At 39.6% G+C, this 144,179-nt stretch overlaps 2 protein-coding genes across 12 annotated transcripts; one reads left to right on the top strand and one right to left on the bottom strand.

Moving 5' to 3' along the window:
• Positions 1-45,161: 45,161 nt before the first annotated feature.
• Positions 45,162-116,467, bottom strand: AGFG1 (ArfGAP with FG repeats 1). Of its 11 annotated transcripts, none has more exons than XM_074314337.2 (15): positions 116,301-116,467; positions 102,588-102,681; positions 75,441-75,556; positions 72,058-72,220; positions 70,939-71,092; positions 65,390-65,509; positions 64,665-64,736; positions 63,122-63,331; positions 61,093-61,273; positions 58,630-58,709; positions 57,155-57,247; positions 51,243-51,290; positions 49,161-49,319; positions 47,752-47,843; positions 45,162-47,169 (listed from the first exon to the last, which is right to left on the bottom strand). In XM_074314337.2, the coding sequence occupies exons 1-15, from the start codon at positions 116,465-116,467 to the stop codon at positions 47,110-47,112; spliced, it is 1,809 nt and encodes a 602-aa protein (XP_074170438.1). In that variant the 3' UTR covers positions 45,162-47,109. The 11 variants fall into 11 exon arrangements, with proteins under 11 accessions (XP_074170438.1, XP_074170449.1, XP_074170444.1 ...); XM_074314348.2 differs by having other exon boundaries at positions 47,752-47,837; XM_074314343.2 differs by having other exon boundaries at positions 58,630-58,706.
• Positions 116,466-143,119, top strand: LOC141567456 (uncharacterized). The gene is made up of 3 exons (XM_088794458.1): positions 116,466-122,968; positions 123,546-123,621; positions 141,254-143,119. Exon 1 carries the CDS (start codon positions 116,466-116,468, stop codon positions 116,892-116,894), a length of 429 nt encoding a protein of 142 aa, XP_088650584.1. The 3' UTR covers positions 116,895-122,968; positions 123,546-123,621; positions 141,254-143,119.
• Positions 143,120-144,179: the final 1,060 nt, after the last annotated feature.

The following is a 144,179-nucleotide window of genomic DNA, read 5'->3' as shown; positions in this document are numbered from 1 at the left end:
ATCCATTTCCGAGTTCATGTGATTGTTGGCAGGATTCAGTTCCTCACGGCTGTTGAGCCCAGGGCTTCAATGTCTTGCCTACTGTTGACTGGAAACTGCCCTCCGTTCCTTGCCATATGGGTCTCTCCAACATGGAGCATGCGTCATCAAAGAGTGCAAGCCAAGAAATCGAGTCAGCTTGAAGATGGAAGTAGACTTTTATAACCTAATCAAGGATATGAAATCTATCACTTGTGTGGTCTTCTATTCTTTAGTCACTAGATCCAAAGCATACTCAAGAGAAGGTCTTCACACAAGGGTGTGAACACCAAGAGGCAGGAATCACTGGGGGCCATCTTCAAGGCTTCCTACTACAAAGAGTTTCCTACTTAAAGATTTACTTTAAGTGCAAGGTGTTTCCATTTTTGTTTTCATTTCTCTCACTCTCTCTTCTCACCCCAACACCCCACCTTTGCTTCTTCCTAGGAATTCTGCAGTTACATTTTCCTGCTCTACCTCCAAGTCCTTTCCCATAGTAGTAATAGATATCAGAGATTATTCTCAAGTCTACAGATGATTTGTCAATTTGTGTTTTCAGGGCCATGTGTGTATCTTCCAGTCTTTCTGGCAGACAGCAGTTTATCAGCCATAGCCCCAGGCAGCAAAAAGCCGTAGATTTTTTTTTTTTTTTTGAGACCAACGGGGCCCCACCTTGGCACCTAACCTCAAACGTAAGCCTGGCTCCAGTCCCCGCTCTCAGGTGGAATATTTCATCTTTATTATCCTGTTTCTACTCTCCATGTACTTACAGCCTACTTTTAGGCCCAGAACCCAACAAGACCCTGGCTTCAGCCTTGCGTTCTGCATTTCCATTCTACATCTGGTCCACAGAGATATTGAACTTGTTTTTGAGCCCAGCTATGTTGTCCATTTATTTTATTTTTTACACTTGATCTGAGCCAAAAGGCCAAGAAGCAATGTTATTTTATGTTATATATGTTCTCCAGCATTGTGTCCCCACCCCCCTTTTGTGAACAGAGAGACTGTATTGAAGCGTGAAAATATTGAGCCGCTGTGATCCAAGAGTGGCTCAGCCTGCGGGATCTACTGCTAATAAAACAGAAGCATCTCAACAGTTGGGAAAAGTGATAGAAAACAATCAGAAAAATAAAAAAGGAAAGGAAAGAGAAGGAAGAGGAGAGGAAGGAAAGCAAAGAAATGGAAAAGGAAAGAAAAAGGAAAAGAGGAGGAAAGGGAAAAAAAAAAAGTTACCCTGTTGCTTTTAATGAAATTGAAGCAGAAGAAAAGACTTCCTTCTTCAAAGAAGGATTGAGGATCCCCTGACCCCTGAGCTTCTTTTCATCAGGAATTAATTTCATTTATTACTTTTGCTAAAGAGAGTTGAGAATACAGAGGCATGGGAAGAGTTTGTGGCAACCTAACTTGATTTATAGTCACGTGTCCCATAACAACGTTTTGGTCAATGACGGACCACATATCTGATGGTGATCCCATAAGATTATAATGGAGCTGAAATATTCGTATCCCCTAGTGACATCATAGCCATCGTGATGTCAAGCCCAACACATTACTCATGTGTTTGTTGTGAGGCTGGTGTAAACAGACCTACTGGACTGCCAGTCGTATAAAAGTGTAGCATATATAATTATGTACCATGCATAACATTTGATAATGATAATAACTATCTTACTGGTTTATGCATTTACTATATTATGCTTTTTATTGTTAGAGTGGACTCTTTCTACTCATTGGGAAAAAAAAATTTGCTGTAAAACAGTATGCCATGTTATACCAGCCACAGCTTCATACATCGTGTGTTTACTGATTACACCATTTTCTTCTGTGCTTGATTATCTCTTAGTGAAAAAGATTTCACTAAGAACACACACCAAAAAAAGGAAAGAAACTGCATGCAGACAGAAAACAGTGAAACACAGACAGAGTTGAAAGGCATTGAACAAACACAGCCATCAAACCAAACATTAGGAATCATGATTTTATTCAGCTGAATTTAGTGATTTGCACAACCATGCAGGTGCTGGGCGGCACTCATATCTATTCCATGAGATGGTGCCTATTCGTTTGGAAACTTTCAGATGGAAAAACTTGAGGCATCACAGAAAAGATGGGAAGAAAGTCCAGGACCTGGGGAGGAGGGAGAATGATAGCATGGAGGGGAGGGAAGTCTTACCAGCAGGCTGGGTGCCAGCAGCACCTGCAGGCCGGCGCCTAGCAGCAGCATTGCTTCTAGCAGCAGCACTTCCGCTGACAACAGCATTTCTGCTGACAGCAGCCCTTCCCGCAGCCACAGCCACACGAGCCACAGCCACACGAGCCACAGCCACAGGAGCGGCGGCAGCAGCAGACCACGGGGACGCTGCAGCAGCCCCCACAGCAGCCACAGCAGCAGGGACAGCAGCTGGAGCAGCAGCCAACCCGGTAGGTTCTGCAGCTGCCACAGCCACCGCAGCCACCACCGCAGCCACCACCGCAGCCACCACAGCCACCACCGCAGCCACCACCACAGCCACCACCGCAGCCACCACCACAGCCACCACCGCAGCCACCACAGCGACCACCACAGCCACAGCACCCCATGGTGTCAGTAGAGAGGACTTGAGTGAACTGAGGAGAGATATTCAGGAGGTGAGGGAAGTCTGATGCCCCTTCTGCTGGGGGCCCCTTATATACCAACCCTGGGGATAGGAGAGGGAGTGACCCAGGACACATGACCAGTGGTCACTTCCTTGTTGTTTCTAGGGTTATTTCTGTTTACATTCTTATGAACTATATTTGACATTTGCTAATTTTAGCTTTTCTCTTTACGGTCATGTTAGAAGCGAAGCAAGCGATGCTAACATATTGGAGCTCTTCATTCTCACTGAAACACAGTTGACTCTTTGAGATTTTGAGTTCTGAAGGCATTCAATGGCCACCCAGTTCCTTTTCCACTTCTCCTCAATGGTTTCCTTTCCATATATTCAGTTGAAATCACCCTGCATTAACAGAAACGTCCAAGGTATGAAAGAGTCAATATGAATGTCCAAAATCCATAACCCATTTTCTTTCTAATTTTACACCTACTACTTTTGTGTACCTTAGATCTCATTAAATTGGCCATTATAATTCTTATGAGGTTGTTACATGTTCACAGCTGTGTTTCCAAAGGGATTAGGACTGTTTTTAAACTAAATGACCTTCTTTCTTTTTAATCCCAAACATTGTGTTTTAAAAGTCAGGGGGGCAGGGGGTGGGGGGTGGGCGATGAGGGTAAGGGGGATCGAATATATGGTGATGGAAGGAGAACTGACTCTGGGTGATGAACACACAATGGGATTTATAGATGATGTAATACAGAATTGTACACCTGAAATCTATGTAGTTTTACTAACAATTGTCACCCCAATAAATTTAATAAAATTAAAAAAAAAAAAAAAGTCTTGATCCAATGCTCCGTCCTCTCACTCTACCCTCCCTTACTGTTCACATCCATATCCAGTTTCAATTTCCACATGTAGATTTCCAGATTTGTCCCTTGAATACACACCTCCAGTGTAGACTCTCCATCAGACTCCAAATCCATAGGGGGCTACCACGTGACACCATCTTCTCCCCATGGGTGTCTCAGTGGCACCTCCAATGTCACAGGCCCCATACGCAAGTCATAATCTTCCTTGCCCGACCACAAACCACCACCAAAGAGTAAAATTTTCCTCTACTGCTCTTTATGCATCAAGTTGGCCATCCTTTAAAAAGGGGATGGGGGTTATCTTTGAATCTTTCCTTTCTCTCAGCCCCATATCTAGTCTTTCACCAAACTTGGTTGATTCTACCTCCTTAAAAGCTCTCAAACTTATTCACATATCTCTAGCTCCACAGCACCTCGCACCCCAGTTCAACACCCCTCAAAGCAATAGAAGTGCTCTTTTTGGTCCACTTACCACAGAAATGGTTTAGAATCATTAACAATGTCAATCAGCTCTAGGGACATTGCAGTAATTCCTCTCATTCAAATTCCTGAGAAAGAGTCTTACCAGATTGGGAAAATAAGCTCTGAGCAGCAAGCCTGCTACCAAATGAAGCTCCAGGGATGAGTCAGCCACCAAATATCCCCATCCAGGTTCTCTGAACTCGCAGTGATGGCCAGAGACGCTCCTTCATCAGCATGCGTGATGGACAGCCCACATTCACTCTCATGTTTCTTGCCTTATCTTTTCACAGCCTCCGTGTTGGTCACCAGCCCTCGAATCTCACCAGCGTCAACAGTGACACACACCTCCTTAAGGCCACGCACTGCTTCTCTCCCTACGTCCGGCCTCTCCTTGCTTCTCTGGCCTCTGCACTCCTGAGGGACCCACCTGCTCTCAAAGTCACTGAGCTCAGGCTGCTTAGCACAGGAGTGTTTCTCTCAGACATCAATTGATATCATACAATCAAGGACAAAAATTAGTGCCTCATCCAAAGCAAACAGCACCAAGAATTATATCATCAAAATGCAGACTCGTAAGGGGATTTGTTTCTAGCTTAAAAATAATCATTACAGCCTGGATGTGAAAAGACAAATCACAATGGTATGCTTCAAACGAGGAGGTAAAAAAGTAAAAGTTTCCAGCCTTAGCATTTTCCATTGGTCAACAAACCCAGTGATGGCATCTGGCCTTGGCAGTGGCCTTTGATTCTGCCACCATTTTCACATTCCCAGCTCCCAGTGCTACATTCTATTGCAAGTTTTGTGAAGTCAGGAACTGTGCCTTAACTCACTGTGCCCACCTACTGGGAGCTGATAGACCACCCGTTCCACCTGCCTGATGACGTGTGTGGTCTGTAAGGCCTGCTGACAGCTCACACACACAGTGATGTTCCTTGGGCATCATGTGAGGACAGAGGAGTCTGCCTGTTCATTCCTGTTGGCAGCCTGGTTCCCAGAATGCTTCCCTAGAACTCTTAGCCCTTTTTTACTTACATTGGAATGTAGTTTTATGAAAAAAAATAAACAAAACTGAAAATGTGGTGAGGACATTTACAAGGGAAGTAAATAAGAAATGATGGATTCTTCAGTGTAGATGGAGCCAAATAGGAACAAGGAAGTGGTCACGTGTCTTCCTCTCCCATCCTCAGGGTCGGTATATAAGGGGCCCCCAGCAGAAGGGGCATCAGACCTCCCTCACCTCCTGAATATCTCTCCTCACTTCACTCAAGTCCTCTCTACTGACACCATGGGGTGCTGTGGTTGTGGTGGTCGCTGTGGTGGCTGCGGTGGTGGCTGCGGTGGTGGCTGTGGTGGCTGCGGTGGTGGCTGTGGTGGCTGCGGTGGTGGCTGCGGTGGTGGCTGCGGTGGTGGCTGTGGCACCTGCAGAACCTACCGGGTTGGCTGCTGCTCCAGCTGCTGCCCCTGCTGCTGTGGCTGCTGTGGGGGCTGCTGCAGCATCCCGTTGGTCTGCTGCCGCCGCCGCTCCTGTGGCTGTGGCTCGTGTGGCTGCGGCTCGTGTGGCTGCGGCTCGTGTGGCTGTGGCTGCGGGAAGGGCTGCTGTCAGCAGATATGCTGTTGTCAGCGGAAGTGCTGCTGCCAGAAGCAATGCTGCTGCTAGGCGGCTGGCCTGGCCTCTGGGCGGATGCTGTAGGTGACGGCGCTGCAGGTGACATTTCCCCCTCCCTCCTGTCTGCTCCTCTCTCACTTGTAAGTCACAAGCACGACCTGCACCTTATCACCAGCCCATAGGAATCTCACATTTCTGTAGTTTCTGTGATCATGCCTGCATTAAATAAATACCAAACAAAGTGATAAATGTGCTGTCTTGTCTGTCAATTACCATTCAAATCACGTCCTCTGCAAAATAGAGTCAAGACAGTTTGTTCCACCTTCTTGAAATGCTTCTTTTTTTATGTCCTGTTCTTACCACTGCATTGTCATCTCTGTACACTCAAAAACAACTACCTTAATAAATTATATTAAATCAGCCTCAAAAAACCATCTCATTTTTCTCTTTCCAGTTTCTAAACTGCCTGTCCATGGGGGGAAAAATGTTTTGATCCCATCAGATGAGGCAGACATGATATGTGTAAAGGCAGCAATGAATCAAAAACTAGATAAATGGTTTGTGATCAATGTGAGTAGAGTAATGAATGAAGCCTCTGTCGTGGGTTTATGAAGAAGTGAGGGACTTAAAGGCACATCCTCCATCTTAGCCTTGTAATGTCATAAACTAAACTCTCCCCAAATCTCTCTCCCTTCATAGAGTCTTAGCAACAGAAGTCTGAGTGTATGAATATGTGTACAGACCCTGCCTGGTCATAGGATCACTTAGAATCATGTCACTTTTGAGGTTCATCATTTAGTATAGTCACTTTTGTCTAATTCTAGAGTCCCCTTCTACTGTACATTGATCTTGATTGACATGGCTTCATTGCTGAGAATTACTCCAAAATACAACATAAATGGTGTCATCGCATTTCTTTGACCATTAACTCTATAGTCTATATACGCTTCCCATTCAGCCATCACCACTCATGAAGCATCTGTATCCTACAACACAACCCATTCAGCCCAGAGAATGAAGCTGGGCTGTAGTCATGGCAGGCACCATGGGAGTCTATCAGTCTCTCCAAACTACAAAATCAGCTTTCAGTTGTAACCTGAGAAGAAAAGCATTAGATTCAGAATAATCACATTATGCTCAATTTCCATCCCACCCCCTCAGCGTTATCTGAAGGAGTCCACAGATACAATAAAATGTGTCCCCAAACCCCTCTTCTGGTAATTTCCCACAGTGCTTCCTGGCCCGTTTCTGTGTAGACACCAGATCCTCCAGATTCTTCATGGCTGGTTTAGAACAAGGTGAGAGGGAAAGAGGGCAATGGGGTCAAAGGCAGCCAACCCCCTTGGGAATATCTCCCAGGAGGGCCTTCTTGCACCAATCCCACAAGGCTTACTTGGGTTGTTTTCTTGTAACTCTAAGCAGAGACTGACAAAGACGAATGCTTAAACAGGTGGAACTGACCGAATAGAATGAAATAATCAAAGGAAACATGAGTTGAATAACCATGTCAAATAAAACTCCCAAAGGGGGTCTTCCTTCATGGGATTCAGAAGATAAGATTTGAGGACTGAGGTATGAGATGACCCTCCCCAGATTCTGAGTTGACAAGGTAGGCTGGGTTACTCACCTGGCTCTGTTTCCATTTCTTTTTCTACCTCCAAGAGTCTTGAGCTTCTAGTGCCCTCTGGCTGGCCAGAACCCCTTACTCTCAGCCTCCAGGATTTATCCCTGGGGGTCCCCACCCTCTGACTCATCCTTCCCCTTCAGACCAGATTCCACCTTTAGGACCACCTCTTGTCACATGGCTGTTCTCAGTGAGGAGTTGGGGGTCAGACGAGATGTCCCAGTCTATTTATCTTACCTAGCTTTTCCTCATTGAGGATTCTACAAGGCAATTTTTCTCACAAAGTAAAGTTAATTGGCGCAGTTCTGGAAAATGAGGCCAGTCTTAGCGACAAAGACTTAAAGCTTCTAAGGCTCTTACTTTCCCTGTCCCACTCACTAGCAACGTGAGCTTACTTTCAGTCAGTGTAAGTGGAAGACGAGCAGTTGTTAGGATTCATTGAGATGTCAATGAAGGTCAATACTCAGTATTGACAATGATTTGTGAATAAAGGACTCAGGGACCAGGGTAAACCAGTGACAGTTACTGAACATTTATTTGTCAAGCATCATTCTAGGTCCTTTGGGGGACACTGAGACACAATTCCTACAGTTAAATAGATGACAACTTGATATGCAAAAGAAGATAAGTATAAATCCATAACGGCTATTTTTTAAAAAAAAGAACAAAGGGCATCTTATATTGAACATAGGTCACTAGAAAAATCACATGAATTAAGGACAAAGCACATGACATCTTTGTATTTTGTTAGTCTTTTGTTATGGCCTGAATGGCATCCCCCCAAAATCTATATGTTGAGTTCCTAACTCCTAGTACCTCAGAATGTGACTTTACGTGGAGATTGAATCTTCAAGGACATAATTAATTTAAAAGAGGGTCATTAAGGTGGGCCCTAAAGAAATATGGCTGGTGTTCTTATAAGAAGAGGAAATTAGGACACAGACATATAGAAAGGGAAGACCATGTGAGGACACAGAGAGACGGTGGCCATCTGCAAGCCAAGGAGAAAGGCTGCAGAAGAAACCAAATCTGCCAACACCTTGATCTTGAACTTCTAATCTCTAGACTTGGGAGAAAATAAATCCCTGTTGTCTAAGCCATCCCGTCTGTGGTACTTTGTTATGGCGGCCCTAGCAAAGTAATATCCTTTTTTGGTCATGCATGATGAGGGTCAGCGATGCACATGTGTTTGTGTTCGTGCTGAGCTGTGTGCCTAAAGAGATGCTGTGGCTTAAGTGAACTTATGTGATGAGTTATCCTTGCTGTTTAAATGAAAGGAACATACTGCTAATGTATCCACGATGTTGCAGGTAGGTACAGAGTGGTGCCTGCCTTTCCTTGATGTACTCAGCTCTGTCTTCCTCCTCTGGCACATGGTCCACACAATTCCCACCACAGGAAACTATAATACTACACAATTCACAAGGAAATCAGACAGGATCTATGCATGGCAGGGTGTTGTGATGGAGGCTGAAGAGTATGGGGAGAACGCTCTAGGTATACGCATCTTGCATCTCACCTCACTTGGTGAATGGTTGCAGGTTTCTCTCCATAATCTCATTGCAAATTTAGGTCTTTCTTTAGGTTATCTGAATAGTTGGCATAAACCTGATCTATTTCCCTTACTGTGAGAAATTTATAGCCTGGTTCTATAAGGACTTGAAAGCTAAGTGAGAATAATATCAGATTGAAAAATGAAAAAGATTGCTGAGGTCAATCGAACTACTAAAATATTTTTAACTGACCCACTTCTTCTTGTCAGTACTTAGTCCATCTGAAAAACTCACACTTTGTGGCAAAGGGATGTAGAAATTTACTGCAAAGACAATGATGGCTGACCTTCACATTGCAGTGGCAACAGCCTCTGCCACACTGGCTCTGGTCAAAATAAACCAAATGTGATGAGAGAACATATACTGAAAAGCCCACCAGGAACAAGAAGCCCAAGACTCAATGCTATGAAGTCATTCTGGATGTTCCCAAGAAAAATCTTTCCACCTCAGACGGGAACACCTTCGGCAGGTATCACACTTGGCTTTGGATTATAATTATTTAGCAAAACCCACCCCACCCCACCCAAAGACACTTCAGGGCAGGATCTGTTTTATCTTTGAACTGGACTCAGGCCTGACTTTACATCTAGGTGTTTCTCAAGGAACATTTGTCAACAGAAAGTAAAGACTCTTCTGAAATATATAAATCCTAAATATTACTGATGGCCTGAATCATAAAATATTATTTATATTTCAGTTTGTGTCTTCAAACTGAAAGATGGTTATTGAGGATTAACTAAAGTCTAGTTTCTCTCTAGGTGTAAAAGAAGTAAATCCTACCCATCTAATGACTTTTTAATCAGGAATAGTGTACCACAGTCTGACAAAAGGGAACAGATTAGATGACTGCTCAAAGTCCCTGTAGGCTTGGGAAGAAATAGACAAAAACATGAATCATGGTTTAATTATTAAGTAAGATCTGAAATGAATTTGAAAGAAACCCTAAGCCTTAACAATATCCCAATCAAGGTTAAATTAATAGACAGAAAAGCAAACAGCAGTGCACCTGAAAAGAACCAGTGAGACCAAGGCTGGTACCAGAGAACCAAGAGAACTAAAATAAAATCCATGTCCATCAATGCTGACTCATTCAGCACAACCTGATGGCATTATTTTTTGTACTTAGGGAGCTGGAAAGCTAAACCAACAACACCAACATTCTACACGTGCACTGCTGGCTGAATTTATAGGGGGAAAAAATAAAGGGGTGCACTGCAGGGGTGGCACTCTGCCCTCCCCTCCCATGCCCAGAGAGGAATGGCCCTGGTAGATGGAAATCTAAAGCAAATTCGGGCGTCTATATCTGGGTAGTAAGTGTGTTGCTGAAATTTTATTTAAATTGGTTCCTTGTGAATGAAATAGGATTTTTAAAAATGAATTAGGAAAACTTGTCTATCTGTAAATGAAACTCTTGCCTTGAAATAGAATCTGAATTGTAGATAAAAGCCATGCTTTCAAGTGTTCTGTTTGAATAGGTAAATGGAACACTGAGACTGCAGTACAGGAAAGCTATTCTCATGGTTCTTGCCTGGCTCTGCCCTCACAAAGGGCTTGTTAAGGGAGGTTAAGATCTTCAAGGAGGTGGCATGTGGTCAAAACAAAATAAAGGCAAACAGAAACTTTTAATGATACATTTAATTTATTAGGAAATTTAAAGAAGAGATGTTGACAAATAGGAATACAGGACAGAAAGAGGGCAGGGATAAAAACATATAAATGGAATGAAGTAATCATCACAGCTAAAGAATATTGGGAATCGTGGTCCTGTCTGATTGAGCTCAGTGATGTCAACCCTTCGTTAGGAGCTAGACTGCATGCAAGTCTTTGTTTTGGCTGTTTGTTATTCAGTTGGACATGTTTCAGATAGGAAAATGGGAAACACTCAAAGCTGAAAGGGTAGGAATCCAAATCCAGGGGCAAAGCCACACAGCTCAAGAGACAATCCCAGAATACCAGGTGATGACAGGTAGGGAAGGTGGATAGAGTGGAGGAAAGATCTCAGCGTCTCTGCCCAGAGGCCAGGCCGGCCGCCTAGCAGCAGCATTGCTTCTGGCAGCAGCACTTCCGCTGACAACAGCATTTCTGCTGACAGCAGCCCTTCCCGCAGCCGCAGCCACACGAGCCGCAGCCACACGAGCCACAGCCACAGGAGCGGCGGCAGCAGCAGACCACGGGGATGCTGCAGCAGCCCCCACAGCAGCCACAGCAGCAGGGACAGCAGCTGGAGCAGCAGCCGACCCGGTAGGTTCTGCAGGTGCCACAGCCACCACCGCAGCCACCACCGCAGCCACCACCGCAGCCACCACCACAGCCACCACAGCCACCACCGCAGCCACCACCACAGCCACCACCGCAGCCACCGCAGCGACCACCACAGCCACAGCACCCCATGGTGTCAGTAAAGAGAACTTGAGTGAAGTGAGGCGAGATATTCAGCAGGTGAGAGAGGTCTGATGCTGCTTCTGCTGGGGGCCCCTTATATACCAACACAGGGGACAGTACTGACCCAAGACTCAAGGCCACTTCCCTGTTGTCAAGGCAAATATCCATGGCAGCATCTCACATGGCCTTCTGTGCACTTCCTTAATGGGTCCTTCTGACTTGAAAAACTTGCTAAATTTAGCTTTTACTTGTCTTTTTAAAGCCATCTTTAAAATAGAACAGAAAACAACTACTGAGTCCCTTTTCTTTTTTTGGTAATTATAAAAGTCTTAGGGGGATCCCATGTTCCCTTGGCTACTTTTGTATTTTTCAATTATATCAGCCCAGGACAAAGAATTTTCATTCCCATACCATTTAGCACCATTCGCTAAGTTGTAAAACATCTCTTTAGACAGAGAACATTTTGAAATGCAAAAGGTAAAGCATGACCCCGGGTCCTATTATTTCACTCTCCAGAGGCAGAATTCCTCCAGTATTTCTTCATCCTGTAACACAGGTCAGGACTCTGAATCAGAGGAGAGGGGATCCTGTGTAATTAGGGGTTACGACAGAGTGTCCTTAGCATCATGACAGATGATACAAGCATATCCTGAGCAGAACATTCCCAAGTCACTTGCCAAACTCAACCAAGCTTCTGCTGTCATCAGCCCACTAGATAGGAGGGCATATTTGCAACAATTACGTGGTGACAGGTGGCCATGGATCGGTCCCTCATGGAATGCTTACTTGAAGTGGCCACTTCCAGTTGGCCGTATCTACACAGAACACTCCTTTCTGTTAGCGGTCAATAATAAAGGCAATCAGGGGCATCCGAGGGTCTGTTTCTGTTGACTGTCCTCAAAATATAAAAGTGCTATTATTGGTCACCCTAAGCCAGTCCAAGCACCACACAGCTGAGGAAAGCCCAAGTGTCCTTTCAGCCCCCTGCAGGACCCTGAGTGGAAGGAACTTGTAATTCCCCTGGAATAATGTTCTGACTGGGCTTTTAACACAGATCTATCTTAATTTTAATTTTCAGCTATGGTTAAAGAAGTCTTAAAGATGACTTCTTTGAGAATACAACTGTGTACTACTCATCAGACCAGAAAGATAGCACACAGGTTTAGTGCCATGGCTTTGTGTAGCCCTCTAAACTCCGCCTTTCCTTACCTGGCATCAGTCATAATAGCCCCTTCATTTTTGGTTGATGCTTTTTTGCTGAAATTTTGAAATGTAATCACTTCCTGTGAATGTTTGGTAGTTTTTCTTTCCTGTACCAAAGGAAAGACAAAACAGTAAATTGTTTAGATAATTACACGGGAAAACGCACAATGAACAAGCATTTCTGCCATGCCTTTAGAGAGTATACATTTCTTTTTATTTAAATGGGCGCATGAACTCCTGCTTTAATGCACCGTAGTACTTTTCCATCATATAAACTGGGGGTAGGGGAGTCAGTGTATTCAGTTTAATTAATAGTTATTGAATTCCTCTTCTCTTCTGAGGAAGTGACTCTGAGGGCACTGTGAGAACATAACAAGATGAATCCACGGGCTCTCAGTCTGATAAGAAAAGCATATAAAGAGATTCCAATACAGTGGGATGAGAACTAGAATAGCCTCAGAAATTGACTTTCTCAGAGTTATGGGAAAAATAAGTTGGTTCTGAGTGTATATGAGAGAAGGGGAATTGGGCAAACTAGGATGGGGACGAACCTCAAAAGAAAGGGCTTTCCATGTAAGAGCTTAAGGGAAGATTAAAGATAGGAAAACGTGAGGGGTGCTCAGGCAGCATCTACCTAGGCCTTCACATGGGACTTCTAGGCTGAGACTCTGGGAAACAACAATGAGAACCAAGCCTGGAAATATAGATAGAATTGAAAGGTAGAAATCCTCGGGTACCACACGGAAGGAGCATCAGAGGCTTGGAAGTCAGTGGATACTGGGATTCCTGTTTCAAGGAGGTAACTGACAATGGAACCGAGACTTGGGAAGGTGAGACTGAAAATGGACCAGTTAAAAGACTTTTGCAACAGTGTTGGCCAGATAGAATATGGGCCTCAGTGGGTCAAAGGCTGGGGCAGTGACAGAGGGAAAGAGAAGTAAGCTGGGCATAGAGCATTCCCCAGGGAATGTCATCACAGTAGAGAAAACAGGGTCACTTTAAGAGTAGCAAACAGTGTTAATTGGATCTGCTACTTAGTCACTTAGTAAGTGGTCAATAAATACTTGTTGAATGTGTTGCTCAATTGGTTGATAATTAAATTAATCCACATATGTGCCATGTGAGTCCTCCCACCCTCTTTAAAGCCCTCCCATGATTCTGGGGGTCCCCAAGAGGTGTCAGTAAGCTTAGGAACGCAGAACACTCATCTGGCCCTTTCATTTGTCTCATTTTCCACCCTGGCTAGTCTCCCTGGGCCAGCGATGATGCAACTCTGAGGCCTCTGAAGCAGGAAAAACATGAAGGCACAAGGTAGATGCCACCTCCTACAGGTGCTGGTTGCCAAGTCCTAAGCCAAAGCTATACCATGATGGAGCCCACCATGGCCACCAGGTACCACACTGTATCATAGTTGCTGCCAGCTCTGTATCAATGTCACCCTGCCCTGACGTCACTCAACTGCAATGAAATGAATGTCCTCCCCCCACCTTGTACCACATTCTGTTACACGGTCCCACCGTGCTACCCTGCACTCTCTGTGTCTCACAAGGAATTTTAGTTTTCTCACTGCCTTTTCTTCATGTGTCTCAGGCACAAGTCCATAGTGGTTACAGTTGTTACAGGTCCATGCTGTGGACGGCTCAGAAGATCTCTAGTGACTGGGGCACCGTCATAGAGCCGAACTTCGCTGCCTGACTCCTTTCTCCTATAATGACTTTCTTTGCTTTTGTTTTTGTTAAGATGTCGCTCAGTCTTTATCCCAAGGGACCCCTGGCGGGCCCACTTCACATTTCTCTAAACCTAATCAGATATGTCAAAATGCCCAGACCAGCAGAGTTTAAGTTCAAGCTGGGACGACAGTCACTGCCTAAGTGTAAATGGCATCATGGAGGTAGAATTGATAAAAGTTTGTGGTTATCCAAACGGCTTTCTAATTACTTTTTCCAGTTTTATAAGCTAGTCAACTTTACAGCTTTTTCTTATATACTTGTTGCTGCTCACTCTTTGTGCACCAATCCTTTACACAATTAGGTTAAAATGTAAATTTCTGCATGCAGTATAGGTGATAGAACACTTACGTTAAAAAAAATAACAATAATCTGTTTCTCTTTCCTTCTTATAAGGAGGACAGGGAGTTTCTATACACTGCCCTTAAGGAAAGAACAGATGTCAACGGATGTGTCCCTGTTTTGGACACTTCACAGAGCCAAAGATGTGATGGACAGGATCGGTTAAGCTGAGAGAAGGCAGGTAGAGGCTAAAAAAATATGGACTCCGAGCACACCAAAATCAGCCAGATACTAGGCCACCATATTTAACCTTAACAACACTGCCTTCCATTGTAAAAGAGTGCAAGAATCCTTCTAAGTACCCAAAGACTAAACTAGATGCCGACATAGATACCATAATGGATTCTTTGCTTTTCTGGATCTTTTAACCAAAATTAGAAAAAATAACATTGGGCAATGATCAGAACTCATTTAAAGTGACTACACCGCGTGAAGTCATACTTCCTACAGGGCTGTCAGCTTGTCTCCACTCTGCAGGGATGGGTAGACATCAATCTCAGTTCCCAAACTACAAGCAGGTCATCGGAAAGCACAGGGCTTTCAAATGTGCCACCATTACTCAGTAGCATGCATTCCTATCGAAGAAGTGGCTCAAGTGTATAAGCGTACCAGTTAAAAATAACCTGGTGTTGATGTCCTAAATAGAGGGGTACTATTTAGCACATCCATCAATTAACTTCCTGCTTATAGTTCTATTGCGAAAGATAAACACGAGCAAATGCAAACCAAATCAACAAATATTTGTTGGACCCAAGTTACGTGCCAGGCAATGTGGGCCAAACAAAGAAATGTACCTCAAAGTAACTCCAAACTAACAAGAGAGATGAGAAAAAAATAATTGGATAAATTAAGGAAGGAAAAAGACTTAAATGCTAGCCCAATAAAAGAAGAGTTGACTCAAGTTGGCTGATCAAGTTCCAAATGAATATTAAGACATACAAGAGTTCCAAATGTCTTCCAATGACATAATAAAGAAAGGAAGGCTTTAAGAAGACAAAGCTTGAGCTGGGTCTTGAATGGGAAGCTGGACATGACTAGGTGGGGAGGAGGAGGGAAGGGGCCAGTCTGGGATCACCCTGCTTGTGCTGCTTTCTCCCCCCACCTCCAGCTGTGTGACCTGATCTTTCTATATCTCAATTTCCTGATGAAAATACTCATACCTACACCAAAGGATTATTGTGAAATGTATATGTGATTACATGTAAAACACTTGGATTAAAGCTTGGGACATAATAAGGGCTCAATAAATGTTGGCCATTATTAGTATTTTGGGGTAAGCTACACGTTGTAAAGGAAAATAATGCAAGACTCATTGAGGAAACAGAAAGGAAAGCAGGATTGCCTATAGTGGAAACTTTATTTGAGGGAGTTAGTAGGCATTCAAGCTGCAAATACAAGTTGAGACTAGTTATGAACTTTAGGGCATGGAGATGTTGATGTTTCTTTTGCAAGTGAATTATGTAGGATGGTACGTATGGTATTTTAGGAAAACATAGCTGGCAGTAGCTTATAGGGAAACTGAAGAAGAAAACCTAGAGAGAGACCAGTTAGATGGCTATAGGTAGGGAATCTCATCCCAATGAAAACTGCAAGATTCTCAAATGCAAAGCTTCTTATTAAAATGTGGTTCCTCACAATACGTTACACTAACTAATACAATGAAGATATTCCTTCAAAGTAACTGCAGTTGATGACAAAGACACAGCTGAACGTGCTCCCTGTAACTTCCAGCGGACGGACAACCAAACTGAATCATAGTCTTCTTGGCCACACATTGTGCTGGGCACTGGCTTTGGCTGAGGATGGGAGGGATTATCCATAAGGGTGACTGAGGCAGGGTTCCTGTCCTGTGCTGTAATCGCCTCATAGGCTGAGGGGAATGGAGCAGATGCTCTTAGTCCAAAGTCAAAGGTTTTGTTAGAGATATGTGAGGGGACCGTGGGTCCTCAGAGAGAGCATTCACAGAACCCAATCTGTGAAAGGAGATGAGATCTGAGCTAAACCCTGAGGAATGAGGAGAGCGCCCGCTCCCTGAAGGGGTTCAGGTTCCATGCCTGGTCCTGCCAGGATTGGGGTCGACCAGCACATTCAAGCACCAAGATGTGCTTTCCCTTTTCTGGTTCTCTGCACCAATACTTTTGAGCTCTTATAATGTTCCAGGAGTAATTCTAAGCATTTTACATGTGTCATTTGACTTAAGTTTTGCAATTACCTTCCAATGAATATACTGTCACTATACTCCCGAAAGGAAAAAGATATTGAAACATTAATTATCGAAGGTCACAAAGAAATTTGAGAATCAGGAAACCCCAGCAGCCTGATGTCAGAGCCAGCCCTCTGAACCACCACACAACACCGCACTTATCTGCGAAGTTCGACGTCCGGGTCAGGGATCAACAAACTGAGGCCCACTTTTGGCCTGACACCTGTTTTCGTAAATGAGGGTGTTTGTTTTTTTTTGCAACAAATCCCTTCATATATTTAAGTGTTATCTATGGTTCTTTCAAGTGACAATGGCTGAACTGAGTGGTGGCAACAGAGATCACACGCCCTGCAAAGCCTTTTAAACAACTTATCAGGGTAACATTGGTCAATAACATATATATTTCGTGCATAACTTTGTAATACGACATCTACTAGTATGTGTATGTGTGAACTTGGGAAAATGGAAAATGGTGAAAAAGGAGTGAACAAGGAAACAGGCCTAAACTTTGAGAATCAACATGTAGAAAAAGGCTTGTCAGTTTGGTGTCAAAGAAACCTGGGATGAAATCAGGATTTATTACTTGCTTTTCTTCAGGTGAGTTTCTTAACTGCCCCAGCCTGAGCCCCGTCCTCTGTGCAGGGTTTTAGTGAGGAAGAGAAACAGCCATGTGTGAAGAGGGGAGTCCAGGGGAACTCACCAGCCCCCCACCCCTTCTTTTCTGAATGGACGTGGAAGCAGGGTGCAAATGGAAAGAGGATCCCTGTGCTGTACTGCTGTGGAGTTGGGATGGAAACTAGGGCTTGGACCGGACATCAAAATGCAGCTCTGATTCTGCCTACTGAGGTAAATCACACCTCCCACCCCAAGTCAGCACCTGGGAATGGGAGGTCTCCCCCGCGCCCCCCCAGGGTCTGCCCGCTGAGCTGACTGTATGAAATCAACAGAAGCAGAGAGAAAATATGCAGCTGAAGGAAGCAAGGCCCAGGACACTGACGAGAACAAGAACTTCACAATACCCTCCACAGTGCTCAAGGTCACGCCCTGGCTGAGGCTTTCCAGTTTCTCCAGAAACACCAGGAACCGCAGGGTAGAGACTTTGCACGAATTCTTCCGGCCCCTGGGGCCCATGTTTTTCATTTTTTGGAAAAGTTTCAAGAAACAAAGTCTCCCCGCCCCACTACCACCAATCCCCACTTTCACCCCATCCTGGAAAATTCTTAGGTGAGTCTGAGTACAGGGACCCCTAAGGGAAAATGTCATTTCAGGGCAGCAGCAAAGGGGGCTGTGTGCCCCTCTAAAGAACAGCTGTGGATGCAGGGTGCAGTCCCCCAGCTGACTTCAGCTGGACGCAGAAGTGTGAGAACCAGACTGGGTTCCCCGCGCAGAGGCTGGACTAGCCAACAAGGAACTCATACAGCACACGACTAACGAAGAGATTTGATTGTGCATCAGGTCACTTTATTAGAAAATTTAAAACATCAAGTGTAGACAGAGCGATAGAAAAGACTGCCCACGGGCAGAAAACTCCACAACAGCCAAACGCAGGAGGGAGAAATTAGAAAAGACTGAACATTACAAATGAAGAGACTATTAGGGTTCCCAGGAGACGTGGACTTTGCTCGGGGATCGTATCAGTCCTTTGGTGGCGTATTGGTTTCACGTTTGTGGTTTGGGCAAATTTGTGTGGAGTGTGGGCAAAGGAAGATCTCGGAAGGAAAAAGTGTGAGGTACAGGAAGCATGAGGGGGAAGCTGGTGACAGAGGGGTCAGGGGAAAGAAATAGATGGAATGGAGTGAGCAAAGTCTTACCAGCAGGAGAGAGTGTGGCCTCCCACAGCTCCTGGGCCAGGCACAGCCCGGCTGGCCGCCTAGCAGCAGCATTGCTTCTGGCAGCAGCACTTCCGCTGACAACAGCATTTCTGCTGACAGCAGCCCTTCCCACAGCCACAGCCACACGAGCCGCAGCCACACGAGCCAGAGCCACAGCCACAGGAGCGGCGGCAGCAGCAGACCACGGGGACGCTGCAGCAGCCCCCACAGCAGCCACAGCAGCAGGGACAGCAGCTGGAGCAGCAGCCGACCCTGTAGGTTCTGCAGCTGCCACAGCCACCGCAGCCACCACCACAGCCACCGCAGCCACCACCGCAGCCACCACCGCAGCCACCACCGCAGCCACCACCACAGCCACCACCGCAGCCACCGCAGCGACCACCACAGCCACAGCACCCCATGGTGTCAGTAGAGAGGACTTGAGTGAAGTGAGGAGAGATTCAGGAGGTGAGGGAGGTCTGATGCCCCTTCTGCTGGGGGCCCCTTATATACCGACCCCGGGGATGGGAGAGGAAGACACATGACTACTTCCTTGTTATTATTTCCGTCTCTATAGGAAAACTTTCACACTCCTCCTGTTTATTTCCTTGCCACACATCTTTAGCCTTTTAAGTCACATGATTTCAGTTTAGCTGAAACCTAAAATCTTCAGTTTTAAGTCACTGTCTCACTCAGTGGAATATTTAGCAAAGGACCTATCCCTTTTTTCAAATACAGCCTGTCTGAGAGTAGATGAGCTGGGACATTTTCCTTGCTCACTGATGTTTTCCAGCAGCATCATGTATTTCCCTTGACATCTCTCCATGGAACATTCCTAGGGGTCTTCTCAGTCAGAGAAGGAGAACATAGAACCCTAAGTAAAGAAGGTAACTTCCAACATCACTGTTGCCACCATTGGTCTGGTTGTCACAGATCAAAGGGGCTACATGTATCTAAACTAGTGGATATGTCTGTTTCTTCTGTCTGGGATAAATGCCCTGGCTGTAAATGGTGACCTCGTCCAATGAATTATAAAAGTCACCCTCACTTGGGAAGCTCACAGTTTCCAGCTCCATCTTGAGTATTTCCTCGCCTTTGAATTACTGCCTCGTAATTCTGCCTTCTTGCGTGAGTCCCTAGAGCTGGTGACAAGGCAACCATGAACTCAGGTTTCAGTGGCCCTAGAAAGCTCCTTGATCCCTCTGGGGACTCTCTCATTGGATGGCTCACTTCTGCAGCATTAGCTCAGGACTCACGAAGATCATGGGCCTCAGGAGGGCTATAATGAATACAGGGCTTCCTAAAATTTAGTTATGAGAATACGAGTTCTGTAGGATATTAAAACACATGACACAAAATATAATTCAAATATATTTGAAAAGTATAAAACGTAAGTAAAGCCCAGTAGGCTTTTTGACTCTAGATCTTCTCAGAGGCTTCAATTGATCATGTGTTCTGTGACCCTCACATGGTCAAACCTACCAGACACTAAGCTTACTCTCATTGTAGAAAGCCCCACTTTTCTTCACTCCTGAGGTGAGCGCTCCCACGACTGTCCCCAATTCAGATCTTGATGGCGGATTTAGAAAAGCACATTAGCACATTGACTGCAGAGAATAGAATGAAAAATCAATGGTTCTCAAACTTTTTAGTCTCCGGACACATTATGCTCTTAAAATGTCTCAAGGACCCCACTGGCGCCTGTTGTGTACTTTATATCTATTGATATTCACTGTGTCATAAATTAACACTGAGACATTTAAAAATATTTTTAATGTATTTAAAATAACAGTATAAGCCCATTACACGCTCACATAAATCACACTTTTGGACGGAGGGGGAATGACTATATTTTCCAAAAATTTGGTAAGCACAGTGGCATTGTTTTATACTTTCACAAATCTCTCTGTCTGCCTTAAGCAAAGAAAGCTGGATTTGCCTGTCTACTTCTGTGTTGAAACTATTGTGCCACGTTGTTTTGGTTGATGGACGTGAAGAAAATTCAGCCTCAAGATACGCAGCCCAAAAAAGGAGGCTGATCTTATTCCCACAAGGCCCCCAGGGGTCTTGACTACTTTGAGGACTTCCGGGGCAGAGATTCAGAACATTTTGGTCGCTGAGGAAACCAACTACTTAAAAATGTTCCCAACTCTTGACTTTTGCCTTGAGTATAAATCTCTGTCCATGGTCAGCGTGCGGTTGAATGATGGCTTAATGCCATTTTATGAAATTTCAGGGCTTCTACATATATGAAAGCTACCTGTGCTGCTAGGGTTTCCAATGGTGCAGATTTTATTTCTCCTCAACAATCTTCAGTTGATGGCCCTTGTCTTTAACATAAAGTCTACACTCACCACGAAGGCATTAATTGCCTCCAACGATTTGGTTTCAACAGGCCCTTACAGCCCAGTCTTCTGTGCCGGCTGTAGGGTAACTTGGGGCTGCATGAGAAGGGACAGCTTGGTTAAGTAATACTTAATCTTCGTGGTATAGGTACTTTGTGCTGAACAGTGTTCTAAGCACTTAGAAATGAGACAGACAACAGCAATGAAACGGCAAGATTCCGGAAGAAACACGAGGTATAGGAAGGAATGGTGACAAGAGAGCAGAGGGGAGGGCCCATCAGGACAAAGGTGGCAAATGCAGGGCACACCCTAGATTGCTCCTTTGACACAGACCCTTTTGCTTTCGTAAAGAAAACTCAACAGCCCCACAGTCACCACTTGAATTCTTGTACAGGCATGCCTCCCTCTCACCACGAGGAAGTTACCTGAAAATGCCCTCTTCCACCATCAAAATGCCACTGGTTCTTAAAGATGCAGTTCAAAGGGTAGCCACGCTTTGAATTGGAATTAATTTTTCTCTTTTTTCCCTTCTGTTTTGGTTGTACCTCCATTACATTATAATAAAGGAAAGAGCTCTTACCATTTTATTTGTCTTACCATAAATCTTACCCTACTTATTTATTACACATACATCAGTAAACATCAGAGAAAAAAATAGGAATTGAGTGAGAGGGAAAGGACAGTCACAAATTATACATAAATTGATATGTAATTAAAAGTATTGTCAAATCTTTTAAAATATGGAAAAATATAAAGAAACAAAAAATTACCCATACTTTCACTATTTAAACGTAATTACCGATATTTTGATAACACAGATATAGGTCTATTTAATATAATTTTGGCTTTTTCTGATCATGAAAGCTGTGCATGGTCATTGTAGAAAATTTGAAAACTACGCAGAAATACAAAAAAAATTAAGTATTACCCACAATCACACCTTACTGAAATAACTACTGTTCACATTGTAATTTTCTTCTAAGAATTTTGTGTATATACACATGCATCGTTCAAAAACACAACTGGGGATTACAGTGTATATGCTGGGTGTTATTGTTTTTTTTCACTTGCTATGATAAATAAAATATCTTCACCCCAAATCCCCCAAACTTCTCCTTTCCTCCCTGGACAAGCAATTCACTGGAACTGCTCTAAGTTATGTCCCTAATGGCCTCCATGCAGCTAAGCTAGTGTACGCTCTCCGGGCATCTTATCAAATGATTTCTCGGCATTATGCACTTGGCAATTCTCTCTTTCTCACATTCTCATCTCTAGGCTTTTATGAGACAGAATTCTGCTTTGCTCTGCCCTTCCTCCTCAGTCTACTTTACAAAAAGGGACTCTATTTAGGAGGCTTGATACTTGGAACGTAGTCTTGCTGTTGTCTCTTTGGGAAAATTCACTTTCTTTATATCTTACTTGCTTCTGTGTTATATACTCTCGACTTTATAACATGGGTCTACCTCCTTATAAAATGTGGATTTTTCTGAAGAATTTCTGTCTGACCTGTTTTCAGTAATATTTTCCCAAATATGGGATCATAATTTTTTCTTTTTTATGGAGAAGTGGGAGATGTCACCAGATCTTCTGAGAACGATCTGGATAATGACAGAGCTAGCATTCTACATCCACTAGAGTCTAAACCAGCACTGACCAATAAGACTTCCGGCAGTGGTGGAAATGTTCTCTTCTGAGCTGATCAATATGGCAGCCACATGAGGTTATTGAGTACTTAAAATATGACCAACGAGGCTGAAGAACAAAATGTTTTACTTTATTTAATTTTGATTCATTTATATTCATATAGCCCTGTGTGGTGAGTGGCTGCCCTATTGGAGAGCACAGCTGCAGACTGACAGAACCTTGAAGAGCCACACCTCATCCTTCTTTGTATTTTCACCATAATTTTAATAATTGTCTACTACATTCCAGATACTGTGTAGCACTTGGGAGAGTAAGACGAATGAGAGACGAGCTTGCCCTACAGAAGCATATTAAGTCCATCAAAAAAGAGACACAGAAGAAACCATAGTAATGGAATATGAAAAGCCCTATGACAACAGGCCAAATGGAAAGTATACAGAAGATCAATTAATGAAATTCCCAACACCTACCATAATTTCTGATACATAATACAGTCAGTTCTGCTGTAACGCTTGTTTTGAAAAGGCAAAATTTTTCCAAGGAAGACATTATGCTAAGTGAAATAAGCCAGACATAGAAAGACAAATATTGCATCATCTCACTTACATGTGTGGAACCTAAAAAAGTCCATCTCATAGAACCAAAGAGTAGAATGCTGGTTGCCATGGGCTAGGAGGGTGGGGAAATGGGGAGATGTGACCACAGGGTACAAAGTCGCAGTTATGTAGGGTGAATAACTTCTGGAGACCTAACGCACAGCATGATAACTATAGTTAATAACACTGTATTGTATAGTTGAAGTTTGCTTGAAAACTTAGACTTTCAATGTTCTCACCACACACACAAAAATGGTAACCATGTGAGGTGATGGATGGATGGATGTGTTAACTGATTATGGTAATCATTTCATACTATGTACATACATCAAAGCATCATATTGCACACCTTAAATTATGTAATGTTTGTCAATTACACCTCCATAAATCTGAGAAAACAATTTTCCCAGGAGACTGATAATATTAAGGAACAATTTGAGCATAATGCAAATTTTGTGTTTTTGCTTAAGCGGGATTTTATCCATGAGACACACCAAATAAATGCAGAAAACTGCACTGAGCTAAAATGCACGCATCCACTTCCAATAAGTAAGTACCAGCTACCTGATTGCCCTAGGTGTCATGACCTAAGCTCACCCACTACTGCAGTGACAACATTCCCTCTCATTTTAGATATGCCCCCTTCCACCACATGACAATAACACAAGCTGTAACTCTTCTCCTGACCATTTCCACACACAAACTTCAGGTCTTTTTCAAGGGTAAGTGCCATATTCATTACAGGATTTATATATTCTAAAGCATATAACGTGTAAAATTGTGCACAATGTTTAATCTTTTCTTTTTTTAACAAGTCACTGATGAAGTTTTTGAGCGCTGTTCCCCAACCCCATAGCTATGTGATTTTTTTCTGTTGCTGCCAGGCCGGCTAGCAGAGGTTCTGGCAGAGTTTGCTAGATTGGGATTGCACTAGACCATTGGGAAGACTTTCCTCCAACCCTCCCCATTTCTCTTTCTGTGACCAGGAAGTCAGTCACATGCAGTCAAGGACTGTAACTGGATACTCTCCTCTCTGTCCCATCACAAAGCAATCGTTTCAAAAAACCCTGCGGATGTGAACACCAAGAACAATGAAAACAAGAGACAACCAGCTGCAGGAAACAATTCACATGTTGAATAAACCAAAAATGGAATCATCACTACTAACTTTTTGTTTTTCTGAAATTCTTTCACACAACTTCAGTGCCTGTACTTCCTTCCACTGTACCAGTCATGCAGGGTGTCTTGCAGGGTCTCAGCTCCCACTCCCCACATAAGAATGCAGGATATGGTGAGGCCAAAAAGGAACACCCATGGAGCTGTAGATAGGGGAGTCATACCACTATATTCTCGCTGGCAGCTGGGTTGGAGACACAGGGAACAGGAGCCACACGATCCGCAACCTGCCGTCCACTTCTCTGCCAACCGACCCCACTTGCTAGCTGCAATCCGCGCTTGCTAGCTTAGCCACGGCAGTTATATTAGTGGCTAATGGCTAACCGGTAACAGCTGATGACCAACTAGTCACAGCTGATGGCCATCTACTACCCGAGCCAGCACCTCTCCACGTGAGGCTGAGAGCCTGGGAACTGCTCTCTGGGACCACAGTACCCATGCATTACATGCCATTTCTAGTATAATCTTATGCCCCGCAGTGCTGTACTGCTGAAAATTAAATGCATACATAGAGCAACACACCACATGATGATGACAAAAGATTTTAATTTTTACCTTTATTCATTCTATTGCTATGAAAGGATATTTTGTGTTCTGTGAATTTATGCATGCTCAATAAAAACAACCCTTGCTGGGAAGAGTTTTCCGTACTGTCAGATTCATGCCTAGCACGATCACAGTGGCACTCGGACACACTGGGGGCAGACACACGTGTTCACCATCACAAACAGGTCGCAAAGCAGCCTCATTTATCCAAGTTCCATTTCCTTATCTCACTGTTGTGACACTCATTTCTTTGAGGTCCATGGGAATGTTATTATTTATTCCAAAAATCCCTACATCTTACTTTGGGGTGAAGGAATAGGAACACCATTTGATTTGTTGCTACTTGAGTAGAACAGAGAGGTCTTCCCCCAATCTGCCTAACCCATCCCTGAAAAGCATATTCTGAAGACAAATGTAATGCATCTTCAAATCTGTCTTAAACCTTTCCTTTTCTAATCCCAATTAGAAGTATATGGCCTTCAACACAAAATGCTTATCACAGAGAGTGCTTTTGGAAGAGGTCATGACCAGGTCAGGCAAGCAGGCATTGGCCTCTAATGTGGAAATGGCTCTAAGCCAGGATGGGTGGAGCTGGATTGAGAGCGGATGTGTATGCAGGTGCTATCAAAGTGCACTGACGGTAGGTTAGGCTACACTTGCAGATTTCAGTCCCAATCTCTTTGTTTTTCCTCTGGCATCATTCTTAGAAATGGTGAAAATGTTTTAATTTTGTGTTTGCCAATTTCTGAGAGCGAGTCTCTACCTCATTCCCATGAGAAGAACAAAGTAAATATGCAAAATGGATCCAAGACATTGATCAAGGACCCACCATGTTATTTGTTGCCTGGTCATATGCAAGAAGAAGATTTTTGAAATCTCTGTGTTGATATGGGGATAAGGATTGTAACGACTTTTAGCCAGGCCATGCCAAACCAAGAGCATACCATGAGTATCTGAGTGTTAAGACTTAGGAAGTCAAACATAGAGAAGAAACATCTATATAATTGAAGAATTCAATGATGATACTCAGTAGATTTAAAAGTTGGAAAGAATTGGTCTACACCAACTTGTGGCATATCCCACATTTTCAGATATTTAATCATTTGCCTTTAGACAGGAGAATGTCTAAACAGGACAAAGGATGGCCTATGGCCTGTTTTCTTTCTCTAGGTGTAGAAAATCCACGCCATCCATTGTTGGCCCATCCCAATGCACTATCCCCCTGGTACTTAATGTCTCCCATATGTACAACTGTAATCTTTCCTGCTTTCAGGTTTCCTCTTGTCCACTGTAGACCCAAGAGTAAAATCTAGGCATCTGATCATCAAAACTCTCAATAGACCTAACGACAGTCTTTTTCTTGCAATACCCAACAACCCTAATTTCTTTAGCCTTCAGTGAAGTTAGGAATAGACTATATTAGTAGATCTCAAAGTGGGGCCCCTGGGACCAGCAACATCAGCATCACAAATTCTCAGAGAGTCTGGGGAAGGCGCGCAATAAACTGGGTTTAATAATCCCTCCAGGTTATTCTGATGCTCAAGTCTGAGACCTTTGTGTCAATGTAGGGGAGGAAGGTAGTTTCTCTTTAGATTGGGGGTGCCATCCCGTCATAATAGGTGCCTACTTAACTATTTCTCATTTTCCAGTGAAGACTTTTTAAAAACAGTGAAGATAACTTTTTACTATTTTGCATTACTCAATCACTTTTCTCCTGTTTACTTTTGCCTTTAGTGTTTTCTTTTCACGTGTATTTTTTTGAGCTATGAGCTGATGAAGTCTATTATTTTGAAAGCAGCATTTTTTCTCACTAATACTTCATCATCTTCTAAATTTGCACACGATAACCCAAAATGTAGCATTTCCTAATAATTACCTAGGCTCATATCTCAACATACATACACATCTCAACAGGTAATTTTCATGTAAACAAATAATAACTCAGAACACAATTACTCAAGTATAAGGCCCAGTTTGGGGTTTGGAAGTGTAATCACCCCAACAATACCAAGTGCTGAACACTCTTTTCATGATGACGGTTAGTTACCCAATAAGAAATACAGTAACAGTTCTTGACTTTGCAGCTGCTGGTGAGCTAAACCATATGTCAATGCCCTTTCCTCTGTGACCAGTATTACCATCCCTGCAAATTACTCACTTTCTAATCGGTTCTTAGACTAAGTGAAGAAAATAGAAGTATGTTCTTACAGCAAGTATATTCAGTATTTCACAAGAAAATATAAAACTCAAAGAGAATAAAATAAATGCAGCTTGTATGCAAGTTCTTCTAGGCCAGCAGCCTAATTCTAGACACATCCAAAGAGCCAAAAATAACTAATGCAGAGAGCAGTGTGGCCATCTGGACAACAACAAAATCCCTTGCCTAGAAACCTGTCCTACACACACGAAGTCCCAATGAATCCCAATCAAACACCACAGATTTCCATGGATACACAGGCTTATCCTTATCCAGATGAGGATTCAGGAAAATCAGGATGGAAATTGTGTTTGAGAAATTGCAATTCTGGGACTAGCAATTATCTTAGTGATTTATGTTCACTGCCAGTAACAATCTTCCACCTGAGGACAGATTTTTTTAAAAAGGAGACCACAAAATAAACTACATATTAACAAAAAACACGTGGAAACAGATTTATAACCATACCATTTACAATGGCTCCAAAGAAAATGAAATACTTATGTAGAAATATAACAAAACATGTACAGGATTGTATCCTGCAAGTTATGAAATGCAGGTGAAAGAAATCAAAGACCTAAATCAATGGACAGACATATGTACATGGATTAGAAGACTCAATGCAGTAAAGATGCCAGTTCTTCCCAAATCGATCTATAGGTTTAATGCAATTCCAAATTTTCAGCCAAGTATTTTGTAGACACAGACAAGCTTATTCTAAAAATTTGTACAGAAAAGCACAGGACCTATAATAGCTAAAACAATTTTGAAAAAGAAAAATAAAGTAAAAAAGAATCACTCTGCCTGATGTACAGGATTATTATACAGATACAGTAATCGACACAGCATGGAATGGGAAGAGGGACAGACACGCAGAGCAAAAGAACAGAATAGAAGATCCAGAAAAGGACCAATACAAATATGCCCAATTGATTTTTGGCAAAGGAGCAAAAGCAATTCAATAGAGGAAGGACAGCCTTTACAACAGGTGATGCTGGAGCAACTCGACATGCAACAGGACACAAGAATGAATCCTAACCTAAACCTCACATCTTCTACAAAAATTAACTCAAAATTGATAATGGACTTAAAGGTGAAACATAAAATTATAAAAAAAAATTTTAGCAAAAAACAGGACAAAATCTTTGGGACCTAGAGCTAGGTGAGTTCTCAGACTTGACACCAAAAGGACAAACCATAAAAGAAAAAAAATTGATAAACTGGACTTCATCAAAATTAAAAACGTTTGCTCTGTGAAAGACCTCAAGAGGTGAGGAGACAAGGTACAGCCTTGGAGAAAATATTCACAAACCACATATCTGGCAAAGGACTTGTATCTAGAATACATAAAGAACTCTCAAAACTCAACAGTAAGAAACAACCAATTAGAAAACAGGCAAAAGACATGAACAGACATTTCACCAAAGAGGATATACAGATGGCAAATAAGCACATGGAAAGATGTTTAACATCATGAGCCGTTAGGGGAATGCAAATGAAAACCACAGTGAGATAGCACTACTTACCTACCAGAATGGCTGAAATAAAAAATAGTGACAATACCTTGTGATAGAACTGTCTGTATCTTGACTGGTGGTGGTCACACAAATCTACACATGTAAAAAAAAATGCATAGAAGTAAATATACACAAAGGCGTACCTGTAAAACTGGCGAAATCTGAGCAGGGTCACCCAGGTCAGTTTCTCAGCTCTGATATTGTACTATAGGTACACAAGACATTACTGTTGGGAGAAACTGGGTGAAGGCTGTGCAGGACCTCTCTGTATGATTTCTTACAAGGGCATGTGACTCTACAAGTATCTCCAAATAGAAGATTAAAAATAATAATAATAATAAGCTGCAAGGAACATGTCTAGACTAATGGGGCATCTGAGCCGAATGAGACCGCAAAGCCCTCCTTTTCCCAACTTCTCTCTGGCCCTTCCACTTGCTCACTCTCAGCCCCCACCATGAAGAATTGATTATGATTCTTCCATAATCACCTCTCCACCTGGATTGTCCTACCTTTGCCTTGTATATTTGAATTCCTTTCCTCTTTCACAAATGTCCACTTTCTACAGTATCAGCGGCCCCTGGTACCAGCCACTCTCTCTTTTACCTGAGCTATTGGTATAATGTCCCCACTGCATCCGTGCTTCACCCTTGTCCCCACTCGATTCCATTTCCACACTGCAGCTCGCACATGCTGACGACCTACCAATGGCATCCTGTCACACTTTGGGGGTGTTGTGACCCCTCACCCCGGTCCACAAGGCCCTGCATGAGCTGACCCTTCATCAGCCTCACCGGCCAGCCATGCTCGTCTTCTTTCCAGTTCTCCAAAACCTAACGCCTGTGCCTACTTGAACACTTTTGCCCTAGCTCTTTCCTCTGCGTGGAAAAAATTTTCCAAATCTTTGCACAATTGACTCCTGCTTAACTTTCAGGTCTAAAATTAAATCTCACCCCCTCAGAGTGATCTTTCCTGACGACGGGATGTGAAGTAGCCCTTAGGCGACGTTGTCTGCAAACGCCTGCTGTTTGCCTGTTGGTTGGTCCTTACTTTTTTGTCTCTCCCTCCATCAGTGTTGAATCCTCTCTGCCTATCTATGCACTCAGTGCATGTTCTTGGTGCCTGAAATAGCGCCACACAACTCAATAAATGGCCACTGAATGAATGAAAGGAAAGTCATTCGCAAAGTCGATTATTCCCTTACCTGTGCGAGCACCTGCCTTTTCCATGACCTGACAGTGTAAGGCCTCAATTAATATTTGAAGAATGAATGACTTCACCCTCTTTCCAGGAGGTGACTCCAGATGGCCACGTCACCAACAAGCCATTTAGAGCCATTTACAAGGCCAGCGAGGCTGGGTATTGAACAGTGTCTTATGCGAGGCATGTGGGTCAGACACAGAACACCTGTCCCTCCCCTCCTCAGTAAAGTACACAATTCAGCTGCGTCATTAGGCTTCTGGCCAAAGACATCTTTCGCAGAAAACTCACCCAACAAAGGTGCAAAGCAGCAAACCAAAAGCACAATGTGTCTTCTAGAAAGAATTTGAATTGAAACACGTTTTTAGAAAGGCACATTCTCTAAAACAGCAGGGAAAATGAAGCCCCATAAGAACAATGCAACAAATTTCATTCCAAGTAAAATCAGTAATTTTCATAAGGGATGCCCAGATGACCACTGGGGTCTCCCAAGCTTCTGGGAGGTCACCGGAGCAGGTGATGCAAACTCAGAAAACAACGTCATCCTGAACGCAGACCTTTCTTTCTTTAATGCATGCTATAATACGATCGCACTGATACTCTTTTTAAAAGACACTAAAATGATCCCCCAATTCATCTAGAGTTTTTGCTATTATTGTGGTTTTTGTTGCTTCTTACAGAAGAAAAAAGTATAATTAGACACAAGCAAGATTGAGCTACCAAAGAAAAAGTACAGGCCAAATAGTTGGGCAATAAACTCTTTGGAATGAGGTACCTGAAATGTCTAATCTACGTGGATACTTCATAATACACTACCTCCATGTTAATGTCTCAACAGGTTTCAACAGGCTGGAAATTCAGCCTGGAGAGAGAAGGTATAGCCCCACCCCCATCTCCCACCCAGCCCCCACCCACAGGCCACAGCTGCACTAGCTCAGTGGGCAGTGCCTTCGTTCTGTTCAGTCACCAGCCTCTTGATCCTGAGGTGAGACGTTTTGCCAGCAGGACCAAGGCAAGAACAACATGAATCACCTATTCCCTGGGACCCAAGGTCTTCAAAATAGCTTTTGACTATTTTTCAGGGAGGTGGTTAGTGGATATTCTTTTCCCTTTGAGTTGTTCTGAAACAGAACAGAATAAAGAATTAAAAACTTAAGAGCCATTGAAGGGAACATAAAACAAGTGTCTGGGAAACATTTCTCACCCACTAGGAGCCAGTTCTCATCAAATACTTCTCGATGGGAGCCACGGGATATAGGGCTGAGCATTTTTACCCAGAAATAACCTGCTCTGTAATCGTTCTTAAGACTGTGGGACTACAGTGTGGGAGGTTATAATTGCTACAGGCAGCTCTACGAAGTCTTTGAACTTGAGGTCAGAAAAGAACTTGGGTGTTGAAAGGTTGATAAACTAGGATGGGTCGGGTGGATGTGAGAGGTGGAAGGTGTCCATTGGAGAGTTCAAACGGGTAATTGAAGGGATAACATAGAGCAAAACCTTAAGGGCAAGGGACTAGTATTGCTATTTGTCTTTTTTCTTAATTCAGGAGTTGATGCCTTGGAATAAGCATCGAATGGGAATGAGGGGACAGTGTGACCGGGTTTTGTCCATGTCACCGTGCAGCTATCTGCCTGTGGTTGAGTCGTTAAACCTCATAAGCAGCCATGTCTGCCCTTGTAAACTTTGGGCTCAGACTCTGTCAAGGGTCTCTTCCAGCTCTTAAATTCTTCAGTGAGTTCAGTGATAACACAGAATGGTCCGTTTTAACTAAAAAGTATTCCCTAGATGCATGCTTATTAAGGAAATTACTGATTTGTCTACAGAGGGCAGGAGTTATTTCTATTTGAGCTGGATTGAAGATTTCATTATTAACTTGATGTATACAGCTAATGTGTGAAGTGATTTCAGTCCAATTTATTTTCAAGATGAGAGGTTAAGCAGACAATGCTAGAATTGTACTTCAAATTAATATAAGCCTATAGCCCCACATTTTATTCTTCAAAATTAGGCCAGATCTAAAAGAAATTTAGACTCTGAACAAGTGAAAACTTGAAAATAAAACCCATGATGATGAGGACACAATCATAGTTACTGCCTACTGAGAGCACATACATCAATCCGATTTAATTCTGAGGACAACCCTGAAAGATCAATATCGTGATCCACATTTTACAAATGGAAAAGCTAACGTTTAGGGAAACTATTCTGCCAAAGGTGCAAGGCTTTCTGAGGTGTGGAGCTGGAGACTGAATCCAGATTGGAGACATCCTGCCGCCCATACTCTTAATTTCTGCACTGCAAACACCAACAGTCACAGAACGGAAGTGGGGCTGGGGGAGGGCACTGCTGGATACACAAGGGCAGATGGTGGGGTGGTATGACTAGATGCCCTCGTTGTATGTACAGCAGTAGCTACTAGCACAGCTCTTTCTTTCTGGATAAGAACCAATTTATCAGGAAATGTTTGAAGGACAAGTAAACGCTTGATCTCAGCAGTGTCAGCTTTCTATCACTTTACAAGTAGCAGAGAAATGTATCAGCCTCAAGTGGGGGCAGGATGGTTTTCCATTTGTAACTTGGCTACTCCTCCTCTTGCTTTTCTCACTGCCACGTGTATCTTCCCTTCCTCCCCCCGTGGTCATACGTATGTCAAGCCATATGTGACGTGAGGAAAGTAGCTGATTCCGTCATTGCTGACACATCCCATCTGGTTGCTTCACCCATGTTACATGCATCCTAGATGAAATCTTAAAATAATTGTCAATAAAGTGCTGGAACGTAATCGGTTCCGACTAAGCTGCCCGTCCCAAGTTCATGTGAAGAAGTAGATACTTGGTAAGTGGTCAATGGCAAAAGCCATTCCAGGAAGGGAAGCCATGGAACCACCAGCAGGGGGGTCAGGCCACATCATCACTGGGAAGTGAGTCATAAGGACCCAGTGTATCACCTCTGGGAAATGAGTCACAGAATTAAATTTAGGATGACAAATATATTTAGTTCACTTGTTTAATTGCTCAAAAAGAAAAAATGAGTGCCTCCCACTCGCTAGCACTGATTTGTGCTTGGGAGTCAGATGAAGCATCTGTAGTCCAGTGGGGGATGTTAGGCATTTAAATAACTTACCTATGCAGTTCTTTCATTTTTCCATTTTTTGAAATATAACTCACATACCATAAATTCACCTTTTTAAAGTGTACAATTCAATGGTTATTATATTTACAAAATTCACTAATTTTAGTACATTTTTATCACCCCCCCTCCCAAAACAAACAAACAAACAAACAAACAAACAAACAAACAAACAAAAAACTGCTGTTCCCATTAGTGGTCATTTCCTATTCTTCCATCGCCACAAGCCCTGGAAACCACTCACCTACTTTCTGTCTCTGTGGATTTGCCTGTTCAGAACATTCCATATAAATGGAATCGTAAACATGCGGCCTTTTATATCTGGCTTATTTCACTTAACATAATGTTTTGAAGGTTCATCTGTGCTACAGCATGAATCAGTACCTCATTCCTTTTTACGGCTGAATATTATTCCATTGTATGGATAGACCGCATTTTGTTTATCCATTTACCAGTTGATGGGTATTTGGGTTGTTTCCACTTTTTCGCTGTTATGAATAACGCTGCTATGAACATCTGTATACAAGTTTTTGCGTAGACATGTTTTCATTTCTCTGGGGTAGATACCTAGCAGTGGAATCGCTGGGTCATATGGTAACTCTATGTTGAACTTTTCAGAAACTGCTAAACTGTCTTACAAAGCAACTGCATCATTTTAAATTGTCACCAGCAACATATGAAGGTTCCAGTTTCTCCATATCCTCGTTAACACTTGTTACTTGTTGACTATAGCCATCTCAGTAGGTGTAAAATTGTCCTTTACTTCTCTTCTGTACTTGAAAATTTCAAAGCCAAACTCATCCTAGGCAGCAAGAGATCACAGCACTGCCATTGTCTGGGCTTTTGATAGAAGCTTCATATCCTTGACTTCCAACTTTCCATGGAAACTATGATACCGTGTTTCTCCAAAAATAAGACCTAGCCAATCATCTCTAATGCGTCTTTTGGAGCAAAAATTAATATAAGACCCGGTATTATATTATATTATATTATATTATATTATATTATATTATATTATATTATATTATATTAGGCCTTACAGTAAAATAAGACTGGGTATTATATTATATTATATTATATTAATATATTATCTTAATTTTTGCTCCAAAAGACGCATTAGAGCTGATTGTCCAGCTAGATCTTATTTTGGGGAAAACATGGTAGTATCTAATCAACACAGAACTTTCTCTCTAGTATTATTCCTAATAACCTTCATCCAAAGTTCAATAAGTTTATCAACCTTGAATATTTATACATAAAAACTAAACCACAGAAACATATGAGAATATACAGGTGAATATTCATGTAATACTGGTTTGGTTAAGAATTTGAGCATCAATTCAAAGTTAGAAATTATAGTAAAGATTGATAAGATTTGACTTTATAAAAACAGACATTCGATAAATGAAAACAAAGTAGGAGAAATATTTGCAAAATATAAAATCACGTAAGTGGTTATACTTAATATCAATACACAAAAAGATCTAACAAAACAATTTTTAAAAGATGAGCATACTTGAAAAGTGGTAAATCTTATGAAAGAGTAATTCACAAAGAATGAAAAGATGATGACCCTTACTAGTAATCCAGACAACAAATGAAACATTAAGTGTTAGATAATAGCTTTGAGCTACCAAATTGACAAATGTATTAACTTGACAAATTGATTCTTAAAAATAACCAGTGCTGTCAATATTCCAGAGGAATAAACACTTAAAAACTTGTGGGAACCCTAAGTTGGGAAAAGTTTTTGGAGAACTTTAATATAAGTTGAAGTTTTGCATACCCTGTGGACCAAAAATATCCATTCTAGGGGTTAATTGATGGAACTACAGTTGGGCAAAGATGCTGAAAAAGGTTCATGATTAGAGAGAATGCAACAACCTAAAGATTTGGCTAGAGCATGGTGGGCAGACCACAGCCAGCGGGTCTGGTTTTGTGAGAAGTTTTCCTGGGACAGTGAGCTCACTCATTTACCTACAGCTCATGGCTGCTTTGCTCCAGTAAGGTGGCGTCCAGCAATTGGGACAGAGAGCACATGGCCTGCACGATCTAAAATATATACCATCTAGCCATTTAAGGTTTGCACACCCCTAATCTATAAGACTAGTGAAGAAATTTATGATGTGACCAAAAGACAGATATCACAGCCATGAAAAATGACTTTATACACCATTTAATGATGGAGAGAGGTACTCACCAGTTGTTAAAATTTAAGAGCAGGCATTATAACACTTGCATAAATTGTATGCAAAAACATATATAGTTGGAGAAAGTTCTACACCCAGATGTTGATTGATACTGGTGATCTCAGAGCAATGGGGTCATTTTAAGGGTGTGGCTCTCTTTAAAAGTTTTCGCCAATGAACAGACTTTACTTTTCTACAAAACTACCGATCTGTTAAGTGACTGCTTTTAATGTTTCTGAGGTAAATGGTTAGGGTATAAGAAAAACAGTTTTAAACACCATTTCTTTATAGGAGCAACTACCCCTTCTTCAGCCAGTCTCCAGTGGCTGGAACCGTGGAGTGTGGCACATGGACATATCATAGTCCTCGAAGCCACCGCTCTTCTGAGCCCAGTGCTCTCCTGTGGACTGGCATGGTTCAACCAGTGCCACCAAAACATGCTGCGGTGTCCTGAGATGGTCCTGTTGTCCCCTACAGCGCCTCCTTCTCTTTTCCAGTGATGGCTTCACAGCGATGGTGAAACCTGTGCTCTCCAAGTTCACGTCCCACAGCACTCTGCAGGGGCAAGTATTGCCTCCTTCACAAACACTTTAGTTTTTAGCATTGTCACCTGATGCCTTCATGGGTTAAGAGGTCAACACTGGCACATTTCTTCACTAACTCCTTTTTTAACAAATGCGATACCCTCTGCAATGACTCATCTATTTCCTAGAATCATTATTTAAAACTGAACATGCTTAAACGGGAACTTAATGCAGATGTGGTTTTACACAATTTCTCTTGATGAGTTTTTTATCTTTCGAAGATTCTCTAGAGCAATTTTAGCATAACAAATTAACTTCTATAAAGATTTTTAAATGCTAGATACCAAAATTATTTATCTAACCTAGAGAGGACCTAAATCAGTGCTGCTTGATCTTGAATATGCATAACAATCACCTGGGATTTGTTACAAGGTAGATTCTGATTATTGTGACCTGGGGACAGGAATTTGCATGGCTAACAAGTTCCCAGGCGACATCCAGGATGTAGGTCCTCAGAGTACACTGAGTAGCAAACGACCATAATCACCATCTTTACTACAACAGGTGCAATACATATGCCGTAGAGAATTTCAAACTAATATTATTTTGTACAAGCTAAAGAATTATTGATTCTTATACTGCTTTCCATGTTCTTCATACCCTATGAACCTGGAAGTATTTGCAACAAGTACTCTTACACACACACACACTCACATTTTTAATCGAATGTTCTAAGGAAAAGCATGTCCCACAATACACAGGATCCTCCTTGAAGGTGGTTACTCCTTATAAGTCGACAACAGGCAGGACTGAGATTTCTTCTTCTCTTCAGAGGCCCCTTCCCTGCCCTTGATCTGCACTGAGATACACATCAGCCTTCCCCAGCTAGATGATCAGTTCAAGTTTGGGAGCTTCCGGGTGGCATCTGAATCCGGTGCCTACACACAGAGGGCAAGGCGAGACTGAAGTAAGAGGTAGAGACTCCAGAAGGGGAGGTGGCGGGTGTAATTAGCAAGGGGCAGACACAAGATGAGTCATTTTCCACACTCACCTTCCAAATCTTCAAAGTTCACACAGAGGCACTAACGGGGGTCACATACCCAGTCCAGAGTCCAGAGTCTCGTCAAACCATTACTAGTCTCTCAAGGCTGTGTCCTTGGGCAGTTTCTAGAGGTGAAAGCAAGCTGAGCCCAGTTGCCAGCACAGGGGAGGCAATGGGGAGCCTCCCATTGTCCTGGCCAAACCCGTATGAGCTTCCCCAGCTTCCCCTTCAGGGCATCATGGTGAGTGTGGCTGAGCACTTGATTCGGAGCCCAAGTCAGAGCTGCTTCAAAGCTCAGTTCTGCCACGTACTTTACTTGAGCAAGTCAACCACCACCTCTAAGCCTGCTTTGGCTGGTGAAATAGAAATTGTTCCTACAGATAAGGTTGTGAGGATTACAGGAACTGTTTAAACATCATTTAGCAAAGTGGCACCAAAGTAACACCCACTAAATGGATGCTACCAGGACAACATACACCATTTAGTCTAGTTTCGTTTACATGGGCAGTTCTTGCAACATCACTTTAAACGTCAAAATTGTTTGGCATTTTTAAAGGTATTATTTCTAAATAAGAGAAACTCAAAACATTGGCAATCTTTAAATGGCCTACTAGGATTTATTTGCAAGTTTCTCTAAAATTCCCCCAGTTTAGGATTTAAACATCTGGATGGTCCGGCAATTCCTCTCTTCTTTGAGAGAGCTACCCACATATATAATAGAGAGGATCCCAAAAATGTGTATACACATTTTAAGACAGAAAAAAAAAACTGTATTAAAATTGTAATACTCTATACCGATAACAAAAGATGAATACAAGTCACATTTGACTTCTGCAATTACAAGAGGTGCTCCAAGTGGTTACCATCAGCGTAATTTGAATAGGTTTTTCCTTTCTTAAAATGTGTATACATTTTTTTTGGCACCCTCTGTACTTAGTAACTAAAAAGAACATTAAGGCTTGAAAGGAACTGTACTATTCTAAAATCGTAACATATTCTATAAATTTACAATATTCAAATTTATGGAAATTTGGTCCAAATGATTATTTATAAACATTTTAAATGTTTAAAATTCTTCTCAGTTCCTTCATTAAAACCTTTCTTTCTTAAAAACCTTAAAAGTTACTGTTGAAGAGCATGTGGTGGAGATAACATTAGAAGTAGGGTCGGTAAAACCAGCAATCAAGACTCAAGAAACCCACCAAATTCAAAGCATAAAATAAACACCCACACTCAAACACATCATAGCAAAACACACACACACATATTTCTGTGTGTAGAAAACACAGGGCAAAGACAAAAGATGAGCTTCTGACCTTGAGTCATGGGCAGTTCAACTACAGCTCTGAGTAAATAATCCTCTCTGATTAAAAAACAAACACACACAAACAATCACTTATGGTACTATAGAAGAAAACTTAGCAGTTACCTAGGTTTGAAATCCCATTACAGATGACATTATTCAGCATAAAAATTAAGTGATACCATTAACAAACAATATAGAATGTAATGAATAAAAATATAAATCTAGGTGATCCAATTGATATTTTTAAAGTAACTTTTAAATTCATAAGTGACAAAATGCAACTAGTATGAAAAACACCAGGGAAATCAACCTCAGCAGTAATTAAAGGAAATAAGATGAGGCATTATTTCACATCCTTTAAATTAGCACTCATCAGAAAGAATTCCCTCTGCCAACTGAAGATTGAAGTAAAAATGGCCCACATGCCTTTTTGGCATTTTAAAATTAAAACAATCCCTTTGAGTAGCAATTTAGTTGAGGACAAATGTTAATTCTTATAAGCCAACAGTGTGATTTTATAAGAATTTATTCCACGTTATAATACAAATGAAAGGTTATACAAAGCAAGGCATTCAATTAACATTAAATTGTGAAAAAAATGATAGATGACCACGAAGACTACGGAGCAATACAGAAAACGTTCGAGATGTACATTTTTCACTCTGCAATTCCATTTCTAAGACATGATGCCAAAGCACAGGTGTGCAAAGGTATAGGCAACATTTCTGATGCTGAAAAATTGGGAAGAACTCAAGAGTTCATCATAGGGATGAAAACCCCAGATAGCGAAACGTCACTGGAAGAGAATGTAGGTATGTATTTTAAAAAGAAACCCGTGATATAGTGAGGAAAAAGTTACAAAATAGTAAGCATAACAGGACTCCACTCCGTGAGAGATTTTTGTATTTACTGATACATGGAACAGAATCGAGACGTACGGTACTTACAATATACTTGCACAGGACTAGTTTTTTAACAAAACAATTTGCTGTATTTTCAGATTTTTTACAACAGGAATATTTTCACAATCAGAAAAAAAGATTTCCAGTTTGGAAGAAAACTGGTGTGTGGGAAAAGCACAGTATTAACTGGCTATGATCACAATGCAAACTTTCCTATGGGCATGAAGCAAATATCGAAGGAAATAAAACAAAATTGGATTTTGGGTAGCAAGGCTGTTGAGATTTTTTAACTTCTAATAATGAGACAGGTTATTTTGAAACCCACACTTTTATTAAAACTGCTGGAACTAAGAGTTTCAAAGTAGTAATACAATGTAAATGAGACAATGAATATTAGTCAGACAGAATTCTACTCCTGTCCCTTAGCTGTATAATCCCAGCCAAGTAAATACCTAAACGTCCATTGTCCTGTAACAAATACTGCCTGGAAGTAGTTATTGTAGCCTTGAAATGACATTAGATGAAATGCACACAAAGTTGGTAATTAATAGTGACCACAATATTAAACTATATGTTGACAGCTGGTATTTTTATCTGCAAAAACCAGTTTCATATATTTAACCTAACAGCAATTATTCTGAAACGTTTAATTCCAATTCCCCAAACTAATCGCTCTCCAATTTAAACATGGATTCCAAATGGCTGATGGGACACATGTTTTACCATCCGGAAGAGATTTCATTTTAAAATTGGGTAACTCGAAGCATCGAAATTACCTGCCCAAATGCCAGTTAATGGCGAACCTGAAGACTGGAACTCGGGAATCTTGACTCGGGTTGTTACTTTTCAAAGCCCCAATCCCGATGTTCAGTAAAAGTTGTTAGTATACCATTTAAGGGGAAAAAATGATTAAAAAGAACTTGAATCTTTTCTGATTAAATAAGGGAGACTGAAATAAATGGCTTACCTGGGGACAAGGGGATGATGATGGTGGAAACAGTGATTCTAAGGAAAGTAAATTTTTTTTCTGGGTCTGGTGATGGTTAATGCAAGTAATTTAAACAACAAAACTGTATACAACTGGGATGGACACACAACAAATAATCATGACCATTACCAGGAAATAGCATTAAAGATATGAAGAGCTATTTATCGTTCCACTATTTATCTTTTAAATTTCTATAGGTCATAGAGTAGGTAAAGTCCAACTACAATTACATACTGTCTTAAACCAAGCTAGACCAGTATGTATTTCAAGAAAAAATGTCATCCTTTGGGGGAGGAGGGGAATCAATATTGGAAGGTCAGTAACAAACATGTGCTTTAAAAAAATATTTTGTAATTTAAAAAGTGACAAAAGCAGTTATTGTATACTTAATGCAACAGAAAAGGTTAAGCTGGAAGTAGATGCACAAGCTGCTTTACAGAGATACACAGTGTGAACGACAAGTTTATTCTTCCAATAGTCCAGACGTCTGTGACAAAGAAGCTATTTTCAAATGGTATACAAATTCAGCAGTCTTTAGTTTGAAAAAGTTCTCCCAACAATATTTTACAAGGAACACGAATTTATTAACCAAACTTATTAAAGAGCTTCAGAAATGAACACTGAAATCAGCCTATAAGTGTTCACCCAATACCTAAGACCATGTCCTGCGCTAAGACGGGTCTTCATAAATCTTGGCATATTACTGACTTCCAAGACGCACACTAACTACACGGCCTGGCTCTTTCCTTCCGACTTCTTAGTAGGTTCTCTGGCTATTTCTGGTCCTCACGTCCTAAGGTACTTTTTCTATCAATTATGGTGGCTGGTATTATTCCTCACAAACGAACTGCCAGAAAGCAAATCCTGTCTTTGACTAATAATGGTAAGTACATGGTAAGTTTTCTGGACTCTCATCTTGTAAAGAATGAGAATCAGCTTTTGGCGATTACCCAGATCTTTTCTAAGGCAAAGGGAGCTAATGTTTAATAATCAATAAAACATGTGCCTGTGCCAAAATAGATTTTGCCACAGCGAACTTATTTGTTCTTCTTAAAAATAAGGTATATTCTAAGCTAATGTAGACAAGGCACAATACCAACAAGTAGTAACAGAAAATAGTCTCAAACTGTACTTGTAGAAACTCCCAAGTCATGGGTACGGACAATGAAAAATTAAGGTGTAAAACAGATGTGAACTTGCACAATCTTTTAACAAATTGACCGAATGCCTTCTTAGTTCAATCAAAAAGAACAAGATTTTTTTTCACATTTTTAAGGTCGTCAATTTTTTTTCCTTCCTCAAATGGAAGAAAGTCCTAACTGGAAGCACAAGATCACACTTAAACAGCTGGTGAGCCTCAAAACAGAATGTCTACTTTACTGAGTTTCCAGTCAGGCAGAATTAAGAGTAATTTTCATATATGCATAAGGATAGTCTCATTGTCACAATGTTTTTAGTAGAAAAATCTATAAACAAATGTTCTTTTAAAGGAACAGCCACATAATGAAATCTTGGAGCCATTAAAATAATGAATTGGGGCTGGATGTGATAATACAGAAAGATAACCAAGTTTAAAAAGAATCAATTTTCAAATTTGTAGATCTAAAATAAGGGAGGACAGTGAGAAGCATGTATGTGTATACAGAGATCTATACGATTAATAGCATTTCTGAAATGAAAGGCTATACAGGAACACAAGAAACTATACTCCCCTGGGATATGGGAATGAAGTCACAGGAAGGAGACACTCTTTCTCAGTTTATTGTATATTGCCCAGTTTTTAAAAATCATAAGCATGTATTATAACATTATAAAGACCCTTAAAGTCTTTAAAAAACCTGAGTCAGCCCACAGCCGTCTATGAAACACTGACGATGTAACCTCAGCTTACAATCCTTTGCTGCCTTTTAGTTAATGGTCATTTAATCAACATTAGAAGGCTCCTGGGTGTTTGCTCCTCGAGTCCCTCTGCTCAAGATGGAGGGAAAATGTTGAGAATTTAAATGTTACTCTATTGCTTAAACTGTAACTTGGGTAACATCTACTGATTCCAGAGAACCAATTAAAAAAACCAATGGGCATTGTAATCACCAATTGAAACATTTTATCCAGAATCGCCTTCCCGTTACACAAAAGCCTGAATCACAACATCCTATTGTCATTAAACTCTTCAGCCCTGTGAGATGGGCAAGGTTTCAAAAATATATTTAAATATGTTGAATTCTTAACTATTGGCATAAAATGAGCAGAATACACAGACATTAGGTTTGAAAGAAAATCCATTTTTGGCACTAGTCTTCACTGGAAAGTATCATAAATTCAAATCCTACAGGGCTGACTCCAAAATCAGAATAAGAGGAAACATAAGAGCCCTTTTCTGTCTACTCAGGACTTTCCAATTCAATGGCCTTAAATTCCCTTGGATGTTTGAGGCTAAGAAAGCTGGGAGTGCTAGGTAGGCGAGGGGCCGGCAATCTTCAGAGCACACACTCCCTTAACACTATTGAAAATCCAAGTTTTTAAAACAGTCATGATCAAACAAAACTGCAGGCAGAATTCAGAGCCCATACCATGATGTACAACCCGATGTTAGCACCATAACTGGACCTTTTAAAACCAGGCTTGACAGTACTTGGGTCATTCCAGATGAAATACCTCAGTACCCAGTGCACATCTAGAAACGAATTAGTGCCCACATCTTTCTGAACTAACATAAAACAAAAGGCTCTTCAGATATTGGATACAATCACCAAATAACCCATAAACGAATGAGCTGTGGAATCATGTCAGTGCTGTGCCGGAGAGCTGCTGAGTGTAAACCACGGTGAGTGTTTACACTACACATATCCGTAAACGTTACAAAACAGGGCACTTTTCCCTGAAAAAAAGTTACCATTCACCAGCAAAACAATGAATTACATCCTGGTCATATATTCATTTGTCCAAATACACCACATAAAAATTTTAATTAATGACATTCTAATGCTTTAAAATATAGAGAAAAACTTAACTAATGAGGATGAATTCAATATAATATGCTAATATACATTTTAATAACAGCATCTTTGAGAAAGTAAATTTCGAAACTGTCTAGGGCACAAACTATCAATAAAGCCAGAATGTTTCACAAAATAGGAGTCATTGTGATACTTCAGATGTCTCTTCAGTTTAAAACAAGCTCCACTAATTACCCCATTAATTTACTTGTAAAGTTTAAATAAAATCCTAAGAATAAACTACACTGATTTCATCAAATTATAAATGGAACCCAAATTAAATGATTAAGTTTTATTAGGTATATAGCATATACAAACTCTCTTGGAATTTCAAGATTTTTTAAAAAAATGTATACACATAAATGTGACAGCATTTTAATTCAACAATAAAATACCTGCTCCCCAGAGCAAAAGCTGTCACTGGCTTAACCTAACCTCTCTATGCCTTGCTTCTTTCACCCTGAGCATATGACTGTATGAGATAATACATGAAAAGCATTTAGCAAGTTTGATACATGGAAAGGGCTTAATAAACTGCACCCCATAAAACCACGAAGTTGTTTTGAAGTTGTTGCTTTTTAAAAAGACGTATCTTCATAATGGCTCCTGAGAGAGTGAAAAGTCTGAGATTGCCAATCAAGGCGGAAGATGAGGCTGTCCGTCGTTCTGAGCAGGAGTTCGTCACAAAAGCACAAACACAGGGACAAAGAGGATGGTTTACAGAGTGTAGTGACCATTTATCTCAAGACCTTTAAAAAGTCACTATGTCTTCAAAAGACTTTCAAAACATTTTAAGGGAGAAGCAATGGCAAGTGTTCTGTTTAAAAACGAACAAAGCGTAAAAAGCCTTTGGAGGAAAATACCATCCTTTAATTGTACTAGCCGACTTCCAGGAGGGTAGTGATTTTTGTTAGAGGAATACACTTTTCATTAAAAGTGAACACACACACACACATACTTCAGCAAGGTGTGCTATTAAAATTTTAAAATAGCTATTTGACAGTCACCCAAAACAATTACACAATTTCCGTAATAGTAAATGATTAAAAATAAACACCAATAACCATGAATCAGAACTTGTTATATCCTTTTTAAAGGAGATACTTACCAGAAAACATGTTAACGTTGGCGACTTCGATTGGAATTTCAATTTTTCCCACCAAGCAAACAAAAACACTTAGAAGTTCAGGGAGTAGTATGTTTACTTTATAACTAGACACTGTTGTTCCAGAAACATACAAACTTAAAGCGGAGTGCAGTGGTTCTGTGTGGTCTGAGGACCCCTGAGGGTCCCCCAAACCCAAGGCCAACATTATGTTCATAATGCTACTAAAATGCTGTATCTGGTGACTCCTGATTTCCTAAGTGCACAGGGGTGTTTTCCAGGCTCCACCTGCCACATGATGTCAAAAGACTTGCGATAAGGATCCAACTGCTTCTCTTGAGCCAGATATTAAAGATGTGTAAAATGTAAAATAATGTCCTTCTCATTGTTTTTGGTAACACTTTAATCAAAAATAGTATTTGTTAACATGTAATGGGTTTATTATTGTTATATTTAAATATTGTTATATTTAAATGACTCAGTATTAATTTCTAATACAGTAAATTCTGATCAACACAAGTTACATAAACAAAAGCTCTTTGGGCATCTTCAATGATTTTTAAGAGCCAAGGTCCCGAGACCAAAATGTTCTGGCACTGCTGGTGCAGTGGAAGCAGCCAGTATTCTCTCCATGTTGTCAATTTATAGGAACTGCAACAAAGAGAGTGTGTTGGGGGCAGGTGCAACTCACAGATTCTTCATATTCAAAGAAGGAATTATTTTAAGGAAGTGATTGCATAATCTCTATTTTCACAAAAATAAAAATAAAATATGCCTTTAAACTTCTTCAACAAAGTTCACCACCCTAAAAGAAAAGAAATATTTTCTTTCCTGCGTAAAGATGGAACAGGAGAGATGATGTGCTTCAACCAGTAAGCCAGGAAACATGAAGGTCTTCATCCTTGTCCCCTTCGAGAATTTTCTCTTCTTTAGTACTCAACACAATTCTGATGGTCTATATAAAACCAGAAGCAAATCTGAATATGAAAGTCTAACAGAAGTTGATTTAAACCCACGTTAAAGCTGGATCGCTTCTTAAATTAAGTATTGTGATTTTATAAACACTTGTTTCAACTAAATCAGTAAGTTCCCATTTCGTTACAAACTTCAAAATTTACCCAGAAAAAAATAGTCTTTAAAATTATTTTGATAACAGCTGTTTAATTTACTTATTTCTTAAATGGAAAGCCCGGTAGGTTACTGGGGTAATGGCCTACAATGATATATTAGAACTCTGTACATATGAATTGATTGGGACCCAATACAATCTAAAACATAGAAATTCAAGGACATTTCTTAAGTTTTCCTTCCATGAAAAAGGGGTTGGAGGAAGACCCCAAAAATGTAGAGACATTTCAAGTATACACCAACACACACCAAGACCTTTGCAGCATTCATTTAATTCTAAAAGAAGAGGCATACTGCTCAGAAAAGGGGCAGAGATTTCCCAGTCTTCTTGCTTATCAAAATGGTTCAGATACACCGCACATTCAGCTAGATATGCAATGGACAGCAATGTTTTAACAAGTCTAAAATGCTACACAGATTTTAATACAGTATGATAACTCATGTAGTCACCATTGAAAAAGGTATTCAACATGAATAAAATGTTTGAGGAAACTAATGTTCACCTCTTTTAATACCAAAGCTTTTAAAAAAATTTCTAATCATTGTAAGATAAAACTTTACAAACATGTATTACATATTTGTGTATGTAATTTCACCTTTCCTTGATGACACAGAGTCATAGTAATAGACAATTATCAGATGATGATGGAACACAGTGGTGTCCTCTAGGCTGGGCTGGCTGTCCCTAAACTAAATGGCCTTCGACAGTATATGCTCTTCACAGTTTTTTCTATCTCCTTCCTTTCAAGACACCACTTCTGAACTGCTAATATACTATGGGGCTGGAAAATCAAATAATGAGAAAAGGCGTTGTAACTGATGTAGGATACTCAAAGGCATTAAAAAGAAAAAAAGTATTCCAAGTTTCTCTGTTACATCTGTTTTGATGAGATTGCCAGATTATCTCTGGATGAATGAGGCATTACTATACACAAACATTTAAACAAGTTCATTTGAATATTAACAAAAAGATATAACTAAACATTAGTATCGTTGTCTTTTAAACAAAGTATTCTATAACTTTAAGGTAACACTGGGTTCCAGTTTCTTTGCCCCCAGAAATGAACATAAAGAAATGTCCTATTAATATTATCAGTTTGCCCGAAGGGGGGGAAAAAAAACTGAGGTGCAATCATGTCACAGTTAATGCATGTCTGCTTCCAATACATTCAAAGACAATATTTTTTAAATCAATATTTAAAATAGGCCTTTTGCAGTCTGAGAATTCAAGATACTTTTAAAAATTTGTAAATACACATACATGCAAATTCTTCATATATACAAATTTCACAAAATTAAGAAGTTGCAAAGAAATTAGAAGGATTACGGTGAATCTGACAAGCTACATTTAAATGCTTTACCACTGACATATTCCTGAATATAGCAGTCATAGTAGTTTTCATACATTTTCTACATGGCCTTTTTATAAAATTTTCTCTTTTAGACATAAAAGTTAGTCACTAGAAGTCTTCTGAAATTCTAATTTAAGAATTCGAGATGTTCTCAATTCACTACTCATATTTAAGGCCACTTTGGTAAAGGCATTGCAGCAAGAACACAAAAACAGTCGTATATTTTCTAATATTTATTTTTTCACCTGCAAACTGTAGCAAAACATGATCAGCTTTATTATGCAGACAGGTAACCTTCTACATTTTTGAAGAATTTCGGCATGTATAAATAGAAGAGCTCTTTAGAAAGGAAAAATTCAAGAACGAATTAAAACCTTCCAATTTTGACTTTGTAACTTTCCAGTAGCAATAGGTAAAATGATTTTAGGTCATTCATTCCAAGATATATGACAGCACCTTAAAAGAGGCTGATCTATTTCCTCAGTAACATTTTTCACATAACAATGTGTTAAAAGTTACAAATACTGATATGCACAAATAGCTAATTTCTAAGAAAAATATGTACAGTACTGCAGCATAATGAATGTGGGATCTGCAATAACTTAATATTAGCCAATTTTTAATATACATGATACTGCTACCTTTTTCTGCCAATTCACAGGATAAAAGTTGTTACTGGAGCCTTCTGTTTTGCACATATTACCTGGTGTTTAATACACAATGCAGGCTTTTTAAAGACTTCTCTTGTGTTTAAAGCTAAGATCAGTGAAACAAGACAACAGTGCAAGAGGCGGAGAGATGTAATGTGACCACGTAAAAGTTCGTTCCAGTAAAATCTCTATATAAGGCTATAAGAAAGGATTGGTTGATGAGCTTCCTGTTGGAAATTGTCCCGTCGGTGCACCAGTCTAAAGTAAAACATAAGACAAAATGTTATAAACAGACAAATAATAGTAGTGTGTGTGGAAAAGATGAAAATATTAAACAGTACTTAGATGAGGATTAATTGTTGGTAATCAAATTTATTCATTATAATGATTAGCAGCATATTATAATAAAACTATTAGGTGTCAGGCACTGTGTTGTGCCTTTATACCCATTATCTCAGATAATCCTCAAAATAGATTCTAAAAAGGACTTGGTACTTAAAAAAACGCATTTATGATTCCAACTAAATCTGACTCCAAGACCGCTTTTCACAATGTTCTAAGTCTACAGCCAGCCTCAAGGAGAGTGTTACTTTGACAAGAAAGCAAACAAGTTTCATGTTATAAAACAGCTTATTTATTTTTCAATGCTGATTTGCAGCTGATTAACGTGGTTTCTTTTTTTTTTTAGTCAAAAAAGAATCATGTATAATTGGTTGCCTCAATGTGCACAATTTTACATCGTAGCAGAATACCAAACAGCATCTAGGAGTCACATCCTGTTTTTCCTAATTGGAAAATAACACACAACTTATAAAGTGCTTAAAATCGCATCCTACTCACCATAAAAGGATTACTAGATACTCCAGCAGCTGCAACTTGACCAAAAGGGGTTACCACTGGCTTTGTTTGTCCAAATGCTGCAAAACCTGCACCTTGTTAAAACAGAACCACCAATTATAACCCACACCTTTGAGAGACAACCTGATGGTTATAAAGCCTCATAATGCATTTCAGAGAAAGTCCTACCACAGCAACAATAAAATATCAATGTTCAATTGTTAGGCATCATGCTCCTTCAAATACCAGAGACAAACTTCCTGCAGCCTTGTCTTACAAGAGCTTCTACACAGCTCTCCAGAAATGGTTAGTTCCAATTTGTCTCAGTTACGTAAGCTGCTGACATCCAAAGGATTTAATTAGTAGATGAGCTTGTGACTATCTAAGAAGAGTTTTCCTTACAACCACACAATAGTTTCTATGTGGACATCCCAGTATTCCTTAAGAAACGTTTCATCATTATGGGTCTGCCATGGATCCTATTTCCAAATTTTTATCTAACCACTGGTTTTAAAAAAGAAAATATATAATTGTAATTCAAGAATAACCTTCAAATCTATGGGCTTCAAACTTTAACCATGAGCAAGCTGGGTTAAAAAAATAATAATAAAAACTGGTGTCTAGTAAATCTTCCTGAAAATAAGTACAAATTCTAACCATAATATAGTTACCTATTTAGAAAACTAGTCTACGTCACAACAACAACAAAAAAGAAAAATAAACACCCACCAAAAAAAACACCTTACATAAAATGGCACACAAATACCATGTTTCCCCGAAAATAAGACCTAGCTGGACAATCAGCTCTAATGCGTCTTTTGGAGCAAAAATTAATATAAGACCAGGTCTTATTTTATTGTAAGAACCGGGTCTTATATAAGACCGGGTATAATATAATATAGTATGGTATGCTACAGTATTAATGTAATATAATACAATATAACATAATGTAACGTAACACGGGATCTTATATTTATTTTTGTTCCAAAAGACACATCAGAGCTGACTGTCCAGCTAGGTCTTATTTTCGGGGAAATATGGTAGTTTTCTGATGCAACACGAACAAGAACACTCTAGGTTTATAAAGTTTCCTTTTAAAAATCAGGAACTGTATTAGAACATAGAAAAAATAATAAGAAAGACACTGGAGATTCTGAGAAAGAAGGAGTACTCTTTAGTCTCTGATTTCTCCTAAATCTGTAATCTGGTCACAAAACTTGACTACTTCAATCAATTTTCTGAGGCCTGAATCACCAAGGCGGTTTTACTACACAAATGTTTATGTAGTAAACATTCAGTAGACAATGTTACAGCAGCATTTTTTAGATAAGTCCTTTTGTCCAAACACTGTACATTCGCACATATAAACGATACCTAAGGGGACTTGCGGCCAGCCAAATGTTAGCTCTTACCATTGGGCTGTTGTGAAAAAGCTGTCTGTTGAGGGAAAGCTGCTTGGGCTGGGAAGGCAGGCTGCTGGAAGCTGCCACTGAAGCTGGTGGGAAGACTGTAGGGAGCGGGGGAGCTGAACCCCGTGGGCATGCTCATGGACGCAGTGCCAAAGGTGGCCGCTGATGGGAGAGAAGAAGGCCTGATCACTCACATACAAAGGTACATTTTGTTTCCATATTCAACATTAGAGACACCACTTACCTTGAAAAATATTAAGAGGTACATTAAAGGTATTTTAAATTCCAAAACTCAAAAAACAAACCAAAAACAAAAATAAGAATCCAAAACACAACAAAGTTAATATTAATAGTAAGTTTTAGCACTAATACAGTGTAACAACCTATGAAATTTGTTTTCCTAAAACCCAATGACCAGAATAAAACTAACAAACCTATCAACTGAAATCACAAGACTTTTCAAAGTAATTATATAAAGTTCAAGTGTGAACAGCAGACTACTTTTTAAAGCCCATCATCATGCAACTCACATGTATACTAGTATACCTTTTTGGTTTTAGTTTTGCTATATAGAGTAAAATAGTCAAAAATTTAATTTTATCTACTGAATTGTCTGCTATAACGTAATCTGTGCATTCCTGGGGAAAAAAAATTTTAAAACCTCCGCAAAATAGCTCACTGAAAATAACAAGACTTACAAGAGAAATAAATAGGGTTAGAGGCAGGCCACACAAAAACTATGCAGCTTTGTAATGAGAGCGGGGGAGGAGGGTTTAATAAAAACACAACACAATTAAAAGGATATGCTACACTCCTAATAAATCAATTCCAAAGGAAATACATGGATTCTCACATTCCTTTTTGGGGGGAAAGGTAAATAAGACTGGTTTGGATAAAAGGTTTAAGGAAGGTTAGCACTGCTGAGTTACAGAAATGAGGGCAAAATGCACAAAGACTGAAAAGGAAGTGCAGTAAGCAACCTCAGAAGAGATAAGGGACGTAAAGGACATTGGGTAAAGGAGCACGGGGTTCAACACTGTAGCCCCTTCCCCCCCATGGCACGCCACATCCAGCCACCATCCCTCCTTGGAATAGAGCCTTCACAGGTTGGGGAAAGCTGTTGTGAATTCGCTATATGCTATGCTGCTACCATTCCCCCGTTTATGAATTACCTATGACCTAATCTGCATTACAGAAACACATGTAGTAGCAGAACAGTATTATTACGTATTGCTAGAGAAGATTAAAAACATTCCAACTATGTGTTCTAGGAAAGGTCCCAATGAAATAAGAGCCAACGATGTTGCTTTTAATACAGCATACTAGTAATTACATAGTGAAATATTTTTAGTGTGATGCTATCGAAAACATAATTCAATGAATTTCTTGATTTAAAAAAATTACCAACTTAACTGATTTAAAAGCACAGAAAAAAATACTAAGTTACACATAATTATCTTTTATTTTTTTTAAAAAACCGTAGACGTGTTAACAGATGTTATCCCAAGTAATCCTTATAATCCTAATGTATATTACAATGAACCTCAATGAACCTAATTAGAATGTCAAAATTTTTCAAATTACTTTTTTATTACTGAGGAGAAAAAAGGGAAACAAGCCACTGAGAAGCAAGTGAATTAAAGAATAATAAGCACACTGCAAGGGTAACAGGAGGGTTTCATAACAGACAACGATGCACTGGCATGACTAAAAAGCAAAACTTGGATACAGTTAAGCAAAACCAAACTCCATGGAATAATGTGGTAAAATGGTTTCATACATCAAAAAGGTGTCACTGTTATGAATTCAAACTCAAGAAAAATAATCGGAAAAGCTATTGACATTCTATTGTGATCATGGAGGTAAGCAACAATGCTTTTCAGCATTAAAACATAAATCACTGCAAAAGATTTTCATTTAGCTTTAAATATAACATAATCCCGATGCCACACATTCATGCCCACTCCAGTTTAAAACACGGAAAAAAGCTTAATTCCACATGCAGGGTTCCAGAACACTAGCAGAAGCTTCCACAAGCAGGTAGACAAACTGCCACATAAATCTAGACACAATGTGGCCACCTACCAAAATGAGCGTGAGGAAACACTTGAGAATGCATTGCTCCAGAGAGGCCTTATGGAAAGCCATAAAGAGACCAATGTCAATTAACTTATGGTAACTATTGTCAAAATAAAAGTAAACTTGTTTCACTAAGAAGTTCTAAAATTAGAATGGACTGTTACAAAGTGGGTAGCATAAGAATACATTATAAAACATATCCACAGTCTTTATATTTCGACTGTATTCATGATCTAATTTACAGTTTGGAATAATGGGGAGATTAGAATAATAAATACCAAATGAAGAAACATTTATGAAATGTCTTTAATAATAAACATTAACATTTTCTTCCATGTGAAGATACAACCATATCCATAAAAAGACTGCAAGCCTCATGACTTACACCCAAAAATGCTCTTCATAGGGTCACCTAAAATAATCTATCATCTATCTGCAGCATCTAAAAAGTCAGATCTTGGAGAGAGCACCTAAATAATACTTGATTGTTTTATTTACAACTCTGCACATTAACGAGTAATATATGATGATAACTCAAGTGAACTAATTAAGTACTATGAGGGGGAAATTAATCGATGTCATTCATGAGAAAGGTAGAGGCACCTCCAGTTTCAAATATAATGGCTGAAAAGAAGAAAAATGCATCTGGTGCCACTTACCCACCTGGCACGACTGAGGTCGGAGGGGTCACATATAAATAAATGTCATTAATAGAACACAAATATAGATAACAACCGTTTTGTGTTGTTTGTTTTAACTATCTCAAGGGGAACCGTTTCTAACATACATATATGTCCACGCATTTTAAATCAGCATATTTAACCAATTAAATTTGCGGAAGCAGAGAGACTGAGGGATTGGAATGGTTCTGAGTCATGGTTCTGTCATTTTCTAACTACAGGACATGACTTAACTTCTATAAACTTCAGTCTTATCATTTGCAAATGGGAGGTGGAGGGACAGAAATAACAGTACCTACTTACAGAGTTGCTGTGAATATTAAACGTAACAATTAATTTAAAAAGTGCTGTAAAGTAAATATTCAATGAATATATTTTTCCTGCTACAGTAACTTAAAAAAATGATGGTTTTCTGTATTATGTTCTGAATTCAAAAAAAAGGTTGAGGGAGAAGGGTTCTGTGATAAACAAATTTGGCCACTTTATGTTTCTCTTTTTTCTTAAGAGCATATTAAAGGCTGAGAAGTCCTGCATTAATAATATGGGTTAAATTTTGTTTATCCTACTAGCATTTCCCAAATGTATTTGGGCATAGAAGCCTTTTCCAGAGTACTAGTAACATCTCAGGAGACATGTTCTACAAAATATACTTGGCAAAAACTTGTAGTCATCAGTAACTGTTAACCAATAATAATTGCTACACCTTGGTCTGCAAAAATAATGCCTTCCTAAGTTCTTGTCTCAGGCAGCTAAAAAAAAAAAATGTTTAGACTCTTTTTAACAGCTTTTTGAGATATAAATCATGTATCACACAATTTGTCCACTTAACGTGTAGACTTCAATGTATTTTAATATATTCACAGGATTGTACAATCATCATCACAATCTAATTTTAGAATATTTTCATTCCCCCTAAAAGAAATGCCATAGCTTTTAGTTGTCACTCTGCATTTTGCCCCACCTACTTTGTCTCTATAGATTTGCCCATTCTGGATATATCATGTAAATGGTTTCATGTTATTATGAAATTTTGTGACTAGCTTTTTATTTAGCCTGTTTTCAAGGCTCATCAATGTTGCATGTAGTATGTATCAGTAGTTCATTTCATTTATTATCAAACAAATTCCAACTCTACTATATGGATATACCACATTTAGTCTATCCATTCAGTAGTTGACGGACATTTTGGAGTTGTTTCTACTTTTTGGACATTATGAATAATGCTGCTATGAACATTTGTGTACAAGTTTTCGTGTGGATATATGTTTTCATTTCTCTTGGGTATATTCCTATGAGGAGAACTGCTAGGTCATATGGTAACTGTTTAACTTTTTGAAAAACTATAAAACTATTTTCAAAAGGAGTTATATGCCATTTTACAGTCCTACCTACAATGTATCAGGTTTGTAATCTACTCAATGCTTATTATTGTCTCTTTTTTATTACAACCACCTTAGTGGGTATAAAGTGTTATCTCCCTGCTGTTTTGATCGGCATTTCCCTAATGATTAAACATATTCAGCATCTTTTCATGTGGCCATCGGCCATCTATATATTTTTGAAGTAATGTCTATTCAAATCCTTTGCTCATTTTTTAACTGAGTTGTCTTTTTATTATTAAGTTGTAAGAGTATTTTTTATATTCTGGATAAACAAGTCCCTTATCAAATACATGATTTGCAAATATTTTCTCTAGACTGCTCTAAGTTTAATTTTTTTGTGGTGTTACTTACTGTCTCTACTGATGGTTAAAAGTGCTGACTGCAGATTATTACTACGTTTGGGATGTCCAAATATTTTCCCCCCTTCTCCCGCCTCCTGCCCCCACTCTGGTTCAAGCCGTTGTTTCTCAGTCTAGTTGTGTAGGACACAGGCTCCCTGGCCCAGGCTGGTGTTATGAGCTTTGCGCACCCCTGGGCTGAGGCAGTCGGTCACTAGTCATCGGTTGGCCGCTCACAGCAGCTCCTGGCAGTCAGGGGTCACTATGATGGCTCACAGTAGCCTGTAGCAGCACACAGCAGCCCACCAACAGCATTCAACAGCTCACACCAATGACCTCCGGCTGCTTATGGGAGCCCAGCTCCAAGGAGAGCCGTTGTTCACAATCTTAGCTGTAGAGGGCACAGTTCACTGGCCCACGTGGGAATTGAACGGGCGACCTTGGCATTAGGAACACGGCGCTCCAACCACCTGAGCCAGCGGGGCAGTCCCGGGATGTCCAAATATTAAGAGTAATTGAGGGTAAGACCGTAAAGAGAGTAAATCACTTCTTCTGTAAACACGTCCTACACAATCCATGCAGCTTTCTATAAAGGTGTTTTTTCCCCTTTGCGTTTCCTTACCCATGCCTGTCCCATTTTTGTACTAATTCTCACTTCCAGAATACTCATGCACTAGACAGATGAGGTGGGCCTACTGAATATCTAGACATAAAAAAGGAATAGCACATAATGTTGATTTGTATGTGTTTCACCAAAACAAAACTAAATTATAAATATGGAGGCTATTATCCTTTACTGGAATGGAAATATTGCTGGTTTAAAGAGTTCTGGATACTAAGATTAGGCATTAATTAACTTTGAACTGTTAAGGCAAATCCATCAATTTGGTTCCCACTTAAGTAATAAAACAAGGAGGTTGGGCTAGATGTTTCTATGATTCTTTCAGCTCTACATTTCTATAAGTCTATCTCCTTGAGGAAAAAAATCTTGAAAATCATTCATTCATTCACTAAAATGAGTACTAGGAAATAAAGCCTATTCATTCACATTTCTAAGAGAATTTCCTAATAACTGAAAACTATACTGACTATTAATTAGATTTAAGGGATCAAAGGCTCTGGGGGAAAATGCTAAGTATTACAGAATCCTAAAATAAAAAAAGTCTTAGGGCAGACTGGCTAATTTCCTAATGAAGATCTCTATGTTAACATCAAGTTAAAGCCCCAAAGCTTTGTAAATGCAAGAAAAAAAAAATTAAAATGTGTATTTGAAGAATGAAAACCTTTAAAAATTTCATATGGAGCTTTTATGCAATACCCTCTTTCAAAAGCTACCTCAAATGTAATTAACAATAGTAATATATTTGAGAGCAACAAAAACTATTTCCTAAAGAACTAATATTAATGTTGATGGTATAAAACATTGGATTTTCCTAAACATAGTGTATTTATCAAAGTATTGTTTGTACTTCAGCTTCAATAGAAACATACGTATTTAAACATTTCCTTTGATTTAGTCAATTCAATAATGTAATAAAGATGATCAATGTGATAAATTCAAAATTGTTTATAATGCAAAAAACATTTTACCCTGACATAAAATTTGTGGACATAGATTTACCTTTCAATAAATTTTGCTTAGATTAACATTAAAATTACTTTATATCATCTGAACATATACTGCACATTTTATATTATTTTACATCCTATGTAGAACCTTAACTTTAAAGAAGTTTCATACTCTAAATAAAATACACACAAAAAAGCCCTTAATCCTAATGACAGAACCAATTCAGAGATACAGTCATAAAAAGGAAAATAAGGCAAAAGATTTACCAAGTGTATACAATAATGCAAAAACTATGCACCATGATTTGCAACATCCAATTCTCATAACAACCCTGTGAGTCAGAGAATATTGTTCACATTATATAGAAAGGACAACAATAAAGCTCAGAGAAGTTAGATCAACAGAACCTCAGTCAAGATACAATGTGAGTTCCCATTCTTCAGTTGTTAAATGGGGTCGTAACTATAAACAGCACAACAGTATCTTGCAAATTAACGTTAAACAGACAACAAATGCATCTCCCTATCATCTTTACTCCATTAAATACACACACACACACACACACACACACACACAAAGCTTTCTTAGGATCACCTAGCAAATAAATACTAAAACAGGGTTTCAAGACAATTCTGGATGTACCCCAAACATATTCACTTAATTTTTCTGAGCCTTAGTTCCCTTAGCTGTCAGAGTGATTAAAACATTTACTTGATGAGAGTTAAGACACAAAACCTGTGTGTCACGACCTTTTACAAATTCATTCCACCAAGTTGAAATATGTTAAAAGACAGACGTATTACATATATCACAACTGATGAATAGTATAAATATTTTTGTCCAAAACACAACAGATATTTAAACACTTAGGTAGGCCAGAATTAAAACATTTTTAAACAATTAAACTGTGTGAAATTCAACTCATTAAACATTATTATATAAGATACCAACAAATTATGACTGGAGACATTTACGCGAAAAGGGAAGTTATAATTCAAACTCCCAATACCACAATTCTTAATCTTGCCAATGAAAAAGAGATTTGTTCATAATTACTAATTGTTAAGGGTACAAGTTTAACTGTAATGTTACAAGCACCTTACTCTCTCAAAATTTCACATCAACATTTGCTATAATTGGAATTAGGCTATGGTTCTAAAATTACTGCAACACATACACAAAAACAAAGCCGACCAACTCTAGACTTAATGGGGATCGAGCCATACCACATGCCCTTGCTGACACTCCGAGGTACTGGCAAACAGCTCTGGTGTTCAGGGTGGTAAGATAAAAGTCAAAAAGGTACAATGCAAGAAAGACATGACTGGGTTACATCATGAAACAAAAAAAGAGGGAAAGATAAAAGACAATTAAGAAAAAAAGTTATCGAAAGAGAAAATACTCAAATATTATACCCCAAATTAAATTCTTACAATTTTTAAAATATTAACATCCTAAAAGATATATATACCTGATTATTATCAATTCATGTAACAAAGTCCATTCATCCCCTGCAATCTCGTTGAGATAAAAACACGAACACAAAAACTTCTCATAAATTTTTACTATTAAGTTGAATGCGTTATAACCAGCAATTCTGAAACCAGACCACTGAGTAAGTCAGAATCACTATGTTCACGTCCCATCTCTGTCAGAAATTGGCTGTGTGTGGCTCCAGGAAGTCTCGTCTCCATGTCTGGGCTTCCTCACCTGAGAACTGAAAGCTCTGACTGCGGAGTGGTGGGCACTAGATAACTCCTACGGTCCTTCGCAAATATTAAATTCTGGGATTTTATAAACTTGCAGCTAGTATTTCTCCTATGGACAAACTCCCATTCACATCAGTAAGAAACCTTATTTTCTAATGTTTTTCACGTTTTTTTTTTGTTTTTTGCAATAAATACCTTTTCCAAAACTCGCTGTTCTGTACTCTGTCGTTACTTCTTACCTGTTGCTCCTCTGGCATTAGTCTGAAATGGATTTGTAGAAGACGCCACAGAAGGACCACCAGCAGCAACAAATGGATTTGTGGAAGGCGTAGCTTTAAAAAATTACAAGATACACTGTAAAATCCTAACACATTCGTATTAAATTATTTAAAATATTTGTTCATATATTTATGAAGATAGAAAACTAGAGCTTTTTCATAATAAATTGTTGCTCTGTCTTCTGGTAGACCTAGGTAATGCTATATAATATACATGTGGGCTCTACAAAAACCAATGTACGAGGTCGGACAATTAAGGTCACGAACTTGTTGCAATGATGTTGCTAACCTTTTCTTGATACCAGAGGGATTATTCATCATGAATTTGTACCAACAGGACAGTTAACCAAGTTTACTATTTGGAAGTGCTGAAAAGGCTACATGAAAGTGAGACAACCTGAACTTTTCACCAACAATTTATGGCTCTTGCGTGTTATCACAACAATGTACCAGCTCCCACGGCACTGTCTGTGAGGGAGTTTTTAGCCAGTAAACAAATAACTGTATTGGAACACCCTCCCTACTCACCTGATCTGGCCCCCAATGACTTCTTTCTTTACCCGAAGATAAAGGAAATATTGAAAGGAAGACATTTTGATGACATTCAGGACATGAAGGGTAATACGATGGCAACTCTGATGGCCATTCCAGAAAAAGAGTTCCAAAATTGCTTTGAAGGGTGGGCTAGGCACTGACATCGGTGCATAGCCTCCCAAGGGGAGTACTTGGAAGGTGACCACAGCAGTATTCAGCAATGAGGTATGTAGTGCTTTTTCTAGGATGAGTTCGCGAACTTAATTGTCTGACCTTGTATACATTAGTCCTCCCTTATCCATAGTTCCTCTTTCTGAGGTTTCAGTTACGAACAATCAACAGCAGTTCAAAAATATTAAATGGAAAATTCCAGAAATAAACTGTAAGTTCTAAACTGCACAATATTCTGAGTAGTGTGATAAAATCTTGCTCCCTCCTATGGGGACATGGAACATCCCTTCACGCAGCATGTCCGTGCTGTGTACACCATCACCTGTTAGTCACTTAGCAGCCATCTGTCTCGGTTATCAGATCACTGCAACAGTACTGTAGTGCTTGTTTTCAAATATTTGTACTTAATGATGACCCCTAAGTGCAAGAGCAATGATGCTGACAATTTGGATATGCCAAAGAGAAGCTGTAAAGTGAGTCGTTTAAGTGGCAAGGTGAAAGTTCTCAACTTAATAAGAAAAGGATTGTATGCTGAGGTTCCCAAGATCTATGGGAAGAATGAACCTTCTAGCCATGACATTGCCAAATTTTATAAACTTTATCAAAGGTATATATGCACAGGAAAAACACAGTACATATATAGGGTTTGGTACTATCCAGTTTCAGGCATCGTGGGTCTTGGAACGTACCCCATGGATAACGGGGGACTCCCGTATACCAGAAACACATACCTCCAAATGGAGCAGGCACACTTGAAGAAACAGGCTGCGTCTGTACAGAAGCACCCACTGGCACTGTTCCAAAAACACTGCTGAAAACAAATATTGAAAGAGTTCATATAATAAAAAGAAAAACCAAGGGTTAATTTATCTACAAGGTGGCCATAAAAATGTGGAAACATGAACACATCATATATCACAGACATTCCACACTTTAAGTCTCAGGACTCATTTACATTCTGAAAAATTACTGAAAACCTCAAAGAGCCTTTGTTTCTGTATGCTATACTTATCTATCCATCTACATATCGTAGAGAATTTAAAACATTTTACTTCATTTAAAAATAACAATAAAGCCATTACATGCTAACGGAAGGAACATTTCTATGATAAATAACTACATTTTCCAAAACAAAAGGAACGTAATGAGAAGAGTAACACTGGTATTTTTGCAAATCCCTTTAATGGTTGGCTTAACAGAAGAGCAATCTGTGAGATATGTTAAATTTAAGTTGAAATAGATGAAAAGAAAAAACTGGCCTCACATAGATACATAGGTGAACAAAACAGGAGTATACCTTTTTCAGATAATTGTGGATATTTTCTTTGATGTCATACCAAAAACAGTACTAGTTTTCTAAAAGACAGTTGCAGTATGGAATCTGAAATCGTATCAGTGAACTTTTTTGTAAATGATTAAAGTGAACATCCACTAGTCTATCTTGCACTTTAAATGCATCTTTTACTGATGTTCTATTATCATCTGAAAAATACTTGATGCCAATCTTCCAAATGTCATCACATTTCCTTATGCTAATTTAAAACATAAAAATACCTTAATTAATGTCGCCACCCACCTCATCAGAAAAGTAATGGGAAGCTGTCAATCTCATGGTGGAGTCAATAAATTTTCCAAAATTCCAATATTTGCTTCAATGTGTGAATATTATCATTTTCCTTAAAGTGAGAGACTTAAATATTTAATTTTTTAGAAAATATCTGCTAACTATCCAAATCTGAATAATCATGGTTTGTCTCTCAGTCATCTTCCAAGGAAAAATGGTGTCCCATAAAACAACAGGCTGGTTCATTCCACAACTCAACCAAAGCAGCTGACTTTCTTCAAGACAGCTATCACACTTCAATACTCAGAACCACCTGACACATACCTGCTTCGACACACAGGAAGTAGACAAGTTTAGGATCGAGATCTAATCAAATTAATTTTTTTAACTACTTCAAGAATATTCGTAAGAAAAACTGAAGCAGGAATACTGATAAATAAAAGCAAATGTGGACTGGTAAGAAATATAATTATTTGTCAAGTTTGGTGCCATCAGCCTTAATTCATGCCAAGGAGTCAACAAGTTTTACTTGCCATTGTTTTTGCACCGTCAATACAAATGGCAATTAGTGAAAACACAAATAATTGCTCAGAATTACCATGAATGTGATTTTAACCTCACAGAGCCTTTCAAAGGGTCTTAGGTACTCCAAATACTCCATGGACCGCTGTAATGTAATACCATTAAACTGTGGTATGTATACCTATGTTTCCAGATTTTTAGGGCCACTTTGTTCTAGTTCACTGTTATATAAGTCTAATTAGACAATATTAATAAAGAAAAAATATATAAATACTCTAAATTTTATTCTTTGGATTTAATTTTTCCCATCTGGCATATGGAAAATTTATTACTGGAGAACGCAAGTACGTAGTGTCATAATCCTACCATTTCTCTCTAGAAGAGGTGCTAAAGGGAAATAAAAAGCAACTAGGAAAACGAAAGAAGATAATCCCCCAGAATGAAAAACAAAGACATGGATAAAACATTGTATGGGTAAGTCATCTGTACTCCTGGGTCTGTTTCCTTTATTCTAAAATGAAGAAGTCAAAACTGTAAGAGTCCTTAAAGATCTAATGTTGTTAATGTTAAAATGTGTTAGACTTCCTGCTGCCAAGGATTCCTTTGTGCCAGATATATTTAAACACAGTAACAGATGTGTATGTCTATTTATAAATACCAATATGACACTGAAGAGATACAAAATTAGTGTTGGGTTCTGGTGCAAACATTTCTAAAACTGTGTATTTACAACAAAGGCTATAACATGTTACTTTTCAGTGTTTAGTCTTTGTGACTGAAAACTGTACCTTAAAAATACATAATCTGCTAAATAGATTCTCTGCTGAGTACATTTAAATCTGTATATAACTGTCTACTTTGAGATGTTTTGGTGTTCAAGGAAGAAAGATAACCAAACCTTTGATTAAACGAAAATATAAAATTATGGCGATTATTCAAGAACTGAATTTTAATTAGCAAATTTAAACTCAGTTTCCTCAAATTTATAAAAATATTCAGTGATTTTAAAATGATGCCCCCAAACAGTCATTATTTAACCATATGATCATTCAGAGTTGAACAAAGATGAAGATAGCAGACGAAGCAGGAGCGGACTCAGACAAGGTACCTGCTAGCATTACTCGTGGACGTGTACGCATTGCTGGAGGTCGCCGCAGAGCTGAACACGCTGTCTAGTTCTGCCAGGGCTGCATACTTGTCTGAAGACGTACTTGAATGACTGGGAACGGAAACCACAGAACTAACAGGAGCTTTACCTGTGGTCCCAAAGCCACTCGCCTGATCACCACCTTTGAACAAACAAAAACAAATTACACCAAACATTTAAAGTTGTACTTTCAACTTATCAACCACATTTGCCATGTAACACATGTAAATTTAAAACTGATAAGGAGCTAAGCAAATAAATGGACAGGAGTCTAAAGTCTTATCTAATAAACAATCTAGAAAATACTGGACAAGACTAGTTGTGATATATACTACTGTGGTAAAGACAGAATACTGCTTCTATACTAAAAACTAAGACTGTACCAACAACATGTCTAGGCTGTGTGTAAAGAAGAAATTCTCAAAAAGTGCACTTAACATTTCTAAGACAGGTGCATTTTATTCAAGTGAACATATAAATTCATAAAGTGCTGGACCCTGATGTGAACAACTTATTAATACCATTTTCCCAGAGTTGTACATTAAAAAATTAGACACAGTAATAAGAAGAAATAGTTACTGAGCACTTACTACCGTGTTTCCCTGAAAATAAGATCTAGCTGGACAATCAGCTCGAATGCGTCTTTTGGAGCAAAAAGTAATATAACACCCGGTCTTACTTTTACTATAAGACTGGGTCTTATATAAGACTGGGTATTATAATAATATAATAAATATAATATAATACCGGGTCTTATATTAATTTTTGCTCCAAAAGATGCATTAGAGCTGACTGTCCATCCGGCTAGGTCTTATTTTCAGGGAAATACAACTCCATGAATTCAATGCCATTTACTACCTTCATTTTGGAGATGAGAAAGCAGGCCCAGAGATCAGGATATAGAATCCAGCCTAAAAGCAGACCCTTGCTCTTCCCCACCGCACTATGCATTTTGAGAGGCAAAATACTGGCACTAGGATGGAACTGGGCATAACAACATACTGTAAAAATGTTTTTAAAAAATAAATATGAAGATTAATAGAAAATAGTTCAAAAGGAACATATTATAGAAACTACCCAATAACCTAGTCAGTATCATCGGTAAGATTTCTTAACCCTGTATGGCCTTAGAACAGTAAAGCCTGCTTTCTAAGATAAAATTAAGTTTCTGTCAATTGTTTTCTTTTAAAACTAGAAGTATACAAATTAGTTTCTATGCCCTCATTTTTGTAGTTGATATTTCAGATCCAAAAAACCATGAACATTTAAACAAAATTTCTATACAACTAAGAAAAGTGTAACATCTATGACCCAGCAATCCCTCTCCTAGGTACATATCCAAAACATCTGAAAACAGTTATCCGTAAAGATATACTATGTGTGCCGTTGTTTACTGCAGCTTTATTTATGATGGTCAAGACATGAAAACAACCAAAGTGTCCTTCAACAGATGATTGGAGAAAGTAGATGTGGTTTATATACACAATGGAATACTACTCTGCCATAAGAAAAGATGAAATACTGCCATTTGTGACAACATAGATAAATCTTGAGATTATTATGCTAAACGAAATAAGTCAGACAGAAAAAGTCGAGAACCATATGACTTCATTCATGTGGGATATAAAACTGAAAGCAACAAAGGAACAAGACAAACAAATAAACAAACAAAAACTCATAGACACAGATTAATAGTTTAGTGGTTACCAGAGGGTAAGGGGGGAGGGGTGTTGATAGAAGAGGGTAAAAGGAATCAAATATATGGTGATAGAAGGAGAACTGACTCTGAGTGGTGAATACACAATGTGATATACAGATGATGTATTACAGAACTGTATACTTGAAACCTATGTAATTTTACTAACCATTGTTAGTAAACACGAATAAATTTTAATTTAAAAAAAACGTAATATCCTTTTAATAATACAACCAAATTTAAAGGACTGTTTAATGTATAAACCTGTATTTGTTCTATTTAAAGCTTGATTACCTTGCCCAGCACTGAAGATATTGTCTAAATTAGCAAGTGCCGCATATTTGTCTGCAGTCTGTAGACCAGCTTTATTTGTTGAAACTTTACTAACAGCTGATGCTGTTGGATGACTCTGGGAAGTATTGAAGGTTCCAAAATCAGCGCTGGAGGATTTGGGGAAGTTATCAAAATGAGCAAAATTAGCATTTACTGATCCAGCACTTCCACCTGCAACAGAATAAACAGAACACTTGAAATTTCTAGACTTTTCCCAATATCCTTTGACAGATTATATGATTATTTCTTTCTAAATTAAGTGCTCTATAAGCAATCCTAAATTCTTAAAAATAGTAACTGGCAAAGAGCATTCAACTTTAACCGTCTACACGTGACTTTTTATAATTTGTGAAACTAGATTTTCAAAGGCCATGGCAACATAAAGAATCAGTCACAAGCTTCTACCTGGAATTCTCTACCCTGGCATAAAGAATATAATTCACAGGGGAGTAACTCCATGCTACCTGGTTTGAGGCTTTAGTTACTTTAGAGAACATTCACTTATATATTATGACCTTTTACTAGTTCTCTTTAAACAGACTCTGCAAACAAGATGCACAGTATCTTACACTACAAGCTTCTGTAGCTCTAATGAAGACTTGGTTGAATCAAATCCCAGGGTAGAAATTTAAAATGTCTTAAGATGTAGTATTTTGATCCAGAATTTCTTAAAAGGTGGTCCTTGAGCTTCAGATTTATTTTATTTGAAGAGCCATTATTTAATTCCACATAATAATTTAAAGTGCATACAACACTATGATATCCTTAGTGAAATAATAACCTATTATATATATAGTTCAAGGAATAAAAATTATAGTATTCAATATAAAAATATTATAGCAGTTTTTTACTTCATAGAGCATAATTCACCTAAAGGTCACTACTGTATATATCCTGCTAAGATTTTAAAGTCTGTTCTACAATCTAGAGACTTCTTAAAAATACTAAGGCCAACATATTTCATTCTATGCTTTTGATCCTACACTTTTGATACTGGTTCTTTATGCCTACACATTAGTTTCAGCAATCAAAATAGTATATATAGTTATATACTAAAGTGACAGCAAAGTATACATAGATATTATAAAAAGAAAAAGGGATACACCCCTATTTAAAAAAAAAACCCACTATCACTTTTTAAAACATTCTAAAACAAATCTATACTAATAAAATTTCTCTCTGGAATCAAAACTGGTTGTTTTCAATTAAAACTATGTGTGTATTTAAAAGATTGTGATCTGTTTCAAGTAGAAGATGAACAAAGTACACACTAAAACTTTCAAAGTTTGTATGAAGAAATTTACTTCAATTGTTAAAATTATTAAATCAACTAACTCTGTGTTCTCTAACTCTGAGTTTAGTAATAGTGAACGAGGAGTAAAAGTGAGAATTTCTGAAGGATTATTATTAAAATATGATTAATAATCTATAATTAAAAACCCCATGAAACATATCATAAAACATACAAACTAGGAGAAGATGCCTACTTGACAACAGAACTTACTGTTGGTAGCCAGGAGAGGAAAAGCTGAAGTAAATTCACCAAAACTGCAGCTAGATGAAAGCATTCTAAGTGCTGGACAGCCAGAAATTATGTAAATGATGAAATTTAAAGGAAAAAAAAGGAAATTGAAAGAAAAAGCTTTAAGACAATACACAGAGTTAAAGTTGAAAGAAAAGTAATCAGCCAAAGATCTAAACAAGGATTCAATGAGTTTCTGAAAACAATACAGTTTATGGGAGAGTATTCAATGTTTAAAGACCAATTCCTGCACAGAAAACTATTTCCAAGTTTGATTAAAGTTATCCTTAAATAACTCTTGACTAATAATATTTATTTTTTTCAAGCTTGTTATCCTGAAAATTACTTATACTTTTAGTTCTATGGAAGCAATCAATTAGCTTCCTTTACTTAGAGCCTAAACTACTGAGTTCTGTGAAACTAAAAAACTTTTAGTACTTTAATTCCTCTGTGCCTAAGAAGTTTAAGAAAGATTCATGTGCAGGAAAAGAAAGAGAATAGATGCTGTGAACCGGACAACATACCAAAGAATTCAGATAAACAAATGAACACAGGAAAAAAATAAAGATTTCAGGTTTCCCCAGAGCTTTGTAAGACAGAACTATTTTAAAATCAGATAATTATAGAATTTAAGAGTAATTTTCAAAACTACATCTAGAAAGTTTTACTTTGTTTTTTAAAGTAAACACTGAAGCACAATGTTCTACCTGTAGTTTGGGGCTGAAAAGGAGAATGGCTTGCTGTGGGGAAACCTCCAAAATTACTCGAACCACTAGACTGTCCAAATGCATCAAAGTTTGCAAAATCTGCATTTGCAGAATTCTGAGCTGTAAATGGTAAGGAACAACATATGTTAATGAATATGACAACTATAAATGAAAAACATGACAAATGAATTTAAGAATTTTATGAAATTTTCTGTATCTCAGAACTTACTTTAAAGAGATTCATTTAGAAATCAGATTTTAAATCCTACCAATATTGCTTTAGCCCAATTTCAAGCAATTTATTAAAGGGTATGGAGAAATTTCTAAAAACAGTGATAAATTTGCACACAATACCCTTTGAGTGACCTCAGGAAAAAAACTATAAATGTGACTCTATTAAAACAAACTCTGAGTTAAGAGCATTAAATACATGAGTTATACTAAAACAGAAAGAAATTTGGGATATGATACATTCTGGGAAATTTAGATTTAAAATGGTAACAAGTGATTCATCAGTTGGATGAATCTAAAATATTGATATAAAGATGGTTTAATTACATTAGTGTTCTTTTTGTTTTGTTTTTTCAAGTTCACAACTATGTCACACCATGGCATATAAAAAGAAAAAGAAAACAAACATGAATGTATAACAAGTAGCACATGATTGCCAAATAAATTGAAGATAGTCACATTCTATTATAAGCCTGCCATTTTCTATTCACAACAGCCGACACATGGAAACAACCGAAATGCCCTTCAGAAGACAACTGGATTAAGAAATTGTGGTACATTTAGACAATGGAGTATTACTCGGCCATAAAGAAGAATGAAATATTACCACTTGTAATGATATGGATGGACCTAGAGAACATTATACTAAGTGAAATAAGTCAGATGGAGAAAGACAAATATTAGGTTGGTGCAAAAATAATTGAGGTTTTGCAATTATTTTTAATCTTTTAAACCGCAGTTACTTTTGCATTAACCTAATACAATATGATCTCACTTACATGTGGAGTCTAAAGAACTGAATAAATGAGCAAACTAAACAGAAATAGTCTCAGAGATACAGAGGAAAAGCTGATGGTTGCTAGTTGGGAGGGGAACAGGGATGAGGGAGGAAAGTGAGGGGATTAGAAAGCATGAGTATTGCCAAGTTACAATACTGCCACGGGGTATGAAAGAGAGTTTGGGGAATATAATCAATAATGTTGTAAAGATTTTGTACAGTGCCAGATGGGCACTTGTCTTACTAGGGAGACCATGTCATGGACAGTGTAGATGCCTGATCACTGCGCTGTACACCTGAAGCTGAATAATATTGAATGTCAACTATAATTGTGTGTGTGTATAAATACATACACACACACACACACACACACACTCATGGGATATGGAGCACAGCATAGGGAATAGTGTCATGGAATTGTAACAGCTGTATATGATGTTAGAGGGGCAATGGATTGGGGGAATGGGTTACCACTTTGTGAGGGGTGAAATGTCTAATTATTACATTGTTTCGTAAACCTGAAACTAATTTTAAAAATATGCTAAAAAAGTAAATTTGGAATAATTCAGGGGGTAAGTAGATTACAATGGTATAAAAATAACAACAGACAGTTTTTTTTAAAGTACTTTAAAGTTAAGAAAAAAAAAAAAAGCCTGCCATTTTCAAACACACTAAAATGTAGGAAACGATGAGAACTAGTAAAAATTATATAACATAAGTACACTTCACACGCAGTGTACAAAACCTACTGGTATTTCCCACTGGTCATCAACCTAAGAGCAAAATTCTAGGCTTCTCTAAATCATGTAATTAGTAAATAAAACAATTCAAGAAACTTTGTTTGTTAAAGGCCGAAACAGATGCTGGATAAGATTTTTATAGAGGATATGATGAGAATAAGTAGTTGGTATGAGAGGAAGGGAATGCTAAGTGGTAAGAATGAAAAGAATGTCTTAAAAGATAAAGGTTAAATGTCATCAACACAGTAAAGTCAGCCACTTTAAATCCTATGCAGGCAATTCTAATGAAAACATTAGAAACTCAAGTGGCCTGCAATGAGGGATCACTTAAATATGTTATGAAACAGTGCATGATGGATATAATGCGACCATTAAATAATTCATGTAGAAAATATTCAATCCTGTACAAAAATGTTTGAGAAAGTAAATAAAATAAACAGGTTAATAAAGTAAAGATACCTTTTCATCTGACACTGTTTAACAAAATTGTTAAACATGCTATTATGAACATACATAGAAAATCTGCATTTTAATTAACTCAAAGTAATAAGATTTCAGATAGGTATTATTTTCTGCCTTGTTTGCCTGAGTTTACCAAGCTTTTGCAATGAGTATGTATTCTTCTTGTAAACAAACCAAAAAAAAGTTACTAAACAAAACATTTTTCCATTAAAAAAGTAAAACATTATTGTAGGAATAAAATCAGGAGAACTTACAGCATTTTATGTAATTACTGTTGTGCATATACCTGAACGGGTACAGCAGTAGGGGAGGAATTATACCTAAAACAGATCCCATTTTACTAGGAACCTGTACCACTTCCCTTTTGGGGTACTCACACCTGTATCACTGCTCACATTATGTTCTTAAAATTTTTAAACACATTTGTCCTAGCTCTCAAACACTATACAGAAGTACCTAATTTAAAAGGCTGCTTATTGCTTAAGAATATAAATTCTGTATTTTCTGGATACCCTGCAATCTTTTGTCATTATTTTTGCTTAAAATTCAATTTCTTTATAGGCTGAAATTTTACTTTCCCCAAAATAAATATAATGAAAGAAATACTAATAATGAATAATAAATTTAATAATGCATATAAATTTAATATAAATAATAAATACTAATAAATGAATAATAAAGTTAAAAATAAATTTCCGGAAAAATATTTTGGAACATCTATACAAGTTTTAATAATAAATATAATACATTAAACTATGTTTAAACATAGTTACATTTAGTATTGCAGAGAACAGTAAGCAAGTACAGTTTAGTGCACAGGGAATCTGAGACAAGAATCAGAGAATTCCACCCCAACATAAGTAACTGTATATCTTTGGACAAGTCCCTCAGTTGTTCTGGCTCCACCAGTTTTCTCATTAGCAAAATGAGAGCATTCACTAGAACGTCTCTGCTTGCAAATCCAGCGCTATGATTCTATGACTTATGAGACAATAGGAATAAACTCTTTAAAAGCTTTGAAATCCTAGGCCAAAAAAAAGAAAATTCTAAGTGCTTAAGGCCAACATACATAATATACATATAGATAACATAACCACAAACCAAATGAATAGAGAACATAGCATATAGAAGTTCTCAAATTTAGAGTGGGCTATATTTCAAAAGGTACATTTTTAAGTTTTTTGAACAATTTAGTTATACATTTGAGAACAACAAATGAAATACATCTGTTCCTTGTAAAAATAGGAATTAGGTCCCTAAGCTAGTTTATCAGTCATAACATCAAACATATTAAGAATACGTAGTATATAATAATATATATTCTACATTTAAGTTACATTTAGAACGTCATAGGAGGGAAAATATACATTAAACATGTTTCAAACATCATCAGGAAAAAAATGAGTTCAATGCAACCCATTTTGTTAGCCAAGCCTATTTCATCACATTTGTATTTTCCCAGTGTTGTCCAACCAGAGCACCAAACACATTAATCAGATACTTCTTCATTATGGCAAGACAGGGCTTTGTAATATTTCTATCAGTTTTTATATGTAGACTGTATCTACTCAGTCTTCAACAATTGGCTACAGTAACTTTTAAAATTTCTAAGTGCTATAGAACGAAGCTTTGGTAAACAAACTTTGGAAATTAAACACTAATAAATTCAATAACACAAAAATTACTGTCTGGAACCTTAAGCAATCTATACACAAAGAAATCCAAACTAAACAATTTGACAAAATAGTAAATATGTGTTTTAAATGATCTAATTTTAAAAAGTACAAACAGCTCAACTAAGTTTAGAAATTAAGGCACCAAGTTAATGAGCCTGAATCTGACTGAGAGCTGTTTCCTCTTCAGTGAGAAACAGGTTCTCCTGAAAAAGGAAGATAAATATAGAAACCAAGGATGGAAACTAACAGCCCTCATCAAATTCAACTGACAGATACACTTTGTTTCACCTATACAATATTTTAAATATTTCCATCAATTCCTAACATTTAAAAAGAGAAAACTTCATATTAAATAAGATTTCTTGCTTCTCTTAAAAGAAAATTAATATTTTTTAATAATCCATGTGGCAATAGGAGGTTCGAACATCCTTTAAAAAGGGCACAGGATTCCTTCCACACTCATTTGTGTTAATGGGGTGTCAAGGCAACTGAGTTTGACACCCCTAGTATAAGATGTGACAAAAATTAATTACAGTTTAGAGTTCACAGGTTTTGTGATGTTTATTACCAGGCAGAAAAACTATTAAATTCTGTAGGTAGATTATGTTTCTAACTGCATGCATATTTCTGTAGAAGATAACCAAGTTTTTTAAAGAAATACCTCAGCTGATGACTGAAGGAATGATAAATTCAGAATATCACAATTTTGTATAATGGATCCTGGTACTGGGCAATAACAGCTAACATTACAAAAACAAGACCATCTAAATTATGAGCTTCTTAATTCCTAAGTAAGCAGGCTTGCCTACTCTACCACCACCCCTCTCAAAAACAAACAAACAAACCAAAAAAACAACACCTGCAACTGATCAAGTCTAGCAATTTACAGGAACCCCAGAGGAGAGGACCCTGATAAGGACCCCGCAGTGGTGCAAATCAACAAACTCAGACTGCTTAACACTCAACCGAACACATAACCTAGTCTCTCAACAAATAAATTACAAGAGGAGAAAAAAGGATGAAGAACCTACAGACTAAGAGACATATTTCACAACTGCAGTGTGCAGACTTTAAGTAAACTGTGTGTGTGTGTGTGTGCGCGCGCGTGCGTGTGTGTGTTTGAACTGGAATGGAAATTTGAGTAGTAATGAATTGTTATTATTACTACTATTCAAGGAGTGGTAACACTACCAAGATTATGTTTAACACAGAAAAGTCCTATTTTTATAGATACAGATAAAATAGGTATTTAAGGATAAACTAATGTCTAAAATTTGCTTCAAAATAACGAGTGGAAGAAATGAGTAGAATGAGAAATGAAACTAGATTAGCCATGAGTGATGAATACATGAAGGTTAGATTTATCTGGTCACGTTTGAATATTTGAAATTGTCCATGTCAAAGAGTGAAAAAAAATTCTTAAAAGTCTTTTTTCATTTTTCTCTGGAAAGAGGTCATGTCAATATCTGACATGAAGTATAGTCTCTTTTGAGATGAAGAATCAGCAGCGTTAAATGAGTATATATTACACCTCAATAGCTCAGAGTGATCAAACATTCTCAACAGAGTATGTTTACTGGTACTTCAGTTTTAAAAAGAAAAGTTGTTTCTTGGTGTTTCATGTACATCTCTGGCGAAAGCACTTAGGAAACAACATGTTACCTGCATGGCTGTTGAAATGTGCAAAGTTAGCAAAATTGGCCGTCGCTGTTGACTGAGGAGCTGGAGCAGCAAATATGTCCGAGCCCAGATCACTTAAAAGGTCAAACTGCTTCTTCTCCTGCTGCTGTCCTTGAGAGCGACCTACAACAGGGGACTGCAAACCACGTATTAGCTATAAAAAGTCTCCAGTCATAGCACCTAAATCATTATAACACTAGTCCCAACACACCAAGCTTAAAACAGTTTAAAGTTACATAATCTTTTATTTGTAGTTTGGAGTCTGATATTTTTTGAAAGGTTCCAGTTTTCGACATCTATTCCCAAGTTATCTCTCAATTTTAAATACAGAATCAAAAGCAAAGGAATATAATTACAACAGTTGTTGCACCTTGTGACACAAGACAGTCTTACTGCTAAGACAGAGTGATGAGGCCTTCCTAGAACACATGCTTTATATGCAGAAAATTACAATATACTGACTTAACCCTTCTCTTCATTTTCCCTCACACCTTTTGTAAAAACAACAATTTATCCAGATGGCCTAGTATGAGGATTTAATTCAAATAGTACCACGCCTCGGAATCATTCTTGTGTAGGGCAGAGATTATAATGTCACACAATAACAGATTTGTCACTGCTCAGTCAACTGTAATGAAGTACAGAAGTACAAACTTTAGGTACCAACGAAGATTTCAGTCCATTCAGTTTTTTAGACTAAGGTACAGAATGCAAAGCCACCTGTGTTTCCATGATAAACATACTTTACAATCAGGTATGGGGGAAAATTCTACTGCTTGAGAAATCCTGTCCTTTAAAAGTACATCACAGAGGCTATACTGTTCTAACTGATGGTCACCATAGATTTGTTTTCCTCATTGTCTGTTGTCTGACAGAAGCTATAGCAATGTTCCCATACATCTTTAAAAAGCTGTGGAGAATTAAAGAAACTCCTATCACAACTGCAAAGGAGCAAATGCATATACATTCCAACCACTTCAGCAAAGATCTTTTAATGCATCATAAACCATTAGCACATGATGCCACTGTCTTAAAGAACGCTCATATTCTGAGACTCGGTCCTCCTTAAGTCGAAGCCCCTACAAAGACTAGACTACTCACCTGACTAGGTGTACCCTTATTTAAGTGCAGTGCTGGTGCTGAATCTCCTAAAAGAGATTTCAGTGGTTTGACCTCAGGTGTGCTGCTTGTGCTACTGGCAGAGGACCCGGAAATAGATGCGTGAACTGATGCCACCACTTTGGCTTGTTCAGGTGGGACATACCTGAAACACATGAAAAGTTGAACAGGCAGTTAACTAAGAAAAATATACTCAAAAATGATAAGCTTAATTCTAATTCTGTACAAGACTGTTGACATTAATCTTATTTTAAAACCCTCTTAGAATTGACAGCTGGAGACTACACTTAATTGAAATACTCAGAGAAAGGGCAATAAAGACTGGCACAAAACTGTTTTCAACTATTTACTCAGTTTTTCGAAGATAAATACAATAAATAACTGCTTTTTTTCTTAACAGGGGACCTATCATGATGAATAGTTAATACTATACTTTTTAAAAACTAAAGTATCAAAACATCATATATAACATTTGGAAAGAGAACAGAAGGAAGGGAAGCTTTTATTATTATATCATAGTTAATAGCCTAAAATAAAAAGCCTATACAAATCTTTAAGAATAAGATTAACAGCCCAATTTTTAAATGGACAGAAGCAATTCACAAAGGGAGACACAGAAATGAAAACACTCATACCGAATTCATTAGCATTCGATCTGAGTGTAGACATTACAAATTCTGCTACAATCTGTTGATACATCAACAGGTACGCTCTGTGCCGAGTCCCCTGTGCAGAAACTCATCCTCAGGAACTCACTGGGTAAGTGTACACAGGTACACGTACAGGATGTTCCCACAGCAGCACTAAGTCTCTTTAATAGGATACTACACGGCTATTCTGTGTCTAATATGGACACAGAAAGCTCCATATTACTTTATGGGTCTTTCAGGTTTGTCCCGTCACGTAAATACAGGATTCATGGGAGGAAGAAGAGTAAAGGAAGGAAAGAAAGGCAGTGAGGTAAAATGCCCCAATACTGGCAATACTGATCTCTAGGGCTAGGATTATGTGAGAGCTCTCGCTCTCTATGTCTGGGTTTTGTCCTACCCCTGCCACACACCCCCCATCAAGCAGGTGGAGAAAGTAGGAAAACAGAACGGTTAACAGCGCCATCTATTCCAGACACACAGTTCAAATCTCAGCTCCACCACCCAGTAGTTGTGAAACCTAAGGCAAATTACTTGAACTCTTCGTGCCTCTGATTTTTCATCTATAAAATGAAGGTATGGTTGCTGTGAGGTGTAAATCAGTTAACATTTGTGACGTACTTATTAGAACAGTTCTTGGTACAGGTGTTAGCTACAGAGTGTTAGCTATTTCCAAATTATGTAATAATCATAAATAGTAAAACTGCTTTGTTTTTTCCAGTAAATGAGATGGCGGAAGATGAGAATGAATACATGAAGTTATGCTTTCCCATAATTTGGCATATCACTGATGATACCAATTTTTGAGTACAGCCACATCTTATCAAATGATAAAACCAGATAATACTATTTGGTTCAAAAGACTCATCTGACTGGAAATGAACTAAACTTGTATAACATAGGAAGTAGATTTCAAAATTGGTCAAAGGAACAATTTCAAAATCCCTTTAGACGACAACTGCCTCGCTGTTTTAGGTATAGCTGCCCACAGGAAGGATTGTTGGGGAGTCCGCATCTGGGTAGGTCTTGGGCCCCATTAAAAACCCACTGCCCTGCTCACCAGGTACATGACACTGGTGTGCAGGCGCGTGGGTTTAAAACGCACAGGTCCAGGCCCTCCTGAATTTTGGTCACTCCCTCCTGCCACTCACCCATTAAAGTTTGTATCTGCTGATACTCTTGTTACTACTACCCTGTTTCTTAGGGAACCAAAAAAAAAGCACAAGTTATAGTTATAGAAGGTTTACAGGTAATTGGGTTATGGTTTGAATGAGTAAATTTTTTTATTGTTTACTACTACTACTATTGCTATTATTATTATAAATGGGGGAATCTATGGTTTTAATTCTATCAACTCTTATTCACACACACTTTTGTCTTGCTAACTGAAGCTAAACTATCTAAAATCCCAGCTAAGTCCTATTCAAACTAACATTCTGAGTTGGTAAAACTATTGGGAAAATAAAAAATTAGACTGGGCTATATAAGAAGAAAAGTCTTAACTACAGGTCTAAGAAATTAAGAACTAAAATGATAATTATATACTTCATTTTAAGAGAACCATTTATGATACCATGTTTTTACTATCACCCCATCTTCTAAAATTCTCCTCTTTCCTGAACTAAAGTTTCACGAGTCTGTTTTACCTATAGTCAGACCTAGTGTATGTATCCAGTGCTGCTGAGTAGCCTGGCTAATCCTGCCTCACAGAAGCCGCCTCCTCTAGAGAACAGTGAGAACACAATGTCTGCAGAGCTCCTGCTCTCTAATGTGCTCCATGAATGAAAGCAGAGAGCTCACCCATAACCACAGCAAGGACTCCCTTAGGACCAAAACAGGCTCCTGGCTGGATCATCCTCTGGGTTAAAACACAGCGCCTCAGGAAAACAACGGGCCATTGACTTTTCATTATCTATTCCCTCTATTTGTGACTTTCCCTCATCTTCTTATCCCTCAAGAAGGAAATATACACTTATACACTGTTGAATATTGATAAACAACCAAGAGTTTACTGTTAATGAGTCTTAGCAAATTGACTCACACTGTGCTCATATAGTTAAAAATTAAGAGCCCAAAGTAGTTAAACACTAGCTCTAAGGATATGCTACTCCCTGCTCTGCTTTAAAGGGCTTACTAACCATATGTCCAACCCATTGTTTTTTAAAAATTGACATATGATGGACTTCGTTAGGGGTATAAACGCTCCCTTCTTAACCAGGTAGTGAAATGATTTCTTGGGTAGGAAGCGACGGATATTTTGAGCAAAGATGCAAGTGAGCGGACGGACTGCGAGGGACTGCACGAGCGCTTCAGCACAGTGTCGAGCGTGTGGAAGATGTGGAGTCAGTACTTGCTAATTGAATGAAGATTTTAGGAAGGGAGGCTTCATAAGACTGAAAATGTCTAGAGATGCTAACTGGCTAGAAAAGGATTGGAGAAAGGATCCCTAACTTTCCAAAAAGGGGGTAGGAGGCCTGGTAATTACAAGGAACAGGCTGCTGCTAGGCACAGGTGAGTTAAGACAAAGTACAGGTAGAGGTTTTTGGAAACCAAACACAATAAAAAAGCCAAAGTGTAATGGGATTCTATCTACCTACTTATCTATTTCCTTTCTTCCTTCCTCCCTCCCTCCTTCCCTCCCTTCCTGTGCCAGACTAATCTTACCCATAATTAATGTGATTTGGGGAGCTTTGCTCTAAATACAAACTATTCACTCACCATCTTTTCTTTTCATATTTTTCTTGTAGGAACTCTTTCACTTTTTGTGGATCCCTGAAGTCTGGAATTGCTGAAGATCTATCATCAAATAATCCTAGCCAAATCTGTTTACAGACCTTTGGAAAGAATTAAAAAAAACAATAGTGTTAAAAATCAACATCTTCACTTAACGAAATGTTAAGGGAAAAGTATGATTCTCTCAGAAAACTAATCTACTTAATTGTAATAATATTGCCGAGGGTATTTATCACATGAGAAATGAAGATGAACAAATGACGGAACTAAATTTATTAAAGTGTTACAGAACGCAGTAAAATCTTAGCAACGGCATCACAAAGAACAGCACTTCACAGGGAAACAAATAGTGAAATAGAATTGGGGAGGACCTGGGAAGCTTTCATCTTGGGACGACCATAAACTGTAATCCATTAGTAAAGTCATGTAACCTTCATAAATTTCAGTTCCCTCACCCCATAAAACAGAGGAACTAGACCAGTAGCAATTTGCAAGATTCTTGACAGGCTCAAAAATCAACCAAGAAAGAACAAACAAAAATTACTAGAGTCATAAACCATTTGCTATTAAAGTATAACAGTAACAAAAATATAAGGTATATACAACTCTAGCTTTACATAGTTGCCTCCTATTCTTTTTTTACCCCTAATGGCTAAAAAATGAGAACCTGAGATATTTAACTTTTTAGACAAAAATCAAAGCAATGAAATGATGCAGAACTCAAATAGGATAAAGAGCACAGTGCTCGCTTCCGCAGCACATATACTAAAATTGGATAAAGTGAACAAAGAGCATAAAGGGAACAATAAAACTTGATAAAGTGGTCTTCATAAAATTAAAAATTGTTGCTCTTCACAAAACTTAAAAAAATGAAAAGGTAGGCTACAACTTATAAAAAGTATTTGCAAAACATGTAAGAATGCAGAACACATAAAGAATTCTTAAAACTCTATTATAAAAGACAAAAAAAATTTTTAACAGTGGGCAGAAAATGTGACAGACATTTCACCAAATAAGGAGCCCAACACCATTAGTCATACGGAAAATGCGAGTGAAAACAACACTGAGACCCCACTACGTGGATAACCATAGGCACCACAAGAATGGCTAAAAATAAGATTGACCTTATCATGCACTAGTGAGAATGTAGAACAACTAGAAGTCTCAAGAATGTAAAATGGTTCAGCCACTTTGGAATGGTTGGCAGTTTCTTACGAGTTAAGCATATACCTATCATATGACCCTGCCATTCCATTTCTAAGTATAGACCTGAGAAAAATAAAAGCACATGGCCATATTCAGATCTGTATACAAACGTTGACAGCAGCTTTATTGGCAGTAACTCCAAACTGGAAACAACCCAAATATCCATCACCACCAGGTAAATGGGCAAATTTTGGAATATCCAAGAAGACTCACGGGCAATAAAAAGGAACAACTGACATAAGCAACTATATGAATAAGCTTCAAGATAATTATGCTGACTGTGAGAAGTCAGACAGCCATCCCCAAAAGTGCATACATACGGTAGGATTCCATTTAATTAAATTTTTAAAAAAATGTAAACTTATCTATAGTGATGGAAAGCAGATCAATGGATGCATTACAAAGGGACACAAAAATACTCTTGGGGATGATGACAATGTGTGCTATCTTATTATTGCAATGGCTTCACGTATGTCAAAATTCCTCGAATTAGAGGGTGGCCAGTTAGCTCAGATGGTTAGAGCGTGGTGCTAGTAACACCAAGGCTGCCGGTTCAATCCCCACAAGGGCCACCGTGAGCTGCACCCTCCTTAAAACAAAAAACCAAACAGCCAGCAGCCAGTGTGAGCTGCTGTGTGCTGCCGTGGGCTACCGTGTGCTGCCATGAGTGGCCGGTGGCCAGTGTGAGCGGCGGGCAGCCATCGAGAGCTGACGGGAGCTGCTGACCAACTAACTGGGGGGAGCGCAAGGCTCATAATACCAGCACAGGCCATGTCCTACACAACTAGGCTGAGAAACAACGGCTTGAACCGGAGGGAGGGGAAGAAAGGGAGAAAAAACTCATCAAATTAGACATTTTAAATATGTACAAGTTATTGCAATTAATTATTCCTCAGTAAAGCCATACAAAACAAGTCCACAAGTTTCCCAAATTATATTATTTTAAAGAATAATCAATTATAACACTGTGAAAAGAACACAGTATCTAGCTTCAAAAACCTGACACAGATTTGAGAAATCAGAGAAGGAAAAGCAGCATCCTTCTCAGTCTTGCTCACTGAAGTGGGTAAGGGAGAAGAAAGAGGAAGGACAGGAAAAAGGACTCACCCGTTTCCTCTCCTATCATGTACCCCAAGCATGTTTCAACGACATTTCTTGTGGCTCCCTGCTACTCCAGGCTCAGTACAGATACTATAAAGTCATTAAGGCAGTAACAGCTGACACGCGTGAGGCCTTGGCTAAGACACAATCTCATTACAAAAATATTTCAGAGGCAAAGCCAGAAAACTGCAGACACCCAGGAATGGTAAGGCAACTTACCACCAGAAATACCATGAACCTTGTAAAGGCCCAGCTTCTCCAATAAATATTTAGCTACTTAAAAAGAACCACATGGGACTGTCCTTAGGCAGAAAACTAATGATTCTCCCAAAATGTAATTTCAGAAGATTCTGTGGCTTTACAATTATATTCATGAAGGGAAAGTTGGAAATGTCTAATTCTTCTATTAAAAAATTCCCAAACAAGAAAACAAGAGACATGGTAATCATTTGCCCAAAGCCAAAGAATTATTAACTGTAATTGAAAGATTAGATCAGGATTCTAAACGCCATAAACATTTAGTCTTTGCATTCCAAAACCCCTATTAACTACCATGTGCAATGTTTTAAACTAAGAACAATTAATGAACAATAAATAATAAACATACAAACAAGTAAAAAGATGGGCTGAAGACAGACAGATCATAAAGTTACTATCTTAGCACACTTCACAGTAAGACAAAGCGGGGAGTGTTTGATGGTCCCCTCTGTACCGTAGATGTTCGACACGAGCAGCCTGCAGGCTCATTTCACTCCTGGACTAACTTCAGGTAGTTCTGCTCCTGCTCTCAGACAGGCCAAACTGCTGGGAAATAATTAACACTTGCTGCTTGGGTCCACTGCAAATTAATGCTACCTCACTATTAAAGTTCCTTGGTGTTCTCAGCTCTTATTTCTGAATGTGTCACCCCACATGGCTATTTTCTGTTGCTCAAAATCCTAACCATCCCAGCCACTGCTGGCAGGTGAATTCTTTCTCGAGTGAAGTGGCTCTCGAAACGGAATTCCCCAATGTACCTGCACTGGCAGCACTGGAGTCACCTAAGAACAGAACGTGTCATGCGAATTTTCAGGAGCCACCCGAGACCTAGGAAATCAGAACCTCTGGAGGTGGTGGCCGCAGTCTGTGTTTTAGCAACCCTCCAGGTGACTGTGAAACAGGTTCGAGTTGGAAAACCAAAACTGCAGTATAATCTAAGCCAACAGATGGAAACTTCCTTCCCACATACCAGAGGTGCCAAAAAACTGTAGACCAGGGGACACTTCGGTCAATGTTACTCAAGCAATAGTCTGACATCATCAGAAGTCTCTGGACGCTGACGGGAACCACTCTGAGCACCTCTTGTAACTGCAGAAGTCAAATGTGACTTGTATTCATCTTTTGTTATCAGTATATATTATTACAATTTTAATACAGTTTTCCTTTCTTAAAATGTATATACATTTTTTTGGCACCCTCTGGTATATACTGTACTTGTATATAGCTTTCAGCATTTCTCAAATTTACGTAGCCACTGAACATGTTACTGGGCAAGAATCCTTCAACAGAGACAGTGTTCCAGGGACACATCTGGGATAATGTCAGTCTATCGCCTCGTGATCCATTCACATTTTAGTCCTTGAAAAGTTGGCTTCTGCTCCCACCACTCTACTAAATTGCTCTTCCAGGTTTGTAGATTTGCTGATAGGCAAGTATAAAGTTCTCTTTTCTGCTTGTTTTGTTAGTTTTTTTGTTTTAGTAAAATAATAAACATCATCAACTGAAAAGGGAGGGCTTCTCGAAGTTGAAGGGAGAATGGGGCAGTGAATCAACCAAAACTGAGGGCAGCACTGAGGACATGTGGTCAGGAATATTTAAAATGAAACTAGTCAGAATAGTTGGGTGGTTTCCTCCAGCCTCATCTGGCTGTTTAGGTATAAAGTAGGTATAATGTCGGCTGGAGTCACATAAAATATGACAGGACTTAGTTAGAAAGTGCTTAGAACAGACCGTGGAATCTAAGTTAGGTTAAGAAAAACGAAGACTGGGGCCAGCCCGGTGGCTCAGGTGGTTGGAGCGCGGTGCTCCTACCGCTGAGGTCGCAGGTTCAATTCCCACATGGGCCAGTGAGCTGCGCCCTCTACATCTAAGATTGTGAACAACAGCTCTCCCTGGAGCTGGGCTGCTGAGTGGCTGGAGGTTTGGCGTGAGCTTCCATGGGCTGCTGTGCTGCCATGGGCTATGGGCTACCAGCAGCCAGCGTGAGTGGCCGGCAGCCAGCTGCTGTGTGCTGCCGTGGGCCACCGTGTGCCAGCTAGGGTGGCCAGTGGCCAGAGTGAGTGGCCGGTAGCCATCGTGAGCAGTCCCTGGCTGCCGTGAGCTGTTGTGAGTGGCCGACCAATGACCGGCGACCGACCAAGGCTCATAATACCAGCATGGGCCAGGGAGCTGTGTCCTACACAACTAAACTGAGAAACAACGGCTTGAACGGGGGGGGGGGGGGGGGGGGGGGGGGAAGGGAGGGAATAAAAAAAAAACAATCACAAAAAGAAAGAAAAAGAAAAACGAAGACACGGTGAGGATGATGAACAACAAAGAAGTTTTACCTCAGTGGACTGGAGCTCCTGATAGCTGTCCCAAAATTGTTGGAGTTAAACTAGAGGGAATGAGCAGGGAAGAAAAGCAGCAGTGGTAGAGAACGGGATTCCTGACCTTGAAATCTAGGTTACTGGCACATAAAGTCTCTAATAGGATGACGGGTCACTGGAGGAGAGGTCAGGGAATCCAGGTCGCTGAACGATCCATTATTATGATAATCATGTGGGTTACTACCTATGTGGACGCTGGGATTGGCAGGTAAGATTAACACTAGTGGGAAAAACATTACGTAGGTGCTAAAATCTATAATGAATAAGGGGAGCTGACTGGTACGACTGCGACAGGAAACAGCAAGTGACAGAATCTACCGACTTGAGGAGCATGGGGCAAGGGGACTAGAAACATCACTGACGAGCAAGAACAATGCCTAAAGGCCATCATTGGAAAGGGCTGCACACATGACGGAATCCACTGTGATGGCCTCAGGGAGTCGGGGGTAGATGGGAGGGATACTCAGTTCTCATTACAGAATACGGCGGTGGTCGTGGTAGTTATGAGCCTCTATTAGGGAACCAGACTGCCTCAGTTTGAATTCCAGCTGTTTAATGGTAACCCATGCTTCCTAGGAACGTTGGGAGGAATAAATGAGTTAATCTGTCTTGCACTCAGAGCAGGCATGTATGATGAGCTTCAAACAGCGTTCGTTATTGCTGCATGGGGCCTGCAGTGGGTTATGGAGTGATGAGGTAAGCAGGGACTGGGGGAGCGGTGGTCTCACCCGGAGCCAGGAACCGGAGCGCATTCCTGCTGCAGACAGAATCCAAGTGGTCCCAAGGGAACAAGCTCCCTCCTCTGAACTTCTGCAGCGAGCGCTCCGTGCCTCTCACATGAAACTCTACAAACAGCCTTACATCAGAATGACTGTGCATGTGTCTCATTTACTTTTGAATTCCCCACAACGCTAAAAACGGGTAGTGCCATATTAATTGTTCAATAAACCAATTGATAATACCCAAAAGCAGATCTTATAAAGGAATTAAAAATAAAAACCACACACTAGCCAAAAGAATAAATTCGTGAAATTTTCAGAATAATTTTGTTCCTTATTCTAGTGCTAATCCCTTTAGAATTCCAATTCTAATAGCTACTGACAGAATCTAACATCTTTTAAAGTATATTTATCAGCCAAGAGTGCCATAAGAAACAGATGGCACACTCAATTCAAAGTTTAATAAAGAGACTTTACATAGCGTAGGAAGGCTGTGAGGAAATCACAAGCGAGAGTAGAGGATGCAGGACTAGGAACAGCAGGGCCTGACACCGCCCATGGGCAGTGAAGGAAGGGGAGGAGAGGAAAAGGGCAGCAGAAGCTTCGACAAAGAGGGCTATTTGATGCGCTTCGATGGAAGGATGCAACCAGGCTGCAGAAATCCCACAGGGAAGAAGTGAAGAAAGTACCGTGCATAACCTCTCCCTCCTTCCTTTCTTTCATCTGCTGACAATGTCCCCCATCAACTGGACGCAACCAGAAGCCAGAAGGCAAGAAAGCCCATTTGTGGAGCCAGACAAAGCAGCTGCCTGGAGCCAGAGCATGGTACAGACTAGAGCTGGAAGGGCAGATGGAAGTCATCCCAGCACAATGCCCAAATCATACTAATAATACGTGCAGTGTAAGCAATTTAACAAACTCATTTACGAGTGTCAAAAGTATGGAAAGGACAGAAAAACGCTCTGGAATTAGAAAATCTGTTTTCATTAAGCCAATCTATATACCTCCAACTAGATTTCATACTACTTTTTGGTTCTTTCTCTCCTTAGTGGAAGAAGGAGGGTAACTGTCTCCTTCTGTACGTGAGATATAATTACACCATTTCATAGTACTGTCCACAAATTACAGGAATAAAAAATTCATGAACAAGTAACTAATATCTACTTCTTGGAAGCAGAAAGAAAAAAGGAACAAAAATAAATATCAACAAATGGGAACTATCATTAGAAGCTCTCTAGAGACCCATACCATGAATTTATACAAAATTCTATGATCAACATATTATTTTGCCTTAAAAGGAGGAAATGTTTTGCCCTAAATTATTCTTCCCCAAAGATTCACAATAAGAAAAATATCTCAAATACATCATATAGGTATATGTTATGACTCAAGTTAAATACTGGAAAACAAGTCCCATCTCCTACACGCATCCAGCCTCCATTAGCACGACTATGCAACAGTTCAGACCATCAACTGATGGGTATTTCTCAGTAATAGGCTATCTGAAGAATACTCATTCAAAGCTTGCAGGAAAAAAACACTATCCACATGCCTTATGCAAGAGAAACAGAGTCCTGCGTTTATATCCATCGTTTTTGGTGTGTGTCACATGCCCGTGGCTCTGACTCCTGGCGACCCTGTGAACGAGTGACATCTGCAATGTCCTGTCCTCACAGCCCTGCTCAGCGCCTGCAGACTCATGCCCATGGCTTCCTTCCTGGAGACAATGCATCTCCTATTTGGTCCTCCTCTCTTCCTGCTGCCTTCAGTTTCCCAGCATTATCGTCTTTTCCAAAGAATCTGGCCTTCTCATGACGTGCCCTAAGCAGAACCATTTCAGTTTAGTTATTTTTGCCTCCAGTGATGTTTCAGACTTGATCTGCTCTAGGACCCACTTGTTCATCTTTCTGGTGGTCCAGGGTCTCCATAGAGCTTGGCCCCAACACCATATTGCAACTGAATCAACATTTTTCTTATCAGCCTCTTCTCTGTCCAACTTTCATATCCATACACAGTAACTGGGACTCTTTTTAGGACTGTAAAGGGGATCAAAGCTTTGCCACCCCAAAGTATATCTTTTGGAATAATGATTTTAAGCTGGTTAAGAAACAAGATTCAGGGCCGGCCTGGTGGCTCAGGAGGTTAGAGCTCCATGCTTCTAACTCCGAAGGCTGCTGGTTCGATTCCCACATGGGCCAGTGGGCTCTCAAACACAAGGTTGCAGGTTCAACTCCTTGAGTCCCGCAAGGGATGGTGGGCTCCGCCCCCTGCAACTAAGATTGAACACGGCACCTTGAGCTGAGCTGCCTCCCAGACGGCTCAGTTGGTTGGAGCACGGACTCTCAACCACAAGGCTGCCAGTTCAATTCCTTGAGTCCCGCAAAGGATGGTGGGCAGCGCCCCCTGCAACTAAGATTGAACACGGCACCTTAAGCTGAGCTGCCACTGAACTCCTGGATGGTTCAGTTGGTCGGAGTGCGTCCTCTCAACCACAAGGTTGCTGGTTCGACTCCCGCAAGGGATGGTGGGCTGCGCCCCCTGCAACTAGAAACGGCAACTGGACCTGGAGCTGAGCTGCGCCCTCCACAACTAAGATCAAAAGGACAACAACTTGACTTGGAAAAAAAGTCCTGGAAGTGCACACTGTTCCCCAATAAAGTCCTGTTCCCCTTCCCCAATAAAATCTTTAAAAAAAAAGAAACAAGATTCAAAAAGAACCTCTGACCCTCCCCCTTACCTGCCTAAAGGAATTTAGACAGAAAAACCTGCTGAAAGGAAAGGAGCATCCCCTTAGCATAGTAACAGAAACTCAGTATGGCAGCCAGTGACAAATCTAGCAAAGCGTGTCCCTTACACTTCCCTATGTCCCACTGTTTCTGGGTGGCCAGGCAAGCATTTGTTTACCACACGTTTTCTCTTTCTCCTCTACCTATGAACTGCCTACTTTCTCTTAGAAACTCTAGACCCCCATTCCTCTCTCCTCCTTAGTTCCAGATGACACATAAGCCTCCACCGCCCAGTGGGTTTCAGGTCTCATATTCTTACATCAGCCCTGCATGCACATCCAGAATAAACTTTGGACTTTCTCCTGTTAATGTGTTTCATGTTAATTAGATACCAGCCCAGTCAGAAGAACTTAGAAAGGTGAGAGGAAAATTAATTTTTGCGCCCCACAAATGCATGGTATATTCCATCTTAAAACTTGGTTTTATAAAAATGTACTAGCAAGAACTAGAACATATGCATCGGAGTTGCTGACAACAGGCAAACACAAGCCGTATGTGCAGATGACTAAGACAGCAGAAACCTAAATGGATACGTGAAGGATGAGCAGATTTATGAAATATCAAACCCAGTTTATTTAATCCTGGTGTCTGTAAGAATGCAATTCCTCATCACAGCCTACTTACAGGCCCCACAAGAGTCTAACCTCTGATAAACTCTTTCCAGCCACACAGCCTGCTCAGGAAGTCTTCCCTGCCCAACAAATCCAAAGGGGCAACACCCCCACACACACACACACCAAGCCTCAGGGACCAATTATCACAACATGATATTTATTTTCACACCCTTCATCTCACAGTTTCTACATGCAACTTTCATGAGGCAGGAAGCTTCTCTCTCCAATTCAGCTCCATTCGTATTCTCAGTGCCATGCATAGTAGACACTAAATAAATATCTGATGTGCAAGTGAAAGCAACTTCCTAACTGTCCTGAAATATAAGAAATCATCTTTTCCCCTTTGTTCCATCTATTAGGTTGGTACAAAAGTAACTGCGGTTTTTGTAATTATTTTTAACCTTTTAAACTGCAATTACTTTTGCCCCAACCTAATAACATATACATGCTGACCTAGAATTATTCAGCTCACCCACTTACTCATGCAGAAGCAATAAATTAACGGACCCACATTCTCATCATACACAGGCCAGAGGTGAGCAAACTACCCTTCACAGGTTAATTATGCCCAACGGCCTGTGTTTGTAGCTGAAGTTAAACTGAAACGCAGTCACACCCACTTGTGTATCTGTCTAGGGCTGCTATGGGGGGCAGTTGCAGCAGACTGTATGGTTCCCCACGCCTAATATGTACGATCTGACACTTTATAGAAAAAGTTTGCGGACCCCTGACTCACCTGCAACTTACTTTGATACCATCCCAGCATCCAAGAATAGTAACAATTTAAAAAGGATAATAAATAAAAGCCTGTTTTAGAGGCTGGTTTTATAATGTGCATGGGAAATAGCAGAAAGATAAGCATAGAATGGAAGAACTTTCCAATACCCAAGGGCCAATTTATTATATATACCTATTCCTTTGAGAATAAAGGAGAAAAAGTACCAGAGTAAGTTTCAAGGGAAGATGAATAGGTATTTGATACTTTCTTTCTAAATAACTGGTAAGAAAAGATAAAGGAAGCAAATGTTTACAACACTAGACAGAAAGTAAATGCAGTGGAAATATTAACAGTACTAGCACGTGTCTTTGGGTTGTGAAGAGACCAGTAACTCTAATTCAGACACCTCTTGTGGAGACTTAGTAAAAGGCACATACAGCTCAGCACACTCCCATGCCTTATTTCATTGAATGTCTAATGTCAGAATCGTGTTCCAGTTAGGCTGCAAAGAACCAAAACCCAGCCACAAGGTCAGATAAAACAAGTTTATGGGAAGCATATAGCAACGCTTCAAGAAAACAAGACAAAAACGTTACGGGAATCTGGGTTGCAAACAGGAAGCCATGTGGGACTAGGTGGTCTGAGTACTGTTTCCTAGCCTTCTCTCAAACATAGTTTATCACTTTTGTTTCTCGTATTATGTCTAATCCCTGCTCTGGCTATCATAGTACAATTTTTTTTGTCGTCAGACTGCACATGGCCCAACTACATACTGCCTCTTCCGTTCAGTGATCCATCATTTGACTCCAGCCTCCGTGAGCCTTAATTCAATTTAAGAATAGATCCGATCAGTCACTGACTCCCAGGTTTAAGTGTCCAGGGAGCCATCCCCACCTTCTTCGTTCAGCAAGGAGCATGAGCTTAGAAAGCATATCCCACGCCTAAACACACGTTTATTCATGAATGTACTTTGCAAATTACAAAAAGCGTTACAAAATTTTAGTCAGAGTAGTTTCAAGAAAAATTATCGATTGCCCTACTTTCTCAAACTAAGATGACATATGTAAATTACCCTGTATGGGTAACAAAACAAAATTGGTCTGCCCTTTAACTGTTTGCTGTCTTTAATTAGTTTCCATGTTTTAGCTAGTTACATTTATCAATTTTCACTTTTTTATTTCTTCCACTGCTTTTAGTCTATAAAGTCCTTACACATTTTAATGTTAAACACAGTCAGCTATATTTTCGACTAATTTGTATGGTAATTGCTGCTTTGCTTTTTAATGTCCACACCTAAGTGTATATACTCGTATCCTTAAACGCTACAATTTAGTTTTGCCTGTTTTTCGCAGTTAAGAAATAACTTGTTTTACAGAAAAGTTGCAAGTGTAGTCGAAAGAAGTCCCATATAGTCTTTATTCAGTCTCTAATCTGAACATTTGCTTTATCATTCTCTCAAATAAAATTTTTTTCAAACTATTTAGAAACATAGATCTTTACCCATAAATGTGTATCTCCTAAAAATAAGGACATTCTTTTAAATAACCAGAGCTAAATTATCAACACCAGGAAATCAACATTTTATGTTATTATCTAATCCACAGGATAGCCAATCATCCTAACGTCCTGTACAGCAAAAAGAAAAGCATCCCCTGGTACAGAATCCATGACTGTCTGTCTCCTGAGTCTCATTTGATCTGGAACAGTTCAATAGTCTGTCTTTGCCTTTCGTGACCTTGGCATCTTTGAAAAGTACAGGCCAATTATTTTGTACTATGTTCCTTAATTTAGGTTTTCCTCATTACAATTAAATTCATGTTATTTAATCATGGAATTTCGGGAAAAAATGCCATTTAAGTGATGCTGTATCCTTCTCAGTGCATCATATCAGGAGGCCCATGTTCAATTTGTTCCATTCCTGGTGGTGTCAACTTTGGTTACTTGGTTAAAACTATATGCCAAATTTCTCTATAGTTAAGTCACTATTTTTTCCATTTAGGATTAGTAAGTACCTTGTAGGGAACTACTCTGAAACTATTTTCTACATTTTTATGCCTTCCTTTGTGTCTTTAAAATTTTAACTCTAAAACTTTTATGAAATTCATTTTGGTATACCATGTCAGTTAACATTCTAATTGACTCGCCATTTATTGAATAACTACTTCTTCCCACACTGGGATGCTGAACTTCACTTATTTTTATAATAACGTCATACACACATTTAACATACCAGTGGTGCCAAAAAACGTATACATTTTAAAAGATGTTATCTATGTCTTACTTTGCGAAGTTGAATTGAATTATGGGAGCAATGTGTAGTATGACGTTTGCTCAAAAGATGGCGTTAATCAAATGAATGCTAGCGTCACCATGTGATAGGAAGGACAGTCAAGAACACGGCGGAAGCACAGTTGTCGTTTGAGGAGCATAAGACCCTTCTGAAGTGGTATTTGAAATTCGAGAACGTTGTGGAAGCACAACAATGGAGGCATGAGTATGCAACAGCACCTCCAACACGCCTGACAACTGCATACATTTGTGATAAGTGTGAGACACACGGTACTGTGTGAAGAAACTGAAATGGCATGAGCAGCGATACAAGTGGGCACTTTGCTCAACGTTGCTCAAGCAGTAGTTCACTGTAATCAGAAGTGTCCGGACGCTGATGGTAACCACTTTGAGCACCTCTTGTAATTGCAGAAGTCAAACGTGACTTGTATTCATCTTTTGTTATCGGTATATATTATTACAATTTGAATTGTTTTTTCCTTTCTTCAAATGTGTATACATTTTTCTGGCACTTCTGTATGTAAAAATTAGAGTATATCCCAAGATCTAGTCCCCAGATCTGTGCCTCTTCTTGCACTAGTTTCAGATTGCGGTAATTACAAGTTTATATTGCACATTATTCCTACAGAGATAGATTTAATATCTAAGTAGAGCCAATCCTATTTATTGTTTTACAAATTCTTCCCAGCTAGTTTCACATCTTTGTTCTTTTTGGATGAATGTTAGGATCATGTTCTAAAAAGTAAAGAAAAAATTCTCTCCAGTGTTTTGGCTCCAGTTGCTCGAAACCTAATCTGTGAAGCCTCTTAAAGCAAAGCATTTCCATTCTCAAAGATCACTAAGAGTCTGAGAAACAAGCTGGCCAAGGAGGAAAAGTTAACCAAAGGCTTACGTTTCTCTCATCACAGAGTGCGTTTTACGTTTTTTACATTTCCCAGAATACAATTAGAACAAATGAAGAGCTGAGCAAGGGAGGAGAATGGGCAAGCTGGTCTGACCATATTTCGTGTGGAACTGAACATTAGGAACAGAGTTTTATTTATTTGTCTTGATATGAAATAAGAACTGTTTGTGGATGATTGCTGTTTTAGGAATAGCATCAAGACCAGCATACCACCTCTAACATGAACACTGCTCATTCATTGTTTGGGTCAATCTAAGGCTCAACGATAGTGATGGATCTGTACTGACACTCTATTGTCTGGTTGCCCTGGTGACCACAGGCATGCATTTGCCAGGCAGCTAAGTTGGGAATGCAGCCTTCTGGCTAAGACACAGACTAACTGGCGAAACAGGCCTCAGACTTATACCTGATCTGCACCATATTCTACGTAAATCAGTAAGGAAGAGAAGAAACATTTAGTTTTCTTTGAACATTTGCAACATTTGAACATTTGCAAACATATGGATGGCTCACGGGTTAATTAAAAAAAGAGATAAAGAAATATGCAGGCAAAGGTTTTCTAAGTAAAAATGTGATCTGCAGAAGAGGTGAGTTTTAAGTTTCCAAACCAGATTATCATCTCATGGTCCAAATGGTACAATTTGAGCATCAATAAGAATAACTGCAAGTGACTGAAACAGCACATAAATAATTTCGTAGTGATAGAAAAAAAAACCCAACAGTTAGAAGAAGACGCTATGGAACCACCTCAGTATTTTGAAAAGTTAAATATTGAGAACCACAAACGACTTTGTTTACATGAAGTCGTTGCATCTAGTTACATTTCTGAGTAGTTTAATGTACTTACGAATAACAGTAAAACAACTGCAAGTTAATGTAAATACCTATTACATATAAAAATAAGATGTTTTCTAAAACAAAAAAACTACTGATTGAAAAGAATGGCACTGTTTTACGTTTTTATAAATTTCATTAATATCTGGTTAAAGACAGCTGATTTCTCTTCTGCTTCTGCATTTTTATGTTATGGAGATCCTGGAAAATTCCACTGTATACTCATGAGAATGGGAGGAAAAACAGCAAATCTAGTCTTAGAATTATTATTTTAAAATTTTGACTTTACGGAATCCCTGAAAAGGTCTCAAGCATCCCCCACAGGTTCCCAGTCTATACTTGGGAAATAACTAAATTAGAATATCATCATTTCACAATCCTAATTAATGGATGCAGGCATAGAGTTAGTATCAGCAGCTAATATAACCACCTCCCTCCAAAAAAATGTGTATCTCCATAAAAGAACACACCACCCAACCTATTAAACAGTGGTTCTTCCTCTTTCCCCAAATTAAATGTGAATCTTAAGAAGCTACTAGATCCATTTACAGGTAACTGAGATGACTGAGAACACTAACACCACATGAATAGAATCAGCCAAGTCCAGAGAGAGGGAAACTGCTACTGAGCAAATGACTGGGCTTAGAGAGGGAGAAATGCAGACAAGGAGGGGGAAAGGAGGAGAGAGGGAGAGAGGGAGAGAGAACAGAAGTAAATAACTGGAGGGTAAACTTAAAAAAAGACTTAAAAGGTACCCGAGTAGGTACCACCTCCAGCTCATGTTAAAACTCTACTCTGGACACATCATACAATCTATCGGGAGGCTCCCGAGAGCAACCACAAGCAACCAGAAACGGGAGGAGTTGTAAGAAGGGAACAGCACCACATAGCTGCTGTCTTTTTAAGGATCATCACTTGACAGCAGGCCCCAGCGAGGGCCAAGAGGAGCTGCTAAAACTCAATAGAAATCCACGAAGCTTAAAGCGTAAAGCAGAGTTCTCCACAACCACAGCCAACTGGAAAGCGAAGGGTCAGTCAAAGAAGAGAGAGAATCAGAGTAGGAGCTGTAAAACTGGCATGTCAACTTTGTCCAAATCTCTGGCTCACCCTTGCCCTACATACATAGGCAGGACTGACTCCCAGCCGTACAATTCAAGACCAAAGGAACTGAGGAGGGATTTCAGCTGGCACCCACCTGGAGAGGCAGAGTGTGATCCACTAAACAAGGCATAAAACAAACAAAACCAACCCTTTTTGAGGAACAAAACAGAATCCAGAGGCTCCACAACTACCCTTTCCAACGTTCTGAATATAATCCAAAACCACCAGAAATATTCAAAGAGACAGGAAAACATGACCCATAATCAAAAGCAAAGGCAATCTATGGAGACAGATCTGCGAAGATAAAAAATTTGGAATTAGCAGACAATGATTTAAAGCAGCAAGAACACATAGCATATTCAAAAGCATAAAAGAAAATATGCTTACAATGAATACAACTGTATAAAATCTCAGCAGAGAAATAGAAATTATTAAAAATTATAAAATTATAAAAAAATAACAAAATGTAAATTCTAGAACAGAAAAGATAATGTCAAATTAACTCCAAATTAAAATTTTGCAGTTGGAGATACCAGAAGAGTCAGGTGAAAATAAACAGAAAGAAATCATTTAATCTGACTGGAGATGAAAAAAGTAGTTAGTCAACTTGGACTTAAATTAATAGAAGTCTGAAAAATAGAAAGATTGGGAAAAAAAATTAACAGAGCCTCAGGGAACTGTGAGGAAACAGCAAAATGTCTGGCATGCGTGCAGTTGAAGCCTTAGACACAGAGCTGAGGGAGAATGAAGAGGGGAAAAAAAGCTGAAGAACAAATGGTCAAAAATTTTCCAACCTAATGAGACAAATTTATAAATCAAGAAACTCAACAAACCCCAAGAAAGACACACACACACACACACACACACACACACACACACACACACACAGCAAACATGGGTCACACTCTGAAAAACAAAGCTAAAAAGCTTCCAAGTGGCCTGTCACTAGAGGAACAATACAAATGTCAGCTAATACTCCACCTTTTGCACTGAATGATAAAATACAACATATCAAAATTTATGGAAAGTAGTAAAAGCAGAGCTTAGAGAGAAATTTATTGCTTTAAAATAATATTAGAAAAGAAAGCTCTCAAATCAATGACCTCAGGTTTCACTTTAATAAGCTAAGAAAATGCAAATAACCCAGAGTAAATAGAAGAAATAATGAAAAGCAAAATTATTATAGACCCTATACACTTGTACATTACAAAACAGGGACTGCTATGGATAAATTTATATCAATAAATATGACAACTGAGATAAAATGGGGACATTCCCTGAGAAATACAATTTATCAACACTGATGTGAGAAACACGTAACGTGAATGAGCACCGCCGTCACTTTCCTCCTGTCCCAATGGCACTCAGACCTCAATGTCCTTTCCGCACTCCCAGATGGCCCAATCATCTCAATTTGAGCAGCTGGCCAAAGGTGACTGAGCCATCACCTCCCACATAAGATCCCACCACTTGGTACCAGTGGCTGCCAAAGGGAGGGGGTGAGCGAGGGCAGAGGGGGACAACCGAACTTGGTCTCCATGTCAATGGTAGATCACTCAAGCGGGCCATATAAAAACAAGCAACAGGCCCGATTTGGCTGGGTGGCCACAGTTTGCCAGACCCTGACCGAGACTATGTAAAGCCATCTTTTAAAAATGAAAGTGGAGGACTTGCTCCACCTACCTGACTTCAAGACTTACCTAAACACAGTGAGGTAGTGGCAAAAGGACCAACGAATCAATGAATGAAACTGAATGGAGAAACACAGCCATACTTACAAGGTCATTTCAGGTTTGATGAAGGCTGCAAAGCAATCCGCTGAGGAAAGTGTTTTTAACAAATGGAGCTGGGAAACTATACAGATTCATGGGACAATATGAACCTTGACCTCTATTATTCCACACACTAACACTAATTTGAGATGGATCATAAATGTAAACATAAAAGCTAAAGCTTTCAAAGCTTCTGAAATAAAATGAGATAATTCTCATGTTTGGGAGCAGGCAGAGACTTCTTAAGACAGAGCAGAGACAGCAGTAATTATAAAACTAAGGATTGATACATTTCATCAAAAAGACAAACTTCTGCTTGTCAAAAGACACCAGTAAGAAAATAAACGAGAAAGCCACAGACTGGGAGCAAATATTCACTAAACATAGGTATATCTGATAAAGAAGAATGAGCACCACAAGTTCTGGTCTAGTCACAGAACAGTGCTCAGTAATAAGGAAGGAACATGCTACACGCGTCCACACGCACAGCTCTCAAAAGAACTTTTATACAGAAAGGCACATTATTATTTTACTTATAAGAACATGAATACAAATGAAAACAGGAGTTGCCTCTAGAAGGGAGAGGGTTTAAGTAGGAAGGGAGGTCAGGGAACTTTCTGGGAGGATGGTCATGTTCTGTACCTTTTTAAGGATTTGAGGTACCAAACGATGCATTTATCAAAACGTTTCTAGTGATACACTGGAGATTTTTATATTTCACTGTATGTAAATTATACCTCAAAAAATTAACAAATAATGAATTCTAATTCATGATATATTAAAGGTTTCAGAGGTGCTGTGAACTAATGTACACACCTTACTTTGAAATTCAAGAAAAGTAAAAGATGGGTGACAAATGGATACATAGATATTTGTATCTAAAGCAAATATAGCACAATGTTTACTGAACAGGCATAATTTTTCAACTTTCATGTATATTTAAATATTTCCTAATAAAATGTTGAGAGGCGTGGGGGAGAAGACAGACCTGGCAGTTGGGCCGGGGCTCTGAGCAGCCTCTGACGCCGCCCAGTCTTGTCAGCCATCCATCCATGAGAGGGGGTTCTGAGCAGTGAGGCAGGTAGCCCAGCCAGGCCCCGCAAGCAGGGCCGCTGCTGCAGCACAGCAATCACACGGCACCACCTGCATCAGGCGGCAGGAAGCAGAACAAGTTCTGGTACCAGAAAATGACTGCTCACAGCCACCCTGTCCTTGGAGAGATCCTTGCATTACAGGCCAGTATGAGCTCATCCTGGGGGAAGTGGTGGCATCATGGTCCAGTAGAAGACTGACAAAACAGATCTAAATTTTCAAGAAGTTCCTGGCCATGGCCTCTGGCTATGCCTATACACAGCTGATCTCACCCGTGCAGGATGGCTTGCATTTCATGAAAAAGAACCAAGAAAACTTCAATGTCATTACCAATTCCTCAAACACCTATGGGCCCAGAGCCCGCTTCGAGTTTTCTTACCAGCTCATAACGCACCCACAACCAGACTGCACCCCCTGTTGCCGAGGTGAAAGCCAGGTGCTGTCCTAGCAGCCAAACGGGCTTCCTGCTCTGTAGGGAGAACCCAGCGTCAATTTTCAGGAGCCTGAGCAGTGATGCTGGAGCAATGGGAAAGACAGAGGTGAGAGGCCACAACTCCGCCACCTACAATGTATACTAAGGGGCACTTGTGTTGCACGTTTGCTGAAAGGCCGGGAAGTCACCTGAACAGCTGTGTTTCCCAGGGACTTAGGATGGCAGGGCCCCCAGGCCACAGAGGACCCAGACCCAGAGTTGACACTGGGTCTGAGGCCCCCCTGTCCTGACACAAACATGTCTCTATCCCACAAAGCAAGTGATACAGGCCTCAAGTAGTTGCCTATTCCCAACCAGGCCTTTGCAGGTCAGTCTGGGATCCATCTAGCCTCCAATCCTTTATCAGCAGTCCAGTTTTAAAACCCATATTTCTACTCATAACATGTGGTCTTGTGTTGCATCTTGATTCAAATTGGCTCTTAAGAGAAGAGAAAAAAGGAAATTTATACAACTGAAGAAAATTTGAACACTAGCTAGATAACTAGATCATTGTTGACTTTTTATGGACTCAAAAATGGTATTATGATTGTTTTTTTAAATCCTGGTTTTTTTTAGAGATTAACATTAGTTGATGAGTTTACAGATAAAACTGTATGACTCAGATCATTTCAAAATGATAAAAAAGGGACAGGACAGGCCGGCTCGGTGGCTCAGGTGGTTGGAGCGCTCCTAGAGCCTAGGTCGCCGGTTCGATTCCCACAGGGGGCCAGTGAGCTGCGCCCTCTACAGCTAAGATTGTGAATAACAGCTCTCCCTGGAGCTGGGCTGCCATGAGTGGCCGGAGACTGGAGTAAACTGCTGTGAGCTGCTGACCAACGACTGGCGACCAAACTGCCTCAGCCGGGGACTGGGAAGCACAAGGCTCATAATACCAGCACAGGCCAGGGAGCTGTGTCCTACACAACTGGACTGAGAAACAACGGCTTGAACCGGATTGGGGGTGGGGGGCGGAAGAAGGGAAAAAAGAAGGGGGGAGCAGGACTATAAATTAATGGGAGTCTGTTATATTATTCTGTCTATATTTATAAATATATGAACATCTCCAAAATAAAAGTTTTAAAAAAATAACAAAAAAGTCTAACAATTCGTAATTTTAATGAGATAAAAATAACACACTTAAGAAAGATATAAACAAGAAACACAGATGAGATGGAGCTATAATGTCTGAGAGGAATGAATAGCCAGAAGAAAATAATGTGACATGGGATGTGACCTGGGATTATCAATCCAACCAAAAGTTAAATAAATACAGTAGTTACAAACTAACATCTAGTTTCTCCTACAATACTCTGGGTTTAAAGTCATCATTCAAAAAAACCCACGTTACAACATGTACAAAAACAAAGCTACCATTCCTACATTCTTTTGTTAATTATTCTCTGAAACCCAACAATTAATATCAAATAGTACACTGAATATTTTAAAGATTATTACGTTAGTACTGATTAGATTCAGCTAGAATTAAAAAGAGAATTTTAAAACCATACCTTTCTTTGAAAATAGAGACCAGGCTTTAAACCATGTTAAACATTTCTCCATAAACATTCAAAAATTAAGCAAATATCCTCTTAAATAGTACAAAAGTGTGCCTCAATATTTTAGCTAGATGGTTTTAAACCTCAAATGCCTCACTAGGAAGATATTCTCTCAAATAATTACATTTTTATAGTTACTTTTTAAATGTTACTATTATTACTGAAGTAACTTTTCACATTTATTAATACCATCATATTGACCAAAATTCAGCAAAAATCTCTCCACGCTAAACTCACTATATTCAGTGCAAAGCAAACCATTTCCTAATACACTTTTTTCCTGAGCTTAGGAATCAATTGAAAAAGTATCTTTGCTCATAAAACTGACATCCTACAATTACACAATACATCAGTTTTCAAAACGTTTTCACATACACCGTTTTCAAATCAACCTCATAAAACAGGCAGGACAGGTACTTCCCATGGATTACAAAGGGAAGGGAAGCTCAGGGTAAAGAGGTTTGCCCAGGTGACCAGGGTCATTAATTACTGGTATTGCAACTAGACTACAGGTTGTTTTGAGTCCCAGTCTGGGGCCTTTAGTTACTATCCTGGTTTTCTGAAATGGTCCATAGCAGTCGGCATGAGAATCACATGGGATTCGGGCTGAAAATGCAAACAGACACTCCTGTGCCTCACCTCACATCCAGGGTCAGAATCTCTGGGGAGTAGAGCCTAGGAATTTTTACCAAAAAAATGTGGGGTTTTTTTTAATTCAATTTTTTTTTTTTTTTTTTTAAGGAGAGCACAGTTCAGTGGCCCATGTGGGGATCCAACCAGCAACCTTGGTACTACCAGCACCACACTCTAAAACTGAGCTAACCAGCCACCAAAATGTAAAAAAATTTTAAAACCCACCACAAGTAATTCAATGAAACTCACGTGGGTATATAGTTTGAAACTTCCTTGGAATGTACTCTTGTACATTCTCACAAAACAAGTATAATGAACAAGCATGGAAGACTATGCCATGAAAATGTCTATAATGCTCTGAGGACAATAAAACCAATACAGAAGAAACTATGAAAGCATTTTTTTTTTATCATGTAAAATCTTACAGTGAATGCCATTTTTAAAAAAAAAAGTTTACAATAAGAGTGGAAGTTTTAGCCTCTGTGGGCTAATATACTTCTAAAAGACTTCGTAGCAGAGAAAAAAATTTGATAGGGCTTGGAAAAAAGATTCAGGATAAATAAAACAGCATGAGCAAAATGGCAAGAAAAGTGGAATACAGATAGCATACATGGAAAACAAAAACAGAGATCACTATAATTAAATATTTCTACTGAAAATAAAGCAAGAAAAAGATTAACTAGGAAAAAAAAGCCAGGTTATAAAAGGATTTATATTGAGAACTGAAAACTTTGGAATTCCACAGACCAGGAGTCTTCAATTAACACCTGCAGATCAAATTGGCCCACTGGCCCATTTTTTTACTGTCCCCGACCTAAGAATGATTTTTACACGTTTAAAGGGTTATAATTTCAAACAAGAATATGCAACAGAGACTGTAGGTGGCCTACAAAGCCTATAATATTTACTATTTGGCTCTTTACAGAAACAGTTTGTCCACTTCTGCTATAAGCAACAAGGAAATTGTAAATCCTACAGTAATATGTATATAACTTAACTCTGCCACTCAATAATGACATTTAATATGTAAATAACTGCCACTTTGTTATTATTTAAACTTGCACAGTTAAAATGCCCCAGAATTTGAATACAAAACCTAAATATTAAAATAACACCATTATGTTCTATGAAAACTGAAAAATCCCAAGGAGTCCACTCTAAGGAAGGAGTAAAGAAAATATTAACAATCCTCCTATTACATCTACTATCTTAGTTTCTAATTCAATGAACATTTGACTATATTACTCAACAAGAAATATGCTGGTAACTTTCACAGGTTCCCTGAATTCAAAATATTCTAACCTTTCTACATGAAGATATTGTTACTACTTTACAGTTGTAGAAATTGAGGCTCAGTGGCATCTTGTCCAACGTGCTTAGCCTGCCAAATCCAAATCTCACCCTTTATGCATAAGACCACTGCACTTCAAGAAATTTAACAAGCCCTGCCCAATTTTAGCAATTTCCCTACAGAGAAGTAGTTTGAGTTAGATTGGTTAGTTTTTAATCAAACTTAAAAGAAATGACATTTCCATGCACTGCCTCGGGGTTCATTCAAAAGCTCATGTCTTTTCTCTGATAACGTCCATGGCTCTTTCTGACACTTTTCAGAATCCACTATTTCTGTACTGAGAATGACCGACACTGATTAGTTTATAGGACAGGATGATTTAGGACATAACCACCAGTGTCCTCTTTAACCTCATAACAGATTCTGAGTATAACACATCAAATGATACCTGCATTTTAAGCTGTCACAGCATGTGAATTTCGAATCTAAAATTTTTTTTAGAAACAAAAATATTTTTATGTGTGGCACTGCTTGTTCCTGATTATAAAATAGCTCCAATTTTTCTCGAAGATGGTTATTTAAGTGCCCAAAGGCCTAAAGAGCTGTCTCAGAAAATAAGGACTATTTAAACCCCAAGTATAACTGTATGAAGAATGTTGTGTCTACACTCCCGAGCATCTGCGACTCCAGACTGAAGACCTCCTCACTCTTACACCAAAAGGGAATTGAAATAAACAGTAATTTGTGTTGTCTCCCCACCAGACTATAAGCTTTACACAGGGCACGTATCATCTCTGGTTCCGCCCATCACTGTACCCCTAACACCCAAGAACAGTCCCTGGTACACAGTAGGTGATTAATAAATGTCTGCTTCAAGAATGAAGACTGGTGGCTCAGGTGGTAGGAGCGCCCTAACGCCGAGGTCGCAGGTTCAATTGCCACATGGGCCAGTGAGCTGTGCCCTCTACAGCTAAGATTGTGAACAATGGCTCTCCCTGGAGCTGGGCTGCTGTGAGCGGCCGGAGGTCGGAGGTCGGTGTGAGCCGCTGTGTGCTGCCAGGAGCGGCCGGTGGCCAGCTGAGTGGCCGGCAGCCGGAGTGAGCTGCCAACCGATGACTGGCGACCAACTGCGTCAGCCGAGGGGAGCACAAGACTCATAACACCAGCATGGGCCAGGGAGCTGTGTCCTACACAACTAGACTGAGAAACAACGGCTTGAACCGGAGTGTGTGGTGGGGGTTGGGGGACAGAAGAAGGAAAAAAAAAAGGAATGAAGAATGACTCCATCATAAATGTTAGCAGGGGAAATGCGCACCTTACCTCATGGGCTGTTGTTTTAGAAGGATTCTTTTTAAAAGTAATAGGTGCTGTTTGGGGATGATTTTTATGATCTAGCATAAAGATCAAATACTGTCAATCAACGCATGACTTATTTCAACATGCAGCCTACATGCCTGCGGGGCATCAGTAGTAACCCCTTGACTCTCAGTCCTAAAACATAATCAGGAAGATTAATTTGCTACTAGAACAGAAAAACTATGTTTCAAAATAAAAATACTGCTACATTTTCTTTTTATTGAATTATCTACACTACTCTTCACCAGCCCTCCTTCCATTAACTTTGATAATCAGAAGTTAAGCCAATAGTGAAATTCCTCTAACTATAGAGCCATGATTTACCCACAATATCACAAGAGGACATATATGAAGGAAAGCACTACACACACACACACACACACAGACACACAACTTTTAAAGTAAATTCTGCTGCAAAAGAAAGCATTGCAATATGTAGAAATTTTTGGTGAAATATTTTACTTTTGGAAAAAAATGTCAAAACCATTTCAGCAAATAATAAATGTAAAGTACTTTGCTGCAAAATATTTGACTAACATCTGGCATACTATTAGGCTGACGCAAAAGTAACTGGGGTTCTTGCAATTATTTTTAACCTTTCAAACCACAATTACTTTTGCACCAACCTAATATATTCTATAATCTAATAACGTACAGATCTGCTCCACTGAACACTGTAGGAGTCTGAGAATACTAAAGTAACATTCAAGTAATTTGTAATCTGTATATGTAGAAACTAGTAATAATATACTGTTATAAATATTCAGCGTGTTGTAGATACATATTTACAAATAGTAATAACACTGTTCACTTACCACAGCTACCAATGCAGATACACTCTGCTAGTGACTCAAATATCACGAGTTGTGCTGCCATCAGAACGGCGAACACCTCTTAGAGCTCTGAATGAAAATTGAAACCTTCCCTAGAGGTACACGTATGCTGAGCCACTGCACTGGTCTCAATGGCTTCCCCGTGACCATACCCTTTGCCCTGTCACGTGGTAGTCCCCTCCCACTGGTTCTGGACTTGGCAGCATGACTCTCTTTGGCAGTTGTTTACAACTATAATGCAAGCATATAAAACAGATTTAAGTTACACACGCAGATAATTGTAAACAGCCTTTTCCCACATATAAATGTCTGGAGGAATATGAAAAGCATGTGGAATGTAGGTTAATTCTGTTCAACACATTGTGAGTCATCCGGCAACCATGGGGCTTACCTGCTTAAGCCAGTAACACCCCAAATCGTGAGAACCGAACACCCAAACTCCCCTGTGGGGGTAGAAGTCCTGAGACTGCTCCTGAAGTCAGCACACTTCCTGACCTTCTAACTTCAGAACACTCATCTGGATTCAGGCCTGAACCTACTCCTGCACAAGATGCGTGCCAGTGCCTTTTTAATCCAAAACGTATGTGACTGATATGGTTCTTTCCAAACGCAAGATAACACAGTTGAAATATGGTGACATATTTTGAAATAAAAAATTAAAATCTATACTTTGCTCTATGCATGTATACTTACGATTTAAATGTTTACATAAGATAAACTGATCATAAAGCACTTGAAATCAGTATCTTTATGCAGTTGTACCAACTATCCCACACGCCATAATACATCAGTCCTACACAGCCCAAGTTTTCAAGAACACAGGTGCGGCTAATATTGTAAATATACCTCACCCGACATTACGGTTCTAAGATGTCCTTAGGGACACAAAAAGGTTTGTCTGTCTTCCTTAACAAGTACTTAAATGGCTGGTGCATCTTCTAGTAGTAAAAACTATTGCAAATTTCCCTTTTCCTCTGTGCACTGTTCGGTCTGCCTTCACCATCTTTTCAGCCAACTTAAGTCGTAGTCACCCTCCAAAACCAGCAAATGTTTTACCTCCTTTGTGAGATCACCCCAATGTTCTCCTTTTCACCAAGAGACTGAGTCCCTCCTCCATATTACTTCTGCATCCTCTTATTCTGATCATGTTGTCAAACACCGTGTTATAATTACGTTACAGATCTCTCTCCCTCAACGAGACTGTGCGCCCTGTCGGCCTCCTAACACATCTGTCACAGCACCCACAGTTCGGAGCAGTGACTGTCATGTGAGCGCTTCAAATGGCCTACAATTTGCATGACTCCTCAGAATTCAACATTCATATGCCCATTCCAGTCTTCTCTACTTTTTGTTTCTACTTTTTGATATAATGAGCTGCCTTAGAACCAAGTATTTCCTTTCATATAGTCTAAATTTATTTTGATGTTAGTCTTAAAAAAATGTTCCTTCAGAAATCCTGCCATATGTGACACATGAATGAATTTTAAGGGCATTTTGCTAAAGTGAAATAAGCCAGTGACAGAAGGATGAATCCTGTATGATTCCATTTATACGAGGCATGTAAAACAGTCAAAGTCATAGAAGCAGAAAGTAGAACAGTGGCTACCAGGGGCTGGGAGGGGGAAACGGGGAGTTGCTGTTTGATAGGTATAAAGTTCAGTTATGCAAATTGAGAAAGTGCTAGAGATCTGCTGTACAACACTGCCTAGAGTTAGTAACTCTATACTGGACACTTAAAAGTGTTTTAAGTGAGTAGATCTCATGTTAAGTGTATTTGTCACAATCAAAAAAAAAAATCTTAGTATTCTGGGACTAGTCTCCACCTAACCTTATCTTCTGAGAGGTTCAGCTATTTTTGACTTACCCCTCCAATAGACTTTTACCTTTCCAGTTCTGTTACTCTGGTTTTATCTACTGTCATTAGACTTTTAATCTAAGAACAGAATACATACTAGGCCAACATTCTAAGAAAATAACTTCAAGTATGCACTGCTAGGCTAATGCCAAACTTTACACACATAGTTTAAATTGTATTTTATTCCATAAATATATTACTCTATACGTAACGGTCATTACAAACCTTCCGCCCTTTCATCTAGCTTTAGATTTTCCTGTAATGTAACCATATTAGTCTGGAACTTGATTATTCAAAATAATTTTTTATCAGTGAAATTTGGAGAATTCAAAGTGTGCTCACTTCATAAGTCATGTATTTAAAAATATTTCATCATCTTTCATTTACACTTCTTTACTATTTTAGAACCAAAAGCACACATGCATCACAAGAATGCTAGAAAGTTTGAAATTACCATTAAAGTGTTACGAACAAAGGGAAGCGGAGGGCAAGAGGCTTGTATACATCTTCTGAACGGGAAAGAGAAGACTGAAACTAGTAACATCTTAACCTTTAACTTCTTTTCTGTCTCTTCTCTCAAAAACATGCAACCAGAATAGTACAACTAAACTATCATTTCCTTTCTGGAAAGTGGTAAGACTTGCCTGTGAAATAACAATGGCTACTATTAACCAAGGGGGTGAGTGGCTCATCTTTAACCCAAGATTATAAAGATGCCCACTTTCTTTGTTAATATTACAGTTCTTTTTTCAAGTATTAGATTACCACTTTTACTAATGCAAAACATGGAACTAAAAAGAAGAAAGCAGACAAACAGAATGGAATTACTGGAAGCCCATTCAAGCAGAGTGGAAGGAAAAGCTCCTCTACCAATCTTCACAACTACTGGGTTCCCCATGACACCAGCTGTCCCCTCAGAACTATTAAGCCCCTCCGTCCTGGGCACCTGGTCAACATTAAACATCACATACACATCCACAGTTAAAAATGTAGTGAAAAGGAAGGAGGGGACCTCAAGTAAAAGCTGACCACACAACAGCCTAACACAAGTTTACAGTAATACCACCAAGTTCCTTCTTTTCCTCTCTTTTTTTAACTTTTAAAGCAAAGATTAACAGTTACTCCTTCAAAAATGCCTTTTCTAGTCAACACTGAAAAATTTTAAATAAATGTGTTTTACCTCAGGTTAAAAGCAAAGTACTTTAGATAGCAGCTATTAATTCAAAATATATTACTAAATAAACACATTCTAAAATACCTACGTATAAAATATAAAAATAACTTTAGACAGTGAACTTCATCATTCCAAACAACTTATTAAATTTTACTAAAATGACTGCCAACAAAAAAGTTGAAATTGTAAAAACACTTACTTCATTTCCATGTTTTTGCAGGAATTCAATTTCCTGTTGTGTGAATGTTGTCATGGAGATAGATTTCACCCTGTGTGGTGGATTTAATCCTCGCCTAAGAGAGAAAACATTTTATAAATTTATTACTATATACTTTTAAAATTACACATCACTGAAAAACATGTTTAGCTAGTACATTTAAATTTGGAACAGTATTTTCATTTCATAAAAAGTATTTTAAAATTCCTTGAAACTATTAATCCCCACAACAGGTATGTCAAGATAAGTTTGGCTAGACCCACACTGAATAATAGATTTAAAGATAAATTCAAGTAACCAACTAGTTAGGAACACATAGTCCCTGTAACACATGAGCTTCTAGGAAATACAAATATTGCATTCGCGTGTTTTTGATGGAGGGAAAAGACAATATATGTGAAGAGCTCTGCGGTAAAGAATTCAAAAATTAATTAATTTTTTAAGTATTTTCATACTTCCTAAAAAGTTTGGCGCTATATAAATATTCTAATCAAATAGCACTACCTTTAAGTTTGAGGCTAATTTAGAAAATTAAAACTAACCTAAGGAAACTTGAAGTTATTAATCGATAAAAATAAAGTCCCATATCTCCATCAATTCAAATAAGGATTGATAACAAGGAACATTGTGCATCACCTCGGGAGGCAGTTAAGTGTTCAAGAAGAAACAGCAGGGCCATGGAGAAGGGATTGAAGAAATAGCTGGATACATGATTAAGTGACTTTTAAGGTCCTTTACAGCCTGGAAGACTTTTCTCCATAGATGGCCTTAAGAGGACATTATCCTAAGTTTCTTGAAGATGTGTTATATGCACATGAAAAAGTAAATAGAAGTGCACGCGGAGAAAGTAAGAACTGTTTACACCTTGTCCAAATACCATAAAGTGGCTATCCACCCACAAGAACAAGGGTTAAATACTCCATGCAAAGTAACAACATAATTTGTGCAAAGTTTACTGTCGAGTCATATCCGCTGGTAAAGGCTTCACTTGGAATCCAGGTCTTAGAGCTGATTAGCAATATTTTTACAGAATTTGTCATAGTCATCTTGCAATCATCCATGCTAATTAAATGACTTAATAATGAGGTGAAATAACACATGAACCAAGTCTTCCAAAAAAATTCTGGAAACATTTTAGAATAATTAAATATGGTGTGTAACATTCTAGACATTCACAGTAGTCCAAATCAAAAACAATAAGGAGATTCAAAATTAACAGAAGCTCAACTTTTATATGCAGCTGCTTCTTTCTCTTCCTCCTGTCAGAGATAGATGGCAGGCGCCCTTTTCAGATCATGCTTTGAATTATGACAAGCTGCACTTTATCTGTTTCACATTTCAAAGTGGAGAAACGTTAAGTTAGATTTTGTTGCGCTGTTTTGCTTTGTTTACATTTTAAATTAACAAATTATTTTCCCTGTAGTTCTTGGTAAGTCATACTACAGAAATTAAGATTTCACAGCAAGAGAAACTGAACACAGCAATTTCATCCTAGTGAAACTATCAAATTTAACTATGAAAAAATAGCTACAGCGTCAATTACTTTCAAGTACCTTTACAATTTGCAATAACAAATTAAGGCTTTCAAGATTACTTTTAAATTTCCAAAAGGGAAAATTTGGAAAGTCAGTATTATTCATTTACAGCATGACACTTTGTTTTCCAACTCATCCTTAATATGGGAACAAGACTAAATTCACCATTTTCAGGGAAGCTCATTAATGTATGATATGTATTTACACCCTACCTAGCTCCAAAACAAGAATTAAGTTACTGTTCTCTCAAATCCCTCTGTCTCTCCCGCTCAGCTACTCCATCTCTCCTCGTTCCCTAACGCCTCCTCCTTGTCCCAGCCAATCCTTTACCTTCCCAGCTCCTCTGCAGTAAAATAATTACTTTCTAATGAGAAAATATCAAACACGGTTACCAGGCGTATGGTTTGGATAGAAATTTTGGAGCAACAAATCATACCCCTAAACTTCTCAAATCATTACATGAAGAAATCCCTAGTTCTTTTTAAATTACATGACACAAACGTGATCTCATGAAAGCAGTCCAGTGTATTACTTATTCAGTCATACATCTCGAATTCCTACCATATCACAGGGTCCATTTATGCATCAAGAAAGTATTCATTACTTAAGTGAACAAAATTTTGAACTTATGAAACAAATACAACCAGAATGTGCTCATAACCAAACTATGAAAGGACATTTTTTCCCCACTTATCAAGAACACTTACTACAGGATTTCTTTAAATGAGCTTTCTCAGTACACTTAAAGTAGGATTTGATTTACAAAACAAGTAGACACAATTCTACAAGACCACATTAATTACGTAAATTGAGGAAGTATTACATTTGCTCATGTTGATTTCTGTATATTCCATTTATTCATGCAGATTAACTACATTCTTAATGCACAGATGTACAAGTATTTTTCTCTTCTTTAAGCCTCCAAAAACTTTCTACGTGGATATTATGTGCTTATAAAATAATTTGGTAAAAAAAAGTTGAACACTGACTTTTTCAGTCTCTTCAGTAGAATGCAGACTGATGGGTCTGCAATGAAAGTGAGCAGTCTTCACACACTGATAACAGGATAAATTTACCAATGTACCAAGAACCTCATTCACGCCTTTTGACCCAGTAATACTCTTTTAGGAATCTCTTCTAAAGAAGGAATCTGAAACATAGCAAACTAACTGTGTACAAAATGCTCATCATCGGAAAACATTAGAAACACTTCTATACCAAAGGGGAAATGGTTAAATAAATGACAATAAAACTGCATAATATTATGCACACTTATGCTTAGATTTTAATTTAAGAATTACATAACATTATCAGAACTATATAAAAAGTATCTGTAAAGAAAACAGACAAACCAAATTCTGCAAAATCGTAACAGTCCTTGCATACAGGTAATGGATTGAATGATTTTTTTCTATTCTCTCCAAGTTTCCTACAATGAATTTGTGTTACCCTGTAACAAATAGTAAGAAATAATAGGAAGTCCAACTGACTAGTAGAAATAGTAAAAAATTTAGTCCTGGCTTTATGGATGTGAATGTCTGTGCTAAGAATTAGAGAAAGAAAATAGGGAAGGAAAAAGGAATTTTCCTTTCTAAGTCTTTCTCTCAGTTTTTCTTTAAAAGGCCTGGAAAACCTTTTTTCCCAAATATACCTACCATGTTACCCTGAAAAAAAGACCTACCCCGAAAACAAGCCCTAGCACGATTTTTCAGGATGACATCCCCTGAACATAAGCCCTAATGTGTCTTTTGGAGCAAAAATTAATATAAGGCCTAGTCTTATTTTCCGGGAAACATGGTACCAGCATCAACACTTCATCTTCATTTCTCTAATTCAAGGTGTCTCCACTTTGGCACTATTAACATTTTGGGCCAGACAATTCTTTACTGGGGGGAAAGGAGGCTGCCCTGTGCATTGTAAGATGGAGAGTGACACCCCTGGCCTCTGCACACTGAATGCCAGCAGCACCCCCAATCCAGTAGAGGCAATCAAAAATGTTTTCCAGATAATGCCAAATCTCCCCCACGGGGAGGGGGTGGTAAAAATCCCTCTAGTTGAGAATCACTGTTCTAAATATCTCAAATATGTTAATTATCAAGCAAAAAAAGTTAGTGGAATTCCTTTGGATCTCTATTGAGATGTAATAACTTCTACCTAGGTTCAACCTTATACAAAACATTGTACACATTCACTCCACACACAACAAAAACTTAAATTATCCCATAATTTACTGTTTCCATAATAACAGAAAATAGAAATGAATACTTTTCTATGAAATGATAATACGCAAGTTTAAAATCTGTATAGACTATATAAATTTTAAATTAAAAGACTAAGTTGTAGCCACAAAAAATAACCAAGAATGAACTATATGATGTCAAGTGTGCTTATAAAATTTGGCAGGCAAAATACAAGTTGATACAGCAAAAGGAAATTAATATTATAAAATATCCAGACTGGCATTTTGCATATTTAATCCTTATATCCCCGTGGGAAAAATGCAAATCCTCTCAAGAGAAATAGATGCATTTCCAATCTATACTACCAGGATTTGGAAATATTAAACTCAATAAAATATTAAGTTGCAATAAAAATCATCACACAACAAAACAATCCACTGAGCCTGAGTCAGTAGAAATAACAGATTTATACCACCTCTTCCTCAGACTTTTAATATTGGGATTATCAAATATATAATGTAAAATAAACAGTATACAGGAAACATTAAAATAAATAAGATGAAATAAAATACACAGAGATATCTAATTATCAGAATAACTAGGCAAATTCAAAAGTCAGAACTCTTAGAAATAAAAAATTATAAATGTAGAAATTAAAAATGCAACAAATCAGTTAAAGAGCAGATTAGACACAGCAAAGAAGAAACCAAGAGGGCAGCGCAGGCTGTAAGGGGCAGAAAAGACAAGCGTTTGGGGGGGAAGGAAAAAAAGAGGACATTAGGAGGTATAACATATATCTAACCAACAACCTTGCTTTGGAGAGAACTGAAAGAATAAAGGAAGTGATATTTGAAGAGATAAGAGCGGAGATTTTTCAGATCCAATGAAAGGCATGCATCTACAGATAGAGGAAGCATAACTTACCAAAATCAGAATAAAATCCACAGTTGGAAACATTTTGGTGAAACTTCAAACACAAAAAGAACATCTTAAAAGCAATCAGAGAGAAAAGACAAAGGAATAATAATTGGATTAAAAGCAGACTTGTCAATAGAAACCAGAAGAAAAAAGAAGAAAAACTAGAAAAAATAAATGAACAGAAGAAAAAGAAAAGGATCCAAGAAACTAGAAACCAGAAGACAGTGGAATATTATCTTTATGCAGTAAGAAAAAATAACAGATGTGAACCCAACAAAACTATGTTTGAAGTGTAAGGTCAAAATAATGATATTTTCAGATAAATAAAAACCAAGAGTTTAACCCAGGAGATCTTCACTCAAGAAACATATTGCACATACTCTAAGAAGGAAAAAAAATGACCCCACGAAGGTTGTAAGACACAAAGGGGTGAGCAAAGAAACTGGTAAATACTTAGGCAAATCTAAACAAACATCATCTGATTAAAAAATATCCAATTTATGGGGGGGGGGGAATAACATCTCATCAGCAATAGCACTTAAGTGAGGGTCCTTTTATTTTTAAACACCTTGCATCATTAGGGGAAGGTTAAAATACTGATCAACTCTAGAATGCTACTATGGAGAATAACATTTCAATGGTGACCTTAAACACACACACACACACACACACACACACACACACACACACACACACAGAATTTACAGCTTCCAACCCAGCATAAAAGGAAAATCAAATCAAAACAAAAAAATAAATACGCCCTTGCCTTATGACAAGTAAACCTACTTGTAGGTATTTACCCAGGTGAAATAAAAACTATGTTCACCCCCAAATCTGTACATAAATACTTGTAGCAGATTTATTCATATGCATCAAAAACTAGAAACAACCCAATTGTCCCTCAAATGGGAAATGCAAAATACACAAGCAATGGAATACTACTCAGCAAAAAGGAGAAACAAAAATGACTGATACACGTAATGACTAACTTGGATTAATCTTAAAGGTACTGTGCTGAGTAAAGGGGGCACTCATTTTTCTCATTAGCAGAACACGTTCACCTACTGGGTTTGATCATTTAGATAAACAAAATTTTAATTGATCAAACTGAATTTTTATTTATCTAGTTATTTTTAAGGTGTGTTCCTGGAAGCTGGTGCCACTTCCCTCTTTTGCTAAGCCTAGTGTAACTGCCATGTGAATTCAGTGTTTATAAAACACTTTACTGTAATGACATTAGTCATAACTATTGGATAAAAGTTTGGGGCAGATTTATACCACACATTTTTACAGTGCCAATATTAAAGTACCACCCATTCCAGATTCTAAAAAACACATTTTAAATCTCCAGTTTACTGCAAAAATTTTTTTAAATAATGACTCATTTAGTAACAGTAGTATTGATATTTTGATAGCATGTTTGCCAGCTAATTGGTTTCAAAAAGTTCCAAAGTCACCTACTGGTGGAGCCCAATATGTTTCTGCAGGATAATTAAGTCACATGCAGATCCCCAGGAGAGCTCGTGTTAACGACCACCACCCAGGTATGACTGCAACCAGATGGTGTGACTCACTCCATCTGTCCGCCAGTACGCTGCTCTTAACTATGCCTCAATCTTGCTAATCGCCATTTGTTCAACTCAAATGACAATATGTGCTGGATGATTAAGAAAGCTTATTTAGTTTTATTAATTGTTTTTCTCCTGCTGGGGGAGAAGTTGGTTAAAACACTGTAATAGGCTATGGAAATTTTATGTGGTTGCTATTGTTGGCATAAAGTAATAGTTAATTTGACATTAAGATCTATTCCAATCCTATTAAGTAAAGACATTCCATATAATGTTTCATATTATAAAAATTATACATTTAAAATCTACAACAGATGGAAGATGGCTTTAACAGGTTATCAAGATTCTATCAAGATTCTACAGACTGTTGACGCCAAGCACTGTATGTATCGGATAGTCCAAAATATTATCCAGAACCCAAGTTGAAAACACTGAAAATACGCGCACACACACACACACACACACACACACACACCCATAGTGTAAACCACAATTATTATTTGGGGATTTTTTTGAAAGTCAAAAATATTACACTGTAAGGTCCTTATAACACACTTAGGGCAATCATCTAAAAAAATACTCAAGTAACAATTTAAACGAATTAAGATATTCTAGTTAAAAGTGGACAAAAGCCAAGAGTGACCTCACTCTCTCTCTCTAAACCCCACTGAAATGCCAGCAGAGGAATAAAAAGACAGCAGAGGAATAAAACTTAACTGACATATAGATTGTTTTCTTTAACTGATGAAAAAAGCATTCCTAAAAAACTTGAGTAATTTTTACATTTCAAAAATATCAAGTTTCTTTACAGAACACTAGCACTCTTTTTATATAAATACCCTGTTTCCCCGAAAACAAGACCTAGCTGGACAATCAGCTCTAATGCATCTTTTGGACCAAAAATTAATATAAGACCTGGTATTATATTATATTATATAATATTATATTATATTCGGTCTTATATTAAGACCCGGTCTTATAGTAAAAATAAGACCGGGTCTTATATTAATTTTTGCTCCAAAAGATGCATTACAGCTGATTGTCCGGCTTGGTCTTATCACAGAGACAGAGGGACAGAGAACAAGGGAGAGCCCAAGAGCACACTATGGTTCTCTAAGAAAACTAAGATGATTAGACGTGAATATACCAGCAGCAACTGACTACAGAATCGAGAAAGCCAAAGTGGAAGCTCCCACAGACGTGGGGGAAGACAACTACCACAGAACCTTGGAAAGATTACCAAAGGAATCAGAAGGGGCGACAATTTACACAGGGTCAAAAACAGCCTGTTCCCCAAAAGCCACAAGACTACCCCTATGTACCAGGCCGCAGGCAGAAAAATCTGAAGGACATTTAACATGCAGAGATGACACCAAGCAGACTCTGAACTCAGGCATCTTAACAGAAATATTAAGGTAAATACCGAGGAGGGAACAGACAAGAGTCCAAAGGAAGACTGCTATTAGGTACCATACTAAAAACTGGGGGCTCGTCTGGCACCCCACATGCTGAACGCTAATTCTATGCCCCCAGTCCACGGCCTCAACATGGCTCCTGGAAGAGGGGCAGCCAGGCTTTTTCCCCAACAAGAAGATCAGAGAAAATATCTTTGAACTAAAAAAAGTATGAGTTTCCAAACCAACGAGTCCCAAAAATGTCTAAACATTGAACAAAAGATCTATATCAAAATACTTCAATAGAAAATTCAAAACAGTGGGACTGAAAAAAGAGGATCATACATACTCCCAAAGGGGGGGGGGGGGGAATGGGACACAAAAAAACCAGTGGTAAGAATAGCCAGACAGCAATACTGCAGGTTGAAGACAACTTAAGCAATGCCTTAAACATTCCAAGGGCAGAATATTTCACCTTTGTGAGCACAGACGAACTATTAAGTTAAAAAGGAGGGCAGAATAAGACATTCTCAGCCACGTAGCTGAGACCAAAATGATCAAAAATGATCTCCCATTAACCTTTCATCAGAAGGCTGATGGAGATGTGGGGATCCCGGGAATGGCTGGCACAGAGGTTAGGCGTGTTATGATGGCGACAGAAGGAAAGTCCCAGGATGACAGCTGCACAGCAGGACTAGAGCATTTCCACACCAGAGGATGACAGAAGTACCCAGAAAAGGTTTGGGGGCGGGGGGGGGGGGTATCTAACGTGTCTGATCATATTGAAAGAAGTTTTATACCTCAGACAGATCATTTATCTGGGAATATACTAACGTTATACGAGTATACATGGAAAACAAAGCAAATGAAGAAAACTAGACAATTATCAATTTCAGGAAGAAGGTTGTACAAAAAGAAAAATATCTGTAGTAGTAGTAATATACTACCTACTTAACACAGCTGAGAATAATCCGTACACAGTTGCAATAAGACAAATACTGAATAGTGATTTAATCAAAAATTGGGATATAATTATACTAACGGTAGAAGCAAAGTATAGTGGAATAAGGTAAGTGTTAAAAGGGTCTAATCCTTACCTTCCTCCTTGTACAATAGTCAGTAAAAGCTAAAACTGAAAAAAAAAAAAAAGCTACATTTTGAGTATGTTACTTAGAAATATTAAGATAAATACAGAAGGAGGAAACAGACAAGAGTCCAAAGCCATTGTCTATGGCGATCAGAAATGGAGAAGCAGGTGACTGGTTTTGCTCGCTATAAGCCTTTCCCTTTTTAAATTATGTGCATGTATTCTTTTGATAAAAATTAAAATTGAAATAAAAATTTAAAAAGAATGAAATAAAAACGGCTCTTGTCAAAATTAAACTTAACTGACATATAGGTTGTTTTCTTTAATTGATGAAAAAAGCATTCCTAAAAAACTTGAGTAATTTTTACATTTCAAAAATATCAAGTTTCTTTAGGAAACACTAGCAATCTTTTTATATAAGTACCCTGTTTCCCTGAAAATAAGAGCTTGCTGGACAATCAGCTCTAATGCGTCTTTTGGAGCAAAAATTAATGTAAGACCCGGTCTTATATTATATTTTATTATATTATATTATATTTGGTCTTATATTAAGACCCGGTCTTATAGTAAAAATAAGACCGGGTCTTATATTAATTTTTGCTCCAAAAGACGCATTAGAGCTGATTGTCCAGCTAGGTCTTATTTTCGAGTAAACACAGTATGTACCTACTGAATACAACTGTTCCAAGTTAAGTGTTCCAATTTAGAGCCACCAAAATTTATTAAGAGATCAAGCTTTGAAGAGAGAAATAAGGAAGTGTTCATATCTTCCCACATTGTTAGTTGTACTGATTTTCATACTTCCCCATCAAAGAGCTTGCAACAATGTATCAGTTTTCCCACTTACAGTAAACTGAAATTGTACTACTTTGTCAAAATAGCTCCCTGAATGAAGAGTACTAAAAAAGGTGGGAAAAGATGTAAGGTCCTAAATTACTATAAGCAGAGCTCCTAAAGGGTACTTGATTGCAATCCACTCTAATGCTAATAATTGTATTAAAGACAATTAAATGCCTCTTTTCATCCGTCCAACTTTAATTTAAAAAAGTTAAAATTCTCGCAATATTCACCAAAAGTCAAAATGCACACAAAGTTAACAAAGTATAATTTATCCAGCTACATTTATCCACTTGTGAAATTCCAAGTTCAAATACTTGTCCAGATAAAATAGCTGGTATTAAGAGAAACAAAGTGTTTCTCAAATGTTACTTTTTTATTTTATCTAAACCCTCTCTAAAAAATTTATGAATTCTTTTTTAAGGATAGAACAATTCTTATATTATTTACTGATTAAATTAATGTTACTCTACACAAAACAAATAATTTGGTTTAAAACTAGTCTTTAATTCAACTAAAACATCTTTAACAGGAAAGCAATATTTTATTATTGGCTGCAACAGAGTGTCAATTCATAATTTTAAGGATTTCTGTAGATAGAACCTGAAAGAAAGTGACAAATCAGTCTGTTACATCACCCCCTTTCTCCCTCAATAATGAAGTTTAACTACATCTAAACCTAAAGTCTATTTTAAAGTTTCACAATTTAAATTGTTATATACCCCGAATGAACATCATATAGGACAGCCCTCTGGGGAAAAAAGATTAGCTCTGAGTCTAGTAATATTAACATTTACTTAAACAAAGATTGTTACGTAATAAAAGGTACATAACTATCGTAAAAGTTAGAATTCTGATAGTAGACACGGTTTACTGTGTACCAGCATTTTCTAGGCACACCAGGGTTCCCAGTGGCAGCTAGCATGCCTTATTTAATACACATATATTCGCTGCTCAGTGAACCGTAACATTTAATCTTCATAACAATCTTAAGCTATACATTATCATCTTACCACAAATAAAGAAACTGAGGCTGAGAGGATAGATCCAGGCCAACCAGCACATTGCGGCCTGGCTTCATACCTTGCCATAAGTCCCAAAGCTAGTGGCAATGTCAAAATCTGACTTCAAAATTCATACTCTTTTAATTATACCATGTCATCTGAATAATAAATATATAATTATTGGTAGACGCGATGGTTGTTATTCTTAAGGTATTTTCCTGCACTACTGCTTTTCAAAGGAAAAAAACCCTTAAGAGCTACTTATTGTCCCTTCAATATTTCTGCCGCAGACATTTGATCCGGCATCCGTTCCTTCCCAGGAATCCCAGATTTCTGATTTACGAACTCTGTTTGGGGATCCTTGTTGTTCCAATGAAGCCAGTGTAGAACGTGTGACCAATAAAGGCACTGGTTCAAGGTAGCCCTATGACCTATGCGAATTCGGAGTGAACTGCACAATTTCTGGAAAAGTTGGAACAAGAGTACATAGCTCCAGGAGCTGGAGGCAGCCATTTCTGGATGAGGGAAATCTAGGCAACATCATTCAGCCATTGCATAAAGTCTTACTTAAAATTAAAACCAAATGATAAATTCCCTTCGTATTTTAAAACCAACTTGAGTCAGGTTTTGCGTTACATCTAAAACAATCAAAATGGAGACAAAAGATGCCTCTCATTTCTATGTCTTTCACATATTGTTCTCTACTCCATGGGACATCCTCTCCCCCTTGTTATTACTGTCTCTCATCTACTGGGCATCCATTATGTACCAGCCATTGCAGGAGCCGTTAAACACACATTATCTCAAATACTGAAAACTAATCTACATCCGAAATCTACAAGGTAAAGCTTATCCTCACCACTTCATAGATAAGAAAACTCAAGTTCAAAGAGACTGAGTGACATTCTCAATACCACATAACTAACCAGGATTCAAAACCAGGTTTACCTAGCTCATAAATACTTGTTCTTTAAAATACACGAACCCGCCTGCCACATGGATCTTGTCTTTAGTGGTCTTTGCTCAGGCATCCAATCCTCTGTGAAACTTTCCCTGTCATTTACATATTTCATTCAGAGAAAGGAAATGTTACAATGTACTAAGTTTATACTCTTAGAATGCAGGCTCCTCAAGGATAGGCGACTCCAAGTAACACCAGTGCCTCCCATGGTGTATGACACAGGCTAAGTGAGCAATGGGTATTTGTGGAATCACCACTCAACAGAGATATGAAGCCCTATTTATTACACATTAAATTCCATTAAAGTAAACAATTGTCATCATACTGAAGTATACTTTAATATAGAATGTTTCTGAGACGTGTAATCTAGAAGAAATTTATAAATATTTCTTGATAATTATACATTTTCTGCAATAAACTAAATGTTGCCCTGATATACTTACAAAGGGCTACACCGAAATGTCAGAAATCCAGAACAGTAAATATATATACATACATTTTTCAAACCAAATACTATAAAAGGACTTGTGTTTCATAAATGCAGGCCATACTTATGCACATAATAAAAGTCAAATATACTTAAAATGAATGGGACTATTGGCTTAGTTTCAGAATCAAAGTTGTCCAATATTTGTAAACAAAAAGCATGAACCAGACAACCTCCAAGATTCTGAGGCAATTCAACAATATCATTAATTGTCAACTCCTCTGGGTACACCTCCGACTACACAACCTGAAAGCAGCTCTCAGACAAGGTCTCTACCATCACACTATTTAGTGCATACTTACCGCTGACATTTTTCTCATTTAATTACTTATGCATTATCACCTCCTGCCCTAGAACATGAGCACCAAGAAAACAAGGATTTTGCTGTACTTATCAGAACACCCCAAGCCTTCACACAGAGCCTACTGAGCACCCAATAAATACTTGACGAAATAATAGTCATGGAAGACTAACAATGCCTCTTTGCCCAACTTAACAAAAAAAAAAAGTGAATCGTACATTAAGTCCTGCATTTTCCAAATATGAGTTTTCTCATATATCATGTACTTTGTCTCAATATTAATCTTACAAAGTTTTTTTCAATTTGGGAGGGGGTAACCACATTACTTTATTTGAAGGAATGGTACAAATGAAAAAACTTCAGATGTTTTGGAACAACAAAGCTTTTAAAAATATTTAGTAACTACCACTTCGTTGATAACTTACTTTGAATCTGTGACAATTAGTGCGTGAAAGCAACTGATCACCGGTTCCAAACTCACCTGCAAACTTTCCAAAAGGAATTTCACAGCAACAAACATCTTATCAACATAAAGCTCAATGAAGCAAAGGACAAATACAAACCATCCTAGTAATTGAAGACGTTTCTGAAACAAGGGCTGTCTTTCCATTTCTATACACAGTCAGGACGCTTGGGTATTGATAGAGGAATCTCACAGATACCACCCCCATGTTTAGAATAACACGGTTCCTCGTCGACACTTTATTTGCATGAAAACTTTCCCCAAGCTCCTCAAGACTCTCTTTGGGCCACAAGGAGACCCTCAACCTCACATCTGCTTCTCTCCTTCCCTCTTCCGAAAATAATCCTTTCACTTTTTCCCCTGGGATTCACACCTCTGCCTTCAAGCCAGTGGAATCCCGCCACTATCTGTAAGTGCCCGCTTTCTCCTGTGACCTAGGTCCTCTTGGCCCGCGGGGGGGCAGCCAGGCTCTGTGTCGTCCCGGCCCCCCCCACCCCAGCTGCCCCCTCCCACGCCAGCTGCCCCCTCCCACTCCACGCGCGCCCGGCAGGTGCCGCCGAGAGGCGGGGCGCACAAAGGACCCACGGTCCTCCCCAGGCTCCGCCAGCCTTTCCCCGACCGCTCCATCGGGTCTGCGCCCCGGAGCGCGGCGGCCCGAGGGAGGTGGCGCCGGGCTCCCCGCGGACCGGAGATGCTGGACCCCGGCGCCCCATCCGGACCCCAACCCCGCCCACGCCCCACCCACGCAGGCTGCCCACAGCCTGGACCCTCGCCCGGCGAAAGCGAAAGCGCATCCCCAGCCCCGCGGCCGGGGCCGAGCGCATCCCACCCGCCGGCCGCAGCCGCCCCGCACGCGAGCCCGCGCCCCAACTGCCGCCCCCGGCCCAGCAGGGGCCCCGCCGGCCGCCCCCTCCCGCCTCCCGGGGAAGGGCCCACGCCCGCCCCGCGGCCCCCACTCACAGGCTGCCGGAGCAGGAGGTGCAGACGAAGGAGCCGACCGTCATGTTCACGTAGGTGGGGCCGCGCTGGTCGCAGTCGAAGCACTTTCGGTTGTGCGGGAGGCCGGTCATGTCCCGCAGCATCTTCAGGTGCTTCTCCTCCTGCTTCCGCTTCGCGCTGGCCGCCATGGCCGCGGCGCCGAGGGAGGAGGCCGGCAGGGCCGGGAGCCGGGCGGCGCTGCGCCGGGGGCCCGCGGTCCCACGGGCCGCCCTGGCCGCGGCCGCCGCCCTCCGTCCGCGCGCGCCGCCCGCGCCCGACCTGGCCGCCGCCGCTCGACTCGACTGGGCTGGGCGCGGCGCGGGCGCTGCGGAGCGCGGGCTGACGGGCTACACCACCGGCCCGGCCGGGACGACCGCCGCCGCTGCCGCCGCCACCTTCCCGACTTCTCCAGAGGGGAAAAGACGAGGAAGGGGGACGGCAAGAGGAGGCCCGCCCCGGGCGGCCGGAGGCCAAGTGCCGGCCGGCGCCCCCTACTGGCCAGGAGGAGTCACTGCGGTCCCGCTGAGGCCCGAGTTGCAGCTGGGGCAAGTAGGGAAGACACAAAGGGGGGGATGATAATAGTAGACAATATTTGTTTCAGCTCTTAAATGTACTAAGCGCATTACATGGGTTACCTTCCTCCCCTGCGTATAACTCTCCAAGGGCTGCCCACTGCTTTGGGGATAATTGCAGGTTCCTCACCGTGCCCTAAAAAGCGCCCCATCAGCTAGCCCAGCCTAGCACACTTCATCCTGGTTTACACAACCACCATGGATTTCTCTTTGCACTGGACCTCAGCAAGCTCCCTTCCCACGCAGGACCCTTGCCCTTGCTGTTCTGTCTGTATCAGGATTTCTCAACCTTGCCACTACTGACTATCGGACTAGATAATTTGGGGGATTGGGGGCGGTGCTCTGCGTTGTAGGACGCTGAGCAGCATCCGGCCCCTTTACTGGTTAGATGCCAGAATGACCTCCCCGCCATAGTTTGGCAACCAAACATCTCCACACATGGCCAGATGGGGAGCCGTGGGAGATGAAATCAACCAGCTGAGAACCACTAGGACCCGAGGAAGGCCCCATCATCCATGCATCCATGGCAGGCAACTTCCCTCAACCCCATCGACCCATTTATTGTTGCAGCCCACCATCCTGCAACGTTGCTTTCCATGAAATTGCTGTATAGTGTTTTCTTCACGGTTCTTCCTGTCTGAAATCCTGCTGCTTATTTGGTGTTGACTATGTGTTGTTTGTGATCTCCCTTCAGGCTCCAAACTGTTCTGCCCTTCCCAGAGCCAGAGGCTAGGTTTATGGAATAAATGCATTCCATAGCTCTTTTCATTCTCACAAGAACCCTTTGAGGTAAGCATTCTGGTTCTTTCCATTTTACAAAATCTAGAAGCTGAAGCTCTGCAGGGATTAAGTAAATTTACCCAATGATACATATCTGAAAGCTGGGATTCCAACCCAGACAGTCAGACTGCAGGACCCAAATCTCTTAATCACTGTAAGAATCCACGTTAGAAATCATCCCTGCCCCTCATTTCCCAAAGGACAAGCTGGGGAGCTGAAGTTACAAAGTCATTTAGCTGGTGAATGGGAAAGTGGATTAGAATCCAGGTTTCCTACTTGCCAAGGCCAGCCTCCAGATATTAATATAATATTATGATTATTAATGTTTTCATATTAAAAGAAAGGGACAAACGGATGTTGGATTGGCCAATGGATTTTTTTTTAACTTTTACTTATTTTAAGTGTGGCTTTTCCAGGACCCATCAGCTCCAAGTCAAGTAGTTGTTTCAATCTAGTTATGGAGGGCGCAGCTCACAGTGGCCCATGTGGGGATTGAACCAGTAACCTTGTGTTAAGAGCACCACGCACTAACCAACGGAGCTAACCAGCTGCCCCTGGATTTTTTTTTTTAACTTTCTATTATGGAAAATATCAAACTCCCATGAGCCCATGGCCTACGTTCACCAACTATGAGCTCTTGGCTAATTGCTTTATCTAGACCTCCATCTTGCATGTCCCCCTCCTGTAATTGTGAAGCAAATGATAGATACCATGTCATTCATGTGCACATATTTTAGTGTGTATTGCTGAAAATAAGAACTTTCTCTTTTTTAAACTTAACTGCAATACTAATAGCATACCTAAACAATTAACCATAATCCCTTAAAATCGTCAAGATATCACAATATCCCACCAGTGTTCAAGTTTCCGATTATCTCGTCAATGTTTTAAAAAGATTTTTACAGTTTGTTTGAATCCACACATTGCAATTGGGTAATATGGCTCAAAAAGTCTTTTTAAGTCTAGGGGTTTCCCCCTCCATCTCCTTTTTTCCTTTCAATTCTTTTCTTTTAGGAACTGGACCCTTTGTCCTGTCGTTTCCCATAGTCTATGTCATTTGACATTTTTCTCTATCCTTTCCATTTCCAAAAAATAATGTGTTATTGAATCTGGTTCATGTGTATCCTGTTATTTTTTTTTTTTTTTTAAACCTTATTTCTTTGTGTTCTTCCACCAGGAGGCACATAATGGGGAATGGAGGAATCTTTCTAGCCTATCAGCTGAACTATTTCTATAAAGAAAGACCTCCCCTCATCTATTATTTGGTGTGGTTCATGTCAGAAAGGCAGGACAAATTTTGGTTCCTTTCCTTTATTCACAAGTTTTCAAAATAATGTGTTGCTTTCATATCGCCTTGTAATGGTGATTAATGTTTTTTATCAGTATCATTAACTCAAAAATTTCAACATATTTGGTATATTTCATATGTGTGGTACTCACATTGTCTCACCACTGGCCAGTAAGAGCCTCCTAAACTTGGCTCTTGAGTCTTTTTGCAACACCCTTGACTTAAGGTCAATTGGAATGCCATTGCAGCAAGGCCCTAGGCAGTTTTCAGAGATGAGAACGCTGAAATGTCCAAATCTGAATGGACCGAAACAGAAGGCTGCCTTCCCATACCCACTCTGGCTAAATATTAATATAAGACACCGGCTGTCTCTTATTCATCACCAATAAATGCACTTACCCAACAGCCAATGGCTTACTTCTTTGTTTTTCTATTTGTAAAGCTTATGTGTCATTTGTATGTTTTCTGCTTATACATCTCTCCATGGTCTATCATCTGATAAATGCCAAAACCAGAGGGTGTGACTGCAGCACCGTGTGCAAACAGTTTAATAAGTGGTTGTTTTATTATTGTTGTTTCCAAGACACAGGAGAAGGTATTTCCAGACTATTAATCTGTAGAAAGGTGAAGTTCAGGTGAAGTCCAAATGTCTTCTCCTAGTAAAGCTGAAAGTCCATATGACCTGCTGAATTTTGGGTTTTTATACCATATATAATATCAAAGTAGGTTTCTACTTTTAAAAATCTCAAGGAGAGTTTTCAGTGTGTCAAGCAAGACTATGTATTAACTTTAATTTTCTTACCTTCACAACAACCACAGAAGGAGGTATGATTATCCCATTTTATGTATGAGGTAATCAGTCAGTTTCAGGCTCTGAAAGGTTGGTTTGCCTGAGGCTATGCCAGAAATGAGGCATGAAGCTGGGATTCAAAACCAGATCTGGCTGTAAGGCATCAGCTTCTGTTTCCGGTAACTGAATACTAACCCTTCTTATAGGATTTGCAATGCATAAATTACCGCCAGAGATGTTAACACTGTAGCCAGAGTGACCTTTCAAAATGCAAATGGGATTTCAGACATCCCAGTCTCCTCCTCCTGCTGAAAGCCTTTCTGTGACTTCCCATTGCTCTTAAAATGAAAGAAAACATAGAAGGCCCAGAAGCCCTGCCTTTGTTTGTTTCCTGCCTGCCCTGTGAGGTCTCCCCGACTTTGCCCCAGCCCCCCTCTGCCTCAGGTGTCCCAGACACCACCCTAATCTCTTGCACTCACCCCACTTCCCTCTCAGTCTGTTATATTCTCTTCTCTCCCACCTCAGGGCCTTTGCACATGCTATTGCTGCTTCCATAAACAGTCTTCCCTCTCCTTTTTCCCTTCTCATCCCTCAGATCCAGCTCAATATCTGTTTTCAGAGATCCCTCCCTGTCCTGCTAACCAAGTCAGAGCCCATAATATGTGTTCATAGTACCATGTACCTATTTACACTGCATCATGATGTTTACACATGCCGTCAGGGTCCCTGCCCTGCACTGCACTGTAGGCTGCATCTGGAAGGGGACCAGGTCTATGTTTGCTCACCATTATTTCTCCAGCACTTAGCATAGGACCTGGCACTTAGAATGGGCTCAATAAATACTGGTTGAGTGAATGAATAAATAAAAGCAGCGATGGGGTGCCAGAGAATAAAGCCTCCCTCAGTCCTACGCTGTATATTCAGCATCCTATCTATCACTGTCTCTGCTATTTTGGCTCCCAGAATGACTACAGTTCTGTCAAAAGCTACAATAGTTTTCTTAAGGAACTCTCAAATTCTGAAATCAAGCCTCCTGACAGTAAGAGTCTAAAAGCTGACTTACCTAGAAGCTCCCACCTGTCTTATCACAAGGGCTGACTCAGAGAAAATGTCCTGAACAAACCCTGGTGTTTGGTGAGCGATCAAGCTGCCAACTCATCCTAGGCCACCCCACCCTAGGCCACCCCACCCTCCTTGACTGCCAGCCAGGCGCAGAGAGGAGGTCTCTCTGTGTCTTCTCCAGAGCAAAGCAGGACAGGTAATAACAAATATCATGGGATGACCAGTGATGGCTTCGTCCCTTGGAGTACTTGAGCAAGGAGAGGAGGGCGCCGCATTCATGAAGGACTCAAATTTACACTTTTGACAGTATCTCTGAGTGTCCAGGAGATGGGTGCACTGACAGAATACAAAGATGTTGCCAGCCACACAGGCACGTCGCATGTCCCATGTCCCTCCTGCAGCGCACTTGGAATTCATACTTTCCATAAGTCCTAGAGTGCCACAATCGCCGTTTTATTTGCTTGTGTAGTAAAAGAGCTCATTTATTGAGTATGATTATTAAAATATGCCACAGTTCTCGTGGCCCTGTTTTGACATCTTTCCATGTTTTAATATTCTGGGAGCCTTGAAAAAATTGAGGTGGCTGGGAACCCTCTATGAAGTGAGCCCCCTGCTTCTCCAAGCCCCTGGACTCCCAACTGTCTCTGCCCAGCCCCAATCCTTGAAGCGCAGAGCCTCTCAGAAGCGCCCCCAAACCTAGTTTCAGGCCAGTGAGCTGGGTTGTTGGGGATCCTGATTCTCCACTTCAGATCTTTCTGGAGCTGTCCAGATCTTGCTTTTCCTCAGCCCCCTGATGGCTGAAACTGATCGTGATCAGGGAGAGGAGTTACCTGACAGCTGTGAGATTTGCAACCTAGGAAAACTGGCGCTGTGGGTTTCGCCTTTTATTAACTTTCCGCTCTCCCTGTAGCGTGACTTTTTCCAGCTTGTGGCTAAGGAGCCAATGCTAACTTTTATGGCCCGTTAAAGTAATGCACAAGGAAAGTAATGTTGGCCCCATTAACTCCCCGGGGCCCCAGCAGGTTTCACAGAGTGAATAATCATCACAGGATCTCATGTATAAAGCACTGGGGAATAATATTCAACTCGATTTTTTTCCCCTTTCTTCTTTTGATAGTGCCTTCCTTTAGCTGTGGTTTGATTATTTTTAACATTGCTTCCTGACTTCTTTTTAGTTTGTAAGAAGCAGTGAGATAGGAAAAGAAGAGGGGGGGAAACCCCCCATTCACAAGCGGTTGGGGTGCACTTCCTGGAAACATCGGCGTGGTTTCTGGGTATACTCTCAGCGCCAAATCTAGACACCTGGAGGACCCATCTCTCAGTACCAGTGTTGTGAGACTGACAGGCAGTCACCTGGCTTTCTTCTCCATACAGAAGCCAGGAGACACCTCTCTTGTGTCGAAGACTTGCTCTCCTTCCTGTGTTCCTTTTACAGTGTCCGTCGGGAACTCTCCAGCTGCGTTCTCTAGCTACTCAGGGAGCAGGGATCAGTTCATAACCTTCTGTGTCCTTAGTTTGCCAGCGCATGGAAGGATTGTGCCCGTTGGTTGACTGATCCAACCTCAGGCCATTCCGGAAACCCGGAACAATTGCAACCAGACTTCAGTTATGCATTTATCAGAAAGGCATTTTCTGAATTTTAGAGGGAAATCAGAAGTATCTTTCAGTCGTCATTCATTCATTCAGTAAATATTTATTGAGCACCTACTATCTGCCGGACACTGCACAGGGCCCCGGGGGCTCAGCAGTGAACAAGAGAGCGCCTCCCCTCCTGCAGCCTGTGTTCCCCGGAGAGGCAGAGCAGACAATAAACGCGTTAATAGAAGTGGGCCAGTTGATGCTAAGTACTCTAATGGAGAATGAGGCAGGGTAAGGGATATAGTGGGAAAGGAGAGGGTGCTGCTGGGTGGTTGTGGTCAGGGCAGGCCTGGAGGGAGGTGAAGCCCAGGAAATTCTAAGCCTGGCACATAGCAGAGATCACAGGTAAAAAGGCCTGGCATGGAGACCCTCCAACCCAGCAGCCTCTCTTCCTTGTCAGTTTGTGCCAGAATCAGGAATCCTGGGGTGCCCTGGTCGCCTATAGGAAACGTGAATCATCATCTTTGGAAGCCAAGGGAGAGAGAAAGGACCCTGCCTCTGCAGCAGGAAGACTCTCAGGGTAAGAAACGCTCCATTCACAGTGTCAATGGAACGTTGTTCTTGCCTGTGACCAGAAAGAGAAAGGGGACCTTCCCTTCTGGTTCAGGGGAAAGAAAGGGGCCCCTGTGGGGGAGAGAAACCTGCTGTAGTTATCAGAAAAGAAACACCAATGGGGCTTGTGAGACCTACAAAAAAGGAAGATGGACCCCACCCCCCCACCCCTCCATTCCCCCGTCAATCCTTCGTTTTGAAGGGACCAGATGGAGACATTTTAAAAGTAGGTCTCTAAAAAATATTCATCTCTTTCCTTTTCTATTTTTCACCTAATTCTGGCAGATGGGGTAATGGCTCATTATACAACATGGAGTAAAGTGAACGCAGAGTAAATCTCTTGAGCCCAGTGAATGATGTTGCCATCACACCGCAGCCCCTGAGAAGGGAAGCAATTGCACAGAACTCCAGTGTTGACAGCCAATAAGGATGACTAATATTTCCTAAGCACCCATAGATGTGCAAAGCACGCTCTGCAGAGGAATTCCATTTAACCCTCACACCAACCTGCGGTGGTAGGTTTGACTATTGTGCCCATTTTACAGATGAAGAAATTAAAGCTGCCGAGCTGAAGACCTTGCCAAGGTCATACAACTGGACGTGATGGAGCGGTGATTAAAGGTCAGTGGTGTCACTTTGGAGTCCATGATTTAATCTCTATGGTCAGGACTGTCAGTTGGACGCTCCTGTGAGTCAAACCCAGTCTTACCTGAGAGCAGGAAAAGCCCAGAGGAATGGAGGCTTTTCTAGTCTTGATCTGGCCCATGGGATGCGAACACCAAACCCCGTGGGACACAACTGGGCTGGTATAGCCAGAGGTTTCTGCTTTGTTAGGATGCCACCCCGCCCCGCCCCCCAAGCTTCAGGCTGTGCACTTTTTACTCAGGAAGTTGTTCAGATGAGGAGAATTACATGAAAAGTTACACACACCAAGCTCTCACAGTGAAAACTTCTCGAACATTCATTTAGGTAGTGGTTGCCCTATAGATTTGTTCTCCTGGAATGTGCATAGAGCCATCTAGCAGAAGTCTGCTTCAGAGGTAGGGGTGCCCCTGGGGTAAGTTTACTGGAAGAAGCTCATAGGCACCTTTACCATAAGACCAACCTACTGCTCTACTACCGTGTTTCCCCGAAAATAAGACTGGGTCTTATATTAAGGTTTGCTCCAAAAGTCACATTAGGGCTTATGTTCAGGGGATGTCATCCTGAAAAATCATGCTAGGGCTTATATTCGGGGTAGGGCTTATTTTCGGGGAAACATGGTATTAGTCACCATCCCAGGTCTGGGGCTATTCATGACTCAGCAGGTTATGGTAAGGATTGAATGAGAAAATATACTCAGCATACACACCTGGGATGAATGTAAACACTCCTGATCACTCTTCTCAGGATTGCAAATGTGCCTACTAATTTCCTCTTCTTCACGCGTGTGTTCCCTATAAGGTACCAAGTCTGTACCTTTAGCCACAATTCGCTAGAAGCAGCTGTAAGTGAACCCCTGTGGGTTCCTGGCGACCCTTTGATCAGAGCGATGCGTCACTCTGATTGGCTGAAATCACTTGTGGCCTGAGTGGTCTGCAAGGCAGTCTGTGATGCACATGAACAAATGTTTTACTCCACATTAGTCTTCATTTGTTCTAAGTGAATATCTGACAATGTTCAGTTCAATAGATTCTGCAGATGCAGTGCTCCAAACACGTCTAACCACAAAAGCTACGTGTTCATTTAGTGTTGTTTTATTTGGGGGGGTGGGGGAGTGTGTGTGTCTGCATGTGTGTAGGAAGTGGTGACAAGTTTCTTTAATCAGGTGTGTATCTCCTGTATGTACCTGCACAGGGAGAGACAGTACAGCAGGGCAGTTATGAGCACAGTTTCTGAGTCAAGCTGTCTGGATTCCAATCTTGGATCTTCGCTAGGAGCTTGAGCAAGAAACTTAAACTTTCTGTGCCTCAGTTTTCTCACCTGTAAAACGGGAATGATACTATCACCAACTTCATAAGGTTGCTATGAGGATTAAGTGATTTAATATACAAAAAGTACTACAAATGGTGTCCTGGCAGATGGTAAGTACTCTACAAGTGTTAGCTGTTATTATATTCCCTTCTCTTCCCATGAAGCACCTCCCCTACAATCCAGCTAGAGTAAGCAAGCAAATTTTATGTGTGTGTGTGTGTGTGTGTGTTTGTGTGTGTGTGTTTTATTCTACATAAAACATAAACACAATCTCATTTTTAAAACACTTCAAACAGTGCTGCTGCTGTGGGTTAAATAGTGTCCCCCCAAATTCCCATTCACCAGGAACCTCAGGATGTGACCGTATTGGGAAACAGGACCTTTGAAGATATAATTAGTTGGGGATCTTGAGATAAAATCATCCTGATATAGAGAGGGCCTTAAATCCAATGACTGGTGTCCTTTAAGAAGAGGCGGGGACACACAAATACATAGGAAAGGAGACCATGTGACAATGGAGGCAGAGACTGGCGTGATGCTGCCACAAGCCAAGGAACACCTGGCACCCCCAGAAACGGGAAGAAGTGAGGCAGGATTCTTCCCCAGAACCTTCAGAGGGGGCATGGCCCTGCTGACACCCTAATTTTGGATTTCTAGTGTCCAGAACTCTGAGACAATAACTTCCTGTTGTCTTCAGCCACACAGTTTGTGAAACTTTGTTACAGCGGTTCTACGAAACTAACACAATTAGTAAAGCCCAAGTTCACCCATCCACACCCCCTCGCCCAGCAGGAGTGTCACTTTGTTACCTTTCCAGACCTTTTTCTGTTCTCTTACACACATATCTAAAGTATTTCTTGGAGATGACAGCAACCACATTTGGTGATTATGGATAAGCTTTTCACTACGGCAGCCCAACATTCCACCACCTTGGTGGCAGCAGGTGACTGTCACCACAGCTGGGACGAAGCTTCCTGCTGCGGCCTCTCCCAGGGGACCACGTGCACCAGAGCGTTGCCTCTGATTTAAAGCCATGTAAAGACAAGGAAATGCTTTAGAATAAGGTTTCCTTTTTCATAACTGGTGGGCTTTCAGGGTAGTTTTAATAACCTTGCTTCCTCTTTTTTTATGCCGTTTTGGTCTACCTTAGTCATCGTCTAAAATCTGATTAATATGTGTCCACAGATAGTAATATGGGTCCATTCTCTGTAAGAACCCGAAGTTGCCATTTGAGAATAAGGCTTTGCCACCCACGTCTCCCAGCTGTGAGCATGATACATAGCTAACGATTACACCAAAAGGGATCATCATATACAAAGTTTCAAATTAAAAGATATTAGAAATCTCCTAGGCCAGTGACTCTCAACAGTTTGGGGGTTATAGCCCCTTTTGAGAATCTGATAAAAGATGCCAAACCCCACCCGTTCCCTGAACAACGCACTGAACATATAGAATATATTCTCAGGCCAGTCCTTGTGCCCAGGCTAAAACTGCCTTCTTTGTTTGACATATGAGGAAAATGAGGCTCCAAAAAGTAAAGCAAAAAAGGTCTCAGAGGTATCTGGTGGCAGAACCAGGACAAGCACCCAGATTCTAAGTGACCAACCATCTCCCTGAGGCGCGCGCGCTCTCTCTCTCTCTCTCTCTCTCTCTCTCTCTCTCTCTCTCCCCCCCCCCCCCACATCCTTCATGTTAGATTTTTGAGAAAGGAACAAATAGACAAACACAAGTTGCATCGTGAAGTTCAAAGACAATGACAGAGTAAGGTACGGTGTGGCATTTTACATCTTATCGCTCTAAATATTAAAGACAAGGAGCTCTATGTATCTACTACACTGAGCTCAGAGCCCAGTGCTGGCCCCCATCTCGCCTCTGTTCTTCGCTTGCCTCACCAAGCATTCCAGAACTACTTCTGGAATGTTCCAACCTTGTGTTTGTCTCGGTGTCCCTTGACTCGATTTGTCTTCTGTGACATACCTGCACTGCCCCCAAAGGGAAGTACCAAGTTAGCTTCTAGCTAATGCTCCTCCAGAGGGGAAGAAATCACCTGCCAGGAATGGTGCAGCCTTGCTGGGGAGGGTGTAAAACACGGAGTGCAAGGAATGGACTGAGCAGGAGGTTGTGTTGTGTTTTGTTTTGTTTTCTAGTTCTAAGTCTGGTTGAAAACAATGTAAACCAAGGTGGGTTTAATATTTTCTGATTTGACTTTTCAAATCGTTTGGTCTCCCTGCTTCCACACTCAGCCTCCCCTCCTGTCCGTTCTTAACCCCGTACGAGAGGGGTCCTTTTAAACATTCAGTCAGATCCTGACATGTGGCTACTCAAAATCCTCTAATGCGTGCCCCTCTCCCACCTCTGTCCTCCTCTTCCGCAAGCCACCTCTTCTCTCTGCCCCAGCCTCTGACCTACTTGCCACATTGACAAGACACCAGGCTCCTGCCTGGAGCCTTTACTCTAGCTGTTGCGCCTGCTTTAAGCCAGATGTTCACTTGACTAACTCCTTCACTTCTCTCCATCTCACTTTCTCAACAGGGGCCTGTCCTGCCGGCCCCATTTAATATGGCAACCTGTCCCCGCCCCTCCTACACACCCAGCTCTCCATCCCTTTACCCTACTTTCCTTTTCATTTTTTCCAGAGCAATTACAAATTTCCTAGAGACTACCTATGTGGTTCTCTCACTTACTATGTTTGTTGCTTATTATCTAACTATCTCCCATGAGAATGTAAGCACCAGTGATACAGGTTAGCTAGCATGTCCCTAGGTAGACAGGGAGGTCCTTGGTGGAATAAACAAAGACAGCCATATCCTAAAACTTCAGGTTTTGAAATCACTCCTTCTTCTCCAGGACATAATGTAACAAGGCCTTGAGGTTAATCATAAAATTCCTTTTGGCCTGACAAATGGAGCAGATCTGATGGATAAGAGTGGGTTACTTTGCTGATTCCTTTAGGATGGGCAAACAGAACAAACCTGGTAGACGAATTTCATTAGAAGGCGCCAGTTCCTTTCTTCAAACAAGTTCCCTTCTTCAAATAGCTCCCCTTCCCCAAACAGGCAAGGGAAGGTATAAAAGTAAGAGCTTTTGCCTCAGTGGGGGGGGGGGGGGGGGGGCACCCCCATTCGGGGACCCCCGCCCACTCGGGAGCTGCAAACTCTTCTCCTGCTTCTAATAAACTATCCTCTTTTTAAAACTTTTTGCCTCTCCCTGGTCCTTGTTTCCATTCTTCGGCTTCACGAGACACATTCCTGGCCCACACTCAGAAACTGCTCGCAGATCCAACATCACCTACATCACCAGGAGGGCAGGAATCTTTTTCTGCTTTGTCACGGATGTGTTCCAACCAAGTGCCTTGAATAGTGCTAGGCACTTAATATTTGATGAGTATATGGATGAATGAATAAATAAATGAGTGAATGAAGCCTTTGTTCTGGGATGACTACTGATTAGTAGCAAAACTATCACCTCTGCGGGGTTCTTTTCTAAAGTAAAGGGAAGAGGGGATATCAACATTGTGGGAAAGGATGTACAGACCATAACGTTGACTTACAAAGCTTCCAGCAGCTAGTTTTTAAGGATAATTTTTTTTTTTAAAACAAAAGAAGGTTACAGTGTATCTTTGGGTTTTTCTGGCAAAAAACACATGGTTGCGTAGATTAGTTTAATAGAACACTAGGTTTTTCCCTCATTGGCTAGGAGGCAGAAATGCGTGTACAAGGAAGTTACTTAAAAGTCGTAAATGTTTTGCCAAAGAAAGATGCTTTTGTGGTTTAAGGATGGAATAATTTATGCTAAGTACCTTTCCTGACTCCAATTTTGCATGCAGAGGTGAGCTCCTGTGATTAGAAGCCAAAAAGCCTTAGTGAGACATGCTCTGTGGACTGGTAATGAAGTGAGAAGCCCCAGGGTAACACTCAGGCAGTGTAATGTATTACCATTGAATAACCGTCACCCCATCCAATTAACTTTTGCCGAGGAAGCAACCTTGAATCTAAACGCGAACAATATGGGGGTGTATAAAGATGTCATGATTCTACTGAAAAGAAAGGCTGACACTTTCGGTCCAATGACATGTCCATAAAACTCTGAATTTGAGAAAAGAGAGGAAATGTCCTGCAAAATAACATTACCAAGTAAATGTACCCTGAGTTTTTTATGCTTCTTAAGGAAAATGTGCATTTTTATGGTCGTTTGCGTTCTAAAGACGGAAGAGTGCGTCTTGCTTCCTTCAATGCGCTTTTCAGAGTTGCTTGTCACGATCTAGATGCGATGTGATTACACGAGCACAAATGACGTTCTCCTGTGCACGTCTCCAAACACTGTGAGTCTAACCTTTTTTTAAAAATACACGTAATCTAAGACCTGAGGAGAGGCACACCACACGAAAGCTTTTCAGATGAATCTCTGGTCAAAGTCAAAGCTGAGCAGCATTTGCTGGACAGAGAAGGGGATGAAACCTTGGTTTCTTAGACAGGAGAGCCATCTAAGAACACCCAGGCCACACATTTAAATCCGGCCTGGATTTGCAAAATTCAGCACCTTCCTTGTTGCTGCATTCACAGTCAACAGGGATTAACCCGGGCTCCATGGCGGGCCACTTTCTGTGACCCTCTGTGGCCACCGAGACAACCCTGTCCCTCTTGCCCTCTCATCCCTAAACATTTCCCATCACACAGAGTTTTTTTCTGACCGTGCCTCTTTCTCCTCTTTACACCACTCCTTCTCAGGAGAGGAAGATCCTGAGTTTTCGCTCATCTTCTCTGCTCCTGTAATGCTCCCCATCCCCCATCTCCCATCCCTCTTATCCCACCCCCTGTCCCCTGCCCAGTACAGCACTTCTGAGCTGCAGCTCAGGAACCAGACGACTTAGGTCTAGGCCCTGCTCTGCCCCCAATCATATGTGGGACTTTGGATTGGTCACCTCAACTCTCTGAGCCTCAGTCTTCTCATTTGCAAAACGGGGATGACAACACGAACCATGTCTGGGTGAGTATTCAATGAGATAATACATGTAAAGTGCTTCGAGCAGTGTGTGCACATATTAGCCACTGCTACCATTATCTTCCAATGCAGAAATCTATTCATCCTTCAAGCCCCAGGTCAGATTTTAATATTCTACAAAGTCTTTTCAGGTTTTCCCAGCCAGATCTAATGGTTCTTGTTTATTAATTTCAACCCTTGTAATGCTAGGTTGATACTTTTTCTTATCCCTTGGAAAGGTACCCTTTACTGGGCAGATAGGTATATTAGGTACTCGGCTCAAGACTTCACGTGTCTGGTCATGCTTATTATTATTATTATTTTTTAATATATAGGACTTTATTGGGAACAGTGTTTTTTTCCCAGGACTTTTTTCCAAGTTAAGTTGTTGTCCTTTCAATCTTAGTTGTGGAGGGTTCTGTGTAGCTTCAAGTTGTTGTCCTTCCAGTCTTAGTTGTGGAGGGCGCAGCTCAGCTCCACGTCCAGTTGCCGTTGCTAGTTGCAGGGGGCGCAGCCCACCATCCCTTGCGGGACTCGAGGAATTGAACTGGCAGCCTTGTGGTTGAGAGCCCACTGGCCCATGTGGGAATCGAACCGGCAGCCTTCGGAGTTAGGAGCATGGGGCTCTAATTGCCTGAGCCACCGGGCCGGCCCTGTCATACTTATTTTTGAAAAGCAAATATTGCTACTTCCATTTTCCCGATGAAAAAGTCAACACATAGAAAATAAGCTACTTTTCTAAATTCACAAAGTAAGCATAATTAAACTCATTTGTCTCCTTGACTCCTAGATTAAATGCTCTCCGAGGGAAAACCAGCATCTCTTCCTCAGGTTTCTGTCTCCTGTACCTTGTATGGAGAAGGTGTTCGTAAACACCAAGTGTGGTTGATTTGAAATAAATGCATATACGGTTTGGCTACATGGCGTCTGGCGATAGACTCTGAATTGGCATGCATATTGCATTATGTGATCTCCAGTGCATTTTCACATGCATTATCTCATTAAAATCTCACAATAATTCTGAAAGGTATGTTTATTGGTATTGTCTCCATTTCTCAGATAGGAGACTGGGAGGCAGAGAGGTTAACTGGCTTTCCCCAAACCAAATTGCCAATAGTGGCAAGGCTAGGACTCCAATCCAGCTGTCCACTAGAGCACAATTACCTTTTCCCCAATACCACCTGAGACCCAACCAATGTCACAATATCTTGGAGACAAAAATAAACCCGGTATGAATCTCAAATACTGCAAAAGAGTCAATGGCCGTAGATTAGCAGAAAACACAAGACTGTTTTCCCAGAGTTCAGTTCTTCAGAAGGAGGAAGACAGACAGACCCATGGCCTGGCCAAGTTAAAGAGATCCAATTCTCATTCTGTGGGACTGGGAGGGAGGGGATATTCAGCTCAAGTAGTTCCTCTCATCCAAACTTGACTTGATATACAGTTATAAGCCAACGGATTGTTAGGAACTGTAAATTTTGACCATCCTCATTTGTAAGAATTCCCTCCCGTAGCATTCTTTCTTGTCTGTCTGAAAGGTCAGGCATAGCCTCATTTCAACATCTCTCTGACAGTCTCTACAAAGGAGTTAGACTGGGTGATGTAATTGTTTGTATGTTTCTAAATATGAAAGAGCAGGTTGGTGTGTTATACAACAGAGATAGAAAAAGAATGGCTGTGTCTTTAGTAACATGCCCCACTTCAAGCAGCAGCCAGTATTTACTGGGGAGTTTGTTCATCACAGATACGTAGAAAGAATGAGAGCAGAAATGCTGACACACGTTTGCAAAGGGAATGATTGTAGCACCCGTCTAGAGAGTTGCACTAATATCAGTCTGTGCCTTTCTGCATCTGATGGGGTTGGAAAGGAGCTTGCCGGCATTATCTTGCCTTCCAGGCAGACTTACTGGGGTAGAGCAAATACCAGACATGACCGTGGTATCTACAGGGTCGTTTATTTAACGTGCTATCTACTGAACACAATGTACAAAGTCCTAAGCCATGTGGTAGGAGAAATAGAACAAGGAACCAAGCGCAGACTCTTCCCTCCAAGGGTTTCTATATAATAGGAAAGGAAACCTCAGTGACCTCAAAACATGACAGAAAGTGAAGTGTCACAGGAGCCATGAGATAATGTGCTATGGCAGTTCAAAGTTGTCGCGATGTCCTCAGTCTCAGATAAGGGAAAGGAGACTTCAGGGAGGAGGTGGCAGTTCAGAGGGGCATGATTTGGAGGGCACTTGGCCTTGGAAAGAGAAAACATCCCAGGAGGAAGAAACAACCTGGGCTAAGGCTGGAAGTGGAAAAATGCAGGATCTGGACAAAGAATACGTTGTTACCAGTGTAGGAAAATTGAAGGTCAGACTTTTAATGAGAATTTCTATTATGGAGGTTTGGAAAGCATTAATAAGGGTATCTTTAAATAAAATGAAATTCTTATCAGTTTACCCAGTCACTTGTCAGACCCCCCCCCCCTCCCTTCTCCTAGCAGAAGATGTTTACAGACATATAAAGCTACATGTAAGGCGCAGCCAATGGGCCAAGCTCCCATTAGGAAACAGTTCACTGAATAATTTTATCTTTTACAAGATCTGTCCTAGATTCATACAATATGAGAAGTGCTGCAAGCTACAGAGAAGCTAGTAAAATCTACACTCCCTTCTTTACAGAGCTTCGGAAGGCAGCTGCTTGATTTTAAACGTGCAATTGACTATTAACAGTATGCAATACTTGTAGTGACACATCCATGCCTCCTGCTTGATTTCACAATCCAGATGTATTGAATCAACTTTTCTTCTATGTGTGAACACTAACAAAAAAATAAAAGAAAGGAAGGAAGAAGAGAAAAAAGGAAAAAAGGAGGGAGAGGGGGGAAAATGGCTTCCTTTTTGTCCTCAAGTCTCAATTTCTGCATTTCATAATTTAGCTGAATCTAAGAAGCATAGTGTGATCTCTTTCCCAAAAAGGAAAGAAGGTATTTTCCTGCCAAACTGAATATATAGATTTGGCTGTGGTTTTAAACATATTTCAAATCTTGTTTTGTGATTATATCTTAGCTCCATCTATATACGAATGTGCACTGGACCTGACTACAATAAAAGTAGCTGACGTTTTTACTTTACCTTAAATCTCTAACGCTGTCTACCTTATGAAAAACTTACCCTGCAATGTTGTGTTTGGCCCAGCCCACTGAAAAAATATCTCTCTCTCCAGGAGAATTTGACCCTGTTCCCATTGTTTTCTCAGCATGTTTTCAGTATCAGCACATTGATTATGCTGTCATTAGCCAGAATACTGAGACAGGGCAAAGATCTATTAGATCATTGCAGTCCATTCCTGAAGCAGGGCCTGAGTCCCCTGGGAGAGACTGTGACACACCTTCTTGGCAAATGACCAAAGAAAATGCAGCGGCATGTACAATTTTGCCCTGCTACAGGTCTTAATTTTTTCAAGTTTCTGAAATAACTGCCTGAGACTCTTCACAAAACAGTTACACTTCTGAGTTCAGGTCAGTTGTTCTTAACTGGGGCAATGTTTCCCCCTCCTATACTCCCCTCTCCACTGAGACATCTCATTGGCAATATTTGGAGACATTTTTGGTTGTCACAACTTGGGGAACAAGGGGGGTGCCACTGGAACGTGTTGCATAGAGGCCAGGGACACTGCTAAATATCCTACATTGCAAGAGACAGCACCCCCCACCACCACCACCGCCAAAGAATTTTCCAGCCCCAAATGTCAGTGCTGAGGTTGAGAAACTGGTTTAGGTAAGCTTTTTTTTCCCCTGCTGTTTATTCACTCAGCTCCACACAAAACAAATTTTGTGGCTCGGAGGAACACGCATTATTCTACAATAAACTATAACAAATAAAATTCTGAGTAATTCCAGTTCTCAGTCCAAATATAAGCAAGTATTCACAAGCACACAGAGAAACAAGAGCACCTTTTCTAGTTATTGCAAAAGTTAGACTGTATTGAATTTAATAAGATTCCAGATCAAGTAAACTACATTCTAGAGACATAATGAGAAGGAACCATTAAATGCTTCAGAAAGAAAAGAAATCATCATACTTGCCTAAATCATTAGTGCCCTATAGTCAATCAGAAGCTTATATTTTTGTTTCTGCATATTCTTCACGTATAAGTTTTTACAGGCAGAGTAGATCTTTAAAGTCAGAACCTTAAGTGAAAAACTCTGGTAGCAAACAAATATCTCAAGAGTATTCAATAGACCCTCTATGTCCCCACTCTCCCACCAAGTCCATCATCCATTCTTTTTTAGGGAGTAAAGGAGGGCAGAGAGAATGTCAGGTAGAGTGGAGAAATAGAATAAGGACAAGGTAAGGAAAGGAAAGATGAAAGGAAAGGAGAGGGAGAAACCAAAATTGTGTTTCTTCAGGTTGGAGAGGACCTTGGCTGACAAAACTTCCTCGTTGGTTGTTCAGCCCCAACTTTCCGTGGAATTTGGCACTGGCCTTGATCTCATCTGACCTGCTACAGGTCAGGGGAGGTTATAAAGAGGGAAAAAAATGGATCAAACAATTTATTGTATGCACTGTTGCTGAAATACTCATATCAAAAAGGTAAGCAGTATTACAGATACATTAGCTTAAGGTTATCACACGCCATAATATTTTTGCTTGCTCAGAGTTTTTTGTTTGGGGAATCTGAGTTAATATTTTCAGACCAAAGAGATGTTATCAACTCCAGGTTAGCTCAGATATTTTGAAAGTGTGCGGAGCAAGCCAGATCCACTGCAAATCCTTGTGAAATATGTGGGGCTTTGTTTAACTCTTTGATGTCACTGGCAGAATAATACCTGTGTACTTGAAAGACTAAATAAAGACTTTTACTCTTTAGCCTATGAAGGAGTTATCCCTCCCCTGAAATGGTGCCTTGATTATGACATTCTTCCCCCTCCCCCGCCCCAAACAGAATCAAAGTTGGACTGCAGAAAACTGTACTATTGAGCTAACTTAAGTTCAAATCTGTCACTTGCATTCAGTGACAACTCTGTTACATTTCCTAATGGGCTGTGTCTGATCTTCGGGCATTTCCTGGGGTATTTATGAGAATGGGACAGCTCAGGCTCAGTGGCATCTTCTTGGTGATATTTAGTACAAGAGGCTTCTTTGCAAAGCGTATAGTCTAGAACCTTCATCTTTATTATTATTAAAATCAGTGGCCCTATTGAATGAGGCTGCGCAGGGCAACTCAAACAGGAATGCTTCACTAGGAAGAGGATAGCACTGCTCACAGCAGAACCAAGAATCCGTGAGGCAGGTCCTAACATTCTCTCTAAGCCAGGGAGAAGCACTATTAATAGTTCCTCATGTGTTCTCCTAGAAATTTTCAGACAGGAGAATAGAGGAAAAACTATTTTTTTTCTGTGCCCCAATTTTTCTTTTTCTTTCTTTCTTTTCTTCTTTCTTTTTTCTTTCTTCCCTTCCCCTTCCCCTTCCCCTTCCCCTTCCCTCCTTCCCTCCTTCCCTCCTTCCCTCCTTCCCTCCTTCCCTCCTTCCTTCCTTCCTTCCTTCCTTCCTTCCTTCCTTCCTTCCTTCCTTCCTTTTTTAATTTCCAGAGCTCATAGTACTTTATGTCACCACTAAATGCTGATCAGGCCAGTCCCCTAAATATCTCAAGCTCTTCACATTAGGGAGATAATTAGAATGATGTCTTAATATTAGTGGTAGACATTAAAGAACCATTTTTGCCAGCCTTCAGTGTTTCTAAGTTTGTCTGCTTTTAATCCAAGTTCCCAAGTTCATTTTGGATTTGGTAGCTGTTTTTCTTTAATTACCTTAAGGGCTTCATTTAGTGAAATTAAGTGGAGCCCTAAACTAACATTGATCCTGCAAATCCAGGGAGACCGTGTGGAACTAGGATGTTTATTAGAGGTGGTCCAAAATCCTTGAAGAGCTTGATGCTTCAGGATGCTGTAACCTCGATATTCCCTTCAAATCCTAAAATGAGAACACATCACTTTCCTGGGCTGTCTTCCTGGCTGGTTTCCTGTTCTCCATGGACATATCTTTAACTTTTGTAGTTTTTAAACACGTACCAGAAAGGAACTACTGGATCTAGGTTTGCCCCCCAGGCTCACCGTGACATTATCTTAGCCTTCGGTCTGCATCTGGGGAAACTCACCAACTTACCCCAAGCCAGTAAGGGGCTGCCACTGGGAGACAGCCCCTTCCTATTCCCAATCTGGCACTCTCTGGCTCTCTGTCCTCTTGGAATCAGAGCTCAGGCTGAGTCATCTCTCCATACGTCTGTGGATTCCTCCTTGTGGCTGTAGTCAACATGCTCCATCTGGCTCTAGCCTGAGGCCTTTTAACATATATCATCCCGGACAGAAAACATGGGGAAGTGACTTTCCCTCTTAAACTCAAGTCAGCCCAGAATCTTAACTCCCTGATATGACCTCATTGATAGAAATAAAACAGAGTAAACTTGCAGGAAGAGAGAGGCATAAATAAAACCCACAGCATGAGTAAGGGCAACAGGGAGAGCAGGATGGATTTCATTAGTAGGCTCCATCACCCCTCCTGAACCCCAGTTTTGCTCAGGACAACTCTCAGGTCCTCAGGAGCAGCGGACTCCCAAGGATGGGAGAGAAAGCCTGGATGGTCTGTCCGTCTGGAATCCCAGCCCCCATCCCCACCTTTGCCAGCAGTTGGTTCAGTGATGGGTGAGCAAGCCAATGAGATGAGAGGGGAGGTTTCCTGGGGGCATCCCGTGGAAATCTCCTCACTATAAGGACAAAGCAACTGGAAGAGAGGGTCTTCCTCTTCCTCCACCCTCATTCTGTTAGGATTTGAGGCCCAGAACCTGTCAATATTAGCCTGCAGATGAAGTCAGCCCATAGAGGAATGCAGCGCTCAGGGAACTGGGGCAATGGCCTTAGGATTCGGTCAACCCTGACCGTGCCCTAGCAACTCTCCAGTTGTGTGAGCCAAGACTGTTCCTCATTGTCTAAGCAGTTAAGTTCAATATCTGTTACTTGACACCAAAAGCATTCTACATGATACAAAGATAGAGAAGCCAACATCAAAAGAACAAAAACAGAATTTCTACTCCACAAACCATATTTTGTCCTCTTGGGCAAAGTAACTGCTTTGGAATAAAGTACACTGTGGGTACTTTCCAGTCCCCTTACGGTTTCTTTGAATTTCTATAACATATTTGTTTTGGCTTTTTTTTTTCTTTATGGAATGAAGACTCAAATTGTGTAGTTTCTTTTCTTTCTTTCTTTCAAATTAGAACACTAGGATGGAGCTAAATGTATTAAAATAATAGTCTCAATGAGAATAGCAATTGTATTCAAGGTACTGGACTAAATATGGGAGTTATGGGAAGAGGTATAAAGAAAGGTGAATAACATGGCACTAGACTTAAGATGCTTTCGTTTTGATTCCATCCCCATAGAACCATGGAGAAAGAGCAGTAGCCTTGAAAGTAGCCTTGAGTAGAGGTGACATTTGACCTGAGATTTGAAACATGTTTTGTTTTTTTGTTTTTTTAAGTAAAGGAACTGCAAACATAAAAAGTATAGGCAATTACATAATAAGCACTCATATAATCACCAAACTGTTTTTATAAATACTAACACGTTGCCATGTTTTGCTTCAGATCCATTGTTTAAATTAAACTTTTTGTTTTGAGATCATTGCAGATTCATCTGCAGATGTGAGAAAGAACACAGAGAGATCGCTGTGATGTTTCTCCAGTTTCCCCCAATGGCAAACCTTGCAGAACTATAAGACAATATCATACCCAAGACGCTGACATTCATACCGTCACAGAAATTTGCATCACCCCGAGGACCCCTCAGGGTGCCCTATTATAACCACACGAACATCTCTCCCCCTATAACCCTCTCCTTAAAACCTGAAAACTACTCATCTGTTCCCCATTTCTATACATTTATCATTTTATGAATGTCACATAAATGGAATCATACAGTAATGCAACCATTGGGATTTGCTTTTTCACTCGGCATAATTCCCTGGAGATTCATCCAAGCTGCTGTGGGTATTAGTAGTTAATTTCTTTTTCTCACTGCAGAATACCTATGGTATGGATGTACTACAGTTTGCTTAACCATTCCTCCATTGAAGGACATCCGGATTGTTCCCAGTGTTGGGCTATTATTAATGAACATTGTTATTATTGCCACAAACATCCATGTACAGGTTTTTGTGTGAATGTAAGTCTGCATGTCTCTGGGACAAATGCCTAGGACTTCAATTGCTAGGTCCTAGTAGCTGCATGTTTAATTTTTTTAGGAACTGCTAAACTGTTTTCCAGAGAGTCTGTACCATATTAGATTTCCACCAGTAGGGGACGAGTGACCAAGTTTTCTGCATCCTCGCTGGCCATCTTGGGTTGTCACTATTTTTTAGTTTAGCCATTCTGATAGGTATTTAATGATATCTCATTGTGGTTTTGATTTGCATTTCACTAATGACTAATGATGTCAAACATCTTTTTATACACTTATTTGCCCTCTGTATATCCTCTTCAGTGAACTGTCTCTTCGTGTCTTTTGTCTATTCTATAGGTTTTTGTTTGTTTGTTTGTCTGTTTTATGGTTGAGTTTTGAGAGCTCTTTATATATTCTATAAACTAGTTCTTTGTCAGATACATGGTTTGCAAATATTTTCTCCCATTCTGTAGATTGTCTTTTCATCCTCTTAACAGGATCTTTTGCAGAGAAAAAGTTTTTAATTTTATGAAGTCCCATTTACCAATTTTTCCTTTCAGGGACTGTGCTTCTGTTGTCAAATGTAAGAACTCTGCCTCGCCCTCGCTCCTGAAGATTTTTCTATGTTTTCTTTTAAAATTTTTTATGTTTTACATGATGTCAATGATCTATTTGGGGTTAATTTTTTATAAGGTTTGAGACTTAGGTTGCAGTTTGTGTTTGTCTATGGATGGTTGTTCCTGTGTTTCTGCACCACTTGTTGGAAGGGCTTTAATTCCTCCACTGAACTGCTTTGCACTTTTGTCAAACATTAGTGGAGCCTATTTGTGCAGGTCTATTTCTGGATTTTTTATTCTGTTTCATCATTTATTCCGATCTATGTGTGTATCCTTCCACCAATGCCACACAGTCTTGATTACTGTAGCTATATTATCAGTCTTAAAATCAGGTGGGCTACTTCCTCCTCCCACTTTATTCTTCTTTTTCAAAATTGTTTTGGCTATTAGGTTGGTGCAAAGGTAATTGTGGTTTTTGCAATTATTTTTAACCTTTTAAACCACAATTACTTTTGCACCCACCTATATTTTAGTTCCTTATCCTTTCCATATAAATATTAGCATAATCTTGCCTATATCTATAAAAAAAATCTTGCTGGGTGTTTTTTTTTTTTATAGGAATTGTGTTAAAACTGTATATAAATTTTGAGAACATTTACATCATTATTTTATTGAGTATTCCAATCCATGCACACAGTCTGTCTCTCAAAGAAGTAGATCTTTGATTTCTTTCATCAGCATTGTGTGGTTTTCCACAGACAAATTCTATACTTGTTTTGTTAGATTTACACCTAACCATTTCATTTTTTAAGCTATTGTGAATGGTATTGTATTTTTAATTTCAGTACTCACGTGTTCATTGCTAGTATATAGAAATACAATTGATGTATGTTTGTCTTGAATCCTATGACCTTGCTAAACAAATATTAATTCTATTCTAGTTTTGTTTTGTTTTTTCCTTCTTGGGATTTTCTGTGCAGACTATCTTATAACCTTCCTGGGGACAAATTTTGAAATGCTGTATTTCCATTTTCATTCAGGTTAATGTATTTTTAAGTTTCCTTTCAGACTTCCTTTTTGAGTTATCTAGCTGTTTATTGTTTAGTTTCCAAGTGTTTAGAGATTTTCATGCTATCTTTCCATGGTTTACTCCTAGTTTGATTCCTTTGTGGTTGGAAAATACACTTTGTATGATTTCAATTCTGTTAAACCTTTTGAGGCTTGTTTTGTGACCCCAGATATGATCTATCTTGGTATATGTTCCATTGATACCTGGAAACAATGTGTATTATGATGTGTTAGGTAGAGTGTCCTATAAATGTCAGTGGTTATTGGTGGAAGATTTTCTATTTAGTTTTTCTATCACTTGTTGAGAGAAGAGTGTTAAAGTCACTATAACTGTGGATTTGTTTATTCCCTATTTTAATTCTAACACTTCTTGCTTCACATATTTTGCAGTTTTATCATTTGGTGTGCACACATTAAAGACTGCTGTGTCTTCTTGGTAAATTGGCCCCTTTTAAATCAATATATAATGACTCTCTTTGTCTCTGGTGATTTTCTTTGCTCTGAAGTTTATTTATTCTGATATTGCTTTAGCTACTCCTGCTTTCCTTTGACTAGTGTTTGCATGATAGGTCTTTTTCCACCCTTTTACTTTCAATGCCTATCAATATTTGAAGTAAGTTTCTTGTAAGAGCGTGTAGTTGGGTCATGCTTCTTAATCCAATTTACCAATCTCTGTTTTTAAAGTGGTATATTAAGACCAGTTATTGATATGTTAGGGCTTAAGTCTTATATTTTGTTGTTTTCTGTTTATTTTTTTATGTTTCTGTTTTCTTTTTTTCTGCCTTCCTGTGGGTTGCCTGAACATTTTCACAGTCACTATGGAAAACTGCTTAGTAGTTTCTTTTAGAATTAAACATGTACTAACCATACAAGCCAGCAATCCCTCTTCTGCATTTTCACTTAAGTGAAATAAAAATCTATGTTCACACAACAACTTGTCTGTAAATGTTTATAGTAGCATTATTTGTAGTTGTCAATAATGCTAAATAAGCTAAATGTCTCTCAGCTTGGAATTGGATAAACCAAGGTTGATCCACAAAACGGAATACTATTTAACTATTAATAAAGAACTATTGATACAGCAACTTGGACAAGTCTCAAGGACATTATGTTGCGTGAAAAAATACAATGTCAAAAAGTTACATTCCATATGATTCCATTTATATGACATAGTGTAGAAGACTATAGTGACAGATTACAGATTAGTGGCTGCCAGAGAGTGGAGAGGTCTGGGGAACCGGGTGAGGTTTGACTATCAAGAGGTTCCACAAGGGAATTTGCACGTGTGTAATGAAACCGTTCCGTGTCTTGATTGTGGTGGTCATAATATAACTGTATGCATTAGCCAAAACTCATAGAACTGTACATCAAAAAAGGGTAAATTTTACTGTACATTCCTAAAAAGTAGAGAATAAAATTTATATGAATGTCGTCATACTCTGCTCATCTTCTGCAACTTTCTTATTTACTCAACATTTTTTTTTTTCAGATCTATCCACATCTGGAAAAAATTTCAAACAGGTACAAGAATACATTCCAAGTGGTAGGACTATTAGGAACGAAGATTCAGAATTGTTATGACCGTAGATTCATCTGTGCACTCGATTCTAAAATGGAAAATGTCATTAAGTGGAGCAGGTTCCAGATGATTTCCCTGCAGAACATCACTTTGACATGAAGGTTGACAGAGGTTATCTGTCACAAGCCATTGACCCTGACCTTCAAGGCTGTTATTCTGAAAAGGTGAATTCTTACCGGGACCTCAGCTATCTCAACATTAAATACAGGACACAGTGGAAACTAGTCTCTACATTCTCTCTAATTTGTTTTTGTCCAATCATGTAAGAATCAAATTTATTTACACGTACTGTATCGAAAAAAACAACCAGATAAGTTCTAGTCCTATTCTATCAACTAAATAGATGGCAAGTCATTTAACTACTCATAGTCACTTTCCTCTTCCATAAAAAGTTTCAGTGTGTTAGATTATTTTACATCTCTTTCCACCTACAAAATATTATATTAATCAAAACTCTGAAGTATTCAATCGTCCATTCAACTGCCTGATATGTCTCAGGAATGTGTCTAGGTGCCCGAGGTACAAATAAGAATAAGAAGAGTCCCCAGTTTTGTGGGGACAACAGCACAGCCATAGTACAATGGGTTGGTTGGTCATGGCCTCATGGTGGGGATGGCCAACTAGAGAGCAGCTCACAGCCCATGTGGGAGTCAGGGATGGACCTGAAGGGTGAGAATGCCAAATAAGCATCCAGACCAACTCCTCCCCCACCCACCCCGAAGACACACACTCAATTCACTGCTGCTTCTCTTTTCTTCACATCTGATTTTGTTTGAGAAAGAAAAGAAAAGGCCTTTCCTTTGCTTCCGCTTGTCTGTCAGTGGCTGTAAATGAACAGGAATCTATAGACTCAGTCATACTTGACGCTCCCATGTAGATCCTCTCAAGTCTTCGTTTCTTACTTAACAAAATCTACAGTGAAGGCATCTGAAACTAGATAGCCTAGTGCTTCAGTCAATGTAAAGCTGTAAAAGCTTTCCCTGTGGTGAGTAAGCATTTAGAATCCGGTCATTTTGGGTTTCTTTTTAAAGTGGTAAAAGCCTAGCTTTGAGAAATGTGTATAGCACATTTTCCCACACTTCTTCTAAAGAAACAACAAAGTAAATAAATACTCGAGAAGATGATTTTAGAGAATGAACACAATTCCTGCCCATTAATTACCACATGGTTTGATGCCAGGAATGTTCATTTAAAAACTATTAACCCAGAAGGTTAAATGACAAGGGAAATGATTGTGGTAAAAATCTAATGGTCCATTAATACAATCTCACATGTATGTGGAAAAGTATACAAATATTAAATGTGGAACAAATATTATATTTGTATTAGGAATATATTTGTCAAATGAGGGAAGGGTTTCCTTATATACTAGAGAACCTCAATTAACCAGAAAGCTTTTATTCAAGTTTAAGTAAGAAACGAGAAATAATTTTTAGTCCTTTAACATCATTGTTAAGACTCTTACAAAAATATATAAGCGTTCCTGACTTCCCAAGCGCAGAAGAATTATCACAGAAGAGCTAACCCATGAAAACTGAGGTATCAAAACATCCATAATGGCTGAGCTCAGTGATACCCAGGTTGAACCCCAGTATTCAGAACCTCAGATGAACCCTAAAGAATCCCTTTGGAGAGATAAATTCCTGATGCTGGGTTTGAAGCATTAAGTTTTTCCTTTCACGGAGAACTGACTCTGGGTGATGAACACACAATGGGATTTATAGATGATGTAATACAGAAGTGTACACCTGAAATCTATGTAATTTTACTAACAATTGTCACCCCAATAAATTTAATAAAATAAAATTAAAAAAAAAAAAAGCCAAAAAAAAAAAAAAAAGTTTTTCCTTTCACAACAGTTTAGCAAAGGACAACTTCCACCTCACTTACTCTGGCCAGTTGAGATTTCACTGTCTTCAGAGAAGAAAGCTTATGTGCAGAGAGGCTGAATAATATTTTGGATCTCCAGGAGTAGTCCCCCACAATACTTTTTAGTTACAAATGGGGAAATAGTAACCTTACAGTGGGGAAACCTGGCAGACACCGCCTTAACCCAATAACCAAAGAACCTTGCTGCAGAGGGTGGGATAATCAGCAGTATGCATCTCCTGATAGGATGTCCTGAGTAGGACTCCACCCCTCTCCTGTGATGTCCCTGCCAGAAGTGCATACCTTGAATCTGGTCATGAGGAAACAGCCAACAAACCTGAGTGGAGGGACAGTCTACACAATAACTGGCCTGTACTCTTCAAAAATATCAATGTCAGGAGAAGGAAAGACTCAGGAAACTGTTCCAGATCAGAGTAGACTGAAGTGACAAGATGACTAAATTCAAATTTTGGATTGTTTTTGCTATAAAAGACAATTGGCAAATCTTAATAAAGTCTGTAGATTAGACAATAGCATTGTTTCAGTGTTAATTGCATGGTTTTGATCACTGTTCTGTGGTCCTGCAAGAGAATTCATGGTTTTAGGAAACACAAACAAATATTTGGGGAGTAAAAAGGTCATCATATCTGCAACTTACTCTCACATGGGCAAGAGAGAAAGTTTTGCCTGATGAAAATGTCCCAAATCTTGACGGTGGTGGTGGTTACATGAACACATATGTTTATCAAAAGTCATCAAACTTAAATGCATGAATTTAATTGTTTGGAATAATACCTCAATAAATAAAGCTGATTTTTTTTTTTAAATGCTGTTTATTTTGGTATTGTATGACATTGTTTTGCACAGTAGCTACTCAAGTAATAAGTCATATGAACTAATTTTCTGGGTTTTATGGATATGGTTTTATATTGATTGATTGATTGATTGATTGACTGACTTAATCTGA

The sequence above is a fragment of the Rhinolophus sinicus genome, chromosome 17 (genome assembly GCF_057876585.1).
Source record: "Rhinolophus sinicus isolate RSI-liver-muscle chromosome 17, RSI-T2T, whole genome shotgun sequence".
Classification (NCBI taxonomy): domain Eukaryota; kingdom Metazoa; phylum Chordata; class Mammalia; order Chiroptera; family Rhinolophidae; genus Rhinolophus; species Rhinolophus sinicus.
Note: the sequence above shows the minus strand (reverse complement) of the source record. Positions and strands in the feature narration are given on the sequence as shown.

What these genes read in the sequence shown, in the direction of transcription:
- AGFG1 (XM_074314337.2), bottom strand. Translation starts at nt 116,467, where the DNA reads ATGGCGGCCAGCGCGAAGCGGAAGCAGGAGGAGAAGCACCTGAAGATG. An exon ending in TCCACGAGTAATGCTAGCAG is followed by an intron (nt 58,710 to 61,092) that starts GTACCTTGTCTG and finishes ATTTGTTTTCAG; the next exon opens with CAGTGTTTTTGGAACAGTGC. An exon ending in TGTGCCTGCTCCATTTGGAG is followed by an intron (nt 57,248 to 58,629) that starts GTATGTGTTTCT and finishes AATTTTTTAAAG; the next exon opens with CTACGCCTTCCACAAATCCA.
- LOC141567456 (XM_088794458.1), top strand. Translation starts at nt 116,466, where the DNA reads ATGGCCGCGGCGCCGAGGGAGGAGGCCGGCAGGGCCGGGAGCCGGGCG.